This window comes from Bubalus bubalis, chromosome 4, assembly GCF_019923935.1.
Source record: "Bubalus bubalis isolate 160015118507 breed Murrah chromosome 4, NDDB_SH_1, whole genome shotgun sequence".
Classification (NCBI taxonomy): Eukaryota; Metazoa; Chordata; class Mammalia; order Artiodactyla; family Bovidae; genus Bubalus; species Bubalus bubalis.
Window position 1 is genome coordinate 62,815,354 of NC_059160.1, and position 121,245 is coordinate 62,936,598.

The 121,245-nt window shown below is 46.7% G+C and overlaps 9 protein-coding genes across 17 annotated transcripts; 5 read left to right on the top strand and 4 right to left on the bottom strand.

Moving 5' to 3' along the window:
- Positions 1-5,582: 5,582 nt before the first annotated feature.
- BLOC1S1 (biogenesis of lysosomal organelles complex 1 subunit 1) lies at positions 5,583-9,390 on the top strand. Its single transcript, XM_006075089.3, has 4 exons — positions 5,583-5,904; positions 6,621-6,693; positions 8,784-8,916; positions 9,183-9,390. Exons 1-4 carry the CDS (start codon positions 5,598-5,600, stop codon positions 9,291-9,293), a joined length of 624 nt encoding a protein of 207 aa, XP_006075151.2. The 5' UTR covers positions 5,583-5,597; the 3' UTR covers positions 9,294-9,390.
- A 103-nt stretch (positions 9,391-9,493) lies between these two features.
- RDH5 (retinol dehydrogenase 5) lies at positions 9,494-13,940 on the top strand. Of its 2 annotated transcripts, none has more exons than XM_006075088.4 (5): positions 9,494-10,213; positions 10,785-11,112; positions 11,280-11,538; positions 13,159-13,322; positions 13,587-13,940. In XM_006075088.4, exons 2-5 carry the CDS (start codon positions 10,803-10,805, stop codon positions 13,808-13,810), a joined length of 957 nt encoding a protein of 318 aa, XP_006075150.1. In that variant the 5' UTR covers positions 9,494-10,213; positions 10,785-10,802; the 3' UTR covers positions 13,811-13,940. The 2 variants fall into 2 exon arrangements, with proteins under 2 accessions (XP_006075150.1, XP_025139478.1); XM_025283693.3 differs by having other exon boundaries at positions 9,530-10,213; positions 10,690-11,112.
- Positions 13,941-15,416: 1,476 nt separating this feature from the next.
- Positions 15,417-18,745, bottom strand: CD63 (CD63 molecule). The gene is made up of 8 exons (XM_006075086.4): positions 18,616-18,745; positions 17,939-18,015; positions 16,755-16,943; positions 16,517-16,591; positions 16,319-16,414; positions 16,069-16,206; positions 15,738-15,821; positions 15,417-15,573 (listed from the first exon to the last, which is right to left on the bottom strand). The coding sequence occupies exons 2-8, from the start codon at positions 18,002-18,004 to the stop codon at positions 15,508-15,510; spliced, it is 714 nt and encodes a 237-aa protein (XP_006075148.1). The 5' UTR covers positions 18,005-18,015; positions 18,616-18,745; the 3' UTR covers positions 15,417-15,507.
- Positions 18,746-34,583: 15,838 nt separating this feature from the next.
- On the top strand, positions 34,584-44,549 carry GDF11 (growth differentiation factor 11). Its single transcript, XM_006075085.4, has 3 exons — positions 34,584-35,076; positions 40,216-40,613; positions 41,149-44,549. The coding sequence occupies exons 1-3, from the start codon at positions 34,638-34,640 to the stop codon at positions 41,527-41,529; spliced, it is 1,218 nt and encodes a 405-aa protein (XP_006075147.2). The 5' UTR covers positions 34,584-34,637; the 3' UTR covers positions 41,530-44,549.
- A 4,233-nt stretch (positions 44,550-48,782) lies between these two features.
- On the bottom strand, positions 48,783-98,322 carry LOC102403097 (SAP domain containing ribonucleoprotein). Its single transcript, XM_006075083.3, has 11 exons — positions 98,165-98,322; positions 89,277-89,376; positions 87,665-87,711; positions 87,384-87,451; positions 81,627-81,678; positions 80,689-80,762; positions 80,219-80,247; positions 77,656-77,681; positions 76,314-76,382; positions 53,125-53,214; positions 48,783-49,005 (listed from the first exon to the last, which is right to left on the bottom strand). The coding sequence occupies exons 1-11, from the start codon at positions 98,198-98,200 to the stop codon at positions 48,964-48,966; spliced, it is 633 nt and encodes a 210-aa protein (XP_006075145.1). The 5' UTR covers positions 98,201-98,322; the 3' UTR covers positions 48,783-48,963.
- A 136-nt stretch (positions 98,323-98,458) lies between these two features.
- ORMDL2 (ORMDL sphingolipid biosynthesis regulator 2) lies at positions 98,459-101,505 on the top strand. Its single transcript, XM_006075084.4, has 4 exons — positions 98,459-98,614; positions 99,683-99,857; positions 100,005-100,156; positions 101,032-101,505. Exons 2-4 carry the CDS (start codon positions 99,684-99,686, stop codon positions 101,165-101,167), a joined length of 462 nt encoding a protein of 153 aa, XP_006075146.3. The 5' UTR covers positions 98,459-98,614; position 99,683; the 3' UTR covers positions 101,168-101,505.
- A 233-nt stretch (positions 101,506-101,738) lies between these two features.
- DNAJC14 (DnaJ heat shock protein family (Hsp40) member C14) lies at positions 101,739-108,664 on the bottom strand. 2 transcript variants are annotated; one of them, XM_006075078.4, is made up of 7 exons: positions 108,460-108,664; positions 106,541-108,006; positions 103,913-104,019; positions 103,606-103,713; positions 103,081-103,241; positions 102,896-102,998; positions 101,739-102,685 (listed from the first exon to the last, which is right to left on the bottom strand). In XM_006075078.4, the coding sequence occupies exons 2-7, from the start codon at positions 107,948-107,950 to the stop codon at positions 102,475-102,477; spliced, it is 2,100 nt and encodes a 699-aa protein (XP_006075140.1). In that variant the 5' UTR covers positions 107,951-108,006; positions 108,460-108,664; the 3' UTR covers positions 101,739-102,474. The 2 variants fall into 2 exon arrangements, with proteins under 2 accessions (XP_006075140.1, XP_025139481.1); XM_025283696.3 differs by lacking the exon at positions 108,460-108,664 and adding an exon at positions 108,268-108,423.
- An 11-nt stretch (positions 108,665-108,675) lies between these two features.
- LOC102402769 (transmembrane protein 198) lies at positions 108,676-114,227 on the top strand. Of its 7 annotated transcripts, none has more exons than XM_025283700.3 (5): positions 108,676-109,640; positions 110,989-111,248; positions 111,819-112,400; positions 112,828-112,988; positions 113,110-114,227. In XM_025283700.3, the coding sequence occupies exons 2-5, from the start codon at positions 111,074-111,076 to the stop codon at positions 113,266-113,268; spliced, it is 1,077 nt and encodes a 358-aa protein (XP_025139485.3). In that variant the 5' UTR covers positions 108,676-109,640; positions 110,989-111,073; the 3' UTR covers positions 113,269-114,227. The 7 variants fall into 7 exon arrangements, with proteins under 7 accessions (XP_025139485.3, XP_025139488.3, XP_025139484.3 ...); XM_025283703.3 differs by lacking the exon at positions 108,676-109,640 and adding an exon at positions 109,650-110,031 and having other exon boundaries at positions 111,855-112,400; XM_025283699.3 differs by lacking the exon at positions 108,676-109,640 and adding an exon at positions 109,651-110,031.
- Positions 114,228-114,615: 388 nt separating this feature from the next.
- Positions 114,616-120,745, bottom strand: MMP19 (matrix metallopeptidase 19). Its single transcript, XM_006075076.4, has 9 exons — positions 120,549-120,745; positions 120,166-120,251; positions 119,165-119,295; positions 118,716-118,931; positions 117,985-118,230; positions 117,000-117,128; positions 116,048-116,212; positions 115,760-115,887; positions 114,616-115,570 (listed from the first exon to the last, which is right to left on the bottom strand). Exons 1-9 carry the CDS (start codon positions 120,636-120,638, stop codon positions 115,265-115,267), a joined length of 1,497 nt encoding a protein of 498 aa, XP_006075138.3. The 5' UTR covers positions 120,639-120,745; the 3' UTR covers positions 114,616-115,264.
- Positions 120,746-121,245: the final 500 nt, after the last annotated feature.

Below are 121,245 nucleotides of genomic sequence, written 5' to 3' on the forward strand. Positions count from 1 at the left end.
TGGCACAACTGGAACGTCACTTGCTCCCACCTCCCCTTCCTAGGTCTCTCTTACTGGGTGTTGGTCTTGGGTATATCTATGTGTCCATCTTTCCCTTCTCTCTCTCCCACTCTCTGGTTTTGTCTCATCCGAAACTCTGTCTTTACCCTTCTTGCCTCTGTCCATTGGAATCCTACTAGATTATTTCTGTGTCTCTAATGTTTCCTCTGCCCCCTCAAACACTGTTATATTCTTAAGATTCTCTCTTCTCCCTCTTTGTCTTAAAAGCTCCAATACATGTTCTCCCTATTCCTCTTCCCAAGTGTCCATTTTCTCTCTTTCTTCTTTTTCCAGGATTATACTTTTTTAAAAATTGATTTTTAATAGGCTATCACTCTGCTGCCCAGTGGGACAATCCTTGCCCTGGGTGAGTTACTATACATTTGAAAGTTTGTGCCTCCATTTTGGCAACACTACACTTGTGTCCATCCCCTCCTGGGGAGTAGCATACCTCTAAACAGGTGCTCTCTAAACAGGTAACACAGCAGACTGGCCCTGAGATCCTACTTTTATCATCCCCCAGACAGGCCCTCTGCATCTCTTTTCTATCTCAGAGCCCTGACATTGGAGAAGAGCTGATATGAGAATACAAAAGAGTAAAATCAGGATGGAACCCAGACTCCTGACTCTCGGCCCACATATCATCCAACTGGGGTCAAAATGCCTTTAGGGGGCGGGGGTGGGGGGAAGGAGAGGGTGGGATATATAGAGAGAGTAACATGGAAACTTACATTACCATAAGCAAAATAGATAGCCAATGGGAGTTTGTTGTATGACTCAGAGAACTCAAACCAGGGCTCTGTAACAACCGAGAGGGGTGGAATGGAGAAGGAGGTGGAAGGAAGGTTCAGAGGAAAGGGACATAGGTATACCTATGGCTGATTCATGTTGATGTTTGGCAGAAACCAACACAATTCTGTAAAGCATTTATTCTTCAATTAAAAAATAAATTGATTAAAAATAAATAGAAGTTTTTAAAAAATGTCTTTAAAGCCCCAAATGCCTCCCTCTCTCCACCTGCAGCTCCTGCCTCCCTCCATCTCTACTCTGCTGATTCTTGCTAAATCCAAGGTTGAGATTAGATGCCAAGAATCTGCTTCTGACCTCCTCTGCCCAAATATTTGAGAAGTCACCTCACCCTCCACAGGAGGAAGGAGAAGGAAAGAAACGAGAGAGAGAGGCCACCCAAAATTAGCCTGGCTATAAATAGTGGGGCAAGGGAGGGCGGGGAACACGCAAGAGTCCCAGACCAGCCTAGTAAATTTAGACTTGTAGATTTTCCCTAAAGGAGAAATGAGGCCAGATTTGGAGTGGAGAGCAGCATTGCAGATTGAGGAGGGAATGAAGAAGCCGGAGGAATCCAGAGAACAGAAGAAGTTTAATATTCAAATAAATAATCTGCCAGAGAACTTTTCTTTTGAATTCAGAGTTCAGGAATTCATTAAATTAAAACTAATGCTGATGCTGTATGATTCCACTCACATGACATTCTCAAAACAAAAAACTATGGAGATGAAGAACAGACTAGTGATTGTCAGGGGACAAGGATGGGGAAGTGGAGGTGTAAATATAAAAGGGTAGTACAGAGAGTTCCTTCATGGTGATGGAGAGTTCTGTAACTTAATTTTGGTGGTGGCTATTGACCCGTCTAGTCAAGGCTATGGTTTTTCCAGTGGTCATGTATGGATGTGAGAGTTAGACTGTAAAGAAAGCTGAGCGCTGAAGAATTGATGCTTTTGAACTGTGGTGTTGGAGAAGACTCTTGAGAGTCCCTTGGACTGCAAGGAGATCCAACCAGTCCATTCTGAAGGAGATCAGCCCTGGGATTTCTTTGGAGGGAATGATGCTAAAGCTGAAACTCCAGTACTTTGGCCACCTCATGCAAAGACTTGACTCATTGGAAAAGACTCTGATGCTGGGAGGGATTGGGGGCAAGAGGAGAAGGGGATGACAGAGGATGAGATGGCTGGATGGCATCACTGACTCGATGGACGTGAGTCTCAGTGAACTCCGGGAGTTGGTGATGGACAGGGAGGCCTGGCGTGCTGTGATTCATGGGTTCGCAAAGAGTCGACACGACTGAGCGACTGAACTGAACTGAACTGAACTGATTGAATCCATCTGTGGGATAAAATTTCATAGAATTATAAATGAATGCATGTTAAAAAAAACTGGGGAAAATTTAATAGGCTTATAGCCTAGTTAACTGTATAATATCTATGTCAGAGTCCTGGTTTGGATATTGTGCTACAGTTATATAAGGTGTCGCCTCTGATGGAAGCTGGGTGAAGGATACACAGGATTTCACGTGCTACTTTCGGCAGTTTCCTCTGAGTCTACAACTATTTAAAAATAATTTCAAAACATTTTTAAAAATTTATAAATGTCCAGACCCAGCAAAGACTCTTGCCCTTTTCTGCCAGCCCCTCCCCCCTCTAAGAGCCCTCTTGCCCTCCATCTGGGCTCCCTATTTTTCAGCTCCCCCGGACCACACACTGCCCTACACTGTCTCTAGGTGAGCAGCAGACGCTTCCAGAGCACACAATGCAGGGTTAATATCTTCCCCCACCTCATCTGGCAACCGAGCCTTGGAGCAGATGTCCCAGGGTCAGCCTCTTCCTCCACAGCATAGACAACATGAGGACTTTCTCACCCCACCCACCTCTCCAGCACTGGAATCCTTCTGCTGGCCTCTGAATGTCTCCTGTAGCCAAAGTTTGAACTATGGGCGTGGCTGGGAGAGAAAGGCTATAGATGTGATTGAGGGCAGTCAGTGGGGAAACAACTTGACCGCTCTGGTCTTTGAAGATCCCAGGGAAACCCCTTGTGCTTGGGGAGAAGGACTGGGAGATCACTTCCCACGGTGAGCCATTTAGACTGGGCCCCTTTTCTCTGAGCACTGGCCCCAGGCCAACATTTGGAACTCGGCCACACCACCAACGGCCCCCTCTTGAAGCCCAGCCAGATTTCCCAGTATGAGAAGCCTTCTCCACTCACACCATGTCCTTGCCTCAGTCCTCACCCAATCCCTAACAACTCAGCAGCTTCCGGCCCTAAGGCTTGGCCCAGCCAGTCAGCCTGAAGCTTGCTAATTAAAGCAAACTCTGAAAGAGAGGCCTGAGAAGAACAGAGAAATGAGTGAACAAAAGGAGTATGGGGGCACATTCACTGATTCTAAGGGGAAAAATAATCTGGGTGGGAAAGTGTAAGGAGAGGTGGTCAGAAAGAGATTTCAGATTTCAAGAGTCATTTTCCTACTATGCATGCAGCCTGTGTCCATCTCTACCAAAGGCAGGTGGAGCTGAGTTTCAACAACACTAGAGACTGAGGTTAGACAGTGAGCCACAGGGGCCCAGAAAAAGAGGAGGTGGAGGAAGACCCTGGAGAGATCAGCTGGAGTCCCCAGATACAGGTACCCAGGTCCTCTGCTCAGCTCTAGGGCAAAGGAACAGCCGGTGTGTGGGAAAGGAGGGTGGGGCTGATGTCTGCAGAGCCCTGGCAGTCTCTATACTGATTGTGAAAATGTCAGGCGGTTGTGCCAAGCGGGTGAGGGTAACACAGGATGGGCCTGGCACTCACCATGAGTCACCCTAATCTTAAATTACAGACTCACCACTGAAACCCCCAACGCCAACCCCCCTCATTAGCCCCTGCCCTCTGTTTCACAGGTCCACTTATCACCATCCTCTGCCACCCGTTCCAACCTCTGCTTTTCTCTCTCAGCTTTGGGAGTGAGGCACCGGGCATCTTCCAGTCTGCCTCCAATTTGCTTGCTCACTGCAGTTGGAAGCAAAAGCCAGAAGGGGGGAGGACTGGCAAGGCTGCCCTGCGGTGCTCTCATTCTTCCCGCTTCTATTGATCAGCTCCTCTCTGGAGTAGAGCCTCTTCCCAAACATTCCTCCCCTGCTGGTATTCCCTTCAACTGATGCTCCACAGGCATAGAGAGTCATAGTGACAAGAGACAGGGAGCTGTCCCCCAAAGAGCTCTGGGCCTCCCCCTGCTGGGGTCTCTCCCATAGTTTCTGCAGTATAGTACAGGGGTTACACTCAAGCTCTGGCATCAGATAACCCGGCTCTGTATCCTAGCTCGACCGCTTATGAGCTCTATCACTGCACTGCTCTGTACCACAGATTCTTCATCTGCACGTTGTTATATTTCACATGACTAGTCTCAGAATTAAATGAAGTAATACACGTAGAGTGACTTACACATGGCATTAAGTACTCAGGAGATATTGTTAAAGAAGTATCCATATAATAAGCACAGACACACAAACACAATATCCAACACTTTTTTTTAATACTTATTTATTTGGCTGCATTGGGTCTTAGTTGCGGCATGTGGGATCTAGTTCCCCAACCAGGGATCAAACCCTGGGCCCCCTGTATTGGGAGCGTGGAGTCTTAGCCACTGGACTACCAGGGAAGTCCCAGCCCAACACTTTTTATTCAGAGTTTTTATTTTGGCACTTAATGTTCTGCTTTCTGCTGCTAGTTAACCACTTCACTCACTAATCCTTTGACAGCTGGGCAGCTCCCTGGGATTTAAGATGCTGTTCTGCAAAGAGTTGAATGAACTGATCAGTAATCTTCAACTCTGACTCAGAAATTCAAGAATGTTCTATTCTAAATCAGTCAGCAGCCATTTCTCCTCCCCCTGCAAGTACATATAATGAAGTCAATTTTCAACCATGTAACTGAAGTGAGAGAACACCAAAGTTTTGAAAACAGCTTTAGATATGGTTTAGTGCAGTGGTTCTCAACCTTGGGGGCACATTACATTCACTTGAACAACTTTTTAAAAAATACTTGTACCAGGCCTCCACCCTCAGAGATTGGTCACGGACCAAGGCATATTTTTTAAAACTTCCCCAACTGAGTCTAATGTTTAGCTAAGGCTGAGAACCGCTGATTTAATCCAATCTTCTAATTTTACTAAGGAGAAAACCAACATCCAGCGTAGATACACAACTTGCCCAAAGCCACCCAGCATGTCGGTATACGGTGCACCAAGAAGAGAATGTTGTAAGAGCGAGTACATGTTGGTGATGTTTATATTTTTTTCTTATTGGGGTTAATCCCAGAAACACTTCATTAGTTCAGAGAGGTGTTATATAATTTACCTTCTACTTTGGCAGCAGCACTTGTTTTGCTGGTAAGACTGAAATAAAATGGGCTTGCATTCCCTGACCAGAAAAGGACAGAGGTGGAATGGCACATTCACCATACATAGCCAGCCAAATTAGCAAAGCTCCCTAGGAGGCCGCTGAAAATGCCTAAAACGCTGAGGGACTCTGGCGGAATGGCGAGAAGAGACAGGGCTTGAAGAGAGAGGACAGCATTCCCCCTCTAGAGGGAGGAGCTGAGGATTCACTGAGAACCGGCCAGAGCTGCCAGGAGGAAAAGGCCAGGGAAGGAAAAGAATTTCAATGAGTCCTGGGAACCTCTGCTCCCGCAACAACCGAACCATGATAGACAGCCTGGCAACAACAACCCTCCTAGGATCCTGGGATCCAGAGGAGATTAAAAACTGTTCTGCAACCTGAGTACTAAAGAAAATGTCTTCCTACACTTACCAAAGTGAGTGCCCAATAAAGACAAGAGCTCACCTGCCCCTACTATCACCTCCCTTCCCAGCCAAGATCCTCTCTACCTACCACCCCAGGTCTCAAGAGGAGGGCGGTTCCGGGCCTCACGTGACATTGCGGCCACGTGACCCCGGCCCCGCGGGAGCGGACCTGCGAGGTCCAGTTCCGCGAGTCGGAGGGGGGCTGGGCACGCCCTACCCCGAGGCCGCCGCGACCATGCTGTCCCGCCTGCTTAAAGAACACCAGGCCAAGCAGAATGAGCGCAAAGAGCTTCAGGGTAAGCCGAGTATCCAGCCCGCCGTTTTCTCTCCCTCCGCGGCCTAGCCTCAGCCCGGGGCCTGGATCTCAAGTAACGGCCCAGATCCGGGGAAGGGCGCGGGCTTGGGGTAGAGGAAATTACAGGAGCTTTGGTGGAGGGGAGTTCCGTTCCCCTGCCAATGGCTCTGGTCCCTTTAGCAGCATTAGCGTCCCCCTAGGCAACGTCCCCTGCGCTGTGTTCGCAGTATCCTAGCCCCGCCCCCTGTTCACGGAACGCTGTGCCGATTGGTCCAGGGGGCCGCTCGTCCTGGAAGTGGGAAGGAAACCTCCTGAAGAGAGGAGGGTGTTGAGGACCCGACAGGACTGGGATTCTTGGAGGCCTGAAACTGCCGAAATGGGGATGGGGCCCTTGTGTTCTGAATCCAGGCTGAGAACCCCAGAGTTACCAACCTTTAGGCCAAACCAGTGGGGAAAATGTGCCTGAGAGTCTGGAGTCCTGGTCGCTGCCAAGGACTTAGCGTCCCTGGGCGAATCGCTTCCCTTCTCAGGCTACCGGTTTCCTCACCTCGAAAATGAAAGGGTTTGCTTTATGTTTTGCAAGGCCCTGTCAGCTCTGGCACTCTGGAATGACTTGAGGTGTTCCCATAGCTAGCAGAATAATGAATGGGTGGGGAACCTTAAGCATCACTCCTCAAAAAAACAAGTCTATCTAATCCCTTTTCCCCCTCCACCCAGAGAAGAGAAGGCGAGAGGCCATCACTGCAGCGACCTGCCTGACAGAAGCTTTGGTCGATCACCTCAATGTAGGGTATGAACCTCTTTCTGTCAACACGAACACCCCTCCACCCAAGTTTAGGCACTGGCCTAGCCTTCAGGCTGCTCCTGAGGGGAGGAGCTGTTCCTCTCATTCCCCTACCCTCCCCCACACAGCTTAACTTTTATGGAGAGAGTCTTGAGTCAGCTCTGACCCCTAACATTGGGCAAGGGGGAGCAGCTGTGGCCGGTGGAGAAGCAGCCACATTTCCCTTTCCCAACAATAACCTCCCTGGTGCTCACGACTTGATGCCATCTGGCCATGTCCCTTCACCCCTCCAAGTCCAGCTGTCACTTCCAGCGGGAGGGAGAGCACCGTCCTTCCCTACAGCTTCCCACCCTCTCCTTCTGCACCTCCCACCCTCTGGCAAGTCTGGAGAGCAACTGGCAGGAAAGAGATGACACAGCTGGTGAGGGTGAGGGCAGAACCTATGCCAGGAGCCACCGCAGAGCCAGGCTGACACGCCCTCATCCTTCCAGGTCTCCAGAGACCACCCCTTGCTCCCATCCTAAGTAAGGATGCCAGTAATGACCAGATACATGGGAAGGAGTAGAGAACATTGCCTCTTGACCCCAAGTGACCCAGAAAAGTGCAGAGATGATGATTTGATAGCCAGGCCATCTGTTGGGAGAAAGGAGGCAGTGTGATGCCTTCTACCCAGGGCAAGTGGAATAGCTTGGTTGTGAATTCAGAGACTGAGTCACCCAAGTGAGCCAGGCAGGGACTGTCATCTTCATTGCTCATCTCAGGAAGATTAGGGGAAGAGAAGGCTGTGGTTGGGACCTCTGATCCCCGCTCCAGTTCTCCCCCTCCACTCAATGTGAATGAGAGAAAGCAGGAGGTCAATGGGGTAAATAGGGATTTCAGGAGCTCCCAGGGGAAACTTGAAGCATTGGGAGCCCCCTGCGATTCCTGTTTCAGCTCCTATAACACCCCGCACTGTGACCCAGCTATCTCCCAAAGAGAAGGGACAGGGTCGACGCCTTCCCTCCCTCCCACGTCGGCGCCTCCTGGGCTCTGCTGTGAGGTTGGCCCAGGCTTCTCCCGCTTCTCTTTCTTTGCTTGGGGCCACCCTATGTCCAGCTTAGAGGGCAGCTAAGCCAAAGCCAGATTAGAAAGCCTTTTGTGTTGCTGCCCACAGCTCCTCTCATTCCCGGGAAAGGAAAACAAAGGCTCAGTCTATCTCAGCCCCTGTCAGGTGTCCATCCCACTCTCTGGAACAACCCCCCCACACACAACCCCCTTGCTCCCCTCCAGCCCCCACAGATTCCAGTGGGTGGGGGCACCGGATGTGGAGTCTCCCAGCTGACCTAGAACTTTGGGGCGGAGAATGAAAGATTCATCAACCAATTAGGGAGAACAATTGTTGCACAATTACTGGGGGGGTGGGAGTGAGTGGGCAGAGGACTGGGGATACCAACCTCATGGCAGTAATGGAACTGCAGCGAACTGTGATTAAGGAGAAAAGAAAGACTATTGCCTGGAGCAGAAGGAAGAGAGAGTGCGTGTGTGTGTTCGTTCATCAGTGTGGGCGAAAGGAGGATTGGGAGAGAGACAGAGCCAGGAAGCAGCCCTTGGGATGTCTTCTCTTGACCCTGAGTTCCTGGGGAGGGGGTTGCTCTCCCATCCCACCCCGGATTCAGGGAGGGGCCCGATTTCCCTTCCCAACTTCTTGCACGGATCCCTGGCCTCCCAATCATTGCCAGATGTGTCCCTGCTGCTGGATTTTCCCAGCCTCCCCACGGCCCCTTTTCCCTCCCAGCTTCTTCCCCAGTGGTACCCGCTCCACCCCTGCTGACCAAGTGCACCCTCCCTTCTCTCCCCCAGCTTTGGGAGCTCCTTTCAGGGCAGGAAATGGTCATATCTAGTTAGCTCTCCTGGGAATCCTGGGAATGGAAGGAAGGGACCGGGCTCACTTGCATGCTCTCGTAGTCACTTGCCTTACATCCAGGAATGGCTGAAATCCCAAGGTTTTCTCCATCCTGACTCCTGAGCAGCCTCCTACTGCAGCCCTGGGATGTTAGTTCTGGAGACCACTCCCCACCAGCTGGGTGATATGGCCTCCCTCCTCCTCCAACCTCTAGTGTGGCCCAGGCCTACATGAACCAGAGGAAGCTTGACCATGAGGTGAAGACCCTGCAGGTCCAGGCAGCCCAGTTTGCCAAGCAGACAGGCCAGTGGATCGGGATGGTGGAGAACTTCAACCAGGCTCTCAAGGTAAGCCACACTGCCTGCCTCACCAGCCTCATCCTATGACCCCATTGACTGCACCCTCAGGGGCTTCCCTCTGGCCTGGGGTTAAAAAGGAAGTGCGGATAGTCCCAGAAAGCCCAGAAATCTACGGCCCCAGTGCCACGGAAGTTAGAGGAAGAGGTAAAAGCAGCTGGTGGGTCCAAGCAAAGCCCTTTCTAGGGGATGGCTCCAGCCCCTGGAGCCACACCCCACCCACCCTGACTCCTGGGCTCCCACCCCCTCCCTTCCAGGAAATTGGGGATGTGGAGAACTGGGCTCGGAGCATCGAGCTGGACATGCGCACCATTGCCACCGCGCTGGAGTACGTCTACAAAGGGCAGCTGCAGTCGGCCCCCTCCTAGCCCCGCCTGCTGTCCCTGCCCCAATCTCCCACCTGCCCCGGGTGGGCAGGAGGGAGGCTGACAGCCCATGAATAAAACACAAGCCTCCATTTCTCCATGTTTGTCTCCAGGAACTACTAGCTTCTTGTGGGGGGCGGGGATGGAAGATTCAAAGGCTCTTCCTCTTAAGAGACGCTACCTTTTGGGTGTCTCTTTTGGATAGGGACTGGAACTAGCTTCCTCTTAAGGTCTCAAGTCTCTTCTCCTCCTCGGGCCTGGTACCTGTTGCAGGTACCTTCCGGATAAGCAGAACGTGGGAGTTCCCCACCCCTCCCCAGAGAAGGGCAGTGGGCCCCATCCCAAGCTTCCCAACCCAGGACTTCCATTTCCGGCAGAGGAGAAACGAAACAGGGAGCAGGCCTGGTCCAGCTCTGGCTCTCTGCCCCTCCACGTGCTCACGGCCTCTCCCAGCCTGGTGCTAAGCAGTGTCATGAGTCTAGACCAGGTGGGAGATTAACTCTTGGGTGTGGGAGCACTTCAGGGCGGGGAGAGGAAGGAATGACAGGTCCAAGGTTACGGACAGAAGGGGGCAGCTGCCATCCTGGACAGATACCCTCGTCTTAAGAATCAGTGACAGAGAGAGCCAGGAAGCCCCACTAGAAAAGACCAAGCCAAGGGGGGAGCCGGGCGCTCCTGGCCGGTGCCAAGCCCTGGCTTCAGCCCGCAGGCCCAGCTTCCCTGGCTCCTCCTCCCCCACCCCTGCCCCCGCCAGCCCCACATGCACTTAATACTTCTGGCACCCAGTCCACCCGCCACGGACTTTGGCCTTAGCTGTAGCTAGTGTGGGAGCCTGGGAAGACCTGGACCACAAGTTTCTCAAGCAAAACAAAAGGAGCAGCTTCAGGTGCTATAGTACCTGCCAACAGCTTTCCTCTGAGGAGGTAAGCAGGGTGCTGGGGGGAGGGGAGGGACAGTGGCTATGAGAAGACTAGTGATATTGAAAACTCAAAGCCTAAAGCTTGGCGGGTGTCCCCTCACACTTTATCCCCTTTGATCCTCCACAGCTCCCAGGTGGGCATGCTGGGCGTTAGCCCTACTTGGGAGATGAGAAAACAAGTTCAGAGACACAGGGCAGTGCTCAGCCTCACACAATAAGTTTGGAGCCACCAGGACTAGAATGCAGGTGTCCTTTATTTGTTTCCAAAACCAGGGCTCAGCTGGTTTAGTGGGAGCTGAGGCAACAACAAAGATCCCTCTGCTCCCGTGCAGCTGATCTGCGCAGGACCCAGCTCATGACCTTTCAGTTAAGTTACCCACAGATACAGGGTCTGCCCAGATCGTCACTTTACTTAGATGAACCATAGTTTGTCTGCAGGTTATCTGCCAAGCAGGTAATTTGTCAATTTGCTCAAACCAGAGACTTCCAGCTAGGCAAGGATCTGAGGGGTGAGGGCTGGAGGGCCAGCGTCGGCTAGACACGTCCCCCTGCCCAGCCTCGGCTGCCACCTGCAGGTCACCTGGGCTCCAGCCATGTGGCTGCCTCTGCTGCTGGGTGTCTTGCTCTGGGCAGCGCTGTGGTTGCTCAGGGACCGGCAGTGCCTGCCAGCCAGCGATGCTTGTATCTTCATCACCGGCTGTGACTCGGGCTTTGGGCGGCTCCTTGCTCTGAGGCTGGACCAGAGAGGCTTCCGAGTACTGGCCAGCTGCCTGACACCCTCGGGGGCAGAGGACCTCCAGCGGGTCGCCTCCTCCCGCCTCCACACCACCCTGCTGGATGTCACAGATCCCCAGAGCATCCGGCAGGCAGTCAAGTGGGTGGAAACGCATGTTGGGGAAGCAGGTGAGTGTGGCGGGGGCCACAGGGATAGACATGTGAGGTGTGCACACACAGGGGCTGTGGGAAGCCAGAGAGACTGTGTGGGGGGAGTAGCAGGGCTCAGATCCCCCCGGGAAGGAGAGGGGCCATGGGAATGCCTCCCCTACCCAACACCTCTCATCCACCCACAGGGCTTTTTGGTCTGGTGAATAATGCTGGTGTGGCTGGCATCATTGGTCCCACCCCATGGCAGACGCGGGAGGACTTCCAGCGGGTGCTGAATGTGAACACGCTGGGTCCCATCGGGGTCACCCTCGCCCTGCTGCCCCTGCTGCTGCAGGCCCGGGGCCGAGTGATCAACATCACCAGTGTCCTTGGCCGCCTGGCAGCCAATGGAGGGGGCTACTGCGTCTCCAAGTTTGGCCTGGAGGCCTTCTCTGACAGCCTGAGGTGAGGGGGGCAGGGACTCCGCTCCCAACTCAGGGGGAGCCTGCTCAACCAACAAATTAGCAGCTGCCCACCACATGGCATGGTGGAGTTTAGGGCTTAAGAGACAGTTTAGGGCTCGACTTCCTGGGTTCAGATCCCAGCTTTCACTCATCTGAGCTTGGTGACCTTGGTCAGTTACTGTTTTTTTCCCACCTTGTTCCTCCTGTTAAATCACGATGAGGCCTGCCTCATGGGTGAGTAAAATGAGGGTATGTGTGAGGCTCCAGCAGAGCCTGGTACATAGAAAATGCCCCCAAAATCCCACTCTCTTAGTGTTATTGTTACTAATGATAACCATTACTTACCATGAGTACCTTTACATAACACTTTCTCATTCAATTCTCCCTAAAATCCTGTAAGGGTAGGTGTTAACACCCTTAGGGGATGGGCTTCCCTGGTGGCTCACACAGTAAAGAATCTGCCTGCAATGCAGGAGACGCAGGTTCAATCCCTGGGTTGGGAAGATCCCCTGGAGAAGGGAATGTCTTATCCACTCCAGTATTCTTGCCTGGAGAATTCCATGGACAGAGAAGCCCGGTGGGCCACAGTCTGTGGGGCTGCAAAGAGTCAGACACAACTGAGGGACTCACACACACCACACAAACATACCCAAAGTCACCCAAGACCACACACTGGTGGGAGCACTGGCACGTATACCTACAGAGCCTGGTCCTTATGTCCTCTGGCCCCTATTTAGACAATAATGTTCAAAGTCCCATGAGAGCACAAAGCAGACTCAACAACCATAGGAACAGGGCCTGAATTTGGAACAGACCTTTGATTCCCTCAAGCTGAGCCCGCCTTCTGAAGGAAGCCTTCCTCTGTCACCATCACTCAGCAGATAGCATCAATATCCACTTTTGTCCCTATGCCTCAGTTGTTTAATTTTCGTTTAATCAGCATCATGGAAATATACTTTCAACTTGAACTTGGGTAGTCTGTTCTGGGTACTCCCACTTTCCCCCAGCAAACACCAGTCTAATTTTTCCCCAGCAAAGATCCAGCACTTTCGACCCCGTGTTTTGGGATCTAGGGAACATGATTCTTCCAGTTCAGGAGTTGGCAGATTGTGCTTCCAAGGCCAGATCTCTAGCCAGCTGCCTACAAGCTAATAATGGCGTTTGCATTTTTAAACAGTTACACTATAATCAGTTATGTAAGTACCTACATAACATTTAAATCTGCAATGCTGAAAATATTTACTATCTGGCCCTTTAAGAAGTTTGCTGGTCCCTGCTCTAGGTGCTAGAAGAGAATACAAAAGGAAGAAAAACTCAACCTCCTTGGGACTTCCCTGGTGGTCCAGTGGTTAAGACTCTATGCTTTGACTGCAGGGCGCCCGGGTTTGAGCCCTGATCGGGGAACTAATAACCTGCATGACACAACATGGCCAAAAAACAAAAACAAATGAAACTCCGCCTTCCCTCTGACCCGCTTGCCCCTCATCCCGTGGCAGTGGGGATGTCTCTTCCTGACAGAAATCCTGACTCTCTTCCCATCTCAGCATCCCTACACATGTCCCTGAAGGTCCTCTCCCTATAAAGACAAGAACCCAGAAACCTCTCTCTGCCCTCACTCCAGGCGAGACGTGGCTCCTTTTGGGGTACGGGTCTCTATCGTGGAACCTGGCTTCTTCCGAACCCATGTGACAAACCTGGAAACTTTGGAGGACACCCTGCAGGCCTGCTGGGCACGGCTGCCTCCAGCCACACAGGCCCTCTATGGGGAGGCCTTCCTCACCAAATGTGAGTAGCTGGGCCCGCGAAGGGGCGCATGAAGGGAAACAAGGGTGCCGGAAGGCCAGTCCTGCATCAGTCTGCTGGGAGGAGACATGCAGGGCAGTCAGGGAAGGGATGAGGGAGAAGGGGGTGCCATAGGAGAACACCCCAGCCATAGGCAACCTGCCCACACCCCAAACTGGGGAGGGGACTGAGAACCCCAGGAGACCCGGCCTGGGGTGGGCTGGAGCAGGACAGGGACACTGATCACAACCGTCCACTGGGCTGCAGACCTGAGAGTGCAGCAACGTATCATGAACATGATCTGTGACCCGGACCTGGCCAAGGTGAGCAGGTGCCTGGAGCATGCCCTAACTGCCCGTCACCCCAGAACCCGCTACAGCCCAGGCTGGGATGCCAAGCTGCTCTGGTTGCCAGCCTCCTACTTGCCAGCCAGCCTGGTGGATGCTGTGCTCACCTGGGTCCTTCCCAAGCCTGCCCAGATGGTCTACTAAATCCAGCCCTCCAGCAAAAGATGGTTGTTCAAGGCAAGGACTCTTGATTTATTCTGTCCCCTACCCTGGTACTGCCTGGTGTGTGGCATAAAACAGTCACTCAATAAATGTGTATTATTCAAAACAAAAAACACTATGGGTGGGCAGAAATGAAGGTGCACAGTGGGAGTTCAGTTCAGTCGCTCAGTCGTGTCCAACTCTTTGTAACCCCATGATCCGCAGCACACCAGGCCTCCCTGTCCATCACCAACTCCCAGAGTTCACTCAGACTCATGTCCATCAAGTCGGTGATGCCATCCAACCATCTCATCCTTTGTTGTCCCCTTCTCCTCCTGCCCTCAATCTTTCCCAGCATCAGGGTCTTTTCAAATGAGTCAGCTCTTCACATCAGGTGGCCAAAGTATTGGAGTTTCAGCTTCAGCATCAGTCCTTCCAATGAACACCCAGGACTGATCTGCTTTAGGATGGACTGGTTGGATCTCCTTGCAGTCCAAGGGACTCTCAAGAGTCTTCTCCCAACACCACAGTTCAAAAGCATCAATTCTTCGGTGCTCAGCTTTCTTTATAGTCCAACTCTCACATCCATACATGACCACTGGAAAAACCATAGCCTTGACTAGACGGACCTTTGTTGGCAAAGTAATGTCTCTGCTTTTGAATATGCTGTCTAGGTTGGTCATAACTTTCCTTCCAAGGAGTAAGCATCTTTTAATTTCATGGCTGCACAGTGGGAGACTGACCCCATTTAACTCCTAACCTAGGCTGGGGCTTCCCTGGTGGCTCAGTGGTAAAGGATACACCACACCTGCCAATGCAGGAGACACAGGAGACATGGGTTCAACAACCACCACCACCTAAGCTGACATCCTCCAGGGTCTCTGGCGTGTTTAGTACCTGCAAAACATCTAGTACCCACAGGGGGCGCAAGGGGACAGTCTTGCGTGTTTGAAGCTGCACCTAGAGACGTGGCCACCAGAGGGCACTGTTGGATGTCTCCTTTCTGCGTGAACTAAGGTTGAAGTCCAGTGTTAAAGAGTGGGAATAGGAGTGTGGAGAGCTGGTGAAGAGGAGTCAAGGCCAAGCTGGGTGGTTTCCATGGAAAAACAGGCACCCACCTCTTAAATTCTTCTATTATCTAAAGTAAGTCAAGAAGGACATAAACTGGCCGCACAGGTATAAAAGTGACTTGTCACCACCCTGAAAGAAGCCAGGCCCCCTTGAGGATTAGTGGAGCAGGGAGTTGCTGGGACCTCTGAGGTGGGCAGAAGGCCAGGGAGAAGATGTCGACGGTGGATGTAGGCCGGCCTCTCCCAGGTAGGACCTTTGTAGGGAATCCCATTGACTTGGGAGATGGTTTCATGAACCCTTCAGCACTGAGCCTGGCAGCACAGGGAGGGCAGTGGGCCTCAACCTCCTCTGGATCCTCACATCCACTGCCAGACCAAAGAAAGCCTTGAGCAAAATCCTCCTTTTGCCCCCTCCCCCCCCAAACAGGCCAGCCTTTCCCAGAGGTGCAAATAGAACAGGGTCCCAGAGGATGGGAACATGGATAAAGAGGGAGAAGGGATAAAGTATCGCTCTTTAAGATAAATTGAGACTCTTTCTCTTTGGGGTCTGAAAAAATAATCCGTTTAATTGAAAAACCTGGAGTATATTACCCCACTCCCCTGGATGAGGGGGCTGAAGAGACAGACCCCCTACATCACCTCATAGCCACTTCGGATGCTCTTCACAAGGCAGCATGCTAAGACAATACCCAGGATCTAGAAGGACAGAGAGAGATGGGGGTGAAGAGGGGTCAGGGAGGCAAGATAGAGACCCACCCAAGAGACCCCAGAGACAACCAGGGCTTCCCTCCACAGACCAGTCCCCTGCTCAGCACCCTCCCACTGCCCCTAGTCCCCAGATGCCCAAGGGTGCCTCTCACCTCCACAAAGGCAATGCCCAGGGCTGCCGCAGCCACCACCAGCACATTCTTCCTCAGCCAGGCCGCAATCTTCTCCACACAGCCCTGGCGGGTGGCAGGCACACAAGACAAGACCCGGTCAGAAATTTCCCACACCCCTCTCCATGCCCACCTGGCTCCCCCACCCTCTGTCCCTTTCATCCTATCCCCAGCATTAGCAGATTCCCTCCCGATCCCTGATGCCTAATTTCCCAGAGCCCCAACCTTCTTCACCTCCACCCCTGGTCCCTCTCACCTCCTGAAACATTTCCCAGCTTTCCCAAGTCCCCTACTATCTCAGCCCCCTTCCTACCTCAGTATGGATGTCCTTTACAATGAAATTAACCCCACAGTTATGAGTGATATTGACGCAGCAGGAGTCAGGGACTCGATTGGTCATGGTCGGGATCTTCTCCCAGTCTGTGTAGTTAGCCGCCCCGCAGCACTCAAACTGGGGGAGAGCAGAGATATGGGGGGAAAGGCTGTTAAGTGACCCTCCATCTTCAACATGGAGGTAAGAATCTCCTCCTCCTACTACGCCTGCTCCCAGCAACCCCACTGACATCTTTCTGCATCTTGTCCAGGATCGATGCCGTCTGGTTGTCTTTTGGATAATTCTTCATCTGCTGCCGGAAGTCCTTATTAAATTCTGATCTCACCTGGGAATAGGGAGGAGCACCGTGGAGGTCAGAACTCAGGGCACCTGGGTCCCAGAGCAGCCACGCCTCTGAGGCAAGGACTTCCCCTTATTCCCTGCTTACCTTGTCTCTAAACACATAGCCAGCAATGGCTGCAGCCACTTCAACTAACATGATAAGGGACAAGAAGATGGCAAACTGCAGGTGCAAAGGATAGGAGTCAGGTTAGAGTCTGGGTGGGAGGACCCTGCCGGTCTCAGGAACATTCAAGGTTTCCCTCACCCACCCACCCCCCAAACCCTGCCCAGAGAAATGCCCTTTTGGCAGCCCCAGGCACCCACGCTGGCCCACAGCCACTCACTGTGATCATAAGACAGTAGTTCTCCTTGCAGGCTCCACAGCAGCCCACAAAGGCCACCAGGAAGAGGAAGGCCCCCACTGCGATGATGACCACAGGCAACAGGAAACTAGGGGTGGCCCCATTGGTGATGGTCTGATTCAGGACGAGGTGGGTCCCTACGCCCACAGCAATCAGTCCCACCGCACAGGCCTGTGAGGAGGAGGGCAGGGCAGGGCAGGACTCAGAAGACCCAGCACCCACCAGCCCCCCACGGTGGAAGGTGCGGTTGACCCAGGACACAGATGGAAGCCCACTCCAGAGAGACTGATTCTCACACCTCCAGGAAACTTCTGACAGTGGGGGAGGAGGTTGACCCATCCTTGCCCCACAGTGAGGGCTAGGCAAACTGTTCAAGGCTCTCTGGGAGAAAGCCCTCAGGAAGAACCACACCTTCCTTCAAGCAATTTCTCACCAAATGCAAAAAAAGAGAAGTTTCCAGTAAGTCTTGATCCCAGGACACACATGCCTCACAAAGAGCAGTGCTTCCTTTGAGCCTCTTCCTTTGCGCCTCCAGGGCTCCCAGAATTGCCCTCTCACTATCCTCATCAGAGACCACATCCTCACCAGCTGTGAGGAGTGCTCCTCAGGCCTCCTGGGCCTGGGAGAAGGGAGGGGTTTTAAAGGGGTCAGAGTGGCCGGTCCCTCCCTGTACAAACAGTAGCCTCTCAAGCCAGGAGCCCAGGACTGGAGCAATGGAGATGGGCAGAGCCCTTACCCACCCCCAAGCGGCCGGGAGGGGTGATGAGGGAATGAAGAGGGATGAAGGAGTGGCGGGAGAGAAAGAACAGAGAAGCGGGGAGCAGAGGCACACCCGAGGCGAGGCGCAGAGCGGCGATAGTATCAGAACAGGCAGTTGGCTGGTTGCCCCACTGCCCCATATCACAGGAGGCTGGGTCACCAGACAGGAAGGGCCCGGAGGGCTTACGGAGAAGGAGACCGGCCTTTGTGGGCCCAAACCAGCCTCAAAGTTTCCCGAAAGCTGGAGGAGAGGACGGCCGCGCTGGCTTCGCCTGTAGCCCGGGCTTTTTCCTCCCACATCTGGTCTCCAGCTGCCTTCATTGTTGGCCGCTCACCCCTCATCCCTCCGGAGCCAGGTCGCCCCGCACCCTGCCAGCGCGCCCAAGCCGACCCCGCTCCCTACTCACGCAGAAGACCAGCAGGAGAACGTAGAGCAGGAACTTGACACATTTCATTCCTCCTTCCACCGCCATGGCTGCCTGGCCTGGGGCAGAGGGGCGGGCGGGGGGATCAGAACCGGTCGAGGCGGGATCTCGCTTTCCGAGCTCCCCGCCGGCCCTCGAGACCTCCCCTGAGCCGCCCCCATTCCCGGCCCCTCCCACCCGGAAACCCGCGGTCAGATCCACGTCTTTCAGCCCCCTCTTCTACCCGCCGAAGAGGGGTGGGGGCGCCCGCAGCCCAGCCCGGACCCCGCCCCGCCCCGCCGCCTCGCGGGGCCTTGGACCCACCCGAGGGCGCTGGCAGCGGCCAGGACCGAACGCCTACCCTCGGCCCTCCAGCCTCCAGGTGTTAAACACCCCTCTCCACTCAACCAGTCACGGAAAACTCTCCTCAGCCCCAGCCCGACCCCCGAGACCTTTCCCCTGGGTTCTGATCACCGACGAACAGAAGTGCGGCCGGCGCCCCCGCACCCCAGCCCGTCCCTAGCCTCCCGAACTTCACCAAGTTGAAAAGTTGCGAGGGCCTCGGGAGCGGCGGGGAGCGCGGCAGATCTGCGGAGGCCTGGGGCGAGTCCCCGAGCTGGGGGCGACCCGTGACCCCCTCCCCACTCCCCGCCGCAGCCTCTAGGGTCCCGCGGCCTCACCTGGGCTCCCGGAGGCTGTGTGCTGCTCTCCCGCCGCTGCTCAGGGGCTGTCTAGCTGCACCCCCCGGCTCCGGCCCCGCCCGGCGCGCGGCTCCGCCCCGGCTCCAGCCACAGCCCCCTCCCCCGCCGAGTGGCCTCCAGCCTCCCTCATGTGACGGGGGAACAGCTGCGGCCTGAGTCACTGGGCTCACATGGGGAAGGCCAAGCCCCCCGCCCGGTCGAGGTCACGTGGCCCCCGACCGGAGACAGCGCCCACCCCCACCAAGCGAGGGCACCAAGGGCAGGACCTCGGGGTGCCTGAGGCCCTTTTGGCGCCCCCAGAAAGGGGCCACCTCGGTGTAGGAGAGCGGGACCCGGCGCCGCCTAGATCTTTCTGGCTCAGGGAAAGGGAGGAGACATGTGAAAGCCAAAGGAGGGAGAAGCCGCCCGGAGTTACTCTCTGAGCGCCGGGTCAGGCTGCAGAGCTGAGGCGAGATGACCAGATGGTCTTCAGAAGGCCTCCTCATCCTCCACCCAGAGCCCACCCTCTTCCTCTCGCTCCAACTCCTTTCCAGCCCCCGACCCCTGCCCCAGAGTCAACAGGAAACTGCTGGCTCTCTGGGATCTGGTGGGGCCAGAATAAACTTTAAGAAAGGCCCCAGCCTCACAGCCTCCAGCGTTCTAGAGTGGGTGTTCCCGTACCCCTCTTTTAACCCCTCCTCCGTTTTCTGGAGCTCCAGAGTAATGAGCCGAGAAGTGGAGGAAGCCCTTCCCAGCACCATGTCACCCAGCCAATCAAAACACGTCAGAGTCAGGCTCCTCCCTCTGTGGGAGGGTGGCCGAGGTGGCCTCCCACCCCTCCGGGATCTCCCCGTTGCGGTGGAGGTTTGGGGGCGACCCTCACGCGGGCATGGCATATATACCCTGGATTGCCCCATCGCATCCTGGTGGACAGCCCAGAGGGCAAGGCCAAGAGAGGACTGGAAGGTGAGGGGGTGGTCTCAAGCTGCATCCCTCCCTGTGAGCCATGGTGGTCCCCAGGAGCTATGTGAACAGTTCACGAGCATAACCAGCCACTACAACCTGCCCCCGCCCCCCCAACCCCGCCTGGGCCCCGCCCCTTAGATTCTTCTCAGCCAGCCTAAAGAACCATTTCCTGAGCTTCAGTATATGTCAAGGAAGGAAAGAAACTAAGAGCAAAAGGAAGGCCATCTGGACTGGGATGAGAACCAGCTTCCAGGATCACAATCTTCCAGTAAGACACACTGAGGCCCTTCTGGACCTGGCGTGCCTGCGTGCGTGCTAAGTCGCTTCAGTCCTGTCCAACCCTGTGCAACCCCATGCACTGCAGCCCACTAGGCTCTTCTGTCCATGGCACTCTCCAAGCAAGAACACTGGAGTGGATCGCCATGTCCTTCTCCACTTCTGGACTTTGTTTCCCAGTTATCACCGCAGGTGAGCTGTGCAGGAGGAGCCAAGATGCTGAAGAAAGGAGTATTCATCTGTTTCTGCCAGCCATGTGCTGGGCACAGGGCCAGTGTGGCAAGAGAATTGGTGGCCCCATCCTGTGCCAGCAGGCAGAAGCAAGCCCACGCTGTGAACAGAGGCAGAAACCCCTGGTGGCAGCTGGATGAGCTCAGAGGGAGGGACAGGTGGTGCCTCTGCCCCAGAGAAAAACAAAAAAGAATGAATTTCACCGAGGTGCTTGGTGCTCTCTGAGGTGTATGTGTTAGTCACTTAGTCGTATCCGACTCTTTGTGACCCCATGGACTGTAGCCCACCAGGCTCCTCTGTCCAAGGGATTCTCCAGGCAAGAATACTGGAGTGGGTTGCCATACCTTCCTCCAGGGGATCTTCCTGACACAGGGATCGAACCTGCGCCTCTTATGTCTCCTGCATTGGCAGTCGAGTTCTTTACCACAAGTGCCACTTGGGAAGCCCCACTCTCTGAGGTGACCTTAAACAATAAAAGGGCAGTCGCTCAGTTCCAGGGACAAGGAAAGGGTCAAGTGTAAAAAGGATTAGTTTTAAAAGTCCATGGCAGGAGCTTTCCTGGTGGTCCAGTGGTTAAGAATCTGCCTTGCAGTGCAGGAGACACTAGTTCGATCTCTGGTCCAGGAAGATCCCACATGCCATAGGGCAGCTAAGCCTGTGTAACACAACTACTGAAGCCTGCACTCCCTAGAGCCTGTGTTCTGCAACAAGAGAAGACACTGTGATGAGAAGCACACCACAAGTGGAGAAAGCCCACATGCAGCAAGGAAGACCCAGCGCAGCCAAAAATAAATCAATTAAAAAAACAAAGCCCTTCCAGTGCAGGGGCATGGGAACTAAAGATCCCTCACAGTGTATTGGGGTTGGCTGGCTCACAGGGCTGGGGAAGGGTGTGGTGACCAATGGTGGGCAGGGAGGTGGTCTGCAGTCAAGATTGAGAAACTTTAGCTACCAAAACACCAAGCATAATGCTTGGTCTTTGACTGAATCTTCGCCTGAACAAACTGACTACGAAAGACATTTTAGAAAGAACTTGTCATTCAGTTGCTAAGTCGTGTCTGACTCTTTGTGACCCTATAGACTGCAGTCTGCCAGTCTTCCCTGTCCTTCTCCATCTCCCGGAGCTTGCTCAAACTCATGTCCATTGAGTCAATGATCCTGTCCAACCAACTCATCCTCTGTCACCCCCTTCTCCTCCTGCCCTCAATCTTTCCCAGCATCAGGGTCTTTTCCAGTGAATCAGCTCTTCTCCACAGGTGGCCAAAGTATTGGAACAACTAGGCAAATCTGAATATAACAGAAGATTAGACACGAGAAAATAATGTTATTAATGATAGTATGATTATATAGGAAATTTTCTCTATTTTTTTAAAGATGCATACTAAAATGTTTCAGGGTGAAATGTCACATCTGTAATCGACCTTGGAATACTTCACATAACAACAGATGAAGTGAAAAGAAGACAGTCTGACATGTACACCCATGGCTGATTCGTGTCAATATATGGCAAAAACCACTACAATATTGTAAAGTAATTAGCCTGCAATTAAAATAAATTTAAATTTAAAAAAAGAAGACAGTCTGGGTGACACGACTGTTAAGAACCTAGTGGCTGTGTAGGGTGTGTTGTCAGGGCAAAGGGGAGGGTGGGAAATAACCAAGAGGGTGAACGCCGACCTCCTGCTGAAAGGAGGAGGAATGAGTGCTGGCACATCTTGGTCCAAGGGAGGGCTGATGAAGGCCAGAACCAGGGAAAGGAGGGGAAATCCTTGGAGGGGCCTTTCAGAGAGAAAATCAAAACAAGGTGACTGCCTACCTGTGGGAGCAGAAGAGGAAGTGGGAAGAGTCTGAGATAACTCAGAGTTTCCAGACCTGGGAGCCCAAGGGAGAGGTGGTGGTCACCAAAGGCAGGAGGCACATAAGGTGCAGCCGAGTAGAGGTGTCCCACCTGGAATTAGGAATGTGAGCCTCAGGAGAGAGGAGTAGTCAGACTAGAGAGAGAAAGTGATATTGAAATTCACAGACAGGGCGTCCCTGGTGACTCAGGGGTAAAGACTCCGCCTGCCAATGCAGGAGACATGAGTTTGATCCCTGGGTCAGGAAGATGCCCTGGAGAAGAGAATGGTTACCCACTTCAGTATACTTGCCTGGAAAATTCCATAGACAGAGGAGCCTGGTGGGCTACAGTCCATGGGACCGCAAAGAGTCAGACGTGACTGAGCGACAACAGCAGCAAATGCACAGATGGGTGAAGGCTAGGGCGAGAGAACACTGAGACAGGATTTCAGAAAACCCTTGCGTTTAAGGAAAATGGGGGAGGGGTTAGTAGCAGTAAGTGATCCGAAAGGGAAAGGAAGTTGCGGAGCTGGGCTACTCACTCTGCCAGGCCCACTGCCCAGCACTTAGAGCCATGAGTTCTCTCAATCCTAATGACAACCCAGGAGGGCTGTGTGATTTGTCCTGTTTCAAAAGTGAAAGTGTTAGTCACTCAGTCGTGTCTGACTCTTTGAAACCTCACGGATTGTAGCCAGCCAGGCTCCTCTGTCCACGGAATTCTCCAGGCAACAATACTGGAGCGGGTAGCCATTCCCTTCTCCAGGGGATTTCCCCAACCCAGAGTACGAACCTGAGTGTCCTGCATTGCAAGCAGATTCTTTACCATCTGAGCAGAGATAAGGAAACTGAGGCTCAGAGACAGGGAGTGACATGCCCTGAGTCCAAGCTAGTAAAAGGCATTGTTAGGATGTGAACCCAGAACTCTGGGGGTTCCAGAGCCTCTGCTTTTTCCTCTGTCTCACTTTCTCAGAGGCCAAGAGAAAAGAGAACTTCAGAGTAGGAGGAGGGGACAGTGGTCAGAAGCACTGAATAGTAAAGAAAGGTGAGAAGCAAGAGAAGGCCATTGGGTGGGGTGGCATTTTCCAGAGCAGAGCCAGGGCAGGATCCTGAGCACCCCCTGGGTGAGTGTGGAGGCCTCCAGGCAGGCAGGGGTGGAGCTGGGAGGTGGTTCAGGAGGATGGGACCCTCCTAGAGGAACACCAGGGGGAGGGCTAGAAACGCACTGCGGCCAGGGTGGCATGCTGGCAGCAGCTGGGAGAGAAAGAATGGGGCCAAGGAGACCCAGGGGAACAGATCTGTGTGGAGCTGGAAGGGGGACGGCAAGAAAAGTCCATTCCTAGTCACATTCCGATGGCACCCCACTCCAGTACTCTTGCCTGGAAAATCCCATGGACAGAGGAGCCTGGTGGGCTGCAGTCCATGGGGTCACTAAGAGTCGGGCATGACTGAGCGACTTCACTTTCACTTTTCACTTTCATGCATTGGAGAAGGAAATGGCAACCCACTCCAGTGTTCTTGCCTAGAGAATCCCAGGGACGGGGGAGCCTGGTGGGCTGCCGTCTGTGGGGTCGTCGGACACGACTGAAGCGACTTTAGCAGCAGTAGCAGCAGCAGCAGTCACATTCCTAGTCATGTTCATAGAGACTGTTATTGTTATTGTTCCACTGGGTATACAGCTTCTGATTCAGAAGATGAAAAAAATCCGGAGACGGACGGTGGTGACATTGCACAACACGTGAATGTACTGAGAGCCACTGAACACTTTAAAAACAGTTAAAATGGTAAATTTTGTGTTATGTATATTTTAACACAAAATTTTGTATTGAAGTTTAGTTGACTTACAGTGTTGGGTTAACTGCTGCTGTCCAGCAAAGTGATTCGGTTATACATATATATTCTTTCTTATATTCTTTTCCATTATGGTTTATCCCAGGACATTGAACATGGTTCCCTGTGCCACACAGTAAGACCTTGTTGTTTATCCATTCTAGATATAAAAGCTCGGGGAATTCCCTGGCAGTCCAGTGGTTAGGACTCCATTCTTCCACTCCAAGGGGCACAGGTTTGATCCCTGCTCTGGGAATTAAGATGGCATCACCGATGCAATGGACATGAACTTGGGCAGACTTCGGGAGATGGTGAGGGACAGGGAGGCCTGGTGCGCTGCAGTCCATGGGGTCACAAAGAGTTGGACACAACTGAGTGACTGAACAACAACAATTGGGAACTAAGATCCCACATGACTCAACACCACCAAAAGCATAAATAAAAAGTGGGGGTCAAAAACCTTACATCTGCTAACCCCGACCTCCCACTCCATCCCTCCCCTAACCCTCTCCCCCTTGGCAACCACCAGTCTCTTCTCTATGTCAATGACACTATTTTTTAAAAAAAGAATGGCCTTCCCCGCTAGCTGGGAAAGTTGGCATAGAGCCCTGGGTACCTCTGAGTGGGGAGGCAGCTGACCTCAGACCTGGCCCTTCACATCACATCCTTCAGAGCCTTCAGCACCAACTCCAAGGGCTAGTGTCCAGAAATGTCACCTGACTAGCTGGACTTCCCAGGGTAAAGAACCCGCATGCCAGTGCAGGAGATGCAAGAGACACGGGTCAGGAAAATCCCCTAGAGGAGGAAATAGCAACCCACTGCAGGATTCTTGCCTGGAAAAATCCATGGGCAGAGGAGCCTGGCAGGCTACAGTCCAAGAGGCCACAAAGAGTAGGAGATGACTAAGCAACTGAGCACAACATACATACATACACTTGATTGCTCAGGCTTCTGTCCCTTGGGTGCCTGGCACCGGTCAGTGGTGGGTGAGCTGGGGTGGGTTTCTCCCCTTCCTCTCCCCTCCCTCTCCCCACACAGCAGAACCAAGCTGCTCTCTAGCTCTCCAACCAGAGCCAGCAGCAGGGCATGGGGGCCACAGGTGTCCCAAGAAAGGCTGGTGCCATCTGAGAGCACATAGGCATCGCCCAGACCCAGTGCAATGCACAGCAGCTTGCAGCCAGCGCCTAGGGCCTCCCACAGCCCAGACCTGCAACAGACCTCTTGTCCCCTCCACTCAGCAGGCCCCTGGCCTGAGCCCCACTAGGAAGGGCCGGCCCAGAGGTGAGACTGCCAGGCTGGGTCCTCAGCTCTCTGCCCCCATTCTTACCCGCCCCTCTCTCGGGTGCTCTGGTGGGAAAGGGAGGTCCCAGTGAACTCCTGCCTGTTGAGGTCCTTAGAGGTAGGGGAGCATGGGAGAGGAGCCAGGAGGCATGAGGAAGGAGAGGAGGGAAGAGAAGGGGAGAGCTGAGGAGGGTGGGAGAGGAGTGTGGAGACGCAGGAGCAAATAGAAGAGGGGAAGACAAGGGAGAAGTTGGGGGAGAGGGCAGGGGTAACAGAGAAGAAGGATGAGGTACAGGGTAGGGAGAAGGCAAGAGGAGGAGACAGGGATGGGAGAGAGAAATAAAAAGGATGCCCTCTTCACTGGGAGGACAGGAAGGGTGACGTGGGAACTTCAGATCCAGAGGTCGGGTCTGAACTGGGGACCTGAGATTGCAATCCAGAAGCCCAGCTTTGGATAGGAGGGAGGCAGGAGTGCTTGAGAACAGCTCTCAGATCTCAGGGCTAGATCAAAACAAGGGCAAGCCTGGAGATGTTCTGACTGCCTGAGTCTAGGGGCACAAAGAGAAGACTCCAGTCACTGTGGGGCCAACCCCAGCTCAGGGCAAGACCAGCTCACTGCACTATGGTACCCAGGGGAACATTATTGCCAGTGTGCTCACCTCCTCACTGCGAGGAAAGGAAGGCTCAGAGAGATGAAGCCATGGACTCAAGTACAACCTGCAAGTGAGAACCAGGGTCTTGACACAGCAACTCTGGTGCCGCATGCACCATGTTCGCCACCAGCAAGCAACACCCTGAGGTCAGAAGCCTTGGTGACAGACAGGCTCTGCCCTACATGAGTAGGTGACTTTGGCTAAACTCTCGCCCTCCCTGAACCGCAGCTTTCTCCCACTGCCTTCCTCATGGCACAGGACAGTTGTGAGCATCAGAGGAGAATGAAAGGGACAGTTCTGTTACCTTAAGTATTGTTGTTGTTCAGTCTCTAAATTGGGTCCAACTCTTTGTGACCCCATGCTCACCAGACTCCTCTGTCCTCCACTATCTCCCAGTGTTTGCTCAAACTCATGTCTAATGAGTCGGTGAGCTAAGCATCTCATCCTCTGCCCCCTCTTCTCCTTTTCCCATCAATCTTTCCCAGCATCAGGGTCTTTTCCAATGAATTGGGTCTTCACATCACGTGATCAAAGTATTGGAGCTTCAGCTTCAGCATCGGTCCTTCCAATGAATATTCAGGGTTGATTTCCTTTAAGACTGATGGATTTAATCTCCTTGCAGTCCAAGGAACTCTCAAGTCTTCTCCAGCACCACAATTCAAAAGCACCAGTTCTTTGGTGCTCAGTCTTCTTTATGGTCCAACTCTCAAATCCATATATGAAAAATCATACTGGAAAAACCATAGCTTTGACTACATGGATCTTTGTCTACAAAGTGATGTTTCTGCTTTTTAATATGGTGTCCAAGTTTGTCATAGCTTTTCTTCCTAGGAGCAAGCATCTTTTAATTTCATGGCAGCAGTCACCATCTGCAGTGATTTTGGAGCCCGAGAAAATAAAATGTATCACTGCTTCCACTTTTTCTCCTTCTGTGTGCCACAAAGTGACGGCACTGGATGCCATGATTTTCATTTTTTGAATGTTTAGTTTTAAGCCAGCTTTTTCACTCTCCTCTTTCACCCTCATCAAGAAGCTATTTAGCTCCTCTTCACTTTCTGCCATCAGAGTGGTATTATCTGCATATTTTAGACTGTAGATGTTTCTCCTGGCAATCTTGATTCCAGTTTGTGATTCATTCAGCCTGGCATTTCACATGATGTACTCTGCATGTAAGTTAAATGAGCAGAATGACAATATACCTTAAAAATGATAAGTCTTAAATGAAATTACAAAACAGAAACAGACTTCAAGAATGAGCTTACAGTTGCCAGGGGAGGGGAGGAAGGATGAGAGGAAGGGATAGTTAGGGAGGTTGAGATGGACATGTACACACTGCTATATTTAAAACGTATAGCCAACAAGGACCAACTGTATAGCACATGAAACTCTACTCAATGTGTGGCAGCCTGGGTGGGAGGGGAGTTTAGGGGAGAATGGATACAAGTATATGTATGGTTGAGTTCCTTCGCTGCTCACCTGAAACTGTCATAACATTGTTAATCAGCTATGCTGCTGCTGCTAAGTCACTTCAGTCGTGTCCGACTCTGTGCGACCCCATAGACGGCAGCCCACCAGGCTCCACCATCCCTGGGATTCTCCAGGTAAGAACACTGGAGTGGGTTGCCATTTCCTTCTCTAATGCATGAAAGTGAAAAGTGAAAGTGAAGTCACTCAGTCGTGTCCGACTCTTCAGGACCCCATGGACTGCAGCCCACCAGGCTCCTCTGCCCATGAGATTTTCCAGGCAAGAGTACTGGAGTGGGTTGCCATTGCCTTCTCCAAATATGCAAAATAAAAACTTTTTAAAAAAAGAATGATAACTCTTGATCATACCGGTTTTAGATTCATGGGAGTTCAAATGATTTTGCTTTGAGTAATACCTGGATGCCACCCCACTTTAGATGGCCAAGGAAAGGGTTGGAAGGGACAAGCCAATCTCCTTCGACACCTCCTACCCACCTTGGCCTTGGCCCAGGGTTCTAGTCCCAGCTCCACCCCACCCCAGCCCCCACTGCCAGGCTGGCTCCTCAGCACTCTGCTCTCTTTTTACCTGTTCCTTTCCCTACTCCTGGGGCCCCCATCGCCCCTCATTCTCCCTTGCCTGATTCCTGTCCCAACCTCCTCCCAGCCCCGTCACTGTTACCAACGGGGTCAATCAGATGCCTGACCGGTGACTGGGCAGGTTGGGCAGGTCCAGCCTAAGGCCTCTTCATGCACCTCCTGGGGCAGGAGCTCCCTGATGTGTGGTTCTGGCGCCAGGACCTGCCCAGGGGACAGAGATTGACACAACTATGGTTTCTTCTGGGAGGGAGCAGATCAGAATCTGGGAGAAAGGAGAAAGAGGCAATGCGGGGCTGCTGGTTAGCTAGAATCTCTGTTCCTTGGGGCTGGGTCAGCTCATGCACCAGGGCTTACTCCCTGGAGAAGCAGACTCTGCGCTCACACCCCTCCCTTTCTCAGGCCTGCAACTGGAATAGTGGTGCCTCCTGCCAGCATGGTTGAGCCACTGGACCAGCCTGGGCCCACCGCCCCCAGCAGGACCCCACCACTTGGGCCTGGAGAAGCAGAAATAGGAAAGAAAGACAGGAAGAGGTGGGCAGGCCCAGAGAGACCAAGAGTGAAAGCGGAAAGAGGGTGCACCCCAGGACGGGGAGGGCTCGGCCTGCTCTGAGAGGTAGTGGGGAGCGGAGAGGGGCAGGGGCATGGGAGGAAGACGTGACTCCAAGTGATCCTCAGGGTTCCCCACTTGTATCCCACCCACCTCCACCCCCAACCCTCCAAAAGTGAACTTTGGGTCCCTCCTCCCAACCTCCTACTTCTCTCAGAGTGCCTCGGGTTCAAAGAGGTTAACACAGCTTCGGGAGATCCACGGAAGATAATGATAGTTTAGAATGCGGTGAGGGAGACGATTGTAATTACACAGTGAGCTTCTCTCTGAGGGTTTCAGGGTATGTGGCAAGGACCTGGGAGGATCCATTCCACCAACAGACTCTCCCCAGCCCAGAATAGCCTCCTCACACCACATCCCCAGAGGCTCCTGCAGGGAAGGCCAGGAGGGGAAAGTCCCTCCCCACTAGGGAATCCCCCTCCCCAGCTGCTTCTCAATAGCCCAGCCCTCCCCCTCCTTGGAAAGACCTGCAGTGCCAGGGAATGAGTCCACTGACCCTAGAATTAGGGCCTTTAGGAGGAAGAAGCAAGAAGTGTGTGGGGGGACAGGCGGGGGGAGGGGGGCGGAGGTGGTCAGGGGTCATGAGTTACTGCCCAGTGAACCCAGCTCTGATGGACAAGGCAGTTTGAGTGTGGGGTGGCCTGAATGGTAGCAGTGCTCCTTTACCCTTAGAGTGGCTCACCCCAAGTCCCCCCCACCCAGCTTCCACCAGTCCCTCCCGCACCTCCCCCGACCCCACCCCCGCCCCGTGCTGGAGTCTGCAACTCTGAGAGTGGACCAGGTGCCTCTGGCCTAGAGCCCTGCTGACCTGGTACAGCTCCATTTCCTGAGGGTCCCTAATGGCTCAGAGGTTGAAGAGTTTGCCTCCAATGCGGGAGACTCGGGTTCGATCCCTGGGTCAGGAAGATCCCCTGAAGAAGGAAATGGTAACCCACTCCAGTATTCTTGCCTGAAGAATCCCATGGACAGAGAAGAGAAGCCTGGTAGGCTACAGTCCATGGGGTCACAGTCAGACATGACTGAGGGACTTCACTCTCTTTTTTTCTTTCCTGAGGATATAACATAACGGCCCCGCTACCCAAGGCTACACGAACACCTCTTCTCTCCAGCAGCTCCTGAAATCTCATCTCTGCTTCTCTCCCGGCAACTCACAACCTTCAAAGCTCAATGCCTCCCGGTGGGCTTCAACCTACGTTTGCTATGAACCAGTCAGGACCTTAAAGAAGGCGGGACTGAAGGTTGCCTGGGTAACACCGGGAGAGGGGCACCCTTGGCAGGAAGACAGTTGCCTGGGAGACCAGAGCAGTGGGCGGGGCCACAAACCCTGGTTAGCTAGTGTTGTGGTGAGAAAAGAGCTATATGTCCACATCTCTCCTAACTCCTTTGCCGTAAAGCCAGTAGCGTTCCCTCCTCGGGACTGGGTCTAGAACAGCTGGAAATCTGAAGTTCCTGAGAAAGAACTCCCGGGGATTACCTGCAACCCAAGGGAACCCAACCCAACATTCCCAAGCTTGAGGGAACTCAAGGAAAGAGGCAAGATGTAGGAGAGGGTGGAGAGAGGAGCAAGCCTTAATACATTATGATATAGAACTTCTCAGACTAGAAATCTAAAGTGAAAAATACGCCAAGTATGGGGGAAGAAAAAAGGTCCGTTTTAGTCCCACTTCCAAGAAGCAGAAATTCCAGATCCCACCACCAGATGGCAGTCTTGCCCACTCATTGGATTAAATGCAGTCCTGGAATCCGCGGGAGGAAGCCAGGAAGCAGAAATCCTTTCTGTGTCACAAGTTCCCAACTCTTGCTCTCTAGTATTTGGCAGATACTCATAACTCCTTCTGGCCATACATATACAGTTTTCTTTCCCTAACCGGACTCTGACCAGAGCCAGCGAGCAGGATTCATTCATTCTTTATTCAAAATCACTAAAGAAGATTGCTGGGAGAAATATCAATAACCTCAGATATGCAGATGACACCACCCTTTTGGCAGAAAGTGAAGAAGAACTAAAGAGCCTCTTGATGAAAGTGAAAGTGGAGAGTGAAAAAGTTGGCTTAAAGCTCAACATTCAGAAAACTAAGATCATGGCATCCGGTCCCATCACTTCATGGCAAATAGATGGGGAAACGGTGGAAACAGTGGCTGACTTTATTTTTCTGGGCTCCAAAATCACTGCAGATGGTGACTGCAGCCATGAAATTAAAAGACGCTTACTCCTTGGAAGGAAAGTTATGACCAACCTAGACAGCATATTAAAAAGCAGAGACATTGCCAACAAAGGTCCATCTAGTCAAGGCTATGGTTTTTCCAGTGGTCATGTATGGATGTGAGAGTTGGACTGTGAAGAAGGCTGAGCACCGAAGAATTGATGCTTTTGAACTGTGGTGTTGGAGAAGATTCTTGAGAGTCCCTTGGACTGCAAGGAGATCCAACCAGTCCATCCTAAAGCAGATCAGTCCTGGGTGTTCATTGGAAGGACTGATGCTGAAGCTGACACTCCAATGCTTTGGCCACCTGATGCGAAGAGCTGACTCATTTGAAAAGACCCTGATGCTGGGAAAGATTGAGGGCAGGAGGAGAAGGGGACAACAGAGGATGAGATGGTTGGATGGACATGGGTTTGGGTGGACTCCAGGAGTTGGTGATGGACAGGGAGGCCTGGCGTGCTACAATTCATGGGGTCGCAAAGAGTCGGACATGACTGAGCGACTGAACTGAACTGAAAGAATTCTTTGAAAAAATTTCTGGCTTTCTTGGATCTCACAGTGTGAGACTGATAAGTTGGGTGATAGTAATGACTAATTATCTCATTTAGAATTGGGTGTCAGGCAGTTAATCTTCATAACCTTATAAAATAGGTCCAGTATTGTCATCTCCACCTTACAGATAAGGAATCTGAGGCAGAGAGTCAAGTTCACACAGCCAGAAAAGCGGGACAGCTGCGTCTTAAACCCAGGCAACCTCAGTTTGAGTCTAGAAGCTATGTGAGTAAGCCCCACGACACACAGGACGCAGATATAGCTAGGAGAAGCATCTACTGTACACTTGGGAGTCAGGAATGGACTCCTGAAAGACATATCCAAAATCTCATCTATACTGAGACCTGAAGAAAGAGTAAATTGAGGGGAGGGAAGGAGGGAATGGAGGTAGGAGGGGGAGTTGTTCCAAGAAGAGGAAACATTTGTGCCAAGATACTGTGGAGATGATCAAGAGATAGAGGGCAAAGGCTACATCCAGGTTTCTGACCTAGGTGATTGTCATTCACTAAAATGAAATAGCAGAATGGGGGCACAATTCAGGGAAGAGGCGTTCTTTGTTTACCATATTTCATCTATGATTGAGGGTGTTTCTAAATGGCAATATCAAGGAGGCATCTGGTCTGGAGTTTTGGCCAAGATTGTTTACCTAGTGTCCTATCTACTCTATATGCTTCCTGAAAAGGAGGGCTAAGTTTTTCTATTGTTGTTTGGTTGGTTTTTTGTTGTTCTTTTTTTGGCTGCACTGGGTCTTTGTTGCTGCACTGTGCCAGGCTTTCTCAAGTTGCAGAGAGCAGGGTGAGGCTACTTTCTAGTTGTGGTGCAAGAGCTGAGCTTCTCCTTGCAGTTGCTTCTCTTGTTGCCTAGCACAGGCTCCAGAGCATGAAGCTCAGTAGTCATGGCGCACGGGCTTAGTTGCTCAGCAGAGCGTGGGATCTTCCTGGACCAGGGATCGAACTCATGTCCCTTGCATTGGTAGGTGGATTATTAACCACTGGACCACCAGGTAACCCCGGGAGTAAGTCTTGTTTTTCTTTGCATCTCCTAGACCTGCCACTTGCTACATGTTCGGTAGGGAAGTAAAAACTGGGCCACTTCCTCTGAGGAAGAGAGGTGACACCACCTCTGCTCTCAAGGAGTTTTGAATTTTGCTGTGGAAATGACATCAGAAAAACATTTTGGAGAACAGGATAGGCTAAAGTATGGGATGAAGGTAATCACCGCTCTGGAAAATCAGAAAGTAGAGCAAAGAACTGTGAAGAAGGAGCCTGTGAAAGCCCTTACTGAATGACTGCTGTGTAATCCTCACAACCAGTGAGGGCAGGCAAGGCGATCCTATTTTACAGAGGAAGACTCGATGAAAGGTGGAGATGCTCCTGTCTTGGAAGGAACCAGCTGTCTAAGGTTTTTGTTTTGTTTGTTTGTTCTCCACTCTGCTGCAGTCTTAGTTCCTGTTCTCCATAGAACAGATCATCTCTTCAAAGCTCCCTACCTTGGTCCTCCTCATCCCTACCCAACCTCCCTTCTTTATACCTGGGCCCGCAGTTTCCCCCTGCCTCATTCCACTCCAGTTCCCAAGCCCAACTCCGTCCTTATACCCAGGGCTTCATCTAGTCCAAAGAGGAAGCCAATGTCCCTCTGTTCTGCCTGAGAAGTCCAATAATGTTCATCCACTTATTAAATAAACATCATGTGTGCCAGGAAACCATTCTGTCTAATCTGATCCCCTCAAATATTTTCAGACTATTGGTTGTGTATTGACCTCTAGGGCTTCATTAATTTTTTTTTTTTGTACAAAGTTTATTATTGGAGACATAGCACAACAACAAATGGGAAAGCACACAGAGAAACAATTCATTTAGTTAAGAGAGAAGCAAGGCAGAGAGAAGGATGTGGGCATCCTCCCTAGTGAGGAGGACCTGACCTCTAGGGCTTTAGACTCAATAAATCATCCTGGAGAAACTGAGGGTCTGGGAAGAGGTATCCAAAACCAGAAAAACTTAAGCATTTCAGGAGCCCTGTAGTAGCTTGGTGCTCTTCTATTCTGCCCTCTGGCTGCCCTTTGGTTACACCTGAAGACGGGCTGGTCCTACATCTGGGTTTCTCTCCTGGGGACTTCGCTTTCTCCAACTGAGGTCTCTGAAGCCAGATCTCTCTCTCATCCTCGCCCGTACAACTACAAGCCCCTTCTCAGACTTTGAGCCCTGCCAGATCCAAAACTACACCCGGGAATCCAGAGATCCAGATTGCTCTGCAAGCACAGTGGTCTCTGGCCCTGCTTCCTCTCACTCCTCCCCAGTGGTCCCCAGTCCCTGCCTTTTCCAGCCTACTGACTCCTTTATCCCTGAATCAAGCCTCAATTTCACATTCACATTCTTCCTGGCTCCAAGTCTTCCTCTGGTCTCAGGACTTCCCCACCACCTCTCCACCTTCTCAGGTTGGCCCTAGTCTCTTTCCCTCCTAGCCTCCCTTGCTAACCTCCACGTCCAGTTCTCCCATCTCTTGATCCCCTTGAGGAGACCAGCCTGAAGCTTCTCTCCAGGCCCCTTCTGGTCCTGGGGTCCTTCTTATAGCTGGGGCTCCTCTGGGCTCAAATTCTCCTCCCCCTGAACTCTCAGTGCTCCCACCAAAGCTGACTCTCATTGCTGGGCTGTCTCCCCATCTCTGCTTTACTCTGATCCTCTGTGTCTGCCTCCTCTGTGGGGCTCCCTTGGTATCTCCCGGCCCCGGAGATACCAGTCTCTGCCCCAGCCACCTTCCTCCTCCAGATTTCATTCCCTCTCTCATTCCCGGGCTTCTGGTCCTGCTCCCATGTCTGTGCACCCCTGAATTCCTGTGGTCTGGATCTGCCCCCGGTCTAGCCATACCCCCTCTCCTCCCTGGTGGCTCTCTCCCCTATCTTCTCTGGCTCCCCTCACTCTAAGTCCTCCACTCATTATGCCTGTCACTTTCCTTCTCTGTCTTTCTAGTTAAGTCTCTCCTCCCAGTGTCTTCCCCCCTCCCCCGACCCTCTTACCCCTGCCTTTGTCTCTCTCATCTCTTCCTCCTGCTCTCTCTATCTCTGTGCCCCTGGTCGGTGTCTACTTGCCCCATTATCTCTCAGGATCCCCTTGGTGTCTCTGACTCTGACTTTCTCTCCCTTCCTCTCCCTCACCCCAGGATCTCTGTCTCTGCCTCTCTCTGAGTCCTCGCTCCCTCCCTCTCTTTTCCTCTGCTCTCTCCGGCTCCCTCTCTCGCCTCGGATGACAGCGCTGCCTCTTTTGTTGGCTCCGCAGCCAATCGCGGCCGCTGACGACACGGGGGCCGGGGCTATAAAGGGCCTGGCCCGGGCTCGGGCCCCCCCAGCCGCCCGCCCCGGCCGCCCGCCCGCCCCGCCCGCGCGCCCGCCGCCCCCGGCCCCCCCGGCCCCCCCTCGGCCGGGCAGCCCCCAATCCCCGCGCCGCCCGGACCCCCTCCTCCCCCTCCCCCCGCCCCCTCCCCGCGGGACTCCGGCGTCCCCGCCCCCCAGTCCTCCCTCCCCTCCCCTCCAGCATGGTGCTCGCGGCCCCGCTGCTGCTGGGCTTCCTGCTCCTCGCCCTGGAGCTGCGGCCCCGGGGGGAGGCGGCCGAGGGCCCCGCGGCGGCGGCGGCGGCGGCGGCGGCGGCGGCGGGGGCCGGGGGGGAGCGCTCAAGCCGGCCGGCCCCGTCCGTGGCGCCCGAGCCCGACGGCTGCCCCGTGTGCGTGTGGCGGCAGCACAGCCGCGAGCTGCGCCTGGAGAGCATCAAGTCGCAGATCTTGAGCAAACTGCGGCTCAAGGAGGCGCCCAACATCAGCCGCGAGGTGGTGAAGCAGCTGCTGCCCAAGGCGCCGCCGCTGCAGCAGATCCTGGACCTGCACGACTTCCAGGGCGACGCGCTGCAGCCCGAGGACTTCCTGGAGGAGGACGAGTACCACGCCACCACCGAGACTGTCATTAGCATGGCTCAGGAGAGTAAGTGGGCGGCGGGGTAGGAGCGGTGGGGTGCTGGCTCCCGCTCCGGCTCCGAGAAAGTGAGCGCCTCCGGCTCCGAAGCGGGGCGCTCCCGGTTGCTCCGGCCGGAAAGCCTTTTCTGCGAAAACTTGATGGATTGGGGGGCGGGGGCTGCTCCACAAGTTTTCCGAGCTGTGGAGATGGGCTGCGGAATTGTGTGCCCGCCCCGCTCCCGGAGGTGAGGGAGCAAACGGAAAGGGTTGCGAGATACCGCTTCCCACCCGTGTTGTGGGGATTCTGCAGCGGAGGGGAAGGGGCGGCAACTCATCCTGAAGGGTCCTGGTGGAGAGGCTGGAGAACAGAATCGGGAGGCTCCGGCACTCGCGCAGTCCCAGCCAGGCTGCCGTGCTCTCCGCCTCTCAATGGACCTGGCACCGACTCACCACCCGTACACCTTGGGCTTTGCAACGCGCCCCTCGGGCTGCCGAAAACCTAGGGCTCCTTAACGCCTCCCAGGAACGAGATCCCGAGCCCTGTATCTCAGCCAGGGCTCAGCAGGCACCCAGCCAGCACTCATTACACCGGGAGCCCTTCTGACACCGGCTCTCCCGAGGGGCCGGGAAAGCGGTGCCTTCTTGGTACTAATAGAGCTCAGAAAACTCAACTCCATGGCGCTGGGGTTAAGGGCACCCATTTGGCAACTCAGACCTTAATGTTGTATCTCATATTCACCCGCCCCTAGCCGCAACCAGAGACTTGAGGAGCGAGAGGAAGACTGAGGGAGGAAAAAAAATTGGTAGGAGGGAGGGGGAACCCAGGCATCCTAGTCCCTGGCCAAACGTAAGATGAACATGTTAATAGACTTGAGCTGCTTTGAAATTTTATGGCCTGGAAAATCCAGGCCAACATTGCCCCCCACCCCCACCCCCACCCCCTGCAACCCCCCAGCTCTCCCTAAGGTCAAATGATGCCCTTTCCCCCTCCCCTGCACTGAGGTGTTCCCCCCACCCACCCCACCCCCAGCAACTCCAGGGAACCAGATCCCCTCATTCCCTTGTGGTTTGGCAAAGTCGCCCCCCTCCGCACCAACTGGTTTTATGGCTCTGAACAGAAGAGGGGGAGACTGGTTTATTGGCAAATGGGTCATAAAAAGCTGAGGGCTGAGGGGAGTCCTAGCGGCCCACCCCCAAGGGAGAGGCACAGGAACCCAGGTGTGCCTCTGGGAGGCTGAGTGCCCAACACTGCCACCAGTTTTTCTGTGACCCTAACTCCACAGTACTTGGTCAGGGTTGTAAAGAAAAGCACATTCAAAGGACTAGGAAACTATCCTGGGGTGGGGAGTGGGAAGGTCTAGGATCTGGTCTTGGGTTCCTCAGTCTCCCTTCTGTTCTTAAGGTTCTGCTTTTATACAAGCGATGGTCAGACTGACTGAGAGCAGAGATGGGGGTTAGAAATCAAGTTAGAAACAAGAGTGGTCGAGGAATTCTGAAGAAGAGTTTGCTGGAAGAAGATGAAGGGTATGGAGGAAAGAGATACTTTGGTCTATGCAGTGCGGGTGTGTGAGGATTTCGAGTGTGAGAGATGGAGCTGTGGACTTCCCCTTGCTCATTCTATCCCTAGCATCTCTTAACCAATAGACCAGAGCCCAGAGATCGCTCTGGTCGCTGGGATGCAGGAAGTGAACAGATGCTGCACACACAGTTTGGGAAATGCAGGTTAGACTCAGGGGGTGGGCAGAAGGGGGAAGGACACCAGCAGGTGGGGTTCCACCTCAGCTTCTACCCTCCAGCCACCCCAGGGCTTGGATAACTAGGGAACCGGGTCTCCAGCCAGGTATTGTACGTCCCCTTTAAGAGACAAGCTGAGCTCTTAAGAGAGGGAGGGGGGAGCCGAGGGGCGGGGAGGGAGAGAGGGGAAAAGGAAAAAGAGACTTTTATAGTCTAATCCCCAGGGACCCGCTTTAATAAGAGACTTGTGCTCTGCTAATCGGGGGAGGTGTTTGTCAGCAGAGATGGCCTCGGCTCCCCTCCCCCTCCCTCCCCTCCCCCAGCCCTCTACCCTGGACCCCAGCCCCCACCTTTCCTAGGCTGCACTGCCTGCCCTAGTTCCCTCCACCCTCTCAGGCTCTCCCACCCCAGCCTCCATCCTGGGAACCCAGCCCCCTTGCCCTTCAGAGAGCCAAGCCCAGCCCCTCAGTTTCTCTCTCTCCTCCCTACACCCAGAGGCCCCTGCCCTCTCTGTCCAACCTCCTGCCCCTAGGCTTTCCAGCCAGGGTAAGGAAAGTGTGTTTGGTGTTTGGGAGTGGGGGGTGTGGGAAGAGGAGGAGGTGGTGAGCAGGGAGGGGGTTGGGCTTTTGCTGAAAATAGTGCAGTGACCTCTCTCCAGACCAGAGCCGCCTACTAAACCTGACCTGCTGCCTGCCACCAACCCGATCAATCCGACACAGATGTGGCTCCTCCCCCTCCCCTTGGGAGCTGGGCTCTGTGTGCACTGGGGACACTCTCAAGCCCCTGGTCCCCTCTGTGACTCTACCTGTTTCTTTGTTCCTCCCCCTGTATTCGTCTATCCTTTCTCCTTGCCCCACTAGTCTTGGCTGCCCACCTCCTTTCAGCTTCCTAACCCCCATTCAACTCCTTTAGCGTCCCTCCTCCTCTCCCAGTGTTCTCCAGCTCCCAAACATATTTCTCCCCCTACCATGATCTTCCCCTCTGCTTCTCTCCTCCACTTCTATCTCTTCTAGATGTGTCTTCATCTCTAAGTCTCTTTTCTTATCTCTCACACTCTCCAGTCTCTCCTTTCTTCTCTTTTCCCTTTTCTTTCTCCGAATGTCTCCATCCTGTCCCCTTGTGGTACCAACTGTCCTCATATCCACTGGGGGAAAAGTGTATGATGATTCCCAGGGGTGAGGATGGGGGTCTCTGCCTGAAGGAACCAAAAGCCTTAGAAGGATGGGGCCCTGGAACCTAGTCCCCCATCACTAAGCCTCGGGTCATGTTTAGGTAGGCATACATGTTTAGAGTTTACAAAACTAACAATAAACCAACTGAGAAACTACTACTATTTTCACATTCTTTATTTAATGCTCAGCACTCCTATGAAGCAAGGATTATTATCTCTAACAATGAGAAGCTTGGTGAATAAGGTCACATATTGGTTAATGAGTCAGGCAGCGATTAAACCCACTTCAATTTTACCAAAGAACAGGGTTTATGCCAGGAAGAACTTTCGAGCACTTGCCTATGTAATTTAAGATGGGGAGCTTAGGGAGTTCATTCAGCATGTAGTTACTGAGCATGGCCTGGTACTGTGGGAGGCAATGAAGCTACAGTGGTGAGCAGTACAGAAGCAGTATCAACACAGTGTCTGCCCTTATGGAGATTAGTCCTTAATGGTGAAGGCAGGCAGGAAAATAAAAACATCTCTATACTGAAATTAGGCATAGTACGCTATTTGGATTGTTGCTTGTCACTGTCCATGTCACCAGCAGCTACCCTGCCCCAGGGACTCTCCTCATCCCTGAAACTCCACTCCCCAAACTGTACCCCATCGCCCCATCACTGAAACTCCAGCCCCATCACTGAAAATCCAGCAGGAGGATAACTGGACCACTGGTGCTCTGGAAGCCTGGAGAAGAACTTAGGGAAAGAAAGCTGCAAAGGAACTTTGTGTCTTGGTTCCTGAACATCTGAAGATCAGTGAGCACTTCCTCCCCATTTCACTTGGAGTATCCTCCTAGTATCTCCTAGGGTGGAGAATGGGGGAATGATTATGAAGCAACAAATGATAAATTCTCCAGGATTATGTAGGCCTGGGCATGATACATACTGGCTTGGACTTCTGATCATCCTTTTATGGCTCTGGAAGTTTATTCCTAGTTCTTCCTCAGGCTATTAAGAGTGATAATAGATATTCATAACCAACAGAAACATGATTTAGGGCATTCCCAACTGAGATTAGAAAAGGGAACTGAGAGGAACTGAAATGGACACAGAAGCAGATATTAAGAATCATCATTTAAACTCAAGAATGGTCAGATTATGGTCCAAAACAAGGGGAAACTGGCCAAAATGTAAAGCTGGGATGTTAATGACTTTTTACAGACTTATTGGCACTGGACTGAAAAACCAAAGGAAGCTCAGAGGAGAGAAGACATTACAGTTGATCTGATTTGTTGAACTTTATTTCTGATGCTTTGGGAAAGTAGGAGAAAAAACCCACAGAGGTAGTTCTTCCCTTTCTTGAAAGTGGAGGCATTAATGGTGAGGAGGAGGAAGCAGCTGAGGGAACTTTTCTCAGGGTCAAGGGATTGAGCAGTTGAGCATGTGTGCACGCGCATGCCCAACTCTGCAACCCCATGAACAGGCTTGCCAGGCTCCTCTGTCCATGGATTTCCCAGACAAGAATACTGGAGTGGGTTGCCACTTCCTTCTCCAGGGTATCTTCCCAGCCCAGCAATCAAACCCTGGTCTCTTGCGTCTCCTGCATTGGCAGGTAGAGCACCACCCGGGAAGCCCAGATACATTGGGAGTGCTTAAGTAGTTCCATTCTTCTGGGTGTATTATTTCTAGTGGGAATGATGCAAGAAGCCTAGATTTGAATTCTGGTTTACTTCATGGAATAAATTTAGTCCTTGCTCCCTATCTGGACCCTGGGTTATCCATTCCCTGAGGTCATCTGTTTTGGGGGAGGCCTGTGCCAGGCTACACCTGGCCACCAGACAAAATAGAGCAGAAATGGGGCAAGGTGACCTGAGGACAGCAGGTGTGGTATGAAGTTTGGCTTTTATGGGGAGCATCAAAGGTTCAGAAAAAGTTGGAGCCCTGTATGCTGTGAAAGTTGGAGGAAGGGAAGACTGCAGGTGAAGAATTCCCCAATAACTACTTTTGCAGCTTACCTGGTAGAGAGGAACCTATGCATTAAGACAAACATTTAAGGAAGGGGTGCAGATTAGTAAGGCCTGATAGAACCATTATCTTACAAGGAGAGCAGGGGGTGCTGTTCTAGGTACCAGTGATGCAACAGTGAAGAAGACAGGCAGGGGAGAAGGGTAAAGAACTGAAAAACACAGACCGAGGAGTCTGAGCAGTCAGTGCCTCCAGGGCTGCTAACCTCCTCCACAAACACTCTTTGCTGATACTGTGCCCCCTTCTCTCTTATCAGCCGACCCTGCGGTGCAGACAGATGGCAGCCCTCTTTGCTGCCATTTCCACTTCAGCCCCAAGGTGATGTTCACAAAGGTACTGAAGGCCCAGCTGTGGGTGTATCTCCGGCCTGTGCCCCGCCCAGCCACAGTCTACTTGCAGATCTTACGCCTGAAACCACTAACTGGGGAAGGGACTGCAGGGGGAGGGGGCGGAGGCCGGCGTCACATCCGTATCCGCTCACTCAAAATTGACCTGCACTCACGCTCCGGCCACTGGCAAAGCATCGACTTCAAGCAAGTACTACACAGCTGGTTCCGCCAGCCACAGAGCAACTGGGGCATCGAGATCAACGCCTTCGATCCTAGTGGCACAGACCTGGCTGTCACCTCCCTGGGGCCGGGAGCTGAGGGGCTGGTGAGCAGGGAGCCTGAGATACTGGCAGATATGTATAACCTGGCCCTGAGGAGGTGGGGTGTTGGAAATGGTAGAGCAGGAATGTAAAGGGGGTTAGGGACCAGCATGATTTTTCTAGGCCTGGAGCTGACTCTAGAGGGGTTAGGTGGTGGTGGTGATGGTGGTAATAGGGTGATACCAGTTTTCAGAGATCCAAGGCAGGCCAACAGTTGAAAACTGTATTTGGGGTGAAGGTGTGAGTTAATAAATTCACAGGACAACAAAGATGGGCTGTTGTTGAGACCTTGGGCCAAGGGGCTGATGAGGGTCAGGTTGCCAAGAGAGATAGAATTAGGGAAGGTGAGTTTAGGGAGACATGGCTAGCTGGCAAGAAAAGTGGGTAGAAAACAGGGGTTGGGGAGGGGAGCACTGGAGAAGCTGAGAAATCACTTGGTCTCTGTTCTCCTGCCCCTACTGAGGGGCAGGTGAGAAGAAACAGGGAGTAAGAGCTCCTCGAGGCTCTATTACATCTCTTTCTCCTCTCCCTCACCCCCAGCATCCTTTTATGGAGCTTCGAGTCCTAGAGAACACAAAACGGTCCCGGCGGAACCTGGGCCTGGACTGCGATGAACATTCAAGTGAGTCCCGCTGTTGCCGCTACCCCCTCACTGTGGACTTTGAGGCTTTTGGCTGGGACTGGATCATCGCTCCTAAACGCTACAAGGCCAACTACTGCTCCGGCCAGTGCGAGTACATGTTTATGCAAAAGTATCCGCACACCCACTTGGTGCAACAGGCTAACCCAAGAGGCTCTGCGGGGCCCTGCTGCACACCCACCAAGATGTCCCCAATCAACATGCTCTACTTCAATGACAAGCAGCAGATTATCTACGGCAAGATCCCTGGCATGGTGGTGGACCGCTGTGGCTGCTCCTAAGGTGGGGGACAGCGGATGCCTCCCCAACAGACCCTGCCCCTAGACTCCCCCAGCCCTGACCCCCTGCTCCCCAGGCCCTAGAGCTCCCTCCACCTCTTCAGATGTAACATCACACCTTGTTCCCTGCCCACACGGTGTGCAATACAACCGAGGGAAGCAGGTAGGGGATTGAGGGATGAGGGGTTTGGGGGAAAGGGGGGAGAGGAGGGGCATGGTCAGGTGGGGAATGTTTGAGGTGAGAAGGTTTGACAAGAAGACAGAGAGACGTAGAGACAGAGGTAGAGCAGAGGGATAGAGACAGAGGAACAAAAAGCAGCAGTGAGAAGGCAAAGGGATAGAGATGCAGGAGAGACAGAGACTAGGCAGAGATAACCACGAGAAAGAGACAGAAGTGGAGTACTAAGAGAAAGCCCCACGCCAAGCCTCCTTTCTTCCACTGGCAAGGTGAGGGGCTTGGTGTGGCTGGGGAGGTCCCCTGACTACCATTCTCAGTAAGAGAGGAAATCAAAATCCATTCTTAGCTTCTTCTCTTTCTCCCTCCAGCAGTGGCTGGGGGAAGGGAAGTGAGGGCAGGGGCAAAAGTGAGGATCTGGGAATTTTATTTATTTATTTATTATGACTTTTCATTTTTTGGTATTTCATTTTTTGGTATTTGGCTTTACTTAAATAGATGGGCCCCTGCCCACTGTGCCCCATTTGTACCTTATTCCCCAAACCCTGTTCTCCCTCAATACTCACCTACTTAAGCACTTGTTTAAAGCTTCCAGGGTTGAGAATGGGAGTAGAGGGCAAGAGGGCTGACATGGAAGTTTCCAACCCCAAATCACCCTACTTAAACTTCCTGAGCCAAACGGGTTGAACTGAATTCCAGCAGTCACAGAAATGGTAAGAGGTTAGGGTTTAGGAGCTGCGGGGGGGTGGGGTCGGGGTCGGGGGAGGGCGGGAGGGAGGGGCTCAACATCCAGGATCTGTATGAGAGCCACAGAACTAACCCTCAGGTCTACCCTCTCCGTACTGACTTCCTTAGGCAGAGGTGTGGCCTGCTTATGCCCAAATTCCCCCCAGCCAAGAGAGAGACCAAAGAGCCTGCGGAATGCCTCTGCTCCCTGCCTCTATCTTCAGGACCATAAAAAGAAGAGTAGAGACAGCCGAGTCCCCAGGTCTGCGAAGGGTCAGGAGGGGTCAAGAAAGGAGTAGGGAGGCTGAAGGATACAGGGCATTTGAATCCAAATCACTGCTCTGGGCTAGGGAATAGAGCCAGCAGACAGAGGTGGAAGGGATTCTGGAAGGGGGACCTTTCAGTCCCCCAATCCCAAAGCTCAGGGTGGAAGGGGGTAGAACAAGGGAGCAGAGTGTCTATAATTATTTTTATCTTTTATTTTTGGAATCTAGCAGTACCTGGCAGCAGGGAGGGGATGATACGGTGGGGAAAAGCATCTGCCAAGGCCAGTTAGAGCAGAGGTTGGGAAGGATGGAGACTTCCTGCTTTGGAAAGCTGGAAAGCAGGCAGGGACTGGTTGCCACTGCAGGTCACTAGCTGGGCCTATTCATTCCTTTCACAATCCTGACCCATCCTCCTCTGGACTCACTGTGCCTCAGTTTCTTCCCCTCGATGGAACGAGAAAATAGCAGCACCCGCCACAGCCAAGAGATGAATTCTGAGCACTTACCACGGGCACTTTATGGACATAAAATACCTCTCGCTGTGGGACAGATAACCAGGGCACCAGAGTAGTGGTGAAGAGATGTGAGGCTTAGAGGAGTCACAGGCTTCAGAGTACAAGTTCCCCTCTGCCTCCCAGCTGGACAGTGCCTGACACCAAGGAGCTGAGAACCTTCTGATCCATACCCTATCCATACCTCACCTCCAGACGTCTTGGCTCCAGGCAGGAGCCTACAGGATGTCAGGAGTGGAGGGGGAAAGAACGTTCAGCAAAACGCACTCTGAGTACAGCATCAGTCATGGGTCTGACGCAAACAATACAGAACACAAGTAAAACCTGAGCTGGAAAGCTGACCTGGAAGGCTTGTTCCTCCCGAGAGCATGACTTTCCTGCCTGGCCCAGCTGGTGGAAGGGGCAAAGGTATGTAACCACCCTTGGAAAGGTGATGGTGGTGAATTTTGGCATCTTACTCCCATTCCCATAGTGAAAAAGTCAGATGAGGTATTTTGGTGCAGGAGTGGGCAAGGGCTCATTTCAACTTGCCTCCTCCTGTGCAGCAGCAGTATGACCCCCTCTTTCTCCTCTCTGGCCCTGTTCTTCATCACTCCTTCTGCTCCAATCTTGGAGAACAAGATGCACCTGACCACCAACACCATTCACATTTCCTTGGTGGGAAGAAAGAAACAGAGAAGTGAAGAACAGAAGATGCCTCCTCCAAGGTCAAATGCCCATGTCTCTTGATCTTGGCACAGGGTGGGAATTGGGCAATAGGCATCAGGTGACTTCCCTCTACAAATTCTAAAGAGCTGGGGCAGTAGACTTGGAGACACTTAGAATATGCCCCTTTAATGCCACCAAATAAAGACCTTTGGGGGAAGGTCGTTCTCTTATGACCATAAACCTATGAGTTGAAGTCTCATTCCCCGGGTCTTCCTCACCCCCAAAGAGGCATGGGGTAAAGAGGCTTGGGGGCATAGCCCAGCAAACTAGTGGGAACTAGTACCCCCTCTCACCTTACGACATGTGTGGACCTGGCCAGTGCCCCTCTGATCATAATTAGTGTAATTATTATTTACTTTGTGTATTTGTTACACCGTGTGTGTGATTGCCTTTGTTTGTTAAGGGTGTCTGAGGAGTATGGGGCTGACAGGGGCACTGGAATGCCGGGAAAGGACCTCTTCACTGAGATCAAGGCTTCCTGAAGGGAACCATTGCAAAAAGGCCATCAGGCAGTTTTCAAGTTATGTGACAGAGGGCAAAGATGGCCATAGGGTGCTCTGAGTTTTGGGATGGTCACATGACACAATCCAGCACTTGAACCTGAAAAAAGAAAAATAAAAGCAGTCAAAGAATTTAGAATTCAGCGTTAAGCTCTTCTCCCTAATCAAGCGCCATGTTTACACCTCGGAGACCAGGAAGCAGAGGATCTGAGGGAAAATGAAACTTTGTGCTTAAGGAGTAAGAAGATGGGGGTCTTTGGGATGAGAGCTGGGGCTTGCAGCCAAGGAAGGCTGGGCAGAGGATGGGAAAGAAAGGGAACCTAGACCAACTCTTCACTGGAGGCTTGATCCTGAACAGTCCCAAAGATTACAAAACCCTCTCCCAGCCTCCACAGAGCAGATCTAAGTCCTCTTGAGATATGATTTAGATAATATCTATCCTATTTTCCTGAAGTTCCCTGACCCTAGGTTTCCTCAACACAATTTCAACAAAATCCACAAAACCAACCCAACTTTGAACTTCCGGTGTTCCAAGAATGGTTAAGCATCTTAAATACTTTCATTCTACTATAAAAATGTCTCCCATGTCCCTGGAGCACACTTCCCAGGGCATACAAATTGGTGGGGGTGGGGGGGAGTAGCAAAAGAATCCTGCCTGTAACTGCAAGTAGGAAAGTTCCTGTGACGTCAATCTGACCCAGAATGGGGCACAATATGGGTTCAGTGTGCCCTGTGCTTTCCCTACCCTGTCAGTTCTGTCAGCAGACTGACCCCACCTCGGACCAACTACCAAGCTCAGGGAGGACTGAAGTGCTACACTGTGTTCTCCCCACCAGGAGCTGCTTTATCCACACCTACCCTCACTTTGCCCCAGGTAAAAACAGATCCCCCACCCTGCCCAAGGTTCACTGTTTCCTACCTTGAGAGAACACCAAGAAGTTACAAGATGATATTTACCCTCAAACATCTGCAACCTAATGGATGAGTAGCTACCCTATACTTTGTCTCTGCCCACATCAGGGGCCCCAAGCTAAAAACCAGCAGATAGGGGCATTTACAGCTTCTGGTGTATGGTGGGGCAGAAGCCGGGAAGTCAATGCGCCAGCCACAAAGCCAGCTTTCTTGTCAGTGAGCTCGGTGTAAGGGAACAACTGGGACAACTCCTACCTATTCTCACTCTCAGAATCCCCCAAAGCATTTGCGTATGTGGTATGCACACACATGCACTCTCAAACTAGTACACTCAGCCCCTACCCTCTAGCTGTAACTTATTCAGGAAAAAGAAAGTACTTCTACTATAAATCACCAAGTAAAATTAAGAGCTAATGATTACTGAATTACTCTACAATATATGATAAGCAAACCGTGCTCCTTACATAAATATGACAGTATCAGTTCTCACAGCAACCTTCACAATAAGGTTGCTATTGGCACAGAATCGAAGAGTCAAGAATGATTAAATAATTTGCCCAGGGTCTTGGAGCCAGTTGAGCTAGTGTGGCAGAACAAGGAATTATACCGAAGTAGTTGCTATACAATATTTCATTCTATTAATAGTGATATGAGAGAGAGAAAAATTAAAAGCAGGGATAACTGAGAAAGGAAAAGAAATAAAGAGAAAGCTAGAAGTACTTTAGGCTCAATGGAAGTCCAAAATCGCAAAACTTGGTATTTTTCAGTCCCTTTGGAAGGAAATACAAGAAGAGTGTGTTGACATGTTGCGAGAGAGGGGGACATTAGATTTTGGTGGAGTCCAATAATCAGAGATGAGTAACACTGTCAGGGGGTCCTCATGAAAGAGAACAGGGAAAAACATTTATTATAGAATACATTCTTATATTCTTATTTATATTAGGTCTTTCCTTCCACCTGATCTGTTTCTCATGTCAGACATGGCAACAAGACTCAACACCAAGAAGTGCTGTTATTTGCATCTTCCTTCCTTATAGCCCTCACCCCCACAGAAGCTTCTAGCCTTGTATCTTCAGAAGTAAATTCCCAGGATTTGGGGTGGGGGGAAGGGTGGTTTATAGTGATGGTGGAGAAAAACAGAGTGATCCTAGAGAACCATAAAAAGGTGCAGATTTACAGCGGAGGAAGCTGGCTCTCTCCGCATCTTTTATAGACTCCCTCATTAAGAGCTTCCAGGTATGCAGAGAATGTCACAGCTTCAAAACAGGGAAAAGCAGCCTGGAGTTAGCCAACTACATCTGGATCCTGGATTAGCTACACTAAAGAGACTGGAGGATAGGAAGGAAGGGTACTTGGATCCCAGATAAAGAACTGCAAGGCTGGATGCCTGTTCTGCTTCTCAAAGAACTTACTATTTTAGGACTGAATTAGTAAAAATCGTAGGGATCCTGAACTAGTCATGCTCAGAAAGTATATATGGAATGATTAGTGAGACAGGAAGAGGAGGATTTGGTGATCAGGCTTGGAAGTGAGAGACTTCTGACCAACATAAGAACAGCTGCTGAAATAGGATGAAAAAGGCTAGTAAAAAACCCACACAAACCTGATGAGCAATTCTGGGCTTCCCTGGTAGCTCAGCTGGTAAAGAACCCACCTGCAATCCTGGAAACCTGAGTTTTATCCCTGGGTTGGGAAGATTCCCTGGAAAAGGGAATGGCTACCCACTCCAGTATTTTGGCCTGGAAAATTCCATGGACTGTATAGCCCACGGAGTTGCAAAGAGTCAGACATGACTGAGCGACTTTCACACACAGCTGTGTCAAAAATATGGGGAAAGTGAGTTAAGTATGGAGAAGAATGATTAGGCTTCAGGAAGAGAATCCAGGGGACAGAGGATGGGGGTGCAGAGTCTGAATACCTTTCTGGAACATTACAGAGGATAAGGAGACAAAGTGAAGAAAACTTCTGAAGGACTTAGTGCTCCACTCCATGAGCATCTGCTCTATTCTTTTCTCTCTTATTTTGGGTAGAAAACCCTTACTGAATCTATAATCTCTGTAAAGATACAAAACTGAACTAATTCTCTCTCTGGTTCCATTTTCAGAGAGTGAAAGAGGAAAAGCTAGCTTTAGGATCAGGGCCTAAAGAAAAGGGAAGCAGACAGTAGAGCCCAAGAGAGAAGAGGAGGAAGTTATTAATCAACCTTCCCTTTTGCGCATTTCTCCAAAGTCTTAGAATGGGGCAAAATTCACAACAAATGGGCAGTCTTTGCATCTGCTCCCCAAGACACCATTTTTCCTAAAGCATCTAAACTTAGGTCCCTGTCCTCCAGGAACTAAAGAGACTTTGTGAAAAGAGGTTCTTGTTAGGAAGGTGATCAAACATTATTCTTCTATTAATTATAAAACCAGACAGAGGTGTTAGTAGAAACGGGAACAATGAATTAATTACACCACAGCAACATGAGATCTGGTCATGAAACCAGCGTCTTCAGGTAAGGTCCCAGGTTCTTAAGTTTTACTACCAAAACCCAAACAAAGCCCAACCTTATATAGATGTATAGTATTAAAGATTAAAAGGAGAAACCCTATACCAACATGTCCAAAAAGATTAAGTATTAGGTCTCAGATCTACATGAAATTCAAATGCAGATAAGCAACCCTGCTTAGGGAGAGCCAAATCCTAAGTAGGAGGCTTGGCAAGGAAAATGGATTTTAGTAATATCCAAGAAAAACTGCCACCAAAACTGCAAAAGCATAGTTCTGCAACAGAAAACAAACTAAACTAGTGTAGGGCTTGATCAGAAAATAGAAGGCTCTAGTCTACAGCTTATGTTCCCAACAATCTAGGCAATACTTTTTAACACCTCTGACATCCTGTCATACTCTGAATCCCTACACACTTGCTTATATTTCTGAGGGGTACCCAGCCAAACTGCTTTCCTGAACTGCATGACCAATAGGATTCCACATGTTGGCTTCAAATGCAACCAGTTAAGTCACTCTTGAAATTAGGGTCTTGCCAGACTCCAGAATAGGCACTCTACATTCTGTAATAGACCACCAATCTCTAGCCCTAGTGTTTATATACTTTGCACCTCCTAAAACCTACAGTATTGTATTTTATTCTAATGAGTCATTTCAACCTGTTGAAGCAAAAATTAATGGTGAAACTTGGCCTCTTCATGGAGAATAAAGAAGTAAAAGGATGCCTGTGAGTATGAGAGAAGGAAATAAATAGGCTTAAAGGCACATACTCAATCCTTTTCCTCATTCTCTTTTCTAAAGGATAAAGGCATTATTGCTAATTCTCTATATTTGGTGAATATCTCCTTATCTGGTCTAATCTGGCTCTAAGAACTCAAAGGAGCACCTGAGAAAACACATTGTTCTTTTTTCTATTTTTTTTTTATTAACAAGCAAAATAATAATTAAAAAACAACACAACAACAAAACCCTTAAAGTTGGAACTGCAATTAGTCAAACTGCTGCTGGAGTTCACAGATGTACCCAGGGTACATGCTCCCTCATTGCAAGGCAGGACCTAGGCACATAACTGTGCATTTAGGTATATATGTGACCAGGAAGAGTCAAAGAGGTGGAAACCACTGGAGAACAGAAAGCATCAAAAACTTTTCATCAGGCAATTCCAAAGCGCTCTGCTCTTTTCCTCTTCTTTGCCTATAAAGAAGCAAGAAGAAAAAAATTAGATTGCAAGACAACAGTGGCTCAGGTTCCTGGCTGCTTTAATCCAAACTCACATGGACTATCACAAGGTCCAAGAAGGAGGGAAGGCCACGCTTAAGCTGGCAGCCAGAGATTTAATGTCTAAATCTCTCTTATCCACTTAGGGCAGTTTGGTGGAAGGTGGTGGGGGTTGGGTGGGGGGGAGGAGGAAGAAAAGAAGAGTGCTAGAAAAGCCAAGATTCCAAAAGGAGAGAGGGCCACTCAGCTGTACAGCTGTTAGCCTGGAAACAATGGATCCTTCAACAGGCTGGGGAAAGTCTTCCAGTAAGTGGGGAAATGGAAAATTTCAAAGCACAAAAGGCTGACCAACACTGTATCATGAAGAATGTGAAGCGGATGCCCTTCTGGGCAATTAGGCCCAATCAGGAACTACTTCTTAGGCCTCCAAATCCATAGATAAATCTTCAATGATAACAGAATAAATGTGGGTGGGGGCCACCCCAACATGGATCTTTTAAAGGAGTCAGTGTTGGAGAGAGGGCACAAAATGGATAGAGGAAGAGAAAGATATTTTTCTTCTGTAAGTGACTCACGAAATAGTACGAGTTCTCACTCTAACCACTGTCCCCAGCAAAGAAGGAGCTTTCCCAAAATTCCATTCAGAGGTTTAATTTAGATTAAAAAGAAAAGCTGATCGTGATGAACGTTTTCTGGGGCTTTGTTGGCTTCCTGGTGTTCTGGTTCATCCCTAAAGGTCCCAACTGAGAAGTTACCATCACTATGTTGGTGATCTGTTCAGTATGCTGCTACCTCTTTTGGCTGATTGCAATTCTGGCTCAACTCAACCCTTTCTTTAGACCATAGCTGATAAATGAAACCATCTGGTACCTCAAGTATCACTGGCCTCGAGGAAGAAGACCTGTTTGTTTGCCAGTGCTCAGTCACTGAGGTCAGGAAGAGAACTCCTCTAGATGTAAAATCACCTTCATATCCAAGCTAACTTCCTTAACACATCCACTTTGGCAATCAGCTGCCTTAAACGTTCACACAACATTTGAATATCTTATTTTACAATGTGGTATTTTTTTCCTGTCGTCTTTTTTACACTTTGATGAATGATGTGCCTATTTAATCTAAACTGTACTGCTTCTATAAAATGTTTATGCCCTCTTCCAAGATTTAAAGTGCTGTTCTTCTGAGAAATAATGTCACTCTCTCCTTGGAATCTGTGGATTTGAAGATGGCTCCTGTCTGCTCACAACATAAGAATCAGCAGTGGTAAAAACTGTTGTATGACAGACTCTGGTGGGGCAGTCAGTAGGAGAACATGTTCAGAGGGGAAATCTGTCCCACCAGAATTATACCAATGTATTTAATATATTATACTTTTGTCAGGATGAATTTCTTATTTCTGCCATCTTTTGGAATACATTATTTTTCTGCCTTCTATGGGGAAGAAAAGAAAAGTGGGCCTTCCCTGGTGGTCCAGTAGTTAAGGTTCCATGCTTCCAATGCAGTGGGCATAGGTTCAATCCCTAGTCAGGGAACTAAGATTCAACATCCTGTATGGTCAGATCAGATCAGATCAGTCGCTCAGTCGTGTCCAACTCTTTGCGACCCCATGAATCGCAGCACACCAGGCCTCCCTGTCCATCACCAACTCCCGGAGTTCACTCAGACTCACGTCCATCGAGTCAGTGATGCCATCCAGCCATCTCATCCTCTGTCGTCCCCTTCTCCTCCTGCCCCCAATCCCTCCCAGCATCAGTCTTTTCCAATGAGTCAACTCTTCGCATGAGGTGGCCAAAGTACTGGAGTTCTGTATGGTACAAGGCCAAAAAAAAAAAAAAAAGCTAAGTGCATATAAGCCCAGCCCACTGCACCTGGATTACCGATACAATTCTTTGGAATCATATTAAAGTCATCTGGTTCATATAAACTCCATCAGCCTCAAACGTTACTACTCCCTTACAAACACTAACTCTCCCAATAAAAGCCATTATTCTTTTCTTCTCAATGAAATCCTCATCTGCCTTATCTTGGAGGTCAAATGTACCAACTCAGTGGGCATGCCTGAATTAACAATAGTTTTCTTGGCAAAGAGGGAGTAATTTTTTTTTAATTAATTTATTTAAGGCAGCACCAAGTCTGTTGCCACATGCATGGTATTTCTCGAGTTGTAGTGAGTAGGGGCTACTCTCTAGTTGCAGTGCATGGGCTTTTCTCTGCAGAGGCTTCTCTTGTAGTGGATCATGGGCTCTAGGCACATGGGCTTCAGTTGTTGAGGCGCACCAGCTTGGTGCTCTGTGGCATGTTGGGATCTTCCCAGATCAGGGATAAAACCCATGTCCCCTGAACTGGCAGGCAGATTCTTAACCACTGGACCACAAGGAAAGTCCCAAAGAGGGGGTAATTTTAACCAGAATTAAAACAAGTCTAAGTTTATTTCTAGCTCATCCTGGCAAGTCAGTAAGCAGGCAGACATTTACTTACAACAGGTAATGCTTTATTTTGAATTAGCAGCACAAAGAATGCAAACTCTAAGTTTTTTCTTAATGAAGAATGTAAACTGATCTGATTCTGAAATTTTCAGTTTATTACAAAACTGACCCTGATATTTATTCATAGGGACCATATGATTTTGAGTGTGTAAGATAACAGATTTAAAGAGGTCATCTCTAGAGATAAATGGAAAGAAATTTGGATTAAATGGAAGAAGCAACATTTGAAATTCCTCACCAGCTAAGAAGTTTCTATCATTATTTTAACTGTTCATGCACACCTATGCTGACACTTGGTTTCTATTATAGATACTCTCAAACCAGCAAATCATTATTGTCTGTCAATGCCCTGAGCAGTCTGCCAATGCTCAGTCTCAATGAATGTTACTCCAAAGAATGTTGGTATATGGATGCATGCTACTGCTACTGCTAAGTCACTTCAGTCGTGTCCAACTCTGTGTGACCCCATAGACAGCAGCCCACCAGGCTCCCCCGTCCCTGGGATTCTCCAGGCAAGAACACTGGAGTGGGTTGCCATTTCCTTCTCCAATGCATGAAAGTGAAAAGTGAAAGTGAAGTCGCTCAGTAGTGTCCAACCCTCAGCGACCCCATGGACTGCAGCCTACCAGGCTCCTCCATCCATGGGATTTTCCAGGCAGAAGTACTGGAGTGGGGTGCCATTGCCTTCTCCGATATGGATGCATACGTCCTAACAAACAAAAGCTGTTCTTTCATTTTCAGAAACCATATGTAAAGAAAATGATAATAACAAGAAGTCTCATTTGACGACTTCCCCAGTGGTCCAGTGTTTACAGACTGTGCTTCCAATGCAGGGGGAGTGGGTTTAACCCCTGGTGAAGGAACTAAGATCCCACATGTGGTGCAATGCAGCCAATAACAAATTAAAAAAAAAAAGTCCCATTTGACCCCAACTGTTCTATTTCAGATTGGAGAAGGAAATGGCAACCCACTCCAGTGTTCTTGCCTGGAGAATCCCAGGGACAGCAGAGCCTGGTGGGCTGCCGTCTATGGGGTCGCAAAGAGTCGGACACGACTGAAGTGACTTAGCAGTCCTATTTCAGAGGCATGTTAGGCACAATGATATTTGTGTCTGGGTTGAATATGGTGGCATTAAATGATGAAAGAAATCTGCTTGGAGATAATTAGAGATATTGCTACTTACTAAATAATTAACATGACAAACACTGTCAAACATTTTATGCAGAATCACTTCATGATTAAAATACTGCTTCGAGGTAGGTTTTATTATCTCCCCCTTCCAGATGATGAACCTGAGATTCAAAAAGTTACTATAACTTATAAGTAATATATTGTAATACCAAGTGGCAGAGTCACTTAACCAAGTTTACCTGATTCAAAATCTTGTGCTCTTTCCTACTAGGTTAACTAACTGGCTCTAACAGTAGATTACTAAAGTATACTGCTGGAATTCAGTAGGGTCACTTTATCCAAAAAACAGATATCAAGCAAAGGACCAAAAATCTTGTCATTTAGGCACCTAAGAAGTAGCAGGGAAATAAAACATTTCTCCATTCTGTTTGTCTTCATTTTCCATTCAAAGGCCCTGTGAAGCATTCCAGGTATATTTTACCTCTGTATCCTCTGTGGTTCCTGTTCCAGCTGAACTTGTGACAATCCCAAATCGCTCCTTCCTCTTTTTCAGCTTTTCGTCATCCTCCGACTGTTCAGGGACAAAGAAAAGGGTTGAAACAAGCTAGCCTCCATTCACAAGACAAATACCAGTGAAATTTATAGTTTATTGATTATATGCTGGCCAACCTTGTGTTAAGAACTAAGGATCACACAAACAGAAAAAAAACAGGAAACTGAACAAGCTAGCCTATAGCATATTGTCCCTAGAATGACTAAAAATGGCAACCCACTCCAGTATTCTTGCCTGGGAAATCCCATAGACAGAGGAGTCAGGCGGGCTACAGTCCAGGGGGTCACAAGAGAGTCAGACACGACTTAGCGACTAAAACAACAATTCTCCTATAGCATTTTAAAGCTACTATTCACATCCAGCACTGCTCAATGTCAGAATCTCATATATATATTATATTCCCATCAGGACCTAAACCCTGCCACTTTATCCAACTTTAACAGCTATTTTCTCCTGTTCCACCTTCTTCTCATAGCCTGTCACCAGTAATCAAAAGCCCAGTCCTAAGATTAGAAACATCTAAAAGTAGGTGGCCTTCCTGGGTATTTCTTCACCCCTAAAAGCATATTCTAGAACTTAACGTATCTAGACAAAGATCCTATCCTCTCAGATATCCCAGGAGACCCTCTACTACATAGACACATAACATCCTCATCATGGGCCAGGACAGTTTCTTTGACTTTATTTACAAAAGGTAACCAAAGAAAGTAAGGTTAAAAGTGTTGAAACAAACTTGGAGCTTATGTGTGGTGCTTTAGAGCTGGATTAAAAAAAAAAAAAAAAAAAAAAGCCCAAAAAAGTTCATATTCCTGCAGTATGTAGGCAGTGTGTCTCTGGGTGTCCCAAAAACCAGAGTCAAAAGGAAAGGCAACCAAGAGAGCTACAGAAACACAAGAACTTTTAAAATACCTTTACTCTCAACCCCAACAATGGAATTGTCTTTGTTCTGCTAAGGAACCTGCTCCTAGTCAAAAGCAAGGTAGCTATATTTCTGTGTTTAATCTGTCTAACTAGCCAGTTCTCTGAACACAGTAGTCAGGAGTACTTTCTCAGTCTTACTTTGGTTCTTTCAGCTTGAGAAACGTTCATTTTCTCCCTTGTGCTGCATCTGCCTTCTAGCAAGGAAGAAAGACGCTAAGAAAAGTTGGTAGCTAATGAAGAACTGAAGAATCCTACACACGAGTTATCATCACTTAATCACAGTGTATTAGTAGAACAGAATACTGCCTACATAATTTGTCTGCCTTTTTCATTATAACCATCAGCAAATCCACGGTGGGCATATAATTAATGTAATCTAAACTACTGTAAAACATTGGGCCAGGTTCAAAGGAAAAAAGAAGTATTCTTGTCTTTAATAATCATAAACTAAAATAATCATTATTATATTATAGCCACTATTATTTGGGTGTTGGGTGCTTACTATGTGCCAGGTACTATATGAAGTTCTTTACATGCAATATCTCATTTAACTGTTTTAACAACCTTAAAGATAACAGGTACTATGACATACATAGTAGGTCATTTTATAGGTAAGAACTCTGAGGTTTGGAGAGATTTAACTTGCCCAAGTCTCACAAACAGTTAAGCAGCAGAGCCATAAATGGAACCCAAGCCATTTTACTCGAGAACCTACTTCTTAACTTTACCAAAACCTCAGGTATCTCACGTAAGCATTTCTTTGGAAGAACAGTAGCAGAATGGAAGTAGTGCTTAATTTCCAAGGGAAGAAGGATCACGAGGACCCTTAGCTCAATGCTAGGATCACATCCCCTTTCTACCAACCATATGCCTCTACTTCATAACCAGGAATCTAGGGAAAGGACTCCAATTAGTAGTCTCATACTTACCATCTTCTCAAAGGAACTTGTTTCTAATTTCGGCTAATTGGCTATTCCATATATTGAACTGCATGAAAAGAATTAGGGGTTCCAATGGAACAGTCTGTTCCATTCTGTTCCAATAGAACAGAATTCCAGGCCTCACTATATTTTTCTTTACCAAAGCCACTAGGAAGTTTTTCTTAATTTTGTCTACCACCACTAAAAGTGAATAAGAGATGTAAATGGAAATTTCAAAATGAGAATCTCTATAGAACACTGTAGATGAGCAAACAATTTTATTAAGCCTCCAGGCCAAGCAGGAAGCAGCTTTAGGGGATCTAAACGAGATCAGTCCTGGGTATTCTTTGGAAGGACTGATGAAAGCTGAAACTCCAATACTCTGGCCACCTCATGCAAAGAGTTGACTCACTGGAAAAGACTCTGATGCTGGGAGTGATTGGGGGCAGGAGGAGAAGGGGACGACAGAGGATGAGATGGTTGGATGGCATCACCAGCTTGATGGACATGAGTTTGGGTGAACTCCGGGAGTTGGTGATGGACAGGGAGGCCTGGCGTGCTGCAATTCATGGCATCGCAAAGAGTCGGACACGACTGAGCAATGAACGGAACATAGCCTTTTGGGGGATAGGCAGGACTAGACCATATCTTGTTGAACTACCACCACGGGCTTTTTTCCACCACGGGCTTTTTTCCAATCAATGCAGTGCTAGGTATACTTCAAGCTTCCCTGGTGGGTCAGCTGCAATGTGGGAGACCTAGGTTTAATCCCTGGATTGGGAAGAACCTCCAGAGAAGGGAAGAGCTACCCACTCCAGTATTCCTGCCTGGAGAATTCCATGGACTATGGGGTCGCAGAGAGTCAGACATGACTGAGCGACTTTCACAATTCACAGGGATATTTCAGCAAGTTCAAATCACAGAGGGAGATATTACTGCTGAAACCTAGCTACTCTCTCAGCACAAACCATAGGGCCATTCTCTTCACAAAGCCTATGTCCAGCTGGAATGTGTGGGACATTTTATCCTCTGGTTCTCTACTTTGGTATATACCAAAATGGGAGTTTGACTTTTAAATTAAATTTCCTGTGTTTCTTTTTGAGCTCAAAGGTGAGGAAAGAATGAGGGAAGAAAAAAGAAGGGTGGGTGAGGTTGAGCGGATATATTTCTCTAGCCACTAAGGCTAGTTATGAGAGGATTTCCCCTTGGGATCCCTTTTTAATCCTTTGGTGCCTCTCCTGGAGATCCAGGCAGAGCATCTGCTCCAAATCTACCAGGGGCTTTAAGGGGAGGGGGCGGGGGAAACAATACAGATGCCCCCACCTCCCATCCCCTATGAACAGTCTGTACACCCCTCATTCGCAGAGACCAGTGAGGGTTTTACTTATTTTGTGCATGCCTGCTCTTCCCTCCCTACCCAGTGCCCCTCAGCTCCCTTCCTAAAGCCTCTTTCCTCCTTGCCCTGCAGGGAAAGTGCACAACAGGCCCAGGAAATCAACACAGTTCTAATGATCTCTCTCACTTGACCCTTCTAGCGTGACGGTGTCACATGGCAACAAATGTACAATAAACTTCACTCCATCTTCAGCTCCTTGCTGACAGGTTTTGCTTCGTGGGATGGTGAGACCCATCTGAGGGAAATTACCTCGATCAAAACGCATCTCTCTCTGCATTCATCAGGCCAATGCTCCCCCAGGCCATGTTCAAGTGCATAAATGGGGTGCATCTGCAGGCAGCTCAGTGTCATATGCATTTGGAAATCTTTCCCTTCTTCATCCCTCCCCTACTTCCCCCCCACAAACCCTCAACTAACAAATTCTTTTTCTTTCCAGGCATGCTCTTGAATAGTACTGGAATCTGAAGCACCCTTATTTGCTATCAAGTGAAAACTCCTCAAAACACAACTTGCATCCGAAGTCAGAAGACAAACGTGTCCTCACTAACTAAACACAGGCATTGGACTGATTGATCCACATCACTTTCCCATTTTCTCACTCAAGACTTAAAGAAGAAGCCTGACGTCAATAACTTTAGCATACACGATCCTCACTCACATTTCCCAATAAATGCCTTTTTTTTTTCTTTTCAAAAGCTTGGAGATAAAAACAAGAGGATTGTGTGAAAGAGGAGACAGCCCACATAAGAAGCAAAAGGCTCAAAGTATGATATATATTGAATAAAGCCAAATGTTTTCATGAATCACTATCACTGCATTTTCCATCATGGAATAAGACAGTTTCAAACTGAACTCTTTAGAAGACATCTTCAACTTTTCAAAATTCATTTTTCTTCCTGTTTCTCTTTCATATCTGGCGAATCCTTGGACAATTCTTGTACAATGGACATGAAAGACTGAGACATCCCAGATCACCCCAAGGTACAAATTATATCTGTGACAATGCTTAGTACATAGGAACTATCATATAGATAGTCAATAAATGTTAAGCATTATTTCAACTGCTTCTTTCTGGTCCTTGAAACAAAGTTCGAGACCATCAGCAGAATTCTGAAGTTAACGTCCTTCTTCCACACTACAAGTGAAGTCATCAGAAGCTATTAAAAGGTGGTCCAGTGGTTAAGAGTCCCGTTCCAGCCCTGGTCCAAGAAGATCCCACATGCCACAGGGCAACTAAGCTCATGCGCCACAACCACTGAGCCCGAGCTCTAGGCCCTGCGTGCTGCAGCTACTGAGCTCGTGTGCTGCAGCTACTATAGCTGGTACACCTAGAGCCTGTGCTCCACAGCAAGAGAAACCCACACACGGCAACAAAAGTAGCCTCCGCTTATCACAACTAGAGAAAGCTGGCACAGGGCAACCAAGACCCAGTGCAGACAATAAATAAATAAAAATTAGGGGGGGGGGGAGTTGTTAAGAATCAGACTCACTATCAACACGACAAAATAATTTCCTTTAGTTGCAAGGCAAATGATATTTGGACAGAGGATCAGATTTAGGGTTAAGTGTACAGAACAGAACTCAGCAAAACCAGTCTTCTCCATCAGGTACTATTATATCTTCTCTTCCTGGGACCCTAAAAAAAGAAAATTTATGCTACCAGGCTTTATTGATTTCATCATCCCTAACAATTAATGACTATCAAAACTGATATCTATATAAAGTAAGGTCCAAGGGAACTGAGCAAGGATTTGACCTCTAACACTATAGACCCAATTACAGGTATTCTTAAGGCCCTTGAGGAAATGCTTTCATAAATTACACATTAGTTTCTATCAACATCGTCAATAACACTGAAACTATAAAATTAAACCATTCATCCACTAGTCATTCAAATATCCACTGAGAGTCTACTTTGGGTCAGACAATGTTCTGGCATTGGGAATAAAAGATGAGTAAGAAAAAAAAAAAAGATCCTTAACCTCACAGGACTTATAAATTCACAACTGAGTGACTATAATGATATGTGCCGTTGTTCATTATATTACTGCACTGTGAGGATCCATGGGGAATCTTTCTTTCTGAATCCCAGGCCCAAAATAATTACACTTTTGATGAGTAACTTGTTAGTTTTTATTTTGAACCCTGTTGTTGTCGTTTAGTTGCTAAGTCGCATCTGACTCTTTGCGATCCCATGGGCTATAGCCCACCAGGCTCCTGTGTCCATGGGATTTCCCAGGCAATACTGGAGTGGGTTGCCATTTCCTTCTCCAGGGGAGCTTCCCAACACAGGGATCAAACCCTCGCCTCCTGCATTGGCAGGCGAATTCTTTACCAGAGCCACAAGGGAAGCCCTGGTAATCACTGTAAATAGTGTAATTTTGTTTTCCTCTTTGTATTGACTGCTATAAAGTTTGGAATAAAATGTATGGCCTGTCCCTGGCAAGTGGTTTTGAAAATATTTCTATTCAGAAAGGAGGGGCCAGAAGTATTGAGGTGAGAGAGAAATATGAGATCAAGAGATGGTGATCAGGGGGACTTCCCTGGTGGTTCAGTGGCTAAAACTCTGTGCTCCTAATGCAGGGGACCTTGGTTCAATCCCTGGTCAGGGCTCCCACATGCTGCAACTAAAGATTCTGCATGATACAACCTGGTGCAGCCAAATAAACAAATTTAAAAAAAGAGAAATGGTGATCAGGGAATTCCCTGGCAGTTCAGTGATTAGGACAGAGTGCTTTAACTGCTGAGGCCTGGGCAAAAAAAAAGAGAGAGAGAGAGAGAGAGAGGTGGAGATCAAACACCCAGATCCAGAGTTGAAACTTAATAGGTAAGATGAAGTACAGTTAGTCACAGGGTTGCTACTGGCCCTTTAAGAACCCATTCCTCTCTAAATACAATGGGATTAATCTTTTTTTAAAAAACAAAAAACCTCAATACCCCAAGAAAGAAAAAGAAAGGGGAAGGAAGTACAAGGTTATAGCTAAAAATTTATTATTATTATTATTATTATTTTAAATTATTTATTTATTTATGACTGCAGGAGGTCTTTTGTTACTGTGTGCAGGCTTTCTCTAGTTGTGGAGAGCAGGTGCTCTCTCTAGTTCCCGTATGCGGGCTTCTCACTGCGCTGGCTTCTCTTGTTGAGGAGCACTGGCTCTGGGCTTCAGTAGTTGCAGTTCCCAGGCTCTAGAGCTCAGGCTCAGTAGCTGTGGCCCACAGGCTTAGTTGCCCCCCAGCGTGCTGCATCTTTCCAGATCAGGGATTGAACCTGTGTCCTTTACATTGGCAAGTGGATTCTTAACCACTGGACCACAAGGGAATTTTTAATTCCTAGAATTTTTAAATTAAGAGTTCCTGTCAATGTTTTCACGGTGTATACACCGTAGCCAGAAATTAAGTCCCAAGTGGAGGACCAGCTGCAACAACTGGCAGCCTGAATATCACAGATGCTTTCTAAAGTGATTGCCTCTTTTTATGACAAAAAGTACCAAAGATAAAACCTCTACCCAAACGGAGTTCCAGCTCTATCTTCCAAACAAAACCCGTGTCTTCAAGATTCAAATTCAAGTGAACATTTTTCAAAACTTACTAATTTTATCCTGAATCCAATAAAGAATACTGTTTCAAGTTTACTGTGTTAGGGTTATTTGCTCTACCAAAAAGTGTCCATTCTGACTTAATTTAGCACCCCATGGGCTCTGTGTTAAAAACATCACCTTTTTCAATCTTATTACCAATGTCACTCTGGATCATAGAGAGAAACTAGGAGAAACAAAACAACAGTGACCCAAATATAACCCAGGCTTATGCAGGGAGTCTGAACTCAGTAAATTCTCAAACACAAAGCAAGAGGACTTACTGAATTCAAATAAGAGATAGCCTTACTATTCTGATAGGCAACCAAAATAATTAACCAAGCCAGGTATTTTTTTCTGGTCAGCTCACTCATATCATCCCTTCTTATACTGTGAGAAGCAGAAATTCCAATCTAAATTCAGTCAGATATATCCTTACAAGTAGAAAGGGGCATTTCAGGGAAGTTGAGGTACTGCTGAGTTGGAACTGGCCCTTCTCCTATAGCTGTTTTAAAGACTGAGCTATTGTTCACATCCAACACTGTTCAATATAAGAGTCTCATGTATATTCCCAACAGGACCTACACCATGCCACTTTTTAAAAATCCTTCTTTAACAGTTATTTTCTCAGAAGTCTTTTCCCTGGAGTGATGGAAAGGAGGCTGATAGTGAGCAACGAGGATCACAGTTTGCAAAAAACCCAAATAACTGCCTCTTTTTTAAAATGAATCACCACACTAAGATGTTAACAGTTCTCAGGCCAATCTGATTTTCCAAGCGAATGTAAGGTAAGAGTAAGGCAAAAAGGAAAGCAGGAGCCTTTTGGTGACTTTCCTGACTTTCACTGCCATGTGACTGATGGCAGGATGAAAAGCAGAGCCTGGGGGCTTTCAGGCGATGGTAGATTAATAATGACATGGCCTTGACTTCCCAGAGGTAAAGGTTATGAAACACTCCAGGGTGAGTGGGCTTCTAATTTCATACTCTCAGAGTGAATGACAGCAACTGATGGTTTTTCTCTCAGAAACACTTCAATGCTTAAACACACAGCTGTCACCTCCCTGCCCCAGTTTCTGATATTCATTTGAACATGTTTATTCCTGAGTCTTTATGCCAGTCAGTCCACAGAACTTGAGGTGGTCCTAAAGGCCAATGCACAGAGCCTAAGCAGGACTAAAAGTGAAGGACTGGACTAGCAGAGGGTATATGCCATGATCTTAGCACACACAGAGTAAAGAGATACTCCAATGTGCCTGCCACACACATACACACAACACATCTCCCAATACTACAATCTTACTTACTCTCAATAATCTTTTAGCTATTAAGATCAGAATCAACCTTCTAGGGCCAGAAGGGTGCCAAGAACTGTAAAACTACACCAGAAGTAGAGATGACCCGGAACTTTATCTCCTCATATCTTTACAGTATCTAAAGCCCCAGTACAGCTCAAACCAAATACTCTCCTGAGTCACCAGCTCCCATCACTTTTTCTCTTGTCCAAATCAAGCTTCTCCCCCAACCCCCACTCTTTTCTAACCCCGGAGGAGGTCGTTTCGGTCTTGCTCTAGCTGATTGTAGGACAAAGCAAGGAACGTGGAGGAAATGAAGGCTTCACACTTGAGACCCCTGGAAGCCAAATTTCTATTAAAATCCCAACCTCCCTCACTTAAAAGCCAGGAAGCTGCTGCTCTTAAGGATAAGTGATGCAGAGCTTGGGAGAAATGTCAAGAAGTCAGTAGAGGGAAGCTAAAAACTTCTGAGGGGAAGCAAATTCTGTCTTAACCAAAATACACAGAGAATGAAGGACAACAGTTACCTGAGCATTCAAAAATTTACAATGAACACTAGGAAAACAGTTTCTTTTCCCCTGAGATATTTTAAAAGACAGATTTCTGGCTTCACCCCAACTTGATAAATCTGAATCTCAAAAGGAAGAGCCTAGGGAATTGTAAGAGACCCCTGGTAACTTTTACATGCAGCAACAGTTGGGAGTAATTGCAAATAGCTTTGAAACAGTACAGACCAACAAAACAAAACAAACAAAAACCCCCCAATCTCCCAGCCCCAACAACAAAACCTCACAAAACCAAACAAGGCTGCCAGTCCACTCCAAATTTTCCCCCAAAGTACTAGGGGCCTTCCAAAAAAGCTTTTACTTCCTACAAACAGGTTATCTCAGTTGCAGGAATGTGAAGGGAAAATGAAAGGAATCACAGCTGACTCTAAGGGACACGAGTCATGCTGCCCTCTTAGAAATGAAATAGAGGAGCAGACACTCTTACCAGTGCAGTTCAATACAGGAAGAACATGCCAAAACAAGATCAGGGAACACCTCAGGCATGTGGGGAAGAGAGAGGCAAACAGGTTCAAGCACACAAAGGTTTTGTTTTGTTTTGTTTTTTTCTATAGAACTGATACAGAGGAAGTTTCAATGAAGTGGAGAACAGACAGAACAGATGCTCTTGTCTTAAGGCTCATATGTTTTGCTTGTTCATTTAGAGCACTAAAGAGATCCATCATATAAAACCTCTCATCTTGTAGATCTGTTCATTTCCAGTTGCTCTTCCTCCTGAAATATTTCATACCCAAGCATGAACAGGATAGTAAAAATTCTAAAACTGCCTCCTCTATTCTATACCTCAAAAAACTTCTCACCCAATAAATACTTTCTAATACCCAGACACCAAGCATTTCAAAAATGATCGCCTTCTCAATAAGGTATCTTCACTGCTAGGGATTTTTTTAAAAATATCTTTTATTTGTTTTATTTGGCTGCACTGGGTCTTAGTTGCAGCATGTGGGATCTCATTCCCTGACCAGGGATCAAACCTGGGCCCCATGGACTGCAAATGCAGAGTCTTAGCCACTGGCCCACCAGAGACGTCCTACTGCTAGGGATTTAAAGATTCAATGTATATATAAAATCCCAATGTGGCACACTCTGAAAATACATTTCTATATCTGTCCTAACAATCTGCTCTGGGGATGAGAAGGTAATGGGTTAAAATATTATCTTAAAAAATATGAGAAAAGAGTAGTAAAGGAAAGGGAAGGGAGGAAGGAAGTTAACATTTTCTAAATCTTAACAAGGGACTTTAGATTTCATTAAAAACAGGGTCTTTGCTAGTTTGCAAACATCACTACCAAGGATCTTCCTATAAAACATCTCATGATCTGATGATGTTCTATCTCATTCCCATTCCCAACTCCAAAATCTATAGGATTTTCTTTGACCCGATTCAGCTTTCAGGCATAAAAAGCAACTTTACTATTTTGGTGAGTACATAAGAAAATGAGCTATGTAATTATCAAACCTTACTTGAATCAAACCCATTTGTATTCTTTAAAATGTTACCACTCCTTAGCAATGTCAACCCAACAAACAGTATTACTCAAGTATTAAAATACATCTTAAACATTCCTATAATGCTACTGCTCTCACATCATGAAGAACTTCTGAACACTAAAATTATGTATCCTCCCAAGAATTAATAACACAAACACATACCAAAATCCCTGTGCAACAAACAAACATCACCCCCCACTTTTTCCTTCCATACAGATTTTGAAAGACTGACAGATTTGGATTCAGACAGTTAGTTCACATTTCCCCAGAGCTAGGGAGAGTATCTATGGCTTCCCAAGTGGCTTAATGATAAAGAATCCACCTGCCAATAGAGGAGACGGGTTTAATCCCAGGGTTGGGAAGATCCCCTGGAGAAGGAAATGGCAAAACACTCCAGTATTCTTGCCTAGGAAATCCCATGGAGAGAAGCCTGGTGGGCTACAGTCCATGGGGTCACAAAGAATCAGAGAGGACTGAATGACTAAGCAGGCATAGGGAGACTGGACAGCTATTACTCTGCTTAAGACAGCCAGGCTAGCTTACTGGTCACCCCAAAATTGAGACATACAACTAGACATACAATCAGGTATGATTTACAGATGGGTTTTAAAAATCTTACGCTACTAAGAGTGGCACCTTTTAAAAAACTGGCACTCAGGGACTTCCCGTGTGGTCCAGTGGTTAAAACTCTGTGCTTTCACTGCAGGGGGCATAGGTTTGATCCCTGGTTGGGGAACTAAGATGACATGTGAGGCACAGCCAAAAACATTTTTTTAGTAAATAAAAATTAAAAACTGGTATTCAGAGAATGATCTCACCTCAAGAACTTGGTTGGCAAAAACAGTTAATGGTATTTAAAAGTAAAGCAGACTCAAAAGAATGTAGTATTCCCCTCCTTTTCCAGAGTTTGTTTACTCCTGGGGCAAAGACTAAGGGGGACCACAGAGAGGCATAAAACTTGTTTTTTATCAAAGTCATCAGTTCTGACATGTTAGAAGGAATGCGAAGACATTAGTGGGGGTGGGGTATCAAGCATAGTAAATAAAAAAGACTGAGTTTTTCCTTACTACAAACTTTCATACCTCTAGTTCTTTGGGTTCAAATGAAATGAATGAAATAAGAGAAAAATAAAGTGAAATGGTACAAGATTCCACGTACCTTAGGGAAGTATAACCCTCTATTAGAAACTTCTCAAAAATCCAATTTACAGTGAACAGAGCAAAACATTAGCCATAAATGTTGACACAGCACCAAAAATTTCATCTTGCTTCCCCCAATTTTTAAAGTTTTTCCTCTAAAATACTCAATTTATACTCCTAACATTTCTTCACAATTTTCTTCTCATCCATAGCCAGGCAAAAAATGTCTGTCTGACGTTTAGGGCACAGAGGGAGGGTAGAAGTTGAGCAAAGAAAAACTTGACTCCTATTTCTCTAGTTAAAATTAGAATACATTTTCAACAGTCCTGGGCAGGAGAAAAATTCCATTCTGCCTCTTTGCTCTTCCAAATTCCTATAGCCAAGTGGTTCAATGGCACACATAATGACATCATTGATTGGAACCATAATAGAAGGGAGTGAGAAGAGTGGGTTGGGGGGGAAGTGGGAAGGAGGGAGGTAAAGATGTATTTGTGTTACAGACAAAAGACAAGTTCTGTTCCTCAGCAGGGACAAATGAAGAACCAGATGAGGGGATAAACTGAGGTCAGAGAGTTTTCCCTATTGTTTCCTCTTTAAACAGCTCCTTTACCACTCCCTCAAGGTTCGTTCCAATGGACGGGTATAGAAATGGACGGGTATAGAAGCAGCATGTGTTTTTATCTTAAAGGAGGAGGCAGAAGAAAGAAAAAAAACAAATATTTATTTTTAAATTATTATGAATTAGAAGGGGATTTCGGAGAAGGCAATGGCACCCCACTCCAGTACTCTTGCCTGGAAAATCCCATGGACAGAGGAGCCCGGTGGGCTGCATGGGGTCTTAACGACCATGGGGTCGTTAAGAGTCGAACACGACTGAGCGACTTCACTTTCACCTTCCACTTTCATGCACTGGAGGAGGAAATGGCAACCCACTCCAGTGTTCTTGCCTGGAGAATCCCAGGGATAGGGGAGCCTGGTGGGCTGCCGCACTCTACGGGGTCGCACAGAGTCGGACACGACTGAAGCGACTTAGCAGCAGCAGCAGCAGAAGGGGATTTAAAGGATTGGTTAGATTTTGGCTGGGGTCCAAAAGCTTCCAGAAATGCTGAGGACTATGTGGGGTTAGTCTCAGCTTTTCTGAAATTCATCTTCTCTTGACAGCCACTCTCAACTGCCATCTCTTTCTAATATATAACCTGTTCTTATCTTTTCTTGTTGATTAATGTAAGTTAAAATAATATAATTTTTCAAGTGGAAGAAGCATTTTTTGGGAAACTGACAATCTAGGATGGAGGATGAAGGGAGGGAAACTTTCCCCCAAAGCCCTTTATCAATGAAATACAATGACTGAGAGGATCTATACTGACGTTTTTTCTATCTTGCATTTTTCTTGATCTCATGGGGCACCCTGAGAAAAGGAAATAGAGGATTAAGTTTGCACTTGGCCCAATTACTGTTGCTTAAGTATATGTGGATAGAAAGAATCCAAGCCTACTCAGCATGTTACTGTCCCAACTTATCCTGGGATCTAATCTTTTACTCCTTAAAAAAAATATATCCTACTAAACTCCTCACCATAGCTTACAGTTTCTCAGAGCTCTTATAGTTTCAATGTCATATGCATTGTCCCACAGTTCTTCCTTTGTATTTTTTTGGGGGGGAGGGATGCTGTGTGGCACATGGAATCTTACTTAGCTCCTCAAACAGGGACTGAACCATGACCCCTGCACTGGAGGCATAGAGCCTTAAACCACTGAACCCCCAGGGAAGTCCTTCCTTTGGAAAAGATTTGTACACACATGCCTAAACTCTAACAAATCCCAATTAAAAACTCTAAGAAGGCTGGTGACCAAATTCTTCTTTTTGTTCTTTGTGGCCATGTCATGCAGCTTATGGGATTTTAGTTCCCTGACCAAGGATTGAACCTAGGCCCCCGACAGTGGAAGCGTGGACTCCTAACTACTGGACCACCAGGGAATTCCCTAAAATTCTAAATCTATAGTGTGAACTTCCTTCTCTCCATATCCAACTGACTAACCTCTATATCAAAACCCACTGCTGAAAGGGAGAAACAGACATTCATTTATTTCAAATGGTGGAAGGAAATCGTGATAGAATCAAATAGGCCTCCCAGAAGAGCATGAATGGAGACAAGCCATAATGAAGTCTGTATGCTATAAGACACCGCTGTCCTCTTATAGTTGGAACTGACTCTTTGTCCCAACTTTCTCTTTGATATCTCAACACATTTCAGTGACAAGTTCCTCAAAAACAAGGCAGGTTCAATCTCTCTCTCATTCTGAAGTGGTTCATCCCCACCAACAGTGAGCAAAAATAAAGAATTACACAAACGATTCATGAAACTTATCACTGCAGCCACCCAAGATTCTTCCAGCTACCAGCTTCAGCAACAAGAAGACAGTCAGTAGAGGAATATTTGTTTTCAAGCTTTTTATATCCTAAAACTGTATAACACAGAATATTCACAGTAAAGAAAACTGGCAAAACCCACATATATGGAAAAAGTAGCCTTTAGGGTTTACAGGTCCCTTAAGATAACTCATGAGGATAGTTACCTATATGAAGAACTACAAGTAGTGAAAACTCAGCAGTATCTTAGTAGAAAAGAAAGGAAGATGTACTAATGTCAATATTTACTACTACTAATCAAGAATCAAGAAGCCATAACATGCCCCTCACACTGTCAGGAAGGGAGAAAAATGTAAACACACTCCAGTTTTCTGCTTAGTGCCTGGGCCAGATATTTTTGTTTATTTGCAGTACTTACCTAGTTGGATTTTCTGCAACTTCCTAAAGTATCAATTTTCACTTTTCCAAACTGTTAATGTTTGAAAACAAACAAAAACTACAATCCATTCAAATCAGCTACATCAGTTAATAACACATTTCTAAGCCCAGACCTAATGTACTATGACCATCATATATTAACTGAGCTGGCTTCCCATCTATTTCCCTTATCCATTCCTTTTAGAGATGAATTTCTTATATGCCAGGCCAAGTCCTTCACCAAGAGGACTGATCTAAACACTATTTCTCTTAGGAGGCTTGGAAAACTAACTGAAAGGAAAAAAAAAACACAACCAGTCAAGCACAAGACTGAAAACTTAGCTGGTGATCAATCAGAACCAACTAGGCAGAGGTTATTTATCTGGGTTTTGTTTTGTTTGAGGGGGTAGGAGGTTTCTCAGCCCAGAGTCACTGTGAGGCTTATAGGAGAAAAGGCATGCCATTCTATCCTCTAATAGTCCAAAGAGTTGGAAGGGACAATTTACAGCCTCTTGTGTAAAAAATGTCTATAAATGCGAGTGCCATTCTTTGCCCTGTCACTTCCCATTATCCTAAACCAATAGGATTCTATTCACTGAGACCTGAGCTAGAAACATGAATGGACAGGCCTTTCTTGAGCAGGGGGAAAGAGGGAAGATGACTGGAGGGGGGAGCCAGACTTCTTTAAGTTTCTGTGTATTGCCTAACATGTATACTGTTGTTGTTTAGTCACTAAGTCATGTCCACTCTTTGCGACCCCATGGACTGCCAGGCTCCTCTATCCATGGGATTTCCCAGGCAAGAATACTGGAGTGGGTGGTAACTTCCTTCTCCAAGGTTATTTTCCTGACCCAGTGATCAAACTCACATCTTCTGCATCTCAGATTCTTTACGTAACACTGAGCCACCTGGAAAGCATACAGTATACTTGTGGACTTGAAAGCTGAAATACGTGAGCTGTCAAGCAGAAATCAGCCTATAACTGATAGCAGATACTCAACATTCTCAAATTTATAATATGCTGGAGATGGTCAGATTGTGACAGTTAAAAAAAAAAAAATCTGTCACAAACACTATGCTCACTCCTCTCACAGATTCTATCATATCCACTGGTCTGCAGTGGAATCTACTGGAGAGAAAACAGGATGCAACAAGAACCTCAAGCTGGATCAAGGAAACACAAACTCTATGCGATGAGACAATAGGAGGTGGGTCTCTCATTGCCCCTTCTAGGAAACTAGGATGAAGAGGTGGTATTTCCACACCACCTACTAACCTCCATTATTTGTACCGTATCTGTGCCGAGAGATCTGTAAAACTTAAAAGACAGATGACCAAATTACAAAGGAAGAGGCGATACTGGAACCCAGGACTCCAGGATGAAGTAAACATAACTGTGCTAATCTGGTTGTTTCATAAATACAAATTTAATCATATCACTAACCTCTGGCCAACCAAATACTAGGTTGCAAATCATTTCTGGTGACAGCGAACTGTTAAACACAACACTTTGAACCAAACAACTGTTACAGAAAATGTAGCTGGTTGCAATTTTAGGATCTGGGTCCAGGACACTTAAGTCCTAGAAAAAAAGTTACTTGAAAAAAACAACACTTCCTCTTCTTGGACTTCCCTGGTAGTCCAGTGGTTAAGAATCTACCTGCCAATGCAGGGGACACAGGTTCAATCCCTGGTCCGGGAAAATTCCACATGCCATGGGGCAATAAAGCCCATGCACCACAACTACTATCTTTGCTAGTTCACCAGAACTACTACAGGTTCTCATCTGTGTTTTAGAGCCTGAGAGCCACAACTATTGAAGACCCCAAGATGAGAAGTCTGTGCACCACAACTAGAGAGGAGCCCCTGCTCGCCGTAACCAGAGAAAGGTCAAGCAGCAATGAAGACCCAGTGCGGCCACAAATAAATTAATTTAACCCTTCTTATTTCATTGCGTTTCCTCTAATTTCTCTCCTCCAACAAATTCACTCTGAAACTGCTTATATTCTACAAGTACTAAAAAATTCTGGGCAATGGAAACAGTGGTCCAAATAAGTGGTCTGATAAAGGATTTCTATGCTACTTTCAAGTATGAAAGCTGTGTGGGAGATATAAGCTAGACCTGAGTTGTCCAATGCACATGTGGCTATTTAGATTTAAAACAATTAAAAATTCAGTTACTAGTCACATTAACTACATTTCAGGTGATAACTACATGTGACTACTGACAAGTATAGAGGCATACCTTGATTTATCATGCTTTGATTTATTGTGCTTCACAGATAGCATACTTTTCACCAACTGAAGGTCTGCAGCAACCCTGTGTTAAGCAAGTCTACTGGAGCCATCTTTCCAACAGCATTCACTCACTTCATGTCTCTGTCACATTCTGGTAATTCTTACATTTCAAACCTTTCTATCGTTGTTATCATATTTGTTATAGCGATCTGTGATCAGAGATCTCTGATGTTACAGTAGTAACTGTTTTGGGGCACAACAAACCATGCCTATATAAGACAGTCACCTTAATAAATATATGTGCGCTGACTGCTCCACCCACAGGCCATGGCCATTTCCTTCTCCCTCCCTCTTCCTGGGCCTCCCTATATCCTGAGACACAGAAATATGGAAATTAGGCCAACTAATAACCCTACAATGGTGCCTAAGTGTTCCAGTGAAAGGAAGAATTGTACATCTCTCACTTTAAATCAAAAGTTAGAAAGACATGTCAAAAGCTGAGACAGACCAAAAGCTAGGCCACTTATACCAAACAGTTAGCCAAGATGTGAATGCAAAGGAAAAGTTCTTGAAGGAAATTAAAAGTGCTACTCCAATGAACATTAGAATAAAAAAGCAAAACAGCATTATTGCTAACATGAAAAAAAAATTCAAGTGGTCTGGCTAGAAGATCAAAAAGCCATCAGTTCAGTTCAGTTGTTCAGTCGTGTCCAACTCTGCAACCCCATGAATTGTAGCACGCCAGGCCTCCCTGTCCATCACCAACTCCCAGAGTTCACTCAAACTCATGTCCATCGAGTCGGTGATGCCATCCAGCCATCTCATCCTTTGTCGTCCCCTTCTCTTAAATCAAAGCCTAATCCAGAGCCAAGTGCTAACGCTCTTCAAGTCTATGAAGGCTGCTGAGACAGGTAAGAAAGCTGAAGAATTCTGAAGCTAGAGAGCTTGGTTCCTGAGCTTTAAGGAATGAGCCACATCCATAACATACAAGTACAAGGAGCAGCAAATGCTGATGTAGAAGCTGCAGCAAACTATCCATATATATATATATATAAAAAAAACAATTAATGAAAATGACTACATCAAATAGATTTTCTACGTAGATGAAACAGCCTTATATTGGAAGAAGATCCCATCTAGGACTTTCACTGCTAGAGAAGAGGTTAATGGCTTCAAAGTTTCAAAGGACAGGCTGACGCTCTTGTTAGGAGGCTGATGCAGCTGGTGAATTTACGTTAAAGCTAATGCTCATTTACCATTCTGAAAATCCTGGGGCTCTCTGCCTGTGTGCTGTGTATCGACCAACAAAGCCTGTATGACAGCACATCTGCTTACAACATAGCTTACTGAATAATTTAAGTCAACTGTTGAGACCTACTGTTCAGGAAAAAAGATTACTTTCGAAGTATTTCTACTCCTTGACAATGCACCTGGTCACCCAAGAGCTCTGACAGAGATGTAAAGTGAGATTAATGTTTCCACTCCCTCTCATACAACATCCATTCTGCAGCCTACAGATCAAGGAATAATTTCAACTTTCAAGCCTTATTTAAGAAATTCTTTTCATAAGGCCACATGTAGTGATTCCTTTGATGAATCTGGGCAAAGCAAACTGAAAAGCTTCTAGAAATGATTCACCATTCTAGATGACATCAAGAACATTTTGATTCATGGAAAGAGGTAAAAAAATCAACATAACAGGAGTTTGAAGAAAGTTGATTCCAACACTCATAGGTGACTTTGAGAAGTTCAAGACTTTAGTACAGGAAGTTAACTGCAGATGTGGTGGAAACAGCTAAAGAACCAGAATTAGAAGTGGAGCCTGAAGATGGGACTGAATTGCAGAAAATCGGTAAAACTTGAATGGATGAGGAGTTGCTTATGGATGAGCAAAGAAAGCAGTTTCTTGGGATTTCCCTGGTGGTTCAGTGGTTAAGAATCCGCCTGCCAATGCAGGGGACACAGCTCCAATTCCCTGTCCAAGAACTAAGATCCTATATACTTTGGGGCAACTAAGGTGTGCCACAACTACTGAGCCCACACTCTAGAACCAGTGCTCTGCAACAAAAGAAGCCACAAGAGAAGCTCGCACACCACAACCAGAAAAAGCTCTCAAGCAGCAACAAAGAGCCCAGGCGCCGCGATGAAGACCCAGGACAGCCAAAATAAACTTTTTAAAAAAAGAAAGAGATTTCTTGAGATGAAATATACTCCTGGTTAAAATGCTGTGAATACTGCTGAAACGACAACAAAAGATTTAAAATGTTACATAAACTTAGTTGATAAAGCAGCAGTTGGGTTTGAAAGCACTGACTCCAATTCTGAAGGAACTTATTCTGTAGGTAAGATACTAAACAGCACTGCACAGTACAGATAAACAATGTGGCAAACCTCATTGTTGTTTTAAGAAACTGCCTACCAAATATATTTGTCTATAACTCCACACACAATCACAGAAAACTAACAAATCTAATCACATGGACCACAGCCTTGTCTAACTCAATGAAACTATGAGCCATGACCGTGTAGGGCCATCCACGACGGACATGTCATGGTGGAGAGTTCTAACAAAATGTGGTCCACTGGAGAAGGGAATGGCAAACCACTTAAGTATTCCTGCCTTGAGAACCCCATGAACAGTATGAAAAAGCAAAAAGATAGGACACTGAAAGATGAACTCCCCAGGTCGGTAGGTGTCCAATAAAGATTGAAGGCGAGAAGAGAAGGGGACACAGAGGATGAGATGGTTGGATGGCATCACCAACTCAATGGACATGAGTTTGACTAAACTCTGGGAGTTGGTGATAGACAGGGAGGCCTGGCGTACTGCAGTCCATGGGGTCACAAATAGTCGGACACGACTGAGGGACTAAACTGAACTGACAACTCCACACAGCATATGATTTATATTTTATTATATAAATGTTAAACCACATGTAATATTTCCTTCATGATAGCACTTTTTTTAAGCAATAAAGTACTTTTCAATTTAGGTATGTACACTACTTATTTGTGACTCACTTTATTGCAATACTCACTGTACTGTGGTGGTCTGGAACTGAATTCACAATATTTCTGAGGTATGCCTGTATTAGATAACAGATTATTCAATAGAACAACACTGGGTAGAATATTTCCATCATCACAGAAAGTTCTATGGAACAGTGGTGCTCAGCAAAAAACAGCAAGGACATTTTCTCGGGCATTTTTCTGGTTTATGAGGCAAATTAGAGCAAACCATTGCTAATAGGGTAATTCTGAAAATCAGGATTTATGATCAATGCAAATGGAATCTATACTCAAAGACAGCATCTCAGAAAGTCACAAGTTTCCAAGAAAAGTGGTCCTCAGAAGAAACCATATATACTCTAGTATAGTGCTACTCAAAATGTAGTCTGCCTCCTAATGCTTGACCCCCCAGACTGTTACCAGCCTGCAATAAGTTCAGAAACCGTTTAAAAACTTCCAAAGTAATTTAACATGTCTTTGACATTTTTACTTTACAAAAGTACCTCTCTACAATGAATGGGAAAATTTTAAAAACTAGACTTTCACCACAGAACTTGCGAAGCACTACTCTAGAACAAAAGTGTGACAATGAATGTTAGAACAGAGCTCATACAGAGTTCTCCCAACTACATTATCTCATTTTAACTCCTTAGAATTTAAAATGGGAACTAAAATCTTATCAATGATCAACTGAAACACAGAGGTTAATTGACTCAAAGTGATAAAACCTGAACTGAAAACTAAGGAAGAAAACTACACTTTATATTGAGGGTCAAAGTGTCACTATGTTCAGTCAGTTCAGTTCAGTCGTTCAGTCATGTCCAGCTCTTTGCGACCCCATGAATCGCAGCACGCCAGGCCTCCCTGTCCTTCACCAAGTCCAGGAGTTCACTATGACTCATGTCCATCGAGTCAGTGATGCCATCCAGCCATCTCATCCTCTGCCATCCCCTTCTCCTCCTGCCCGCAATCCCTCCCAGCATCAGTCTTTTCCAATGAGTCAACTCTTCGCATGAAGTGGCCAAAGTACTGGAGTTTCAGCTTTAGCATCATTCCTTCCAAAGAAATCCCAGGGCTGATCTCCTTCAGAATGGACTGGTTGGATCTCCTTGCAGTCCAAGGGAAGGAGTCTTCGTCAGTCCAAGAAGAGTCTTCTCCAACACCACAGCACAATTCTTCGGTGCTCAGCCTTTTTCACAGTCCAACTCTCACATCCATACATGACCATAGGAAAAACCATAGCCTTGACTAGACGGACCTTTGTTGGCAAAGTAATGTCTCTGCTTTTGAATATGCTATCTAGGTTGGTCATAACTTTCCTTCCAAGGAGTAAGCGTCTTTTAATTTCATGGCTGCAGTCACCATCTGCAGTGATTTTGGAGCCCCAAAAAATAAAGTCTGACACTGTTTCCACTGTTTCTCCATCTATTTCCCATGAAGTGATGGGACCGGATGCCATGATCTTCGTTTTCTGAATGTTGAGCTTTAAGCCAACTTTCACACTCTCCACTTTCACTTTCATCAAGAGGCTTTTTAGTTCCTCTTCACTTTCTGCTATAAGGGTGGTGTCATCTGCATATCTGAGGTTATTGCTATTTCTCCTGGCAATCTTGATTCCAGCTTGTGCTTCTTCCAGCCCAGCGTCTCTCATGATGTACTCTGCATAGAAGTTAAATAAGCAGGGTGACAATATACAGCCTTGAAGTACTCCTTTTCCTATTTGGAACCAGTCTGTTGTTCCATGTCCAGTTCTAACCGTTGCTTCTATGTTAGGGAATTCCAATTATTTACTACAATTATTTATTCTACACAACACAGTGTTAGGTATTACTCCTAGTTTTATAGATGAGGAATAAAGAAGTTCAGTAATTTGCTCAAAATTAATAAATTTATCTTTTCATGTTTTACTCAGCATCCTGTGGAGGCTGAAAACAGGTCAAATATAGAGAAAGATTCCAGAGAAGGGAAAAGACTGATGTCCTTGTATAAGTTAGATGGACAGCACAGAGCAACACACAAATTCCTCTCAGGAATGGGTCTATATGAGCTAAGTAGTAGGAGATACAATGTCCAATTTTGTTAATTTTGATTGAACATCTAATGTATGGCTGTTAGCATAACTGATGCCATCTTGGATCCATTCAGCTCCTCCTGTCCTTCCACTGACCCTACCTAGAGCTGTACTGTTTAGTAAATCTCTTCTCTGTCATCAAGGACTTTGTAGTTAATATTGTTTAATGATCATGAGGTCTAGGTGGCCTTTGTGTTATTTAGTCTCTGAAACAATGAAGGCCTTCAATGATGTATTCTCGGCATCCATGAGACTAGTTACCCATTTATAACCTTGACTTGGAAATATACTTCCTGTTTCCAAGCATGTACCCTCAAACCCTGGGTTAATTAAATACAAAAAAAGCCCCTATGGCCCCTCCACAGTGTAGAGTACAGCTGCCAATACTTTGAGGTAGCAAAATGCAACCTTATCCTACCTGCTACCTGATCTTACCTGTAAGTAAGTTACCCTATAATAAACTAATCCACCTATTATATGCAGCTGCTTCATTTTTCAGTATCATGATACCATCTCAGTTCAGTGGGTACCTTTTGTACCTGCCTTCCAACACACAAACTAATACAATTCCCTAGAGGAGTGCAGTTATTGCCGAGATTCTCAGATACTGAGGCCTCATATACAAAAGGAGACAAGATGAAAATCAGGGCCAGATACAAGGCACCCTTTCCCCTGACCATCTAACAAAACACAAATGACTTTTGGTTTATAATAACTCTTCCCAATTAAGCTATATGTGGTTTAAGAATTATATATTCTGCCTCCCTCTTAACTCCCTTATTTCAGTCCACATAAACCACCAAATACTCCTACTGAATACCTATGGTCTCAGAATCAAGTTGGGCAAAAAGACATGATGTTGTATTTCTGGTAAACATAAAAAATATAACCCAAAGGGAAGGAAGATGAAGCACAGTTGTGTTCAAGGTTATGAGTCCCATAGGGACACAACTTTTATATGCTCAGCTTTTTTTCTGAGCAAAAGTATAACTACTGTCAGATCATTTTTTTCCAACAGATTTCTAGAGAGCTAAATACTTCCATACTTGAGTGGAAAATGTTTTTTTTCCAATGATGGTTTTTCTGATTTAAAATAATCTTCCCTTAATCCAACTATCACCTCAACAACCAAGAAATATGCTCTCATTCTCACAGAACAAAGATTAAGAGACTACTTGCTCTAGCATTTTCTCTAATGTGCCTAGCAAAACTCCAAACACAACAATGTCCTGTAGAATTGATCACTCCACAGGGCATGGTGTCAACAAAGTCATCTTGCTTAAACTAAACAGTGTCAGTTAGCAGAAGGGTAGAAAGAATAAAGTAACTTTCTCAGTGTTTTTCTATAGAACCTCCAAATTTTATTTTCAGGTATCTTTGCCTAATGACAAGACTGTCTTCCCTGATTATTTAATTTCTAATATACCTATATCAGAAGTTAAAGCAGATGTAACATCACTGAATCCAACATCTTAACTAAGGAAAATATAGACCTTGTTCTAACAGCCAGTGTGGAAGTTATGCAAACAACATCTAGAAAAAAACAATTAACTCTGCGAAACAATTCCCATAATGTAATCAATAGTGAGAGGAGGTGATAGTCAAAGGACTGCATTAAATGAAGTGCTGAGTAGCCAGTTCTATTCTTAGGACAGTCATTTCCAAACTATGCAGCCCCAAGCTGCTCTAATGTTGCAAAAATAGTACCTTACCTTTCTGGAGATTGAAGAGACATTCAAACCAAACCTTTGAGCTCTTTCTTTTAGCTTATCCAGGTTAACCTATAAAAACATAAGGGAAAAAACATATTAAAAAAAATCAAAACAGAAAACACAGAGGTACAAACTATGATCCAAAGCTAAGAGTTCAAATAAGCCTATACAACATCAAAGATACCCTATGTGCCAAATTAGGAAACTAAGCAGCACTCATTCATGCCACTAATTATTAAAAGACCTCTCCTGGAATGCAGTGAGAGATTTAGCCCTGCCTCCTTCATTCATCAAAGGTGGCAAAAGCCTAAGGAGGGTTTAAGATCAAAGTAAGCCAAACACTGCTTGAAAAAGCAAACAAATGTCTAAATCATCACCTCTAAACAAGTCCATCATTCACAGTTCAAACCTGTTAATTTCTATACCAAGCCTTTGCAGGTAAGTCTTAACTCGATCTCCTAGCAAACAGAAACGATCACTGAAGCTCTCCATTCTTCAGAAGACAAACGCACTACCAGTACCCAACTCAATTTTCTTACTTCTTTTTTCTTGGAAGCCTTGATATATAAGATGATATAAGGATATCTGGGACACTTCCTGTACTACTACCACTGCTAATAACTACTACTACTACTAAAACATTTCACCTTCACTTTAATTATTGAACTGTAACTCCAAGAGCAAGATTTCATAAAGTGAAACATATTTCACAGCATCTGCTTGCATTTTCTAAGCATGCTGACAAGTCATAATAGTCCAGAAGACATACTATCCTAGTCTGTACTCTCTGGTATTTAACAGGTAGTGTTGAAAATGACCAGTATCTACAGAGAGAACTCATTAAAGTTGCTTTCACAGATTCTCCTGTGGTAATTAAGAGTTAGACATTATCCAAAAGCCACTGCTGCTACTGCTGCTGCTAAGTCGCTTCAGTCGTGTCCGACTCTGTGCGACCCCATAGACGGCAGCCCACCAGGCTCCCCCATCCCTGGGATTCTCCAAGCAAGAACACTGGAGTGGGTTGCCAGTGAGGTCTAAAACTCTAGTACCATAGAAGTTATACGGATTATCTTCTAGCTAACAAAATCTATTCATTTTTTCCTAAGAGGGTAGTAGGAAGGAAGATGTTTATGACTCTGAAGATGCAAAAATTTTCCTGACCTCTCAGTACCTCAAACAATTCATTCTATTCAGAACATAAAACACTGTACTGAAAACAAGTCACCAAATTCATATGATCTGTTTCCCCTATCTGGAGAGAAGGAGGAAATCCCTAACTTAAAACTAACTATATAGAGTTAAGGTTAAAAGAAAAAAAAAAAAAAAAAAAACGATTTCTTACCATAGGCTTGGTGTCAGACGACAGGCCTAAAGAAAGAAAGAAAAAAAGCTTTATTTTATATTCTTAGAAGTCATAAAGAAAAGCTGAGAGTCTTGAAATGAAGTTAGATAGGATAAAAATCATATATATGAAAAATGTCTTTTATCTAATAAAGTTAAAGAAAAGGCAGAGATGACATCTAGAGATCATATCTGCATTCACTGCCGCTGGGAACATAAAATAGTATAGCCAATTTGGAGAAGTCTGGCGGTTCTTCGAAGAGTTAAACATAGAACTTACCATATGACCTAGCAATTTTACTTATACATATATACCCCTAGAGAAATGAAAATACATAACCACATAAAAACTTGTATATGAAAGTTCACAGCAGCATTACCCATAGTAGCCAAAAAGTGAAATCCCAACCGTACAATCAACTGAGGGGCAGATAAAACACAGTACACATCAGTACAATGTAATATTACCCAACAGTAAAAAGAAATCCTAAAATAGGGATAAACCTGGAATACATTATGTGAGGTCAAAGAAGCCAGTCACTCATAGACCATGAATTGTATGATGCTATTTATATGAAGGCAAACTAACATATATAGAAAAAACTTAGTGGTTGCTTGTGAGGACAGATAAAGCAGATGAGAAAAGCTAATGGGTATGGCGTTTCTTTTGGGGGTGATGAGACTATGATGATAGCTGCACAACCACCTGAATATATTTTAAAAACACTGGATTACATACTTTAAGAGGATGAGTTGGATGATATATGAGTTATATCTCAATAAAGCTGTTTAAAGAGAAAGACATATCTAGACAAAGGTGCAGAGCTACTATTATAGACATTTAAAATTATGGCTACTTAAAGCCAATGTTCTGTCCTGAAATTATCACTTAGAAGCAAGCAGCATATTAGCCTCTAAGGCTCAACCCTATTCTAGTCAATAATTATTTACATAAAACTTTTCAGAATTTTAGTTTAAGCAATCTCAATACTGCAACTGGCTCCCTAACTTTCCACTGTAAATTTCAGATATAAACTGTTTTGTTTTGTTTTTTAATTTTTAAATTCATTCATTCATTCATCTTGGCTGCACTGGGTCTTTGTTGCTGCACGTGGGCTTTCTCTAGCTGCAGTGAGTGAGCAGGTCTACTCCTCATTGAGGTACACAGGCTTCTCCTTGTGGTGGCTTCTCTTGTGGAGCATGGGCTCCAGGGAGCACAGGCTCGGTAGTTGTGGCAGATGGGCTTTAGTTGCGTACGGAATCTTTCTGGTCCAGGGATGGAACCTGTGTCCCCTGTGCTGGCAAGGGGATTCTTAACCACTGGACCACCAGGGAAGTCCTGGACTCGATTTTTACCATTACCTATGTACTAGGAACTATTTACACATTTTTATGTTCACTTATAAAACAATATTCCTTTTATTTTATTGGTCAACTTTCCTTTTCAGGCTAAGCATTAATTTTACCTTTAGTCTTTCTTCAAATAACACCCCTAAATATATCAACGTCTGCTATTCCATTACCAACCCTATGATCTCTCTCCTGATATAATGAAATGTCAGAAAATATTTTGTTTTTAAAGCATGTAGCCATAGTGATCAGAATTTTGCTGGTCTTTTAAAAGTCATAGTGAAATTCTACAAGATCTTTGGAGGACATTTTCTTCACAGACTTGAAACTTTTAACAGGCCACTAGGAAGTCTGTATTTTATCTGGCAAGTACATTTAAAGTCTCTCAGAACAAGTACTATGTTGTTTTTAAAAAGAATAACATTTTTCCCTTAATTTATTACAGATACATGTTCACTGTAAAAAATTTAAAAACTTAAGCAAAAAGAAGTCATTCTAAATTCTGCCAACCAGAGACAATGAATGTTATCAACTTATTACATATCCCTCTAATCTTTTTTCCTACCCATATATGTATTTGTATTGGGAAATGGCAACATACTACAAGTATTTTATAACTTGCTTTTCCCACTTTCCTGGCAAATGGGACAGATACAACTTTAAACAGTATTATTTTAAACATCTTTATGGTCTTCTAACTGTACTATGGTACACATTTACTTAACCAGTTCTCTATTGTATATTACATTGTTTCCAGTTATTGATCACTATAAATAATACAGTGATATAATAATCCTTGTGGCTAAATCTTTAAGCATAACCAAGATTATTTCCTCGTAAATTCTTAAAAGGTAAAAGATACTTTTTCTTCTTGCCACTCACACTAGGTAATATAACACTGGACAGGTACATAATAATTATATGCTGATTTGAGACACCAGAATAAAGCTGGTACTAGAATCTTCTCTGAACATATCCAAGAAAAGGAAAACAAATGTTGGCACTGCTTCCTATTCTCTCAAACTTTAGTACCTTCTCTAAATTGCCCGGAAAGGCTTGAAAATGGCTTTACCTAAACCAAAAAGGTGAATAATAATAACCTCTTAAAGGCTGCCAGAGCTAATAAGTTTACCTTAATTTGGAGAAATAAAATCTGTTGTGCCGAAAAAGTAAAAATATAAAGATAACTTTTTCAGAAGTCTCTATATTCTTACCTTTTGATGGAACTGGAGAAATCCCAAATCTGTAGAAAGAAAAACAAGCTAAATTTTAGGAAGCTGTTCACACTCCTGGTTTGTATCCGTGTCAAGTGTACATATGGCACTTCTTGCTTGTGATCTCAAGCCTTGCAATCATTAGCTAATTCTAACAACTCCATGAAAGAGGTTCAGTTGACTCTCTTTCTCACCAAGAGTCCAAAGAATAAACTAAAATGTAGCCTTATCAGAATTGGGAGTAACACTCAGTTCCTGTGTTTTTCCTATTACAAAAACCCTGCTTGTTAATAAAACCCAATCTACAGCTACTACATCCAGTCAGCAGACATGTTCTGAACAGAGCCAAGAGAGCCTTTATTTTCAGCAAGGCCTCTATTCTACTTAAAATAAACTATATTTAAAACCTACCACACCCTCTCACCTTAATATTATCACTATCTCAGATCTAAATAGCTGGGAACACTCACCTAGCTGCCCGGGCAGCTTTCTTACTCTCCAAACTGACAGGTACATTGAATCGTTCAGCTCTCTTCTGCATCCTCTAAGTGATAACAGACAAAAGAGAGGGCAGAGAAAAATTCAATTCTTGATTTCGTTCTTTTAAGAGAAAAGTCATTTAGAGATGTGTATCTTTAGAACATCAGGAGTAATTTCTTAAGATCTAAACTGAGTTATACTGACAATCATAGAGGATATCAGGTTGTATCCATCCCAGGGCTTAACTCAACAACCCTTTCCAGAAAGCAAACACAAAAAGACTATTATTACATTCATGTCCTCAAAAACAAAAGGGAAGGAATAAAATAAAACCCACATTCTACATCAAGCCAAGAAGACAAAAGCTGTGTTTAGCTGACCTTTGAAAATGGATCAAAGGAACAGCTTGGTTCCAACACTAGTTGTGTACTCTTTCAGTTAGAAATGAGATACCAAAAAAAAAAAAAAAAAAAGATATGAAGCAGCATTGTCCTATACCATTTCTACTTTAAACATACAAAAAAGCCCACAGATCTTGACTGGAACCTAATTTCAGAGATTCTGAGACAGAATCCAGAGAAATTTCTATCTCATCAGCTAACTAGTAGTAACTGGTGAGTGACATCTTCCCTTTTAACTTTTCATCTTTTTCAAGGTATGATCCTCTCAAACTCTAATCCCAGTTTATAAACATCTTAAAAAGAGTTACCACTAAGACCAGAACACTATACAAAAGATTAGGGCTTCAAAGGCAACTATGCCAGTCCAAATATATTCCCAAGTATAGCTGGCGTAAAAATGTATCACTACCTCAATCTGTCGATACTGATTTTCTGCCTATGAGTAAATATTTTAAAGTGATGACACAGATAGAATAAAGGGTAAGAAAAAGATATATATAGACTGCTCTTCTGAAACAATGACCTACCTCAGTCTGTGGTATTTCAGATGTAATTTTTACCACTTTTTTCTCTGCTGCCCTGGAAAAGAGATTTTTAAAATCAAAAAAACTGATAGTCTAAACCGAAACGTTAGAATTGTCTAAGAATTCACCTGAATCATGTTCTCTGTCCCTATCTCTCTGCCACCCTTCATACCAAAAAAGCATGAAGCCCATCAGATTTTTCAGTTCCTTGAATTGTCATCTATTCATAAAAAAGTTCAAATAACAGACTAAGTTACTTTACTATAAGAAAGCAACCAGAAAATAACTGTGGTTAAACACACTGAGCTGAGGGAAATGTTTAAAGGACACTGGAAATCATTTCATTTACTTTTAGGAACTTTAAATGTACTTCTGGACTAATGACTATTTCTCCAACCCTTATTTAAATACCAGCTCTCAATTTTCATCACAATTAATGAGTGCTCTACAAGGTCTGGTTTCCTTCTTTTACAAATCCCTTATATCTCCCATGGGACTGCAGCTCCAGCTGGAAGAATCAAAGTGGGACAAATAAAAATGCCAAAGGGAGAGGGAAGAAAAAAAGGCTAAGGGAAGTTTGAATTAGGAAAACATGCTAAGTTACTAGTCAAAAGGTTTAAGAGAAAACAAAAGCGGAGGGACCAGAGGGGCGGGAGACAAAGTTCGGAAGTACCCAGGATAAATGGAAGGGCATTAACCCTCCACCAAACAACTCTCATAAAACTGTGGGTCATAACCAGTCTCATTAAGGTCCCTCGTTTAGAGACATGGGCGGCTTTTGTTCCAATATGCCGGACACTTTTCCCATTTGATGCCCTGAAAGGTAGTAATGGTTTAATGGCATTTTCAGAGGAAGCAATTCTGGAACAGGAACTTACTCTCTGCTCCATCCTTTTGTTGGAGGTCCCTGGACTGACAGATAAGCAATGGGAGCCCCCTGCTGACCATAACTAAGTCCTGCAATATTTAATTGCCCTGGTTTCAGCAGAGGGGTGAGGGGGGGTGGGGGGGGAGGGGGAAGGGGGGGAGGGGGGGAGCAGGAAAAAAAAAATCAAACTAGAAACAGAGGTTATCTTTTTGGAGAATATCAAGGGAAGACAAAGTGAGGAGATCTCCTTTTGAATGTTTAAAGGATTTTTTAAAAAGAAATTTCTGATTTTTTTCCATTTCCTAATCATCTTTCCTTCCCCAACCCTCTCATTTTCTTCAGGCAGAAAGGGACATGGAAGTTTAATGTTTTACTTGAAGTCCAATGCCATTAAAATAGCAGTCCTCTTCACCAAACCTCAGGCTAATGACTTCCTCCAAATTCCCATCAGTACACCTCAAGGCAAAAAGGGAACCTGAGAGGACACTTCCTTCAGATCTGTTCCAATTCCCTAAGGCACAATTAAGCTCAAGCAATAAATACACATCATACTCTGAGACTCATGTGAAATCTCATCTCTTCACTAAGTTTCTCTCCTATTCACAGTCATACACAAAACATTCTCCAAACTACAGGGACCCCGAATCTTCTGTACATACTTTAGTCTAACCACTACTATCCTTCTAACAAGCAAAAACACAACCTCTCTCACATAGTCAATTTCCTTGTTCAGAAATTCACTGATAAAATTAAAGCCCTCTAAACAAGAGAATTATATATTTTACATATTATAAATATAACTAAAAATTCTCAAACTTCACTGTTTTTAACCCACACTGGCTAATTATATCACCGTATTTACTTCCCCTTCCTTCTTGCCCTCAGTTCAGTCACTCAGTTGTGTCCAACTCTTTGCGACCTCATGAACTGCAGCACGCCAGGCTTCCCTGTCCATTATCAACTCCCAGAGCTTGCTCAAACTCATGTCCATCGAGGCAGTGATGCCCTTCAACCATCTCATCCTTTGTCATCCCCTTCTCCTCCTGCTTTAAATCTTTCCCAGCACTAGGGTCTTTTCCAAAGAATCAGTTCTTCACATCAGGTGGCCAAAGTATTGGAGCTTCAGCTTCACCATCAGTCCTTCCGATTCAGGACTGATTTTCTTCAGGATTGACTGGTTTGATCTTCCTGCAGTCCAAGGGACCCTCAAGACTCTTCTCCAACACCACAGTTCAAAAGCATCAATTGTTCACTCAGTTTTCTTTACAGTCCAACTCTCACATCTACACGACTACCGGAAAAACCATAGCTTTGACTAGACAGATCTTTGTCAGCAATGTCTCTTCTTTTCAATATGCTGCAAAGTCTGTCACTGTTTCCACTGTTTCCCCATCTACTTGCCATGAGGTGATGGGACCAGATGCCATATCTTCATTTTTTTGAATATTGAGTTTTAAGCCAGTTTTTTCACCCTCCTCTTTCAGTTTCATCAAGAAGCTCTTTGGTTCCTCTTCACTCTCTACCGTAAGGGGAGTGTCATCTGCATATCTGAGGTTATTGACATTTCTCCTGGCAATCTTGATTCCAACTTGTGCTTCATCCAGCCCAGCATGTCACATGATGTACTCTGCATATAAGTTAAATAAATAAGCAGGGTGACAAAATACAGCCTTGTTGTACTCCTTTCCCAATTTGGAACAGTCCATTGTTCCATGTCCAGTTCTAACTGTTGCTTCTTGACCTGCATACAGATTTCTCAGGAGGCAGGGAAGGTGGTCTGGTATTTCCATCTCTTAAAGAATTTCCACAGTTTGTTGTGATCCACACAGTCCAAGACTTTGGCATAGTCAATAAAACAGATGTTTTTCTGGAACTCTCTTCCTTTTTCCATGATCCAGCGGATGTTGGCAATTTGATCTCTGCCTTTTCTAAATCCAGCTTAAACACATGGAAGTTCTCGGTTCACTGTTGAAGCCTCGCTTGGATAATTTTTCATTATTCTGCTAGTGTGTGAGATGAATGCAATTGGGCAATCATTTGAACATTCTTCAGCATTTCCTTTCTTTGGGACTGGAATGAAAACTGACCTTTTCCAGTCCTGTGGCCACTGCTGAGTTTTCCAAATTTGCTGGCATATTGAGTAGCATCATCTTTTAGGATTTGAAATAGCTCAACTGGAATTCCATCACCTCCACTAGTTTTGTTCATAGTGATGCTTCCTAAGGACCACTTGACTTTGCATTCTAGGATGTCTGGCTCTCAGTGGGTGATCATACCATCGTGGTTATCTGGGTCATTGAGATCTTTTCTGTATAGTTCTGTGTATTCTTGCCACCTCTTCTTAGTATCTTCTGCTTCTGTTAGGTCCATACCATTTCTGTCCTTTATTGTGCCCATCTTCGCATGAAATGTTCCCTTGGTATCTCTAATTTTCTTGAAGACATCTCCAGTCTTTCCCATTCTACTGTTTTCCTCTATTTCTTGGCACTGATCATTGATCCTTCTTGCCATGTAAGTTCCCAAAACCTTTCTATCTTAAAGCTATCCCAGGACTCCCCCGGTGGTCCAGTGGCCAATGCAGGGAACCTGGGTCAGGGAACTAGATCCCACAAGACACAACTAAGAGTCTGTATGCTACAATTAAGTTCCTGTGCAGCCAAATAAATAATTTTTTAAAAAAGCTTGGAGAATCCCAAGGGCAGAGGTGACTGGTGGGCTATAGTCCACAGGGTCGCAAAGAGTTGGACACGACTGAGCAACTAATACTTTCACGCTCAGGATGGAATTTCTGGCTCCAAGTCACCCTTTGAAGAACTGCCTCATTTTGCACTGCTTTGTGTAGAAATAAAGATATGAAGACCAAAAAAACCCCCAAAGCTATCCCATTGGCCATCTTCTCAAGGCACGTTATATAAACAAAAACCTCCTGTAATGGGCAACAACTAAATGGCTTTAGAAAGCAGTAGTATTTGACAAAATCTAATAGAACACCAAAGGAATATCCTCTCTAATACAGCAAATTCCCTGCTAGAAATGTATCCTTTGGACATACTTGCATACATTTAAAATGAATTGCATAAGGAAGTACAGCACTGCATGTTTTGCAATTATGAATAATCTAAATATCCATCAACAGGAGGAGACTGGTGAAATTACTATTCACTTTTAGAATGGAGTACTATTAGCTGCCAGAAAGAATAAAATTCTAAGTTGTTAACAACTAAATCTACGTGACGGGTTCATAGGGGTCTATATAGTATTCTCTTAACTTTTTTATAAGCGTGTAATATTGTATAACAACAAGTTAAAAAAACAGAGACCTACCACTTACTAGGATAATTATCCTCATTTCTTACAGCTGATGTGAGGATTAGATGAGAATATATGTAAAACACTTAGAACCTTGCCTACTATGTAACTAATTTTTTTTTTTGGCCTTGCCACACAGCATGCAGGAACTTAAGCTCCCCAACCAGAGATCAAACCCACGCCCCCTGCAGTGGAAGCATGGAGTCTTAACCACCAGAATGCCATGGAAGTCTTTACATCTAATAATTAAATAAGGACATTACATGATGATATAGAAAGATCTCCATACATGGGAAAAAATCAGGAAACCAACAATATGCATCGTGTATGTACATATACATATACACACACCATATAAAATATTTCAAAAGAATATATTGAAAACCTCTGGGAAGTCAGGTGGAGGTACAGACAAAGGTATTTAATTTTCTTTCCTTTCTCTTTTTTTGGGGGGACAGAGGGGCTGCACCACATGACATGTGGAATCTTAGTTCCCCAACCAGGGACTGACCCTTTGCCCCCTACACTGAAAGCTCAGAGTCTTGACCACTGGACCACCAGGGAAGTCTCCTTAATTTTCAATTTATATACTCTTCTATGTACTGTTTATGACTTTTTACAAGTACACATATTGCCCTTTATAATTGAACAGATTAATACAGCTATGAGGAGCAAAAATGTTAAAAAGGACTCAACTGCTCTTAATGTGCTGGTGCATAAGATGGCCAGACATTTGTGGGGAAATTCCAAATAAAAGATGTTTATGAACAACCTTGTGCAATAATTTAAATAAACCCAGATCTACTTTTCATTAATACTTTGTCCTCTCTTCCTCCACTGTAAACCAGAAAATAAGAGAAAATACAGTGTTACTTGAGACATAACCTCTGCCCCGCACACTCCTCCCTTATAAAAGTCCACATATGCAGAAAATCTGCACGATTCTCTACACAGAAAGAGAATCATCTATCATATACAACAAGGCTAAGACAAATAAACTTTTTATGGACTAAAGTCTCCTGGTCCTAATTATCTATTACATAACCCAAAGACAACTTACTTTCCTTCAGTGGGTCAATGTAGTTGAAATGAACTAGACTTTTCTAAAAATGTACGATCTAATAAAGCCAACAAGAATGTTTAAGAAGTAAACAGAGTGAAACACTAAAAAATCCAGAACCATCTGCGCTGTATTCATTATTAAAAAGGGATAGTTGGGACATCCCTGGTGACACAGTGGATAAGAATCTGCCTGCCAAAGACAAGGGTTCGAGCCCTGGTCTGGGAAGATTTCACATGCAGTGAAGTAACTGAGCCCTGTGCCGCAACTACAAAAGACCGGACACCCTAGAGCTGCAGAGCGCAACTACTGAGCCCTCGTGCTGCAACTACTAAAGCCCATGCTCCTAGAGCCTATGCTCCACAAGAGAAACCACTACAACGAGAAGACCAAGCACTGCAAAAGAAGAGTAGAACTCCCACTTGCCACAACTAGGGAAAGTCTGCACAAAGCAATGAAGACCCAGCATAGTCATAAATAAATTAATGTAATTAATATAAATAAATAAAAAAAGGATAGTTACACATCAACAGTTTTTTCAGGAGGTTCTTCCTCTTTGACAGGCAGTTCTAAGGGCTTTGGTTCTTCTTCCTAAAAACAAATGAAACAAGATGGTTAAAATAAATGAAGAGTAAATAACTGTCAACAGAAAAATATGAGAACTCCAAAATGAACCAGGCTTTCCCCCTTTATGCGCCCCTAACGAGTCAGCATTCAAGCCCTCTAATGATTAATGTTCAGCAATGTGACCAAGGTAGTGGCACACTGCCAGGCCAGTGACTAACCTTACTCTCTCCAACTCACCTCTGTTTCATCTCCCAGTACATCTTCTTCATTTGCCTCCTCTTCAGCTAAAGAATATTAAAATATTCAGGTCAAGCCCTGCTACAAAACCATCTTGATCACTGTACTTAGGCTAAAATTATAATCTTTTTGCTTTTCCAAAACAAAATTCAATATGCTCATAAAATTTGCTCCACATGGAGAAGATAGAACTACATACTCTACCTAACATCAATAAGAGGTTGAACGCCAGTTGGACTAAAGAAGTAAACAAGATGAGGTCAAACTACAACATTAACAAAAACCAATGTGGAAGAATTTAGTGAAGAATTTCTTAAAATTTAAAAAAAAAAAAAAATCCCGGAAGCAAAAGCACTATGCAAAAAACTGACTTTTCAAAACTAGGAAAGGACACCACAGAAAAAAGAATCATGAAGATACTTGTGTATAAAACCAACAGGGGAACAGTCACTAGAATACAGAAGAAATGCCTGCAAACTAACAAGCAACCAATGAGAATCCCAACAGAAAAATGGGCAAAGGAGAAACCCAAAGAACCATAAGCAAAAGAAATGTTTAAACTTTTTAATAATTGGAAGAATGTAAATTGAAACCACCAACAGATTAGGAAAAATGTGGCCAGAGTGAACCCTCATGTGCTGATAATGAGATTTATAGAGCAATTCAGAGAAACAGTTTGGTAGTATTTAGTCATATTAAGTAAACATTTATGAATAGCTATTTATTAGCAACCCCATCCCTGAGTATATACCCTAAAAGACTCTCACACAAGGATATAAGGAAATATGAAAGTAGTAGTTCAGGAGGCAATACAGGAGTCAGTCACTGAATGAACTAAAGAAAATGTGGTGAATTCTATAAATTATAGAAAACAATGCAGGAATTAGAATCAACAGACTAGATGACACAGTCACAGTTCATACAAATACATCTTTGAAAAAAAGTGAGTACTTAAGAAAAAAAAGTGTGCAATAAAGGTTATTGCCTCATTGCCAACTACATAAAATTACTACAGATCAAACAACACTACATGGTTTACAACCGTAAAGACAAAAAATATGTATCAAGCACATTAGAATTGTTGACTAAGCGAATTTGGATAAAAGAAAAGGGAATAAAAAAATTAAAATTAGAGAGGGATGACAGTATAAATGAAGTATTTTTATCTGTTTTAAAGTGAAATTACAGGATGTCAGAGCTAGAAGGAACCAGAGATTACCTAAGTTTATGGATTTCGAGGGTGGAGACACCGGTCTCACTTCACAGACCAGAACAAACACTCAGCCATGAAAACAGTGTCTGTCCAAAGTTACCTAGTAAACTTCTGGCACAGGAGGAATTCAACTTCGAATAGTCCAATTCTCAGTCTAATGATACTTGCTTTACCATACTTCCTTTAAAATAATTAGCTGAAATACAGTTACAATGTCTTTTAAGGGGGAAAGGGGTATTTCATTATAACTACTGTTTTAGATAACAAGAGTTTTCTTGATAGAGTTAATTAAAATCTTACATCACCAACAACCTAAAGGAAAAAAAGAAATCTTCTGTATGGCAGAGCCTAAAAATTAATCTCCTCAATCACATCACTCTGGCTCCACAGGGAACTCACCATGCTCTTCAAGATATGCCTGGAGCCTGTTGATGAGATCTTGTTTTATTCCCTTGGTCTCCAAACCACGAGCAAGACACTCCTGCTTTAGTTCAGCAAGCTGAGAAAAAAGAATAAAGCTTTTCCTTAATTTACAGAATGAACCTGGTGGGGGGAAAAAAAAAAAGTAGCTCTTACAAGAAAGAAAAAGAAAACAAAGTTCACCCCATAACTTCTGCTCTTAAACCCACCAAGCTTTTAGGTCCACAAGATGATTCACTTTCCCTCAACAATACTCAATATGCAAGAGGACTTTTCTAACAGATGGTGAAGAATAACCCTGCTTTAATAAAATTCTTATCTATTCATACATCTATTTATTATATAAATCTTTAGCTGTTTCTGAGCAGAGGGTGTCTTTTTTCCCCAATTACTGTACTAGTTCATACAAGGAAGGAATGAATGAATCTTTTAAGAAGAATATATAATTATCTAAAAGCAGATTCTCCTTACTATTATCCCAGATCCTTTACTGCAATCTACCACATACATGCATACAAGCCTGATCACTACAGCATTAGGTAGATATGTTAGCTAGCTTAATGTCAACAATGAATCACTAAAAGGATCTTTGCCAAAATGGAAAAAAATATGTAATGGCATGCCACAGAGTTCTGCTGAAGATTTTTAAATAAGTAATTTGACTAAAGATCTAATAGGCATGCTTATAACTTTGCAGATATGAGGAGGAGGAAGAATTGGTAAATTACTAACAGAACTAAAGCTGGGGGTGTCAGGGGGTGTTGCTGGCTCTTCAGGGAAAACAATGATCCAAAATGAAGACTCAATTTAGAAGAAATAAGGTATACCTATAAAGTACTACACTTATATTCAAAACTTTATTAAATTTATTATATTAAAAACATTAAAAAAAAAACAACAACAGATGAACAAGATCTGGCCCAACAGTAACTCAAAGGATAAGACCTCAGTCAGGGTTTTAGAAAGATTACAAGTGCAAAAAGGGTTAACGGTATAGTTTGCTACCAAAGTAATTCTAGATTAAGGGTAACTAAAGAAATAGAATCTATATTAAATAATGTAATAGCCTTACTGGGCTCTTTATTCTCATTTTAAGCCACATAATGACATGCTGATCCAAGGAGAACAACTAAAAAAGGAAGGTTTTAAAAATCCTATATGCAGATCAATGCACAAACACAGATATTTGTCCTGGAAAAAGACTTGACTAGTTTTGAAGTACAGATCTAAGACCAACCAGTAGAAATTAGAAAGCAGATTCCTATAGAAGAAAGAATGTTGTAACTAAGGGACTATGCTGGTCATCTCTAAAAGGCTTTCAACCAAGGAAGCGTTTGGAAATGGAGAGGGGAGCTTTTTTTCTGATTGGGTATTCAGTGAGTAGGACAGGTAAGGCAGGGAGGGATATAACATGGAAAACTGTTCTACTCAAGCCAGCAGCCCCCTCTACTGAGAAACACAGTAGGTAATCACCCATTAAAAGCACGGAGCATAACAAAGCATAATAAGGCATCTGAAGTCAGACTACACTGGGTTCAAATTCCAGCTTTACCACTTACATCTGTGTAGCCTAGGTGAGTAACGTAACCACTCTGTGCCTCAGTTTCCTCTGAAATGGGGATAATGTAACAGTACCTGCAGCATAGGGTTGCTACGAAGATTAAACCAGTAAATAGTTGTAAAGCATTTACAATAGTGCTTAGCAGCTAGTAAGTGTTAGAAACTGGGTGAAGAGTTGGACAAGATTAGAATCACTGTTTCTCTGATTTCTGAATTTCACAGACCAATATATTTTTAAATAGGTAGAGAGATAGGGCTGCCAACTTTTTATAGCATTCCAGGTTGTGGACCAGTACTTTTTTAAACAAACAAATCAATTACGAGAAAATCGGTCATACATTTGGATGTAGCAGTGATGTCAAACTGCTATAAAAGTTTCTAAAAGCTTACTTTCTTTTTTTAAACTTTTCTCATCATTAACCAGTAACAGTTCATGGAAGAGCACTGACTTACAAATAATACAATGAATAGGACTAATCTAGAATCTAGACTCTAAGTGATCTCTAAGGTCCATTTCTTAAGAATCTAGATCTTTCCCATGGTGGTACTTTATTTTTTTTTCAGTTACTGTGTGTGTATTTAGAGAGTATTGGTTGTTTGTTTATAACACAATACAATTTCTTTATTTTCTGGAACTGCTCATTTTCCTTTTTCATTCTCCTCCTCTAAGTAACATTAAGGGAAAAGGAATGTAAATACTCAGGCAATTCAAATTTCAACTTTCTAACAGAGCTGTTCCTCCCTTCTCCTTCCTTCCCCAAACTGTGTGTAGATACAGACAGAAGTTTGCAAAATCTTTCAGGTAACAGGGAAAGATAGTAAGTGATAGATTCTGCACAGGATGCTGATCTAGTAGACCTGAAGCTGACAGACTGGTACAACTGGCTGTTTAGCACGGACAGCATCCACCACTGCTAACCACTGACCTTGCTATTGCTGTTGAAATCTCAGCCCCCAACAGGCTCTCATTCCCTAACCTCAAGACTCTGGCTCATTCAGCAGTCTTCTCAGCACCTCCACGTCCCCTTCTCTAGTCAAATGAGAATGTTACATACATTTTTACACACTGTTGCATCACTTTATTATTTTATTTATTATTATATTTTGGGTTCTCCTCCAAAAGGGAAATTGCTGAGTGAAAACAGAATAGCTGAAAATAAAGTCATTTTACACATTTCATTTTGGCACAATTACATTAGTAGTAGAATAAAACCCTTTTAAAATCTCAAATATGGACCTATAATGTCAAATCTTACCCATTTTTATATGCATCTGACTTTAAAATGTTTTAAAAGAATGTATTTAAAAAGCAAGATATATTGAATGAATTGTACAGTATGTGAATTGTGCCTCAATAAGACTATTAAAAAAAAACAAGTTATAGAATACTGTATGTAAGATACTAACATTAATGTAAAAAATAACATGTACACACATAACAGTCATATAATGTTTATACACAAGATGCCTGGGCAAGAAACAGATACATTAACACCAGCTAAATCTCAGAAGAAACCAGAGGACAGGTGCAGGAGAGAAACCTTTTACCATATACCCTTTTTACATCTTTAAAATTGTTGAGTATGAATTACCTATAAAACTAAATTTTTAGTCTCAATCCTAAAATCTTATTTTTCAGTATTAATAAGGCATTTTTCATGCTACCTATCCAACCAGCAGAGAAAGGACTGATCAACTGACTACACAATACATTTAACATTAACCCCCATTCATTGCCGTGTGATTTCTACTAATTTACTAATCTTAAATTTTGATTCAAATATTTTTCACCTGTTCTCTCTCAACTTGGTTTATAAACCTTCAAGGACAGAAACATTTTATATAATTTATAACATTTCACATGATAGGAATTAAATTTCAAGTATTAATATATGCCAAACAAAAGGCTAAGTCTTTTGAACATCATTTCCTCATTTAATCCTCACAGCATCTATGTGGTTGATTTTATTACATTTCATAAATTAAGAAAACAAAACTTAAAGAAACTCAATAATTTGCTAAAAAAAAAAAAAAAAAAAATCACCCAGCCAAAAAATAGTGAAGCCAATAGCCAGCTCAGATGTCTCTGATTTAAGCCCAATTTTAAGTATCAATATGAAGGATGGCTTTCATGGGCACACTCTCTCTCTCTTACTGTTTTCCTTCTACCTTTCCTCCTCACTCTTTGCTAGCTCTTCTTCCACCCAATCTTGTCAATACAGATATTCACTAAGATGACTTTGGCCTCCTTATCCTTCCACTTGTATCAAAGGCTTTTTCACTTCCCAGAATCCAATCATTGGCAAATCCTGTCAGCACTTCCTTCAAAACAGACAGAATCTAATCCCTTTTCTTTCATACAAACTATTGTAAACTTTTCAGCCCTTGAACCTCATTACAGTTTATTCTCAACAAGGTAGTCAGAGTGATCTTTTTGACAATTTAAGTCAAGAACATGTCTCTCCTCTATTCAAAAATCCTCCACTGATTTCCTATCTCATTAAGCATAAAAGCCAGAGTCCTGATGATCACCTCTAATACTCTGCACAAGGCTCACGCTTTCATTTACTTCAAGACTTTGCTTAAACATCACCTTCTCAATGAGGCCTTCCCCTTAGTCACCCTATTGAAAATTATAAAACCCTTCTCTTTTCACAGTTCCTCCTACTTCTGTTTTTCTCTACAAATCTTATCGCTATTTTACATACTATAAATTTCACTTGTTTACTGTGCCTCCCTGTAGTAATATATAAGCTCCAAAAATTTATATATATATATATGTAAATATTTTAATAAGTCCCACACCTTTATTTTCAGCTCTTAGCTCCTGAGCAAAGACCCATATTTCCAAATGATTACAAGATATCTCCAAATGAGTATCTCAAAGACATTTATCATTTATGCCCCAAACTGAACTTCATCTTCTCTTCTGCACAAAACTGGCTTCTTCTCCTCCCAACTTAGACTAAAGGTATCACTAATTGGAGTCACCTTTCATTCCTCTCACATTTAAGTGATCTAAAAATACTTAAAATTTTATATCCAAAATTTCTTTCAAATTCATTCCAACTTTTGAAGCCACTACCTTATTTCAAGTCTTAGTAAGTTTATTCACTTGACAAATAGTTATAAGTACCCACTGTGTATCAAGCATTATCTTAGATACAGGAAAATAATCATAAGCAAAACAAAGAGTTCTTGCCCACATGGAGCTTACAATCTAGTAGGGAAACAAGGCAAGCAATGATCATATACGTAATGATTAACTGATTCTAAAAAAACTACAGGGTCCTATAAAAGCATTTTAAAAGTGGTCTGACTGTGTGTGTAGATGGATGGAACCCATTCTACCTAAGGGTTCATTGGATAAACGATGTTTGACTGATTCTGAAGGGAAACTAACAGTTAATTAAACAAAGGCCAACCAGTCCATTCTAAAGGAGATCAGCCCTGGGTGTTCTTTGGAAGGAATGATGCTAAAGCTGAAACTTCAGTACTTTGGCCACCTCATGCAAAGAGTTGACTCATTGGAAAAGACTCTGATGCTGGGAGGGATTGGGGGCAGAAGGAGAAAGGGACAAAAAAGGATGAGATGGCTGGATGGCATCACTGACTCGATGGACATGAGTCTGGGTGAACTCCGGGAGTTGGTGATGGACAGGGAGGCCTAGCGTGCTCCAATTCATGGAGTCGTGCTCCAATTCATGGAGTCGCAAAGAGTCAGACATGACTGAGCGACTGAAGTGAACTGAACTGATGGGGGTGGCAAGAGCAATGCAGCCAAAAGCATGTATAAAGGTTCTGAGTACTAAGGTATGGAGAAGCAGTCATGCACAGCAATTCAGAACAGGAATTCTGGAGACAGACCGCCTGGATTTGAGCCACCACTTACTAGGTACATGACCTAGAGCAAGTTATCCAATCTCTTTGAGCTTCCATTTTCTCTCATTTTTTGTTTCCTTCAGGCCGAGCCACAAAGCATGTGGGATCTTAGTTCCCCAACCAGAGATCGAACCTCAGCCCCCTGAAACGGAAGCATGGAGTCTTAACCACTGGACCACCAGGGAAGTCTCCATTTTTTCTCATTTTCAATGGGGACAACACAGGCATTTACCGTATTGCCTTAGGATTATCGTGAGAAATCAACTGATGTGTACAAACTGATTTGACCAGTGTCTGCCACATGGTAAATGTTAGCAATTAATGAACAGCCATTCTGATAAGTGAAATAAAGTCACTAGCTGGAATTTGAGACACTAAACTAGATACCGGCAGAGATATAATTAAAAGGTTCTAAGCAGGGGAGTGACTACTATAATAAAAATCTAACTGGTGCAATTTCTTCCTCTCCAGGCCCCATCCTTCTTACTGCCAAAAGAACACAAACTGGGAAATTCCTAGCAGTCCAGTGTAGGACTCTGTGCTTTCATTGCAGAGTGCCTAGGGTTGCATCCCAGGCCTGGGAATTAGGATCCCACAAGCCACGTGGCAAAGAATAAATAAAAATAAAAAAAACTCATCACATCAGCTCCTCCTTTCAAATTTTCAAAGGTTCCCCACTTTCTGCCTGTATGACAGAAACCAAACACCTTACACAACTTAGAAGTCCTTTTCAGTATCACTCCAATACACCTCCAGTCACACAGTTCACCTACTTTCCTTTTCCAAACTATCTTCAACCACCAACACAAATGTACCTTATGCTTCACTATTACAAATGTCTCACTGTTTTCTTTATTCACTCTTCTAGTTCTCTCCTCTGTAGTCCCTTTTCTCACAACTGACTGGAAATCTGGTACTATAACAATTCAAGGCATTTTTCACCCACAATTCAGCCTCTTTCCAACTGCGTTGGAATGACTCCATTTCTACAAAATCTTCACAAATTTGCAGTTGATGTGGCTTTACATTATCAATTCAGATAGCTATTTTTCATTCCTACTTCAAAGCTTGTTCCTTTCCTCTGAGACCCCACACTATAGCCCCAAATTCCTTTTATAAAAATAGAAAGGCTTTTTTATTAAAAAAAAAAAAAAGAGAGATAAACCCTGCTGCTGCTGCTGCTGCTAAGTCGCTTCAGTCGTGTCCGACTCTGTGCAACCCCATAGACGGCAGCCCACCAGGCTCCTCCGTCCCTGGGATTCTCCAGCTAAGAACACTGGAGTGGGTTGCCATTTTCTTCTCCAATGCAGGGAAGTGAAAAGTGAAAGTGAAGTCGCTCAGTCGTGTCCGACTCTTAGCGACCCCATGGACTATAGCCCGACAGGCTCCTCCATCCATGGGATTTTCCAGGCAAGAGTACTGGAGTGGGGTGCCATTGCCTTCTCTGAGATAAACCCTAGGTCAACCCAAAAGTAAGGATCACTCCATGATCAACAGTAGGATCAATCCATGATCAACAGTGGAACCAAACATTAACTGTCCTGGAAGTCAGAATTAAAGGCATGAGTTCTTAACCAGAGGTCCATGGACTCCTCAGGGCTCCAAGGTAATTTTATGAAGCCCCTCAAATCGCATGCAAAGTCAAGTGTACATGCCTTTTTCTGGGGAGAGGTCCATACCTTTCATCAGAGTTTCAAAGATATCTGTGACCTCCAAAAGGTTAAGAAGTGCTCTAGAGAAAAAGCAAAGACAAGCAAATATGATTAAAAGAGTGAATCCTTTCTAGGCTATTAGGACTGCCTCATGCTCTCTAAGACTATAATAACATGAAATCAGATCAGAGGACATTATCCAATCAAAACCGGATTTAACCTGGAACTGACATACAAATTTTTATGGAAGGTGGAACTCCATAAACCAAAACAAAACCTATGAAGGCAAGTCACAAGGCTAATGACTTACTCGAGGGGTTTCAAAAATGGAACTAATATAGGAAGAAAACATTAGATCTTATATTCATATTTCCTTTTTATTCCATTCAAAAATTCCTTTTCTGTGTTTCTTTCATAACATACAAACAGTAGTACATAACATATAGTAGTACTAATTTACAAGTTAATATACGTATGATGGAAGTAGCTGCTCAATTTTTTACTTGTTATTCTCTTAGCAGACGACTGATATACAATCTACTCATTTCGGTACCAAGTTAACAGTAACTCCAGGTTAACACAAAATACCCCTAATACAGCTTAGATTCCATGAGTAAGAAACCTATCAACTTTCACTGAAAGTCTAACTGGTGTCAACTAATGTGATTAAGAGGACCTCTCTTTCTTTACTCTTTCTCTCCTTACACTTTTTTGTTTTTAAAGCTCATCAAACTTTAAATAATCAGTTTTCAGAGTGGGTCAAATCAATCTGGTTTGTCAAAGGTTCCCAGGACGTGAACAAAACATGACTGAAAAGTGATGGGAAAACTGCTTGTCAAACCACAAATGGACAACTTGAGATATTCTCTTAATTTACCCCACCCCCCAAAAAAAACCCCATTCTTTTCTTCCAAGAAAATAATCTAAATACAAAAAGGCTGTCAAGATTCCCAAGACACAACTTAAAACGTCTTGTGATTGAGTGTCACCCAGTGGTGAGACCAAGAGATGCAGGGTCTACCCGCGAAATGAAATGGGACAGAGATAACCCTAACCTTGGAAACGTTTTCCCAGAATATTACAGTTCTGAGTGACTTGTCTCTGGGGTGGTGGGGCGCAGGGTAGGGGGAAGGCTGGTAGGCGGAGAACCGCGTTGAGAGAACTCGAAAACTTTTCAATCTGGGCTATCTGTGCCTTCACTACCTCTTAAAGTCTCCTAAAGCCCAGGCCTCTAAGGGGAGGCCTCTCCTCAGGTTTCCAAATTTGCCCCCGGGGCGTCACTCCATCTAAAATAGAGTAACGGAAGTATTTTCTGGATCAAGTCTGAGACCTAGATAGAAATAAACGAAGCTGCCATCCTTTGCTGCCGGGAATCTCCACTTTGGACAACAGACAGAAAAGCACAAACCCAGTGAAGAAAAAGGGGTCCCGGGCTCCGCACGGGGCCAAGAGGAGGGGACCACTGACGTAATGCAGTTTGACGAGAAACAAGAGAGTAGAACAGGTTGAAGGCACTTCCACAACCCGGTAGAGAGGTGACGGACGACACCACAGTGGAGGAAGGTGCCGAGTAACAAGGATACAGTAAAACCGTAAGGAGAAATGGAAAAAAGAGAAAAGGCGTAGTGGGGGAAGAAGGGAGGCACAAAAGAACAGAACTACGGCGGGAGCCAGAAAATGGAGTAAAAGAACCTTCAAGGAAAAGGCGCCAACCCGCCAGCAAAATTTAGTCTCCGGAAAAGTCCAACCCGGCCCTTCCCCGCCTCACGATACCTTCAGCTTATGAAGCTCCACCGTCTCAGTCGCCATCTTGTTACCCCTCCACTCCGCCAAGCCCCCACCCGCTGCCTCCACCTCCGGGAGCTCCCGCCTCGGCGCCTACAGCCACGGCCGGCCAATCGTTGGAGCTCTTACTCCCGCCTCTTACTATCAACTCTTTCCATTAGTCAATAGCTGGCGTCGCCCTCACTCCTCCAAGCGGCTTTCCCCACCTCTCTCAAAAGGTGGGACCTGGAGAAGGGCGGGTTCGGCACCTTCCGAACGACGGAAATAGTGACCAATTGTGCGTCCCCGTGGCGGATCGCCAGCCAATGAGTGGTGGCGGCGCTGACCTTGCTCCACCAATAGGGAGAGCGCAGATGGGCGGGGAGGCTGCTTCCTGGAGACCGCAGGTGTAGAAGAAAGCGCCGCGCCCCGACCCGGACGGGCTTCCGAAGCTGGCAGGTAGGTTTACCGAGACTGGGAAGGGGTCCTTAGAAAAATGGTGGGAGGCGGGGTGAGTGAAGCGGCGGCGAGCAACAGACCGGAAGAGGAGCGCTGACGACAACCCTAAGGGAAGACGATGAAGGAGAGGGGGCCTGGGAGGAGCAAGGTGGCTAGTTCAAATCATTACTGGGGTTTAGGGAATTTTAGGTAGAGAGCGGGCCAGATCTGCTTCCTAACCCGGCGTCATCAACTTAAGGGCAAGCACGATTTTAAAAGGGCTAAGTTCAGACGATCAGAGTCGCCCTGAAGTCGGGACTAGGGCTCCACCTCTCGAGACGCTCAGCTCACGTCCCTTCCTAGTTCAGCGTAAAAGCCCTGGGCACATTCTTGCAGCTGCCTCCTTACATGCCACGGAGATGAGAGGACGGGGGAGCCCCAGAGGAAAATGTGGGGACTAAGATAGATTGAAGGCAGGAGGAGAAGGGGACGACAGAGGATGAGATGGCTGGTTGGCATCGCCGACTCGATGGACATGAGTTTGACCAGGATGCCAGGCTTCCCTGGTGATGGACAGGGAAGCCTGGCATCCTGCAGTTCATGGGGTCTCAGAAAGTCAGTCGGACACAACTGAGTGGTTGAACTGACCTGAGTATAGATTAGAAAAGGTAGCTTTACCCCCTCATCCCTCCTTAGTGGTTCCTTGTTTCCCATGACCCTCTTCTGTAATTTTGGGTGTACCTAATGTCTTCATGGTTCCTTATTAACTTCTTAAGGATAGTGAGATACTTCTGTTACCCTTGCTCCTTGAGGTGTGCCAAGCCTATGCTTACTCCTTCGACTTACAGTTGAAGTGTAAGGATCAGAAGAAAGATCATGTCTCTAACATATAGAGCGTGCTCATCCTGCCTTCTAAGTTTTTTCCCCCAAGTCTTCAGTTTTTCCTTTGCATGTAATGGGTTAAGTTCTTTCATTCCCAATAGAGTCCAGGGGATTTGGGCTACTCAGGAGACAACTTGGAGAAACGGACTCCAAGAAGGGTGGAGAGGAAATTAAGTTGGTCTCCTGCCTGATCCCCCACTGTGGTAGGATGAATGTGGGGGTGGCACACAGCGAAGTAAACCCCAACACTCGCGTGATGAATAGCCGGGGCATCTGGCTGGCCTACATCATCTTGGTAGGACTGCTGCATGTGGTTCTACTCAGCATCCCCTTCTTCAGCATTCCTGTTGTCTGGACACTGACCAACGTCATCCATAACTTGGTGAGCACTAAACCATGCCCCTTTACCCACCCCAGGCTTTTCCCAACCAAAAACAATTACTTGGGATTTCTGTCTTCCTTTTGAGATCTCAGCTGAGGGACTACTTTATGCTCTGGTACCTCACACTGTCCCATTCCCTCCTCCCAGGTTATGTATGTCTTCTTACATACGGTGAAAGGGACACCCTTTGAGACCCCTGACCAAGGGAAGGCTCGGCTACTGACACACTGGGAACAGATGGACTACGGGCTCCAATTTACCTCTTCCCGAAAATTCCTCAGCATCTCTCCTATTGTACTGTGAGTCCAGGGGGAAATAGGGGAGATGCTTCAAAAGCCAGGTACAGAGGTTCACGGGGAACCTTTAAAAACAGTGGACTTCTACTCACCTAGACCCTGTGAAGATACATTAGCTCTAAATCTAGTGAGAAAAGTAAAAAGTAGAAGACAGTAAGCAAGCATTACTTGCTGCCTCCTTGACGGTAGGAGAATGGAGAAGGCACTGCTGCTGCTGCTGCTAAGTGGCTTCAGTCGTGTCCAACTCTGTGCGACCCCATAGACAGAAGCCCACCAGGCTCCCCCGTCCCCGGGATTCTCCAGGCAAGGACACTGGAGTGGATTGCCATTTCCTTCCCCAATGCAGGAAAGTGAAAAGTCAAAGTGAAGTCGCTCAGTCGTGCCTGACTCGCAGCGACCCCATGGACTGCAGCCCACCAGGCTCCTCCATCCATGGGATTTTCCAGGCAAGAGTACTGGAGTGGGTTGCCATTGCCTTCTCCGGGAGAAGGGACTAAGAAAAGATAAAACAAGTAAAACAAGTTATTTTACACTTCCAAACAAGTGAATAAAGGCAGAACTGATGTAAATCTATGAGAAGTGGTAGCAAAAAGGATTCTAACAGTCACACAGGCTAAAACTGCTTCAGCTGTCATTTGCCACCTGTCACTAAAAATTTTTTTTTAAAAAAAGCACAAATTTATAAATCTCCAGTTAAAGGTGCTGATTATCTCCCCAACCCCAAAGTAAATATTGTTAATATAGCTGAAATATTTTTAGATATGCTAGGACTGCATGCAGTAAAACTGGTTATTTAAAATAGAAAAGAAAGTCGCTGGAAAGGCCTGAATATGGATAGGGAAGGCCAACTTCATTCAACCGATTTCTTCTCTCCCCAGATACCTCCTGGCCAGCTTCTACACCAAATATGATGCTGCTCACTTCCTCATCAACACAGTCTCACTGCTTAGTGTACTGCTGCCCAAGTTGCCCCAGTTTCATGGGGTTCGTCTCTTTGGCATCAACAAATACTGAGAGATAGGGCTGGGGATGTTGGAACAAAGGGCTGTAACATCCCTCCTTTCTGTATACAGCCTGAGAACTATGCAACCTTTCCCAAACGCCCCCACTGGAAATGCAAACTTTCACAAATTTTCATTGGAAAATGGGGTCCCCTGGGCCCCACCCTGCTAGGAGCAGGTTTCTTTGAATCAGGAAAGACAGGTGAGGTAAAGGGCAAATCACTCTCCTCCACAGCAGGAAGCCATGCTTGGGCAGCTTTTTGGTTGATTAAGGTTTTCCCTATCCACTCCCACCACCTTCCAGCTCTGTTTTACTGTGTGTTTTCCTTATAATAAAGATAATTTTTTTCATATTATGGCTACAGTTTGGTCAGCAGTAAGGGTAGGGAGATGTCTTCATAAAGCCAGAGAAGAAAGATGCAACAATGACTGACTGACAGAACTACAACATTTCTTTAAGGTATTTTTTTTATCCCCCTCCCTTGGTCCAGCAGGAGGTGCCCTTTACTCTAACACTTAGGAAGGAAAAGATTCTCAAATGAGAAAAAGGGCTCCAGCTATATGGGCAAAGAAGAGAGGGAAGATACAGGTTGCCAGTTACGTATTTATAGAAAGATAATCCCCTGGCTTTAAATAGATATGTACATACAAATATGAACAAACTTAAAAAAATACAAACCCTTGGATCATAAGGGGGCTGCCAGGAGCCCCTTTACCCTTCCCCCTCACCCAAGGGCAGAGGGCATGAATCTTGTTTTTTAAAAATTATTAGTTTTGGCCATCCCTGCAGCAACAAGCATGAAGTTGAGTGATTACCCTCAAGGTAAGAGTTCCCACTCTCTGAACTCTTATGTATCTCCTATAATTAGGGTTACATGCTTTCTTGTTCTTTTAACTAGTATACTGGGGCAAAGGAGGGGGCTCCCTCCTGAAATGAGTCAAGAAATAAGACAGAGTCGTTTGGGAGTCGGGGGGAGTGTCATCTGCTATAAGAAGCAAAAGACAAGATAAAGGCATACAAACCCCAGGGAAATATCCAGTTCCCACACTATGGGAGATACCGTCCAGCCCAGGTCCAGGCCCCAGGTTCTTAGTTCTAGACATCCCCTACTTCTTTGGTATTGTCAGAAGACAAGATTCAGTTCCTGGGTGCTGGTGGAGGAGAGTGGTTCCAGGGCTTCCTAAAAGTACTAAGTGAACAATTTGAGCTTAAAATTTTCCCTTTTTTAAATATTTAAAAATAAACAAATCAAACTCCATCTGGTGCTGTACACAGCCCTTTTGACTCCCTGACATTGACTGGAGGAAAGAGAAGGGGTGTCAACGTTGGAAGGGCCTCCTCACTTTCTTCCGCCGCTTCGGTTTGGCTTCTCCCTTGGGTACTGTGCTGTTGGGCTTGGAGGCTGCAGTGGCCCCGGGGCCGGGCTGAGGAGCTGCAAAGAAGTTCCCATTGGACATCTGGCCTGGGGGTACTTGAAAGATCCGGCTCAAGAAATCCTGAAGGTCAGCAGGAGGGGCATCTGGAGTAGCTCTGAGAGGAAAACAGAAGGCATAATGAGGAAAGAGATACTGGAGTCAAATGGCTATCTAGTTCATCTATTTATACATATGTTAAAGACATACTGAGTCAGGTCCCAAACACTTAAATGGTGAGACACCTACATGTCCTAAATAGCATGTCATTGGAAACCATATTCAGAACTAGAACAGTGGATAGATCATTGAGAGAAACACCACCTACCTCTGCCGCCCACTGGTGCCTGGCATCCGCGAACCAAATGAGATGTGATAAGGGACTCTGTGGGTATCTGGGGAGATTCCCACACGCTGGCATCCAGCCCACTCTGCAAGCATGAGAGACAATTAGCCAAAATATCACAGTTCTGAGGATATATGAGCCCATACTTCCCGAGGACAGAAGTATACCTGTGATATCATACACCTTTCCATCCATCAGCGCAAAGTAGGTGATTTTGAGGCCCAACATGCTTGACTCTGCCCAAAAGTCACCCTCCTCAGCAGGATGCAGCCTATTACACTCAGCACAGTATCTGGCACTCTTAGGTTCCCGGTCCATTTCAAACCTCCTGAAATTCAACAAAAGAACAGTTCCTTAATAATACGTTAAGACTACCTAGAGCATTGCTACAGTCTCATCATTACTGATGTCTCATTGGCTGACAAGTATGGTTACTAACAAACATCTAAAGTTACCACCACTCAGTTATGTATGCCCACGTACGCCCTGCCCTCAACCTATCTTAAAGCCAGAATTACTATCTTGTCTTCTTGGTAATTCAGATCTTCAATCTCTTGACAATATGGCAAAAGTTGAAACTCAGGGTCTTTTTATTTACCATCTGGATCCCACAACTACCAATGATACAAGGAACGTTTTTGGTCACCAGTCCCCAAACTGGCTGTCCCAGTCCTGTCCTATTTAAATCGTACCTATGCTTTCCCTGGCATCGGCTGCACATCATAGTATTCATTGCTTCTTGCAGCTTGGACAGAAACTCATTCACTGACCGGCTCAGCTCATTTTCTGCCATTCGTTTCCTGAGAGAAAAAAGGCTATGTAAGTCAGGATATTGAGTGAGGGACAAAGGGAGACAGGTCTATTGGCCTCTTGAGGCCCTTGGCCAGCTAGACAAGCCACCTCCTCTGCCTTGGAGAGCCTTCATCTGTAAGTCCAGGGATCTCTGCTCTTGAAGGTTATTCATTTACCCTACCTGATAATTTCCTAGCTCCAACTTACATCTCATATTCCTTCCGTCTTTCAGGGTTGCTGACAATGTCCCAAGCTGCCCGCAAAACCTTGAAGGCCTCCTCAGCACGAGGATGATGATTTTTGTCAGGATGAACCTACCAAAACAGATTTCATTACATATCCATTCCAACCCTCTCCCCATCTTGAGTCAAAATAACCTCATATCAACAGGTTATTGTTGATAACTTCCTATTTAACACCCTTTTGAAGAATCAATATAGCTTAATGGTTAATTGCTCTGGCTCTGCAGATAGATCTGTGTTTAAGTTCTGCCTCTACTGCTCATTAGCTTCATGACCTAGAGTATTTTATCTATCTTGGACTGTTAGTATTAAATGAGAATACACATGAAGCAGAATACAGAGAATCTGGCACTATGGTGATCTACCACTCTAGTGTGCCTGGAACTGTCCCAGTTCTAGCATTTAAATTTCATGTTTCAGGAAACCTTTCAATTTCAGGCAAACACGGATGGTTGATCACCCTGCCACACATACTAAACTCTTATATTTTAACTTTGTTGTCAGTCATAAAGTTCCAACAATCCTCAAACTCTGTTTCTAACTAGGAAATTCTCATATCTACTCAAAACTTCCTACAATGGTTTGCCTTTCTGTTCCAGGTGTGAAATAACATACCATGACCCTCAGGTTTTTAATCCACTTTTCAGCCTTTTCTCCAAGACAAATAATATTCTCACTTCCTACAGTTCCCTGATTTTTCCCATCCTCATGCACCAAAAACAGATAAAGCTAGTCTCTTGCAGAATGCTGTCATCTCTCTCATACCCCCAAGCTTACAGAATGCGAGTAATGGTCATGTTAGGGCCTAATAAGGGCAGTGAGAGGCTGTGTAAAAAACTACAGGGACTTGCCTGGTCGTCCAGTGGTTAAGACTGTGCTTCCAATGCAAGGGTGCAGGTTCAATCCCTGGTTCAATCTTAAGGAACTAAGATTCCACATGCCACATGGCTTGGCCAAAAAGAGCCCACAGATACTCTGGCCAAGAACAAGGGGGTAACTTCAGGTTGTGCGACAGTTTTACTAAGGTTCAGGGAACTTTACTTCAATAAAGTAGTTGAAAATGAGAATTTTTTAATGACATTCCCCAAGAGACAAAATATGCTAAAAGACATGAAGGTGAGAAAAGACCTCTACCGTTAGTAACGATTTGAGTGTGAACACTGTTCCTCACTCTCAGAATAACCCAGGCCATCCAATAAGGGGCATGTATTTCCCACCAAACTAATTTAGTTATCTGGCAAGTTTCAGGTCTGGTATTTTATTGTACCTAGAATGGTTAATGGAAACTCTGGTTGTCCTTTTCTCTTTCATGTCGTGCAACCACTGAGGTAATTTGCACACTGGTATTTTACCAGTCAAGTTCCATACACTCAAATAGTCCTCCAATGCAATTTACACATATTACTTATAGTCATGGACTTCCCAGGTGGCGCTAGTAGTAAAGAATCCGCCTGTCAGTACAGGAGATTTCGAAATGCAAGTTTGATCCCCTGGAGGACTTGCAACCCACTCCAGTACTCTTGCCTGGAGAATCCCATGGACAGAGGAGCTTGGCAGGCTACAGTCCCTAGTGCCACAAAGAGTCAGACACGAATGAAGCGACTTAGCGTGCAGAACTCACTTATGTTCCTAACAGTTTTACTTGTACAGAAATAGCAGTAACAATCATATCTAAAAATAGCAATCAAATATCTACTTCTAAGAGCAATTTGATTGCATGCTTGTATTAAACCATTTCCTTCAAGCATTTAAGTCACAACCACCTATATCCTACCTAATCACCAACATTTTCATGTATGACATACATACATACATGCCTCTCCAAGATTTATGTCCCATTAGCCTTCCCTTTCCGAACCTGGTTGTTGGTCTTGAAATAGCTTTTCTTTCACCTGGTCCTGGAATAATCACTCACATGTACTCTCTCAATCTTCCCACACTTGCCTCACTAGGAAGACAGTTGGATTTCCCTGTGTTCAGAAACCCCTCATTTGTTCAGGAGGAACTGATAAGCATTCTGACTAGGCCTCTTCTCCAACCTACTCAGAGGGACTTCACCTGGATAGTCCAGGTGAGTGAGTCCAGCACTGTCTACTATACCAGGTTCATTTATTTTCATTGAGAAAAAGAATTTCATGATACAAAACTTTAAGGGAAAGTCAGATCCCCTTTACAATTCTTTCCTGAGAATTTAAGATAATTTTCATCTTCAAGTTGATTTTCTACTCTCCCTCTGCTGCTGCTGCTGCTAAGTTGCTTCAGTCGTGTCTGACTCTGTGCAACCCCATAGACAGCAGCCCACCTGGCTCCCCCGTCCCTGGGATTCTCCAGGCAAGAACACTGGAGTGGGTTGCCATTCCCTTCTCCAATGCATGAAAGTGAAAAGTGAAAGTGAAGTCGCTTAGTCATGTCCGACTTTTAGCGACCCCATGGACTGCAGCCTACCAGACTCCTCCATCCATGGGATTTTCCAGGCAAGAGTACTGGAGTGGGTTGCCATTGCCATCTCCGTCCCTTCCTCTACTCCACCTAAAAATTGTAATGGAAAATAAAATATGGGAACAAAGAACTGGAAAAAGAGAAGGGTACTCACCATCACTGCCAGCTGCCTATAGGCCTTCTTCAGTTCAACATCTGATGCTGTGGCTTCAACCCCCAACACGTGAAAGGGGTTTAGCTCATCCTCAGGAACCCCAGCCATGGTCAAGAGTCGAGCCACTTCCTCTTCAGGCTGGCAGTAACGACCACCAGCTACAGGTGCATTCGCCTGCCTACTGGTCCTCTGTTTGACCCAAGGTAACTCCAGCCAACCCCACTGAACTATTCTTACCAGCTGCTGCCAGGGCCTGCTCTCTCTCAACAGAATCAGGCAACGCTGCCAGGTGGGAGAAGCCAGCCAAGAGAAGATCCAGGTGGCTTTACCCTTCCAGCCTAGCCGGTCACTCAATCCTACCAGAAACCGCCAGCCCAACTGTAAACAGCCCAACAAAAGGGCCAGAGCCAGGAGCAGCAAAGCACCCACAAGCCTAAGAAAACGGGTGAACAGCCCTGCCCCATAGCAAAACCCCTGGCTCAGAAACTGGAATATCACCTGGGCCCAGCCCCGCAGCCGCCCTGCCCACACTCCCACCCAGACACGTAAAAGGTCCAGATCACTGCCTTTCAGCTGCCTGCATGCATAGATGAGATGGCCACAAGTCTCCACATACTCCCCCACTAATACTAGCAGTTCGATCAGCCACCAGAAGCCTGCCTGTCCAAGCTGACACAGTTCCTCTGCTCCCCACAATCCCAGTCCTCTGCGTTTATCTGCCTGACTCCGTTTCCGGCCCAGCCGATGTCGACCAGGGGATCTGGGATCTCTTCGTCCACCCTCCCGAGTGTCCTCCTTGGCTGGAACACGGTGCCGCTGTCTCCGGGGTGCAGGTTTCTTTTCACTGGGCACACGTGAAAGATCACTGGGAAACTTAAGAGGTTCCTCTTCATCATATTCCCCTTCCAACTCTTCATCTTCCCCCAAAGCTGGAGAGGTACAATGGTGGCAAAAGTTGCTAGAAGAGCTCTCTCTTCCCTCAGAGTAAGGCCCTTCAGGGATTCCAGGGGTTCCCTGGCAGTTACAAGTAGATGGAATGGAAAGGAAAGAAGAGTTCCCATCATCCTGGTACCCAGCCTCATTCTCTCTTGAGAGTTCCTGGTCCACTCCTGACTCTTCTGAAGATGCCTCACTCTGATCAGGGTCCTCTTCAGCCAAAGGGGGTCCTGGACCCCTTGGGGGTCCATGGCTTGGATCCGACCAGTGGGCTGGATTTGGGGGCTGTGTGTACTTAGGACTAGAGTGCTCTGTGAGGCAGCGGGTACCATTAGGAGCAGGCCCCGCTGAGTCCCTGAGTCCTGAGAATGAAAGTATGTCAGGGTCCACAGAGGGTCCTAAAGTCCTGAGGGAGGCACCACCACTGTGGTGGGCTCCACACAACCCTCCTTCTCCGGGGTGCTTCTGGGCCATGACCCCGGGGCTTCCTGAGGATTTTAGGTCACAGCCATCATGGTGACTTCTGATGCCTGTAACAAAGGTATCAAGTGGGGATGATCAAGGATAGGACCAACAAAAAGGTTAAATAATCTTAAATTGGGTATATATTGAATGCACCCACCTCCCTTGTTTTAACAATTCGGGGGCATTCATCACCCCAGCAATAAAGCCAATACTACATTAACGGCAACGCTGCTCCCTCCCCCACCCCCCCCACTCCTCCAAGCTCCCTTATTATTTTTTCTTTCCCCAGAAAGCTATAACCCTGAAACAGGGGAAAAGGGAGGTACCGCAAAGGGTGTGGTCCTGGGGTCACTCTTGGGAAAAAGGGAAAGACGACCGGAAAGGGGGCCGCAGGCTGCCAGAAAAGGGTGGGGACCGTGCGGCCCTTCAGGAACATCTGGGGGCGGAGCTTGAGACTGCCCCTGACAGAGTCAACCCGTTAACCCTCGAGCTGGGTAAAGGGGATCAAGGTAACATACCGAAGAGTGGCGGTAACTCCTCCCCCTCGAGCAGCTGGGCCGAGGGCCAGGGGGAGCTACGAGAGCAGCTCCCCCGGCTCCGCCTCCCGCTCACGCTCTGCTTCCGCCTTCCGTCCCCGCCGCGGCCGCCGATTCGCGTCTACTTCCACTTCCGAGGTCACCAGGGAAGACACGGGAAGGAAAAGTAAAAGCGGTCTGCCGAGGTGCAAGCCAGTGCCGCAGGCTAAGTCAAACCAGAGGAGGTGGTCCTGGGGAAGAGCTGGCCCCGCCCTTTAAAGGGCCCTCAGCTGCCGCCCTCCGCGTGCTGAACTGGAGTCCCCGAAGGTTGCTCCACCGGAAGCGGAGCAAGCGGGCGCTGCAGCAGTGCCTGCGGACTGGGAGCAGATTCTCAGGGTTCCTCTGGCTGTGTTCTTGGACTTTGTTGAGACCAGGAGATAGAGGAAAGCCACCGAGCCCAGTCTGTTTCCCTTGCAGACAAAATCAGGGAACGTAGAGAAACCACCGCACTGATCCCTTCCCTGCTGCCTGTAACGAGGACGGAGGCCTTTTGGTATCATGCGGGGGTGGAACGGAGGGAAGGACGCCCCGGGCCTGCCCCCGCCCTGGACCTCCTTCGCTGCCCCTTCTTTCCCAGCAACCCTCGGCCCCCCCAGCGCCTGACCCAGCTGGCGAACTGCCTTGTACAACTGTAGCTCCCACGGCCCGGATCCGCCCCTCTGGGTGCAGCTCTCTTCCCGTCACGAAGCGGGCCGGAGGACTGGGAGCGTGGCTCCACTGGGCTTAGTACCCGAGCGGAGTGCCAAAAAACACTGCCCTTATCTGCGTGCTTCTTTGCATCTCGTTTGCATGCCAAGATGTTTGGTCGACGCTGACAAGCGCCCCCGCCCCCACGCAGACCCGGCTTGGGTACCCTCTGTCGGTCCCCTGCTCTGCAAACGCCTCTTCGTTAGTCCCCCTTCCAGACCCCCGACTTGCTCCGCAAGTTTTTCTACCCATGAACCCCTCGCCGGCGCCCCAGATCAGTAAGAGCCCCTTCCTGGGGTCCCCGATCCGGACCACCAAGTTCTCCAGCAGACAATACTCCAATTCTCTGGGAAGTGGAAGAAACCAAGCCGGAGTAGGGGGGCGCTGGGACACCAGTAAGGGATTTGAAAGCTTCGAGTTGCTGAGTCAGCACATAGGTATTCAGAGACCATTCCCCAAACCTCTTGCGGTTCCCCAAAAACCCCTCCCGGCTATGGCTGGGGGTCTCTGATCCCAGCCTAGAGCAGTAGGCAAACTGGGTCCCCCCCACACACACAGGGAAAAGATTTGGAGGGTCCCGCCCCGTGATGTCACCCCCCCCAAACACACACCCTGTCCCCTTCCTCCACCCCCCAAGCTGGTTGCTTTTAGCTCACTGGGGCTTGGGCTGCGATACGACTTGCAAGAGTTTAGGGAGCAAAGAACAGAGTGGCCCTAGGGGTGCCCACGCCTGACAGCCACCCGGACGCCTAAGACTCTGGGCAGGGATGCAGCTGGGGGTCTAGGGAAGCACGTCTACCCCCTCCTTTCCTCAGCCCTGACAGGGTGGTGAGTAGTTAACACCCCCTCCCCAATCTCTCCTTGAATAGGGTCCCCAGACTTCCAAGAATTGAGGAGAGGAGCCCCAGGGACTCCCCAAGCCAAGTCCCCTCCCAGCCTGTTAAGATCTTGATGTCCAAAAGAAGGCAGCTGAAAGGAAGTGCCTGCACCTACTCTACCCCATTCCTTTAGTGCCCCCAATGCCAGCCCCTCCTTGATGTTCTCCTTTCAGGAACTGAGTTCAAATCCCACTGGCAGCCCTGACACCACAGGGAAAGGGAAAGGTAGAAAGAGTCCCACCAGTGTCCTGAGGGGAGGATGTGAGATGCCTGTGAGCAAGGCGCCTGCTTGGTCCATGGGGGATCCGTGGGAATTGGACTGTGGCTGGACAGACACCTTCCCCCAATAACCCTATCTCCACCTGAAGGCAAGGCTTCCCAACCCTGACAAAGTGTCAGTTACTGTCTCTACTTGATTCCTCTTCTGGTGTCTGATTTTTTTCCCTCTTCCCTCTCTGGGGTTGGAGCAGCTGTTGGGAGACCCCCACCATGACTCATTCTCTCCTCTTCCTTCTCCTCCCTCCTCTACTAACTCCACCCTTCCCCGTCCAGTGGGATGATTTTGAGTCCCAGCTGTAGATGGGACAAGCTTTCTTTTCAACTGGAACAGGCTACTGAGCCTTTAGCCCGCAGTACCCCCTTCCACAGATGGAAGACTTCCTACTCCTCCCACCCCACCCTCAAAAGCCAGGGAGCCAAGACTCATTACCTGTTAAGATTTGAAGTTCCACTTAATGTCCTTGTTTTAGAGGGTGATAGAAAGCTGACCTCTCTCATCCCTTTCCTGTAGCTTTCTTCAGTTTCCCCAGCAGAACCAAGTTCCATCCTGAAATTGGCCTTTCTTTAAAAGAAGGGCATCCTCAAGGTTCATGGGCACCTGAGTTCCTGCCCCCTTACCCCCTTGCAGGTTTCCCAGCCCCCTCAAGACATTCATGGATGGATGAGAGGAGCTGACACTGATCTTCCCCTCTGTGACAACCTTCTCTTCGGCCATGGAGGAAGCCTTGCTGCCCCTGGCCATGACCTCTGACCCCAGGCCCTTTAATCAACAACTCCTAGAGCCTCCAGACCTGAGATGTGTCTTGCAACCCCAGGACAGTCCTGACCTGGCACCCGCCCTGGTGTGTGCCCTTTGCTGCTGCTTTGGAATCATCTACTGCTGCTTCGGTGAGGGCGGGGCCAGGGTTCTGGGGGGCAGCTGCCCAAGACTGTCACACTCAGAGATGACGCTGTCTTTCTCCTTTGCTCCTGAGCCACCTCTACTCCTCTGTCGGGGGATATCTACCTTCAGTGCGTCCAGTGCCACTCTCGCCAGCTCTTCTTCCATCCCCCACATGCCCACTCCTTCAGCTCTGACCCCTGGCAACTATCATTTTCCCTCCCCTTCCTCCTACTTCAAAATTCCATTCCCCAATAACCTGAATTAGCCTGCGCTGATTTCTTCCCATCTACCATCCCTGAAAGGACAAAACCTTTTCTCTATACTTATTCCCCTCAATTCATCCATCTTACCTCCTGATTTGCCCTCCCATCCCCTCACAGTTCCTGAAAAGTCCCTGCCCTCCCTAAGATGATCCCTTTCTGCCCTTGGCCTTGAGGTCCCTGGGGGTGCTGCTCCTGACTTCTGCTCCTCTGGTTAGCCATTCCTATCCCTTCTGAGTCATCAGAGCCCAGCCCTGTCGACCCTCCCCCACCCACCCCTTTCTGCCCCTCATTGCCTCCTGCCTCCCTTCCCAGGCTACCGCTGCTTCAAGGCAGTGATGTTTCTCTCAGGCCTGCTGTCAGGAGCCCTGGTGATCTTCCTGCTGTGCCATAAGGAGCGAGTGCTAGAGACACAGCTGAGCCTGGAGGTGAGCGCGGGCATTGCGCTCGGCATCGGACTGCTCTGCGGCCTGGTCACCATGCTGGTTCGCAGTGTCGGGCTCTTCCTGACTGGTCTCCTACTAGGCCTAACCCTGGGCGCTGGGGTCCTGCTGGGCACGGAGCCCATCTACCAACCACCTTCAGCCTGGGTACCAGCTGGGGGGCTGGTGGGGCTGGCACTGCTGGGAGCCCTGTTCACACTTCGGTGGCCACGTCCATTCACAGTTCTGGGCACAGCCCTGCTGGGTGCTGCAGTGCTGGTGGCCTGTGCTGACTACTTCCTGGAGGGGCTGGCCCTGGGCAGTCGGCTGGGCCAACGCTTGCAGGCACTTCCAGCCTTGCCTCCTCTCTGCTGGTATAGCTGGGTCTTGCTGGGGACCTGGCCAGCCCTGGGGGCCCTTGGGGCCCTGGCCCAGTGGAAGCTCATGGATGCGGAACATGGAGGCCACGCCAATGGTGAGTTACCACCGTGGTATAGACAGCAGACAACCTATGTCCCTGGTTCCCAGACTTAAAGGGGTGAAGGGGGAAAATACACCTGAGGGCAAAAGACAGAGGTGTCTAAGGTGTATGAGGCAGGCCACTGAAAAAAAGTTAGAGTTGGAGGAGTCAAAAGTCTGGGTAAGAATGAAAAGAGAAATTGTCGGGAGGTTGGGGAGTAGGGAAGAGTTACTGGGGACTGATGTGGAAGGAAAGGAAGATCTCAAGGAAGTCAGAAGGGAAGAGTAGGAGGATTCCAAAGAAAAGTTTCTTTAGAATAACTGGGAGGGGGATGAGGTTTGAGAGACATAAGCAAATGGGTTTCTCTAGAGTATGAGTGTATTTGGGGGTGGGTTTCAGAGTCTAAAGAGGCCTCCCTGAGTCTGCATTGTCCCCTCCCAAGCAGTGGTCTTGAGCCACCAGCGAAGGCATCTCCAGCTCCTTCGAATCCGTCATCAGGAAGCCAAGTGGCACCGGACCTCCCCTGGCGCAGGGCTCTGTGAGGGTAGCTACAGGCGCCAGCTCCCTGCCAGCGCACGGAACCCTGCCGACAGTCTGGCTCCAGTGAGTGGAGGCGTGGGGGCTGCTCTGGGCCTGGGGCAGAAGGCATAGGGGGATGGTCAGGGTGGGAGGGTGGGTTCTGATCCAGGCCCTTTCTTCTGCCCTGTCTGCCCTGCCCCTTCAGAGTTATTTCCAGAGCCTTCGAGAGCGCCAGCTAGGACCAGGCACCCAGGCTACCGCTCTCCACACTGTCCTGGACCTGGATTCTGACTGTGGTTCCACTGTCCCCCTCACTGCACCTTCTGGTTCCACCCACCCAGACCTGAGCCTAAACCTCCACTGATGCCCTCACCCTGGGAACAAGGTCCTGGGAACACTAGGTGGGCAGGGCCTAGGCCCACAGAATCCACACACAGACTTCCCCACCTCTTGGACTTCGGCATGGAATCTGTGCTCCAACCCAGACCAGCCCTGTAGGGATATGTTTCAGGGACAGATAGAGAGGACTCTTGTGGGGAAAGGAGAGGAATGGAAGTATGAGTACCTACCTCTGTCCAGTAATAGAGGTGTCCTGGTCCCTAAAGTAACTGACTCCCTAATTCCCTTCAAACCAAACCAAGGAGGGCCATTACCCAAATAGCCTTCTGTATACCCGCCTCAAAGTGCCTCTCAATGATCAAATAAGGGGTATTGTTTTCATAGGACCTACCTATAGAAAATCAGGAAGGCTCCTAAAGCACTTGATAGCTTTTTGATGGGGAGAAGGGCACCAGTGGAGCTCCGGGATCCCTGATTCCCAGGCCCCTCATCAGGGAGCAATTGAGTTCCTGGTTAGCCTTTCTCTCTGGACCCCCAGACACAGGCCCCCTTCTCCTACCTCAGTTGGGGGTATCTATCCTCCGTGGTGCTTCCCTTTCCCTTCTCAATGTGGGGAAGACCACAGGGCACTGCCTGGCTCAGCACCCACTGTCCCTCAAAGCTGGCTTCTTGCTTCAAGCTGAGAGCATTGGCCCACATGCCAGAATCTTGCCCTTTTGCCCAAAGGAGCCTGGTCTTCAGGGCTGTGTGGGAGACAAGTGCCTTCTCTGTCTCTCATTATAGGGGACACTAATCTCCTTAACCAGATCATCGTCCCAGCCACTAACCTGTTCTAACTCTCCGCTCCCTTGATTTACCTGCCCAAAGTCTGTTCCCTGGTTCCTCAGCATGAAGGAAGATATGTCCCTCCCCTGGGCAGCAAGGTTATGATGGGAGGGAAGAAGAACATAGGAACATGTGAATAAAATGACATTGAACACTGAACCTGGGAGTCTAGCCTTTTCTGTTGCTCCTCTTTTCTTTCTTTGCACCCCCAAACAACGAGTTAGCCATACTGACAAGTTCTCTGTCCCTTAAAGATCTGATGAAGGTACTTTTATCAGGCCAGACCACTATAGAAGTGGCACACACACAGCCAGAGGAAGAATCATTCTGTCCTATCTTACGAACATGGTGCACGCTTGCACAGTCACTCAGTTGTGTCCGACTCTTAGTGACCCCAAGGACTGTAGTCCACCAGGCTCCTCTGTCCATGGGATTTCTCAGACAAGAATACTGGAGTGGGTTGCCATTTCCTCCTCCAGGGAATTGAAACTGTATCTCCTGCATTGGCAAGTAAATTCTTTACCACTGAGTCACCTGGGAAGCCCTGTGAAAATGGAGTTAATCTTTATTAAGCACAAATGTGCCAGGCACTTCACACACAGAATTTCATTTAATGCAACAACCCTGCGGGATTGGTGTTAACCTTATTTTTCAGATGGGAAACCTGAGGCTTAGTGAGGTTAATTAACTTGCCCAAAGTCACAAGCAAGTTGATGTGATTCTCAAGGATTCCAAAGCCATTGCTCATTTTACTGGCCATGCTGTTTCCTTGTTCTTTATCTAGGAAGGACCCAGGCATTCCCAGCTGTGGCCTGCTGTCAGCTAAATGCCTGAGGGATGCCTTTCTTCTACCAATGTCCTCCAGAGAGAAAATGACACAGTTGGAAGTGCTATCTAGGATGGTGGAGAAATGGACGGAGCTGGAGGCTGAGTTAGTTAGAGTCACTGACCAGGAGGGAAAGAGTACAGGGAGGTGGTGACTGGAGCTGGGTCATTTAGAGGCTTGAGGTTCATGGTTCATGCTTGTGCTGCAGCAGACATTTGATTGAGGTCTCAGGCCTCTGAGAGAGTGACATTACCAGGGAATGAAAGGGTGCTGAAGTCTGTGACTGAGGGGATAACGTCCAAGATTGTATCTCTGGGTGAGCCGCCAGAGTTCAAGGTGTATCTATGGCCCAAGGAAATGGTATCCAGTGTTATCCTGTGGCTGCATGGTCTATGCCTGTGACTGAGGAATCAGTGTCCCCATCGGATGCAGTGGTGTTTGGGGGATGACAGTGCATCCAGTTGTGGGCGATATCTCTGGGAAAGCCTTTCTCTGCTCGAAGCTGCTGATTGAGGCGCCAATACTGTTTGCCCTTGAAGAAGTAGACACGGCCATCCCGCCAGCTCATGGCGGCCGAGGGCTGGTCTGGCACTCCTGTAAACAATCCCTTGGTTGGTTTAGGGTAGCGGCTGAAGTCAGTAGTGGCCAGCTCATCCCACTGCCAGTATCCAGAGCCCTAGGTGTGGGGTCAGCAGCGAGAAGAGAAGGATGACGAGAGAGCTTAGAGAACCCCCGCCACCCCCACCGAAGTCTATTCTCAGCCCATGGCAGCTGCAGAACTTCCTTCCAGAGCAAGTCTTTGCTTTTCCATGGGAGGTAGCCCGCCCCTCCTACAAAGGATTTGCCCTTCCTTTGAGCTTTATACCTTAAAGAGGAACACCTTTTTGTTGATAGGCCAATAGAGAGCAGCATCCAGGTTGGGTCCTACCCTATTCAGCTTCTTGGGAAAGCCAGGAGACATCTTGAAATTAATGTAGCGCCACACCTTGTCTCCTGAGAGCATATAAGGAAAGAACAAGTCACCTCTGTCCCCAGGTGATAACTTTCAGTTCCTCTGTTCCACCCTCTAGAAACTTCTCATCTCTCCCTCCTTCTATGGCATCTCTAATCACAGGCCCTCCTCAGGTAGCACAGTGTAAACTAGTGCCCTTACCTTTAAAGAAGTGAATCCATTGCGTCCGAGGAGAGTAGACAGCTGCATCCAGGTTTCCTGGGAGCCCCTCCCAGAGGGCAGACACTTGGAACAAGGGACCCAATCCTGAATCTGTCACGGTCCACACATAGTTTCCCTTGAAGGCGTAGGTCTTTCCTCGGGGCCCTAAGAGCAGGAGGTGTGTCAACAAGTCAAAAAGACAGGTATCCGGACTTCCCTACTGGTCCAGCGGTTAAGAATAAGCCTGCCAATGCAGGGGACACGGGTTTGATCCCGGTCCAGGGTGATTCCACATGCCTCAGGGCAGCTAAGCCCATGTGCTACAACTACTGAGCCTATGGATTCTGGAACCCTTGAGCCACAACTAGGGAGACCATGTGCCTCAACAAATGATCCCACATGATGAAACAAAGACCTACTGCCACCAAAAATTTTTTTTATTTTAAGACAGTGGTCAAATAAAGACTTCTGGGTATCTCAGGCAGGCTGATTCCCCAAATGTTCATTCAAGGAGAGGATTGTTAAGGGCAGAGAAGTGTTCAGCCTCTCCTTTGTCATTCACAGCAAATCAGCCCTGTGGATAGCTGCTCCCACTTAGGGACCTCACCTTCTACTCCAGGTGGCTTCCAAGTTGTACTTCCATGTGGGTATAATACCCTCTCTAATAGACATTCCAGTCAAGACTGTTTTCTCCTTCTTGCTGTATTTCCGGATGTGTTTAGTGGCTCTCACAGGGCAACAACGGAGGTAATGTCCTGCCTGGCCCATCCTGAATTTAGCTCTGAATCCTCCCTCCCCAGGCCTCTGCCTCCATCCATGGCCACTAACCCCTGCCTAGAGACTAACCTCCACTGATCACCCTGAGGTCCCATGTCACTCTCATTTGTCCAGGTCTCAAGGTCAGCAGCCTGCCCCACTGCCTGCCTACAAGCCTGGAGGGAAAGGGTCTTACCTAGCATCACGGCATCCAGGTCACCACTGCAGGGGTCTGGCATGGGACTGGGTTCTGTGGGCGCTAGGGGTATAGTAGGGAATGCCATGTCTTCCTCCTCCTCCTCCTCTATCTCTGGGCTCTTCTTGCCTGCAAGGTAACATAATACTGCTCAGGGAAAGAACTCAGAGCACTGGCTTCCCCACTCTCCTACTGTAAGTTAAGCTCAGAGATTGCATAGAGAGGAAAATGAAAACCTGGAGAGCTTTCGTTGGTGGGAGAAAAGATCACACTGATACCAGCAGGAGACACATTTTAGTTTTGAGAGGCACTAGAAAGGGAGAGATGGAGAAGGCAATGGCACCCCACTCCAGTACTCTTGCCTGGAAAATCCCATGGACAGAGGAGCCTGGCGGGCTGCAGTCCATGGGGTCGCTAAGAGTCGGACACGACTGAGCGACTTCACTTTCACTTCTCACTTTCATGCATTGGAGAGGGAAATGGCAACCCACTCAAGTGTTCTTGCCTGGAGAATTCCAGAGACAGGGGAGCCTGGTGGGCTACCATCTATGGGGTTGCACAGAGTCGGACACGACTGAAGCGTCTTAGCAGCAGCAGCAGAAAGGGAGAGAGGGGATTTCTGGAATGTTCATTCTTCATCCACTAGAGCAGGTGTAGGAGGAGAGAGGTCTGGAAAGAAGATTAGACCTGGAAGTGTCAGAAATAGAGCTCCTGGGAGTTCCCGGGGGCCTTGTGGTTAGGATTCCAGGCTTTCACTGCTGCAGCCAGGGTTCAATCCCTGATTGGGGAACTGAGATACCACTAGCCATGTAATGAGGCCAAAAAAAGAAAAACAACTCCTGAAAATGAAGAAGCCTGAATAACATGGCAAGAGGAAGAGAAAGAAGCCAAGCCATTTCCCTCCATGAAGATTAGACCTGTGTCTTTATGCTTGAAGAGACACTGGTCAGACTGACCCTCGTGAGGACTAGGGGAAAGGACTGACCATAGAGAGCCTGGATCCCAGCCACATCATCAGGGTGCAGCTTGAAGTAGGGCCGGTAGCCAGCGTAGACAGGAGCCATAAGGGCCTGGGTGTATCGGGAGTGCCCCAGCCCCAGGGCATGGCCAATTTCATGGGCTGCGATGATGCGCAGGTTCACCCCCCGGTAGGTCCCCTCAGTCCAGAGCTCATCTTCATCAAAGTGTACACTGCCCAGCTCTGGGATGTCGGCATGGGCCAGGACCCGCCCTGGAAAAAGGCAAAGGTAGACAGGCAGGAGATCAGAGTCTCCTAGGGTGGAGCATCCCCTGCCTGTTATAAACTCCAATTACTCTATTCCCTTAAAATCTCCCCAAGTAGACTGATTATATCTTGGACACCTCTCACTCCTTTCAGATTTCCCTGTCACTACCCTGATCTCTCATGGATTCCCATCGCTCTGTCCTGTTACCTCCCAGTCACTCTGTTGTCTTTGGCAACATACTCCAGTCCTCCCTGGAATATGCCTTGAGCAGAGGAACTTAAGCTAAGGAAGAAGGCATAAGCTTCAAAGAAACAGGCTTGGTAAGGCCCCAGGGAGATGACATGTTGCTCCCCAAGGGAATATTAGAAGGTGGTTGGAGAGTGTAGGGTGCAGTTGAGCATAGGAGGGTAGCCTGACATTTAGTTTCCGGAGTCACTGACTCAAGGAGACAGAGGTCTGTGAGGTGGGAGAGCTGAGAGCTGGTGCCTACCGGGCCCGTCAAAGGAATTGGAGCAGTACAAGCTATGGCGGCCATGGAAGGAAAGGCGGATATCAGCCCAGCCAGCCTTCACCTCGCGGAAGGTCAAGGGAGCCACATTGCTCCAATACTGGAAGGCTTGAAGCAGGGCTGCCCGGGCTGTTGAGGATGGTAGGGTGGACGGTAGGTTCAAGATGCGGAAGGTCAGATGCTTCTTACTCCAGTGGCCTGGTTATTGAACCAAAAAATAGATTAGAAGCACAGATACCTTTACCAGCTCTGGACAGCTCCCCTGAGTGTGGGCACTCACTCAGCAAAGCCATGAAACAACCTTTCCAGGCAAGTGGTGATCAGTCAATTACCAGATTACCATCCATTCAATGATGAGCTGGTCCAGACTGTCCCAATGTCACCTGTGCTCCAGAGTCATGACCCCCGCTTTTCCCAGGCTCAGTTCTCACCCAGCAGCAGGTATTTAAGGGTCTTCTGGTTGAAGGGGTCCTCCAGGCCACAGCGGGGCTGCCTCATACGGGCACTTGTGGCATCATCCAGCTGACCTGAGACTGGCAGCTCAGATGCTTCCTGAAAAGCTCTGGAAAGATGAAGAGGGATGGTCCAGCAGGACAGGGACATCTGGAATGACTAAGAAATGGGGATAGCTCTTTGGTCCCCTTTTGCCCAACGTAATGACTGAGAATGGCACTAAAGCTCTGGAGGTGATGGGATCACTCCAGAATCCAGTCCTCATAATTGGGCCTTCCTCTTCTGTTCTGCATAGAAGGCAATACTCCAACTTCACCCCCTGTGTTGACGTTCTTATTTGGGTAAAGTGCTCTCTGGTGTTGCCTTCTTCCTCCACTGCAATTTCTAACCTCCTCCTGCCCTGAGAAGTGTCCTACTCCTGCTCTGAGACTCTCTCACCACTGCTACCACCTGAGGGCCCATCCTCCCTCTGCCTTCTCCCCTCCTGGCTGGACACCCCGTTCCCAGTCCAGCCTGCCCACTCTGGGCAATTTCATCCATCATGCACCACAAGTATTGTGGCTTTTCAATGGACTGGGAACATATCTGAGAAATCACCCATTAGACCGAAAATAAGAAAAGAAAACTTCAAAACAGAAAGAAATACATGCTGGATTAAATATCTTTGAAAGGCAACATCATGTCAACAACTCAGCTCCAACTCATATAAATTACATTGCCTGCAGGATGTGACCAAATAATAGTATTTTGGATATAATGTGGGATGGAGCCTCCAAAGAAGTGCTTAGGGCCTAGGAAAATCCAATAACTGTGCCCTCATCCTTGACTCCCCCTCTCACCCCTGGTCCCACCACACATTCTCTGGATCCCCGAAATGGATGTGAGGCAGGCAGAGATGAGCCTGGGGAATGGAAAAGGTGAGAAGAGAAAAAGATCTTGTGAACTTGACCCTGAAGGCATGCACCTTACAATCTCTCACCTCAGTGCCTCTATGACATCTTCTGGCCTAAAGTTGTCAGGTCCTTCTAGAGGCTTCTGTAGGTAACCATATTGCAACAAGTAATCCTATGATGAGGGTAGGGGTCAGCAGATAAAATCAAAAGGGGATTAGTCTCTGGGTGAAGCTTCTACATAACCTAACAGCCCATTAGGATAGGAGGGGACAGATGTGGAAGGACTGAAGGAGAGGCATCTTAGGGGAGTATGAGGGGAGGGAGTAGGGATGGGTAGGGGTGGATCATGGACTAGAGAAGCGAAGGGCAGGGCAGGCAGTTGTAAGTCAGAAGAGCAGCTTGGATGGGACTAAGGAGCAGTTCCTCCATCCCTCCCCCAGCCTGGGTCTGGCTTTCCCAGGAGACTCACCACAGCTGCCTCCTTCTCTCCAGGCCCCACAGCCCGGCATGAGACGGTCAGCGGGAGTAGGAAGCCCAGCCACAGCCGCTGCCAGTTCATGGTCCCACCAGGCAAGAGCTTCAGAGTTTGTGCCCTCTGCTCTGAGAATCCTGGGAGCCTGAGGGAGCAGAGCTGGGGGTGGGGGGGGTGGGGCTCTTCCCTCCAGCTCTTTTCACTCTCCAGTCTCTGGTCCTCTTTATAAGACTTCAGGGGAGGGAAACTGGGGGGGAGTGTCAGTAGGAGGTGACTCAGACTAGAGATGTGTTGCAATTCACCATTAACCCCTGCCCTGCCAGAGAGCAGAAATCAAGAAGAGCCTCCAACCCAGCCCCCAGGGTCCTCTGCTGGACTCAGAAAGACTTCCCATGTTGTCCTGGAGGTAGGCATCCTGCCAGGATCAGAAGCAGAATATCTGCTGAGATTAGAAATTGGGACCAGAGCCATCCTCTGAAGTTGGGCATCCCTGTGACCCAGGGACCCCTGGGCAATAAACCCCTTATCTGTAACTTTCACGTCTCCCTGTCTGCTCTAGGACAGGAAAAATAAAACCGAGAGGTAGGAAGCAAATTGCTTAGGTGCTTGGGTTGCAGATTAAAGAACGAAGGGTGAGATCTCAGTTTCTTTGCGTCCAAGACCAAACTGAGGATTCAAATGCTCTTGAAGCCTA

What these genes read in the sequence shown, in the direction of transcription:
- BLOC1S1 (XM_006075089.3), top strand. Translation starts at nt 5,598, where the DNA reads ATGTCTTCCTACACTTACCAAAGTGAGTGCCCAATAAAGACAAGAGCT. An exon ending in TGAGCGCAAAGAGCTTCAGG is followed by an intron (nt 5,905 to 6,620) that starts GTAAGCCGAGTA and finishes CCCTCCACCCAG; the next exon opens with AGAAGAGAAGGCGAGAGGCC. An exon ending in ACTTCAACCAGGCTCTCAAG is followed by an intron (nt 8,917 to 9,182) that starts GTAAGCCACACT and finishes CCTCCCTTCCAG; the next exon opens with GAAATTGGGGATGTGGAGAA.
- RDH5 (XM_006075088.4), top strand. Translation starts at nt 10,803, where the DNA reads ATGTGGCTGCCTCTGCTGCTGGGTGTCTTGCTCTGGGCAGCGCTGTGG. An exon ending in AACGCATGTTGGGGAAGCAG is followed by an intron (nt 11,113 to 11,279) that starts GTGAGTGTGGCG and finishes ATCCACCCACAG; the next exon opens with GGCTTTTTGGTCTGGTGAAT. An exon ending in GCCTTCTCTGACAGCCTGAG is followed by an intron (nt 11,539 to 13,158) that starts GTGAGGGGGGCA and finishes CCCTCACTCCAG; the next exon opens with GCGAGACGTGGCTCCTTTTG.
- CD63 (XM_006075086.4), bottom strand. Translation starts at nt 18,004, where the DNA reads ATGGCGGTGGAAGGAGGAATGAAATGTGTCAAGTTCCTGCTCTACGTT. An exon ending in TTCTCCTGCTGGTCTTCTGC is followed by an intron (nt 16,944 to 17,938) that starts GTGAGTAGGGAG and finishes TCCTCCTCACAG; the next exon opens with GCCTGTGCGGTGGGACTGAT. An exon ending in ACTACTGTCTTATGATCACA is followed by an intron (nt 16,592 to 16,754) that starts GTGAGTGGCTGT and finishes TTGCACCTGCAG; the next exon opens with TTTGCCATCTTCTTGTCCCT.
- GDF11 (XM_006075085.4), top strand. Translation starts at nt 34,638, where the DNA reads ATGGTGCTCGCGGCCCCGCTGCTGCTGGGCTTCCTGCTCCTCGCCCTG. An exon ending in CATTAGCATGGCTCAGGAGA is followed by an intron (nt 35,077 to 40,215) that starts GTAAGTGGGCGG and finishes CTCTCTTATCAG; the next exon opens with CCGACCCTGCGGTGCAGACA. An exon ending in GGCCGGGAGCTGAGGGGCTG is followed by an intron (nt 40,614 to 41,148) that starts GTGAGCAGGGAG and finishes CCTCACCCCCAG; the next exon opens with CATCCTTTTATGGAGCTTCG.
- LOC102403097 (XM_006075083.3), bottom strand. Translation starts at nt 98,200, where the DNA reads ATGGCGACTGAGACGGTGGAGCTTCATAAGCTGAAG. An exon ending in AAAGCTGCCCGGGCAGCTAG is followed by an intron (nt 80,248 to 80,688) that starts GTGAGTGTTCCC and finishes TTCTTTCTACAG; the next exon opens with ATTTGGGATTTCTCCAGTTC. An exon ending in TTCTCCAGTTCCATCAAAAG is followed by an intron (nt 77,682 to 80,218) that starts GTAAGAATATAG and finishes TTCTTTCTTTAG; the next exon opens with GCCTGTCGTCTGACACCAAG.
- ORMDL2 (XM_006075084.4), top strand. Translation starts at nt 99,684, where the DNA reads ATGAATGTGGGGGTGGCACACAGCGAAGTAAACCCCAACACTCGCGTG. An exon ending in CCAACGTCATCCATAACTTG is followed by an intron (nt 99,858 to 100,004) that starts GTGAGCACTAAA and finishes CCCTCCTCCCAG; the next exon opens with GTTATGTATGTCTTCTTACA. An exon ending in AGCATCTCTCCTATTGTACT is followed by an intron (nt 100,157 to 101,031) that starts GTGAGTCCAGGG and finishes TTCTCTCCCCAG; the next exon opens with ATACCTCCTGGCCAGCTTCT.
- DNAJC14 (XM_006075078.4), bottom strand. Translation starts at nt 107,950, where the DNA reads ATGGCCCAGAAGCACCCCGGAGAAGGAGGGTTGTGTGGAGCCCACCAC. An exon ending in ATAGGCAGCTGGCAGTGATG is followed by an intron (nt 104,020 to 106,540) that starts GTGAGTACCCTT and finishes CTGTTTTGGTAG; the next exon opens with GTTCATCCTGACAAAAATCA. An exon ending in AGACGGAAGGAATATGAGAT is followed by an intron (nt 103,714 to 103,912) that starts GTAAGTTGGAGC and finishes TTTTTCTCTCAG; the next exon opens with GAAACGAATGGCAGAAAATG.
- LOC102402769 (XM_025283700.3), top strand. Translation starts at nt 111,074, where the DNA reads ATGGAGGAAGCCTTGCTGCCCCTGGCCATGACCTCTGACCCCAGGCCC. An exon ending in AATCATCTACTGCTGCTTCG is followed by an intron (nt 111,249 to 111,818) that starts GTGAGGGCGGGG and finishes CTCCCTTCCCAG; the next exon opens with GCTACCGCTGCTTCAAGGCA. An exon ending in CTGCCGACAGTCTGGCTCCA is followed by an intron (nt 112,989 to 113,109) that starts GTGAGTGGAGGC and finishes CTGCCCCTTCAG; the next exon opens with AGTTATTTCCAGAGCCTTCG.
- MMP19 (XM_006075076.4), bottom strand. Translation starts at nt 120,638, where the DNA reads ATGAACTGGCAGCGGCTGTGGCTGGGCTTCCTACTCCCGCTGACCGTC. An exon ending in CCTTAAATACCTGCTGCTGG is followed by an intron (nt 118,932 to 119,164) that starts GTGAGAACTGAG and finishes TTCAATAACCAG; the next exon opens with GCCACTGGAGTAAGAAGCAT. An exon ending in ATGGATTCACTTCTTTAAAG is followed by an intron (nt 115,888 to 116,047) that starts GTAAGGGCACTA and finishes ATATGCTCTCAG; the next exon opens with GAGACAAGGTGTGGCGCTAC.